This window comes from Malus sylvestris, chromosome 11 (genome assembly GCF_916048215.2).
Source record: "Malus sylvestris chromosome 11, drMalSylv7.2, whole genome shotgun sequence".
Taxonomy (NCBI): Eukaryota; Viridiplantae; Streptophyta; class Magnoliopsida; order Rosales; family Rosaceae; genus Malus; species Malus sylvestris.
This window is the reverse complement of record NC_062270.1, coordinates 38,025,886-38,147,781: the sequence shown is the minus strand read 5'-3', so window position 1 is coordinate 38,147,781 and position 121,896 is coordinate 38,025,886. Positions and strand designations below refer to the sequence as shown.

General features: G+C 37.9%; 9 protein-coding genes, 2 long non-coding RNA genes and 2 pseudogenes across 15 annotated transcripts; 8 read left to right on the top strand and 5 right to left on the bottom strand.

The window, feature by feature from the left end:
• Nucleotides 1-3,084: 3,084 nt before the first annotated feature.
• LOC126589556 (uncharacterized) lies at nucleotides 3,085-4,111 on the bottom strand. Its single transcript, XR_007611858.1, has 4 exons — nucleotides 4,027-4,111; nucleotides 3,846-3,943; nucleotides 3,665-3,762; nucleotides 3,085-3,489 (listed from the first exon to the last, which is right to left on the bottom strand). It is a non-coding gene; the product is annotated as an uncharacterized LOC126589556 (long non-coding RNA).
• A 17,514-nt stretch (nucleotides 4,112-21,625) lies between these two features.
• LOC126589553 (serine/threonine-protein kinase Nek2-like) lies at nucleotides 21,626-28,365 on the top strand. Of its 2 annotated transcripts, none has more exons than XM_050254879.1 (16): nucleotides 21,626-21,930; nucleotides 23,579-23,690; nucleotides 24,725-24,748; nucleotides 24,828-24,894; nucleotides 25,012-25,077; nucleotides 25,191-25,237; nucleotides 25,352-25,397; nucleotides 25,526-25,606; nucleotides 25,693-25,735; nucleotides 25,840-25,889; nucleotides 25,972-26,053; nucleotides 26,152-26,201; nucleotides 26,362-26,435; nucleotides 26,651-26,702; nucleotides 26,885-27,346; nucleotides 27,435-28,365. In XM_050254879.1, the coding sequence occupies exons 2-16, from the start codon at nucleotides 23,626-23,628 to the stop codon at nucleotides 28,068-28,070; spliced, it is 1,845 nt and encodes a 614-aa protein (XP_050110836.1). In that variant the 5' UTR covers nucleotides 21,626-21,930; nucleotides 23,579-23,625; the 3' UTR covers nucleotides 28,071-28,365. The 2 variants fall into 2 exon arrangements, with proteins under 2 accessions (XP_050110836.1, XP_050110835.1); XM_050254878.1 differs by lacking the exon at nucleotides 21,626-21,930 and adding an exon at nucleotides 22,914-23,234.
• Nucleotides 28,366-28,413: 48 nt separating this feature from the next.
• On the top strand, nucleotides 28,414-29,752 carry LOC126590479 (uncharacterized; annotated as a pseudogene).
• A 4,174-nt stretch (nucleotides 29,753-33,926) lies between these two features.
• On the top strand, nucleotides 33,927-38,888 carry LOC126589554 (VAN3-binding protein-like). The gene is made up of 7 exons (XM_050254880.1): nucleotides 33,927-34,430; nucleotides 34,733-34,858; nucleotides 36,580-37,012; nucleotides 37,602-37,850; nucleotides 37,938-37,987; nucleotides 38,276-38,333; nucleotides 38,418-38,888. Exons 1-7 carry the CDS (start codon nucleotides 34,041-34,043, stop codon nucleotides 38,624-38,626), a joined length of 1,515 nt encoding a protein of 504 aa, XP_050110837.1. The 5' UTR covers nucleotides 33,927-34,040; the 3' UTR covers nucleotides 38,627-38,888.
• Nucleotides 38,889-40,454: 1,566 nt separating this feature from the next.
• Nucleotides 40,455-43,063, bottom strand: LOC126589555 (protein LIFEGUARD 4). Of its 2 annotated transcripts, XM_050254883.1 has the most exons (5): nucleotides 42,678-43,063; nucleotides 42,466-42,579; nucleotides 41,820-41,977; nucleotides 41,492-41,712; nucleotides 40,455-41,349 (listed from the first exon to the last, which is right to left on the bottom strand). In XM_050254883.1, exons 1-4 carry the CDS (start codon nucleotides 42,925-42,927, stop codon nucleotides 41,509-41,511), a joined length of 726 nt encoding a protein of 241 aa, XP_050110840.1. In that variant the 5' UTR covers nucleotides 42,928-43,063; the 3' UTR covers nucleotides 40,455-41,349; nucleotides 41,492-41,508. The 2 variants fall into 2 exon arrangements, with proteins under 2 accessions (XP_050110840.1, XP_050110839.1); XM_050254882.1 differs by lacking the exon at nucleotides 40,455-41,349 and having other exon boundaries at nucleotides 41,368-41,712; nucleotides 42,678-43,060.
• A 53-nt stretch (nucleotides 43,064-43,116) lies between these two features.
• Nucleotides 43,117-43,587, top strand: LOC126589557 (uncharacterized). The gene is made up of 2 exons (XR_007611859.1): nucleotides 43,117-43,258; nucleotides 43,448-43,587. It is a non-coding gene; the product is annotated as an uncharacterized LOC126589557 (long non-coding RNA).
• A 2,205-nt stretch (nucleotides 43,588-45,792) lies between these two features.
• LOC126590050 (histone-lysine N-methyltransferase, H3 lysine-9 specific SUVH6-like) lies at nucleotides 45,793-49,808 on the top strand. 2 transcript variants are annotated; one of them, XM_050255523.1, is made up of 2 exons: nucleotides 45,793-45,993; nucleotides 46,227-49,808. In XM_050255523.1, exon 2 carries the CDS (start codon nucleotides 46,244-46,246, stop codon nucleotides 49,454-49,456), a length of 3,213 nt encoding a protein of 1,070 aa, XP_050111480.1. In that variant the 5' UTR covers nucleotides 45,793-45,993; nucleotides 46,227-46,243; the 3' UTR covers nucleotides 49,457-49,808. The 2 variants fall into 2 exon arrangements, with proteins under 2 accessions (XP_050111480.1, XP_050111479.1); XM_050255522.1 differs by having other exon boundaries at nucleotides 46,198-49,808.
• A 2,687-nt stretch (nucleotides 49,809-52,495) lies between these two features.
• LOC126588418 (protein PELPK1-like) lies at nucleotides 52,496-53,357 on the bottom strand. The gene has a single exon (XM_050253502.1). The coding sequence runs from the start codon at nucleotides 53,271-53,273 to the stop codon at nucleotides 52,701-52,703; it is 573 nt and encodes a 190-aa protein (XP_050109459.1). The 5' UTR covers nucleotides 53,274-53,357; the 3' UTR covers nucleotides 52,496-52,700.
• A 2,971-nt stretch (nucleotides 53,358-56,328) lies between these two features.
• LOC126588417 (protein PELPK1-like) lies at nucleotides 56,329-57,322 on the bottom strand. The gene has a single exon (XM_050253501.1). The coding sequence runs from the start codon at nucleotides 57,226-57,228 to the stop codon at nucleotides 56,545-56,547; it is 684 nt and encodes a 227-aa protein (XP_050109458.1). The 5' UTR covers nucleotides 57,229-57,322; the 3' UTR covers nucleotides 56,329-56,544.
• A 5,293-nt stretch (nucleotides 57,323-62,615) lies between these two features.
• On the top strand, nucleotides 62,616-65,844 carry LOC126590478 (chlorophyllase-1-like). Its single transcript, XM_050255927.1, has 4 exons — nucleotides 62,616-62,796; nucleotides 63,242-63,429; nucleotides 64,126-64,521; nucleotides 65,659-65,844. Exons 1-4 carry the CDS (start codon nucleotides 62,616-62,618, stop codon nucleotides 65,842-65,844), a joined length of 951 nt encoding a protein of 316 aa, XP_050111884.1.
• LOC126588673 (uncharacterized) lies at nucleotides 63,382-76,120 on the top strand. Of its 2 annotated transcripts, none has more exons than XM_050253781.1 (9): nucleotides 63,382-63,429; nucleotides 72,579-73,093; nucleotides 73,344-73,493; nucleotides 73,581-73,739; nucleotides 73,832-73,936; nucleotides 74,018-74,134; nucleotides 74,242-74,541; nucleotides 74,779-75,131; nucleotides 75,386-76,120. In XM_050253781.1, the coding sequence occupies exons 2-9, from the start codon at nucleotides 72,586-72,588 to the stop codon at nucleotides 76,001-76,003; spliced, it is 2,310 nt and encodes a 769-aa protein (XP_050109738.1). In that variant the 5' UTR covers nucleotides 63,382-63,429; nucleotides 72,579-72,585; the 3' UTR covers nucleotides 76,004-76,120. The 2 variants fall into 2 exon arrangements, with proteins under 2 accessions (XP_050109738.1, XP_050109739.1); XM_050253782.1 differs by having other exon boundaries at nucleotides 63,400-63,429; nucleotides 72,573-73,093.
• An 18,731-nt stretch (nucleotides 76,121-94,851) lies between these two features.
• Nucleotides 94,852-99,168, top strand: LOC126589706 (ETO1-like protein 1). The gene is made up of 5 exons (XM_050255084.1): nucleotides 94,852-95,810; nucleotides 95,925-97,640; nucleotides 97,951-98,242; nucleotides 98,361-98,670; nucleotides 98,771-99,168. The coding sequence occupies exons 1-5, from the start codon at nucleotides 95,671-95,673 to the stop codon at nucleotides 98,989-98,991; spliced, it is 2,679 nt and encodes an 892-aa protein (XP_050111041.1). The 5' UTR covers nucleotides 94,852-95,670; the 3' UTR covers nucleotides 98,992-99,168.
• A 2,965-nt stretch (nucleotides 99,169-102,133) lies between these two features.
• On the bottom strand, nucleotides 102,134-116,639 carry LOC126590586 (uncharacterized; annotated as a pseudogene).
• Nucleotides 116,640-121,896: the final 5,257 nt, after the last annotated feature.

The window sequence follows — 121,896 nt, the reverse complement described above, 5'->3', positions numbered from 1 at the left end:
AGCCCCTCTACTCTCCAAGCCCGAGGTAGGAGACATTCTCATTATCTACCTATCGGTATCAGCTTCAGCCGTAAGTTCCGTTCTCATTCGAAAGGATGGGAATATTGAGCGACCTGTCTACTACGCTAGCAAAGCCTTACAAGATGCGGAGACACGGTACTCTAACATTGAGAAATTGGCTCTGGCATTGGTCATGTCTGCTCGAAAACTCCGCCCTTACTTCCAAGCGCACTCCATCATCGTGCTTACCAATTATCCTCTTCGACAGATACTCCAAAGTCCTGACACTTCAGGGCGAATGATCAAATGGGCAATAGCGTTGGGTGAGTTTGACATCTCCTACCAACCAAAGCCAGCTGAGAAGGGCCAAGCAGTGGCAGACTTCATTGCCGACTTCACATATCCGGTTGACATTGCTTCTACACCTGAAGCAGTGGCTTCATTACCCCCGGAAGCTCAGAAGATAGAACCAACAACCCCAGCATGGAGTCTGTATGTTGATGGCTCATCCAACCAACAGGGCTGTGGAGCGGGACTAGTCTTGACTACACCCGACAAAGTAGCAATGGAGTATGCTCTTCGTTTCAAATTCAAGGCATCAAATAATGAGGCCGAGTATGAAGCCCTTCTAGCAGGATTACGTTTGGCCAAACACCTCGGGGTTAAACAAATTGATATTTTCAGTGACTCCCAATTGGTGGTCAACCAGGTTACCAACAACTTTGATGCTAAGGACAGCTCCATGGCAGCATATCTTGCGCAAACACAACTTTTGCTCAAGCACTTCCACTACCAGATCACCCAAGTTCCTCGAGCGGCAAACAGTCATGCAGACGCCCTGGCTCGCCTCGCCTCGGCTGTGGAAGACAAGATTGGAAGAAAAATTCATGTCGAACTGTTGGCAACACCAAGCACCATGGCCGCAGAAGTATGCAACTTACAACAGGGGGATAGTTGGATCACCCCGATCTATAATTTCCTTGCTCATGGCACCCTCCCAAATGATAAAGTCCAGGCTAAGCAAATTCGATACAAGTCTACCCGCTACCTGATCATCAATGATCAACTCTATAAGCGAGGTTTTAGCCTGCCATACTTAAGGTGTCTTACGCCTGCCGAGGCGGAAATCGTCCTTCGGGAAATACATGAGGGAGTCTGTGGAGATCATGCTGGATCTCGGTCCCTAGCACACAAGACTTTTCGCCAAGGATATTACTGGCCAACACTCCACCAGGATGCCATCAAAGTATCCCGCTCATGTGACAAATGTCAACGATATGCGGCTATTCCTCATTCCCCTCCAGAGCCTCTTACTCCTATGATCAGCCCTTGGCCCTTCGCCCAGTGGGGACTTGATTTGATCGGCCCAATGCCGGCAGGGAAGGGCAAAGTCTGTTACGCAGTCGTTGCAGTGGACTACTTCACAAAGTGGGCCGAAGTAGAACCCTTGGCAACCATTACTGAGGCAAAGATAGAAGACTTCGTGTGGAAGAACATCCTTTGTAGATTCGGCATTCCCAATGCGATAGTCACTGACAATGGGCGACAGTTCGACAACAAGAAGTTCAGGTTGTTCTGCTCTAAGTTCAACATCAACTTATGCTTTGCCTCTCCAGCTCATCCCCAGTCTAATGGACAAGTTGAGGCCATCAACAAAATAATCAAGCGCACTTTGAAAACCAGCTTGGACAAAGCTAAAGGCTGTTGGCCAGAATTTGTACCCCAAGTTCTTTGGTCATATCGCACTTCATATCGGACTTCAACAGGAGAAACTCCATTCTCACTTGCCTTTGGCACAGAGGCGGTTGTCCCTGTTGAGCTCGAGCAAGCAACATTCCGAGTCCAGAACTACATTCAAAGTGAAAATGACAAACAACTCACCCTCAACTTGGATTTAGTCGAGGAACACAGAAACCAAGCTCACTTGAGGAATGTCGCCTACAAGCAGCGCATCTCCAACTATTATGACTCTAGGGTCAAGCCTCGTTCTTTCAAAATAGGAGATTGGGTCTTAAAGAAAAGATTACTCTGCGACAGAGTCCCGAGTGAAGGCACACTTAGTCCAAACTGGGATGGACCGTATGAAGTCATTGGCATCAGTCGCCCTGGCTCTTACACACTTAGAAGCTCCGATGGCAAGACCCTTGGCCATCCATGGAACGCTGATCACTTGAAGTACTACTACAAATAGACTCACGATGTACAAGTGTTGAGCTATAGCCGTTTGGCATCCTATGTAATGAAGGCCATTTGGCAATGAATTCAATAAAGAGGTAATTTAGCCAACTCAGCCCTCACTCTTTTACATTCATAGCAAGCGATGCCGGAACCCTTCTCAATCAGAAAGCAATCCGTCTTCCACAGTCACTACAAAACAAGCAAATGAAGACCGTGTCAAGCGCCAAAAAAAAAAAAAAAAAAAAAAAAAAAACAGCTTCATCCAAAAAGCTTCACCCGAAAAGCTTCACCTCCAAAGCTTCACCTAAAAAGCTTCACCCGAAAAGCTTCACCTCCAAAGCTTCACCTAAAAAGCTTCACCCGAAAAGCTTCACCTCCAAAGCTTCACCTCCAAAGCTTCACCTAAAAAGCTTCACCCGAAAAGCTTCACCTCCAAAGCTTCACCATCAAAGCTTCACCTAAAAAGCTTCACCCAAAAAGCTTCACTTAAAAAGCTTCACCCAAAAAGCTTCACCATCAAAGCTTCACCTAAAAAGCTTCACCCAAAAAGCTTCACTTAAAAAGCTTCACCCAAAAAGCTTCACCATCAAAGCTTCACCTAAAAAGCTTCACCCAAAAAGCTTCACTCGAAAAGCTTCACCTAAAAAGCTTCACCCAAAAAGCTTCACCCGAAAAGCTTCACCTAAAAAGCTTCACCCACAAAGCTTCACCTAAAAAGCTTCACCCAACAAGCTTCACCCGAAAAGCTTCACCTCCAAAGCTTCACCCACAAAGCTTCAACACCAAAGCTTCAACACAAAACCTTGCTCCAAATAAACAAATTTTGTTCACAAAACCCAAGATGCCCTTGAACTTGTACAAAAACACTTGGGTAAACATAAACATTTTTTGTTTTACACCCACAAGGGCCCAAAATTTTCCTTCTTATTTATTCACTTATATATGTTCTCAAACATATTATAATAGATCCAACAACAAGCCAAAGTCCCAAATTTCATAATGGACAAAAGTACAAGCAATTCATCAATAATGAAGGTGCTACAAAAATTGGAATCTGCCCCAAAATAGAAATCCAACCCAGGAGACTTTTTCTCTCTCTCCCTCTTCCGCCTCCTTTCATCTATCAAATTTCTGCAACCTCTGCTCTTCTCCAATGGAGCTGAATTTTGGACACCCTATAGTTCTTGAGCATATGAACAACTTTCAAGAAGGAACCATTTCTGTTTGAGCGACGGAAATTAAAGTGTTGAAGCTCCAAACATGATAGTCGGCTTCTTGCAGATTTCGAAGCTGTTGTGATGTTTCGAAGATCTGGAAATATTTAACCGTTAGTTCATCCTGAATTGTTGATATGTTATGAAAGAGTCGATGAGGAACAACTTCAATGAAGAAAGCATACCGATCTGAACAAGAGAAAATGGAGTTTCGAAGCTCACAACAAATCTGACGGGTTGACAGACAAATAATAACCAGTCATTCATCATACCTGAATTTCTTGAGTTATACAGCTCCGAGGGATCTCAAATTTGGATATGTTGTAGTTCACAAGCTGAGGAACAACTTCAATGAAGAAAGCATACCGATCTGAACAAGAGAAAATGGAGTTTCGAAGCTCACAACAAATCTGACGGGTTGACAGAAAAATAATAACCAGTCATTCATCATACCTGAGTTTCTTGAGTTATACAGCTCCGAGGGATCTCAAATTTGGATATGTTGTAGTTCACAAGCTGAGGAACAACTTCAATGAAGAAAGCATACCGATCTGAACAAGAGAAAATGGAGTTTCGAAGCTCACAACAAATCTGACGGGTTGACAGAAAAATAATAACCAGTCATTCATCATACCTGAGTTTCTTGAGTTATACAGCTCCGAGGGATCTCAAATTTGGATATGTTGTAGTTCACAAGCTGAGGAACAACTTCAATGAAGAAAGCATGCTGATCTGAGCAAGAGAAAATAGAGTTTCAAAGCTCACAACAAATCTGACGGGTTGACAGACAAATGATAAACAGTCACTCATCATACCTGGATTTCTGGAGTTGTACTGCTCCGATGGCTCTCCAATTTGGATATGTTGTAGTTAAGGAATTAACGAACAACTTTCATGAAGACAACTTTGTGATTCGACCTACAGATGATGGTGTTATGTTGAAAAACAATTCCGGTTGTTAGGGGAAATGAAAAACAATTCCACCAAAGAAACATCATTATGATGTTTCATCATTATGGTGTTTTCATCATTATGATGCTTTCATCATTGTGATGCTTCCATCATTGTGATGCTTCCATTATGATGTTAATGCACCAACGGTTACACCTTCTGCAATTCCACTTATTCGGGCCTAGCAACCTTCATAAACAAAATCTATGAAGAAAAAGTCCGGGGCTACCACTTAGAAAACAAAAGAATGAAGTTTTGGTACTTACGACATGGACTATTAGCAAGACACCTCATTCGTCAACTCCCTCGACTAGAGACTTGGGGGACTCCCACCATATGCTACTACGCCTTGGTACTCAAAAGTTCGTGACTACTCAGTGACTTGGATTTTTCAAGTCTCCAACCGAGAAGTTTTCCTCACTCGGGAAATTAAGGGAACACTACCTCAAACTACATGCTTCACTCACAAAGCTTCAACAATACAGGTTTCAACAAAAGCAAAAATTCAAAGAACTTTATGAAGAAGGCTTTGGTGTATTTAACACAATATGTTGAAATGAAGCAAAGCTTATTTATTAATATTTTCGATAAGCCACAAATATGTACATATACATGAGTCAAAATAAACAAACAAAAGGGAGCCTTCACAAAGGTTGCTTAGGGGAAGTCTCAGCAGTCGGTAGAGCCCCAGAAAGAGAAAGCACCGGAGGGTGGTTATCCGGAGCCTCAGTACTTGACAAAACCCCAGAAGGAGGAGGCATTGGAGGTTCATCATTTGAAGCTTCATTACCAGGTACAGCCCCAGAGGACGAAGGCAATAAATGCCTTTGGAACAAACCCACAAACCGCTGATGATCAAGTAAAACCTTACCATCAGATTCCTTCATCTGGTCAAGCTTCCTCTTCATGTTTGTAGCATAGTCATGGGCGAGCCGGTGCAACTGCTTATTCTCATGCTTGAGCCCTCTAATCTCCTGTTTGAGACTCATCACTTCAGCAGCCAATGATTCAACTTGGCGGGTTCTAGCAAATAGGCGTTGGGCCATATTAGACACAGAACCTGCACACTGAACACTAAGAGCCAGAGAGTCCTTAACAGCCAACTCATCAGACCGTTTGGAAAGTAGTCTATTATCTTTGGGAGTGAGAAGGTTCCTGGCCACCACTGCAGCGGTCATATCATTCTTCATCACAGAATCCCCAACGGTAAGAGGACCAGTAGGGGATATGAAGGATGGGCGCCATATGTTGTCTGGAGAAGGCGTGGCTGTCTCTTCTCCAAGGTTCAAGTCAAAACGACGGTCGGAGGGTCCAGACATTTTCAAATGTGTTGAAGAAGGAAGAGGTCAGACAAATCAAGATCTTAGAAGTGCAAGAAATGAGCTTCTACTGGTAGAGATTCAAGTGTGCTGTGGAACTTAATGTCAGCCTCTATAAAAATCTGCACTCGACGGAGCTTCAGAAATCGAAGAGGCGTTTGCTTTCTCAAAAGCTGGGCTGCTCAGAGACCACGAGGGCCGATCTCAGAAATCGAAGAGGCGTTTGCTTTCTCAAAAGCTGGGCTGCTCAGAGACCACGAGGGCCGATCTCAGAAATCGAAGAGGCGTTTGCTTTCTCAAAAGCTGGGCTGCTCAGAGACCACGAGGGCCGATCTCAGAAATCGAAGAAGCACCTGCTTTTTCAGCCTCGTCAGCACCTGTCACATGCACACTCAGCTTTGCGGAAATTACGGGCAATCTGTCGAAGATTTCTGGTGAAGTAGAAAGCACGTGAATCTTACTGTTCAATCACCGCTCTCCATATGCACCATCAACTCCTCGGGTACCACATATAACTTTGTCAAAGATCTCTGACAAAGTTTAGGCACGAGAATTTCGAAGTTCCAGCTACCCTACTATTACCCATAAGGGTAAAGGAACAGCACCACTGCTTGACAACTGGAAAGTCCCTATGTGTGTCGACCTCCGGGTTTTGCGGCAAGACAGGTTGGCAAGAACGTCCAACCTTTACTCACATTCGAGAAAAGACTCCCAACATAATTACTTTCTAAAAAACCGGAGTAGCACCGCTTTCCGAATCTCGAGAGTCAGATCCTCGACGGGATTGCTTGTTCGAAAACCGAAGAGGCACAACTCTCAGAACTTCGAGAGCCAGATTTCCTTAGATAAAGCTTGTCTGTAATCTTCACACGTAACATCAGCTTTCCAGATACCACATACCACTTTTTCAAAGTGCTCTGACAAAATTAAAACACGTGAAGCTGGCAGCTCCCACTACATTGCTGTGACCAAGAAGGGTAAAGGAATAGCATTACTACTTGTTATTGGGAAATCCCTATATACATTGACCTCCCTCCTCAACGGACAGGCAAACCTGCAAAAATGCTCAACCCTTTCTCGCATTCGAAAAGGCACCCTCAACATAACCTCTCGAAATACTCAGCTTTATTTCCCCCCGATAATACCTCAGCAAATAAGCCACACCAAGAACAAGAGTATCTCATATCATCAGGGTCGAAAGCAAGAGTATCCCATATCATGCTTTCTCCCTATCTTTGTCTTTGTCCTTGTCCACACCTGCAGGACAAGGAGAAAGAGAGCAGTCAGTCGGAACCTGAAATCAAACCTCCAATTTGGAACTGACTGCCTGGAGCCTTTGCCTGGTTGCTTACTTAGCATTGCTCTCGAGTACTCATCCTCAACTGCTGTCAAGGTCACGAATTCCACCGGCAAATACCTCATGACAGTTGATCAGATATTGGCTCTTTACACTGAAGCTGCCAAGCGTGGATGAGTCACTATGAAGGAATGTTCTGAAGGACCATTTAAATGCAAAGGTTGCACACCACTTCTGCCATGCAAAAGATTGAAGCAGAAGGTTCAACGGTGAGCTGAAACAGATCACTACAGCACGACACCTTTCCATACCACATTCATTATTCCGTCAACAGCAAAAGTATCCCATATCATCAAGGTCGAACGTACTCTAGATTTGATGGACTTGTTTTGACCCTCAAATTTTTGAGTCGGCCTTATACTCTGAAGGGCACCAGAAAACCCTCCAGCACAGTTCAAGAATAAGCCTGTGGAAAGTTACTTCTTCAAAAGCAAAAGTATCTCATATCATCTCTTATCCATTTGCTTCTCCTTATCCTGGCAGTTGAATGAGAGACAAGGAGAATGAGAACAATCAACCGGAAGCCGAAGTCAAACCTCTGATCCTGGGTTGCTTACTTGGAAGTTTGACTGCTTACCTTGTCTGTCACCTCTTTCGGCAGATCTCCTAGCTCGGCGACTTGGGGGACTCCTACTATAGGGTTTGTATCACACTTGACTAAGCCCGAAACTACAACTAAGCTTCAAGTGAAATTGATACATTACCTTGTGCGTCAACATCAGCTAAATACACCATTCCCGGATGGAGGAAAAGTACTTCCAGAGAAGGGCATATGAAGATCAGACCACACTTCGGTACTTAGAAGTTTCGTGATTACTCAAGGGATTGGATCTTGCAAGTCCCCAACCGAGGAGTTTCCCTCACTCGGGAACTTAGGGGAGCACTGTTTGTACCATACTTGACCAATCCCGAAACTACCGAGCACCGGCCAACGCTATACTGTCAAGGACCCAGAAGAGTTCCCCTCCGACCAGGAGGCCAATCACTACTCGACACGTGTCAAGATTAGAAGCCAATCAGAGCGCAGCACGTGTCAACATCAAGAACCAATCATAACATGACACATGTCAATGTGACAAAGCTACAAGTTTTTCTATAAATAGGGGTCATTCCCCCACAATATGGCCTAATGCCATTTTGTGTTAAATCATTCACAAGAACTCACTAAATTGAGAGCTTGATCCTTTGTACTTGTGTAAGCCCTTCACTACTAATAAGAACTCCTCTACTCCGTGGACGTAGCCAATCTGGGTGAACCACGTACATCCTGTGTTTGCTTCTCTGTCTCTATTCATTTACGTACTTATCCTCACTAGTGACTGAAGCAACCAAGCAACCAAGCGAAGGTCACAAAACCTGACACTTTCTGTTGTACCAAAGTCTTCGCTGATTTTGTGCATCAACACTCTCTATACTATAAATGCTCTCATTATCACTTAAATTATCTAAACTGTATATTGACTGAATATCCTCATCTTCTTCTAACAACTCCATCAAATGTACTTTTTCTTTCGACTGTTTACCTAATTTTGGACATTTAGATCTAATATGTCCAACTTATCCACATGAATAACAATTAGAATTACTCTTATCTTTTGGTGCTTTATATTTTCTAATCCAAAGTCTGCCACTTCTTTTTCTAAATTGTTTTGGAATATATTTTCTTTTCCTATATGTTCTTGAATGTCCTATGCTGAAATTCTTATGTTGTTTGTAGGGTTTATACAACTTATATTTCCTTTTGTATATTTTCTTATGCTTTTTCTTATGGTAACCATATTGTTGTTGTAAATCTATATTTTTACAACACATGTAGAATTGTTTCCTAATTTGTCTCTTAGCTTTTATTTGACTAAACTCTTGTCTGAGTATATCATATACATGTTGAATTCTAGGTCCTATAGCAATATCATTTTTCTTCGGATGCTTTTGCCATTCATTCCAAATCTTTTCACCTATTGGTCCTTTTATTTTTGTCATATAAATATCTAATAAATTAATATTACTAATTCTACCTGTTCTTCCTAAATATTTAAAGAAATATGTGGTATACTCAGCTATATACTGTAAATCGCAAATTTGTAATTGTTCTAAATTTCTTATTGCTCTTATTTGTTCTTGTTCACTTCTGCCATCTAATCTATTATGATCTAAAAACTCTTGTTTAATCAAAGTAACAAAACCATCAATATTAAAATGTGTTTTAGCTGCTTGATGTTGTTCTGGATTTTGAACTTTCCATGACTGGAAATAATAAAAAACTAAATCATCCAAAGTATGCTCAAAGTAATCTAACATATTTTGTGAATTACTAAAATCTAACATTAATGCTGCATGTACGCAGCCTTTTCCCCATCTCTCAATCGTTCTTGCCCAATCTTGTGGATCTACATTATCTAAATTTAATATATTACCAGCTATATTAATTTGTTCTAACCCTCTCAAATATGGAATCCTGTTTTTTCTAGGTTTTATCATACTTTCTTCCATATAGTCTACTTTTGCTTTTTCATTATATTGATCATTTGTTGGTCTCAAAAATTGTTGATCAGTTCTGCTTGCGTGTCTTGGATTTTCTACTCCTGATGTACTACTTTCTTCTGCTGGATTACATTCTGCTTTCAATTTTAATAAATTATTATATTCTTTTGATCCTAAAATGTGTTATACTCCTATTTCTAAGATTAAAATTTTCATTTTTTCGTCTGAATTTTTATGTAATCCTAAATCATATGTCTTATATTTTTCCAAATATTGTTCTTCATCTAAATGATCAATATCTTCTATAAGTTTATCTACAATATGATCAAAATTTTGTTCAACTAAATTAATACCTAAATTATCAAAAGCCATATGTATACTCTCATTTTCAATTTCACTCTCATCCTTTTCTATTTTTTCTAGTTGCTTATAATTACTAAACCTAATTGTTGCTTGACCTGTACTAGTTTCATATATTTGTACTTTATCTGGTTGTCTATTTGGTGCTATTTGTAAATTAGGCAATGTCCACTGAGTTCCTTCTAAAAAACTATTATCTACGGGTTTTGCTTCTATCATATTTACATGTTTACTGCCAAATGTTTGAACTAAATTTTGAAACTCTAAATTAAACTTATGATTATATCTATCATACAATTTACCTATATATATTAAGTTAATACACAAATTTTTATACTCTCCTTTCATATTATAATTTTTTGTTCTTATGCTCACTTTAATATATTTACTAAATTCATTAATCGTCATAACATAATTTGGAATACAACCTATGACTGCTAAGTTTGAACTTAAGTCTACTTCAGTTGTTGCTATTTCTGCTTGTTGGTGATTATCCCATCTATCATCATATATGTATACTAAAACTTTTGTACCTACTTGTGCTCTGGTTAATCCTGCTATTCCAATTAATATTGTTCCTAAATGAATTTGACTAAAATGTGATTTTCTCAAATGAGTAACTGCTTCTTTACTAATTAGATTAAGTGTGACTTCATTATCAATACAGCTAACTTCATGTTGACTGATGCTGCTTACAATTCTACTTCTGTTTTCAAATAAAGCTAATTGATAAAAGTTATATTTATTTTTCTGTGTTCTCTCAAAACCTCTTTGAATAAATTCTTGTGCTTCTTCTTCATTTGGATAAATATCTTTCGCTCTAACTACTTCTTTTCCTTTTTTCCTAAAGAGTTCCATTTTCTATTATCAAAAGGATTTAGCTTAGGTCTTCTATTATTATTTGCACTCAAAGTTAAATTTTCTAATTTATCTAGCAAGGATGGTGGAAGTGATGAAGATACGTTATGTAAAACTTGGTTTATTTCTGCTAGTTGTTCTTCAACTTGATCTAATTTTTCAGCTAAACTTAAAACTAATTGGATAATCAAATTATTTTGCCTAATGAGAATATTACTACTGGATACTTGTGTTGAAAAATAAGTTAATCCTACTGGTTCTTTATCTAACTTACTAATTTCTTTCAAAGCTTGAATATATTTTCTGCTAGTTCTAGAATCTGTCATTAAACTAATAATTTATCTATTTTATTATGTAACTTATCTACTTGTTCACTTAACTCTTTTTGTACTAATTGAATTTTTTGAACTTCTAATTTTAGCTGTTCAATTATTTCTAATGATCTAAGTTCTACTTGTTTCGGCTTACTATCTATAAGATCAACAAGCTCTTTTATCTCTCTTTTGCTAGGAAACCTTTGAATATTTCTATTATTATCTTCTAACTGAGATGTAATATAGTCTAAATTTTGTCTAATTATTTTTATAGAATTTTTCTGAAAATGTTCTAACAACTGGTTTAATAAATGATTATGCTTATTATTTTCTAATTTTATATTTTCTGCTTGACTAATAATAAGATCTACAATAGTATTGGCTTGTGAATTTTCTTCACTGTGCAAAATATGATTATGCTTTCTTGATGGAAAATAACAAACTAAACTATTTTGATCTAAAGTTATTTTTCTTTTTTGAGGTTCACTAATTTCTAAATTAAGATAATCTATCATAAACTACAATCTACCTTTTTCTAGAGTTACGGCTAACTGGTTTCTTAAAAACCCTCTTTCTTCTCTCAAGGTCTATAAAACTTGATTTGTTGTTCTTTTTGCTTCTAAAACTTTATGCTGCACTTTTGTGTTATTATATTTACGAATAAATGAAGGATGTTCAAGATATCCAAGATAAAACTTTTGCTTCTTCAAAGTACTAATAATTCTTTTGGATATATATGTTAATCTTCTCTTTATGCTAGTTATAGTTGGATGTCTGAGACAATAAATACCTGGTAATTGTGGTTGACAGGGTCTACAGGGACAGTAATATCTGTTGTTCATATACAATAAACAAATATGATATCAGTTGTATCAAAGACTTATATCCTCAGGTACTTTACTATTATAATTATACTATTAAAATGTTAAACTTGGCTCTGATACCAAATTCGCAAAGCATGCTCGGTTAAATAATCGGATGACCATTATAACAACTAGACATAGAACCTTGCACATGGAACTCGACATGTTTCAGCATGACGGCCACTCACAGTACAAGTATAAGGCCTTAACGGCTGAACTCAGAGGTACGAAGAACTCAGAGGTACCCTGGTTAATGTCCAGTTATTTGTATGGCAAACATTCAACTATAACAGAGTGCTCGAACAAAGTATGATCGTCAGTTTAGCAGGTTAATAATATAACCGCAATAGTGTTTCCCTGTTTTGGACTAGAAGTCTAATTAAACAAACGCACTAAAGAATGAAAGGAAAACTTATTTAAGACTTGAAAATTGCTTAAATATGTACATTTGAACTTTTATTGATATATGGAATGTTTACAGAGATAGTTGTTTACAAGAAAGTGATTACAAAGAAGTGTTTACAAGGATGCTATGAAGGCTACGAATGCTTGAGTGTATGAAGTGAGTATGGTGTTTTTAGATGTTGAGAGAGGTGTGTGGTATTCAGGTGTGTTCTGTATGGGAGAAAATGCTCCCTTATATACAAAAGCTGATTCCTAAACAACAAAATAACTTTTCAATATTTACAACTTTTTGATGGTGACAACACATTGTTTCTGAAAGCTGTCAGCACTGTTTCTGAAAGCTGCTGAAGGCCACGTGAATCCATATTGTCTTGGTTGCTGCAATGTTTGCCACCTTATCTTTGGCATGCAAAATTTTTCTGAAAATGTCATCTTCATTGCTGAGCAATCTTGTATGGATGTGTGAAGGGCATGATTGGCATTTTTGCTAAGTTTTGTCCTGATGACTAAAGTGAAATTTTTGAGGGTGTTTTGGTTAGTTTTCTATAAAATTTAACATGCAAGATCCATTACACATAGAAGAATTATGTCAATAGAGTGATCCAGTGCATGGTGTTTCTCTCCTAGTATTTATTATATGGAGAAGAGAGTTATCAATAATCATGCATTATTAAATATGGAAGTCCGTACTAGTAATTATATGCATTAAATGATATGCTTATCAATTATTAATAGTATGAATCTTGTTTTTAATAAATTTATTACATGCTTTGTTTGTATCAATTGTATTAATAACACTATTTAATATTTAATACTTAATCTTTTTTTTTTCGGTAAGAAAAGATAATTTCATTAATCAAATATAAGGTTACATGCCAACACAAAGGAAGACAAAATAACTCAAATACATTGGGAGAAACAGATACATAAAAGCCCATCCCAATTAAATAAAACTAAAACGGAAACCCAAATCCCTAATTTTCGGTCGTAGAAAGCAGCGTTTGCTACCATCACCGCCACGAAAGTCTTACCAGCAACTACCGAAACAGCAACACTAAAGAAAACAACCGAGTGGTGAAAACGAACAAGACATCGCAACACAAAAGTGCCAAAACCGCAACAAGAAGCACACCACATCCATATTTCTTCACCAAAGACGTAGAACCAAAAGATAGTCACCAGATCCAAATCTCATTCACTAATCCCTGCAAATATATACAAACACAGTAACACATGGATAAAATGTGAGGCTAAGGGGGTATGTAAAATACTCTTACTTTGGCCAAAGCCGCAGTACACTTGGCCTTGAGGGAAATTTGACAAGTTTTTTTTTTTTTTTTTTTTTGGAAAGGGGACAGTGAGGGAGGGAAATAAATCTGGCAACCATATTCGGCCCGGAGTCTGGAGATCAGAGCAAATGATGGGGGTGGGGATGGTTTATGGGAAGGGTGGAAGAGGGGAAAAGTGAGGAGAGATGGAGTTTTGGCTTTGGAAAAGAACGGTTAGAGGAGAGGGAGGGGTGGAGAGAAGGGACATGAAGCCCAAAAATGAGATAAATTCACTGGAAAATTTGAGATAAAGCTCAAGGAAGCTGAGACAAATCTCAGGGGAAAATTGAAAAAGAGATAAGAGGATTAGGAGAAAGAGGGAAAGAGGAGAACAAGGAACTTGGACAAGGATAACCACCGGCACCCCAGTCAAAGGCTGGGGTTGGCGACAAAGGAGATTGCATGATGGGAAACCAGAGAGAAATTCTCACGCGTTTTCTCCTGTTTTGATTAAACTTTATCTTATTTAATATATGCATTATAGGCATTGTAACAGTAGTCTATTTAAATTTACTATTTAATTAATAATATATAAATATATAAATATTATGATGGGGAAAACCGTTGTCAGATAAAAAATCCGTTACCTGACGGATTCGGTTATGGAGAAAACCCGTTCAGGGATTCTATGGTTTCGGGTTCAAAGAAAATAAACAGGTTCGCATATGGCACATCCAAACCCGATCTACCCCGTTGACATCCGTAGTTGTATATAACTAAAAGGAGAACTGTAGTATAATTAATCATCGATGATAATACAAAGCGCTTTCACGTTTCTCTCTTTAATTCTTCATCTCTCTCAATCCTTCATTATTCCTTGAATTCATTCAGCCGTCTTAGCAACATCGAAGTTCATGCAAATTTTCTCCAATTCAACAAGCAACAAATTTTGTCTGTCAAGTTTCAGAAGCTCCCTAGGGCTTGCCTCACCTCCTTATTGTCATTGAGCAATATCACGTTTCGTTCCTATTTTGTTTTTCAATTAATTCGGTATTTATTTTTTGGAATGGGTTTCTTTATTTTATTTTAGTTCAAATAACCACCAATAAATAGAAGGCTCAACCCAAATTAGTTATTTTTTTTTTTAGTACAATGATATATTTTACACTAAAGAGAGGGAAAGTTCGGCTAAACCGCACAATGAACAACCGAATTTGGTATTGAATTCGTCATTCACAAGATTTGAACCTAAGATCTCTCACTCACAAGTGAAGAGGAATACCACCAGACCGTAGTACTGAGTGGCCAAACCAGTTAATTAAATATTAAATAAAACATTTAATATAAACAGGTTATATTACATTTAGTCTTCACCAATTTTATCTTTCGATAACATTTTATTGCGTGTGACCTTATAGGTTCCAACTAAAGCTAGCAGTGGATAATTTGATTAATTTAACCTTATAGGAATATCCACATAATAACATTTAGTAATGAATTTTGACTACCTAGATTAGTCAAATTATGTTGAATTCACACAACAATATTTTGAATCTTAGTTATGTGTTTTTTAACTGTGGTGAGAAATACAGGACAAACGAGATATACTTGTGATTGCATGCTAGAATTAGATTCATATCTATTACAAAAAAAAAGTACAAAATAGTATTACATTGGGATCAACTATGTGATAGTACATAGTTGAACTATATTTACCAATTGATATGACATGGTAATTACGTTTCAAGTACAATGACAAGAGTATGACTTCTATTTTATCAACATCCATCCTTATTTGATTGATGAATGCAAGACTTACTTTGACTAATTTTATCTTGGAAAACTATTATTAACACTCTAAAAATCTCATTCTACATATCTTTATAAATATATATTTTTAAATTATAAAAAATTTGAAATGTCAAATGAGATTTTTGAAATGCTAATAACAATTGTCTTGTCTTAACCTGCTTTATTAGTTGAATTGATATCAAATCTGCATTATTGGTTGACTTCATATCAAATCTGCATTATTGGTTGACTTCATATCAAACTTCCGGCATTTTTTTAGGACACCATGAATGAGTTTCCAATAATAGTAAAAGCAAGCATGATTATGTCTTCAAGGGGAGCGCAGAATTGGTGGCTACAGATGATCTACTACATCGGACCCAGTAGCATGCATGCTTAGAAACTCACTAGCGATAGGCGCCTGTTGAAGGCTTTTTCGTCAAAAACCTGTTGGTGAACAGTGATTCTCAACTTGGTTTTAGTATATAGATAATATGGCCTAAATATTTCTACCCGAATTATGGTACAATTCCTGCTCCAGTCCGCAAACCATTATGCTGCTGTATAATTGAGTAACAGGACATGTGAAACATGCCCCCCCCCCCCCCCCCCAAAAAAAAAAATCAAATGTGGGAACACTGTTCTTTGCATCACAAATGTTATAATTCACAATTTTTTTAGGGAATTGTTATTATCACTCCAAAAATCTCATTCTACACTCCAAACTTTTTATATTAGGAAAGAAAAATACACTTATGAGGAGTATGGAATGAGATTTTTGGAGTGTCAATAATACTTCATTTTTTTATTGCGTTTAAAGATTTCATGCAATGTGGTTGTTGCGATCATTGCTACTTCATGTTGTGAAAGCAATGTATCTGTGCCTTACATTGAACCTTTGTTTTGCTTTTCACCAGGTATATCTGTACAGTAAAGGAAGATAGGCCCTCCGCAAACAGAATATATGACCACTGCAATGAAACCCGAAAGCAATATATACTTGAACACGACAGGAATAGGCAGTTGGTGGCGTGACCCCATTTAGGGTCTGGGGTGGAAGAATTGTGGTCTCAAAATGCTGCCGTTAATATTTCCTTCAACTTTCAGAAACAAAGAGCAAAGAGGTTGAGAAGGAATGTATGGTGCCAATGCTGTTCTTAATTTCTTCAAGGTTCATGGAAGTTATTGATCGAAGAATATGTGGCTCACTGAATGCTGCCGTTAATATTTCCTTCAACTTTCAGAAACAAAGAGCAAAGAGGTTGAGAAGGAATGTATGGTGCCAATGCTGGTCTTAATTTCTTCAAGGTTCATGGAAGTTATTGATCAAAGAATACGTGGCTCACTGAAAAATATCAAACATCATTGTTCTGAAAATTTCCGTCTATGCACTAGTTAAGGGGCTGGCTAACTCCCCGATTAATTCCTAAGCATTTGAAAATTAAGAAATGATGCCTAAACTTGCCTAGACACCCCACCTGCTTACGCACTCACTTAGACTTGCCTAGCCACGAGGCTTAGGTTGCGACTCTCACTATATGCTTGTTCTAATACTTTATTATATTTGCAATTTATGTATCTCAGTACAATTATGTATTTTTTTAAGTATAAGTAGACATTTATTTATGGGTAATGCTAGGGAGACAAAATGTCTAAACCAAATTTTGTGAACCAAATGATGTGGATGTTGATGATTGAATTATTATTTAATTATTGATTAACGTGTTTATTTCCTATTGGTGAGTCATGACACTTCATTTGATTTGCAAATTTAGTTTAAAAATTGGGTAATGCTAAGAAGACTAAATTTGTAGACTAAAAGACATGGAAGTTGATGATTGGTTTACTACTTACGCGTTGATAAACGTGATCATTCCTATTGGTGACACATCATTTAGTTTACAAATTTTGTCTCCAAATTTAGTGACCTGGCAATTTCTTACACGACACGTAAATGACATGAAAATAACGGGTATCGGGTCAACACAATAACTAATCGGGTCATTATCGGGTCACACGATAATAACCCGTTAATAACAGGTCCTTAATAGGTTTACACGAGAGTGACACGGGGGTAACCTGTTTCGACACGATAAAAAAAAAAAAGTTATTTTGATGATTTTAATTTTTTAAACTACTAAAAAAACGTACTATAAAATACAATAGATATAATGAATATGTATATATTGTTTATTAATTATTATTCTATGTAAATTTGAAAATTTAAGCTTTATTTATTTATTTTTATAGTATATTATAGGCAAAGATTGAGATTAAAAATCATAAAACACATTAAAAAAATATCAAGTAATTTAAAAATACCAAACACATTAAAAAATTATAATAATTAATTTACTTGTGCGAAAAATATGAAAAAAATATGCAAACGCTCGTAGTCGCATCCTCTACACTATGATGATGGGTATATGATCGTTTGAATTTTTAAAACCATACAAACTCTGATGAATAGTATTTTTAAGAGAGTTCAAAATAAAAAAAAATTCATAATCATTAATGTATAAGTATGAAAGATGTGAAAGCATAATAAACGTTCATAATTGCATCCTCAACGCTTAGACGATGGTTATATGATCATTTAGATTTTTAAAACCCTCCAAATCTCATGAACAATATTTTTTTATTTGAGTGCAAAATTAATAAAATTAATAATAATTATTGTAGAAGTGTGAAAAATGTAATCACTTGTAATGAAAAACTTTACAACTTTCATGAAGGGGTCAACTCCAAAATTTAGTATGTATATACTAACTTAGTATTATGTTTTACATTTTTTGGGGTCAAATTATGTTTTTCATTTTCATTTTTATTGATCTAAAATATTTTTTTCTTAATGGGTAACGGGTCGGGTCATATTACCTAATAATATTAACGGGTTGATTTCGGATCGGGTCATATTACCCATTTACTTTAACGGGTATTACACAACATGACCTGTTAAGCTATCGGGTATGACACGAACACGAGAAACACGACACGAATTCTAGGTCATTACCCTTAAAAAATTGGTCTTCCTAGTATTATCTTTTATTTATATGTTATATGATAAATTTAAATAAAATAAAATAAAAAACAGCCTAGGTTCCCACCTGGGGCCCGTCTAGCCCCGCCTAGTGCCTACCGCATTTTAGAACCTCGTCAAATATATATTTAGGGAGACTTTGGATGCAGTCCTTAGTTATGAATATTCTTTGATTTGAACCTTGTTGGTTTTTAATTTTTGATCTAGGTCCCTGAAATTAATGTGATAATTTATTTCTATGTACGTTACTATATTTTTTAATTTTTTGGTCCTTAGTTATGTATGTTACTATATTTTTTAAATTAAAAATTAGAAATTTTAGTTGTTTATATAAATGAGATTTTAAATAAAAAAACCATAATTTATGGGATTAAAAATATTAAAAAATAAATATACTATTGTGTGTATGTGTATATATAAACATGGGTACATTCATCACAATTAACCAAAAAATTTATTGTATCAAAACATGGGTACATTCTTCAAAATCACAACAAAAAAAAAGATATTAGGCTTAATAACATTAGTAAATTTCTTCGATTAAACTTGACATTGATACATTTTAAAATCAAAGAAAAAAGAATGTACCCATATAATTTTAAAAATGGATTAGAAAAAAATTGAATAGATTATATATATATATATATATAAAGGTACATTTTACATATAACAAATTGGTATATTTAAGAATGAGTACATTTTAAGATTAAAAAGTTTTACATGAATGGGTACATATAATTAGCATGGGTACATTTAGCAAAATAAAAAGTACAAATACAAAAAAATATATGGGTACAAATACAAATAAACTTTAAAAAAATATGAGCACAAAAATAAATTAATATATGAGTACAAATTAAAACTGAAAAGAAAATTGGTACAAGTTAAAAAAGAATTACAAATTAAAAATGGGTACAAACTAAAACTAAAAATATATGATAAAAAATTTAGTCATAAATATAAATATACTAATTGTAACATTTTTAACATTAAATTAATATATTTAGAAATAAAAAATATTTTATTATTGAAATAATTAATGATGTTATTAATACCCAAAAACCTTAACAAAAAATTAAAAAAAAAAAAGATTTTAATTAATAGAGTAACAAAAAAAGAAATGAGAACCTAATTTCTCCTTTGCTTTATGATATATTATTGTTCACATACTCCACCATGTCATTTTCCTTGGAAAACTCCAGGGTCTTATCAGAGATTCTCTTTTCAGCAATATTAGGCCCATCAATCCATCGCCATATCTACTGCTGCTTTCTAAAAAAGTTTGCTTGAAATTCCCCGCAAATATGTGCCCATATTGCCACATCCTACCTATTTTTGTGTATAAAAAAACAAATTGGATGATAAAACGATAGATAGCTGCTTGACACTTTGTATGGATTGATCGATTATGTCTGACATATATATTTAAAAACAACTCGTTAAAATCACGTACAAAATATTTATATGTCTAACTGTGATGTTTGGTTTTTTTACAAAGAGAAATAACTCATTTAATTACAAGCCATATATTTTTATATGGAGATATACTCGTTGCAATATTGAATTGCGTTATAAGTATAAACCCTAAATATGAATAAATCCATTGACCAAAAAATAAATAAATAAATAAATCCAGAATATCTCATAAAATATGAATAAGTAAGAACATCAGCTTAATGTCACAATATTAAAATCCCCTTGATGTATCACGTAGGCAGACAAAAGATAATGTGTAAAGATTGGATCCATAAGAATCATACAGAATAAAGTGAAAGAAACTACCACTCTTCTGCTTTTCTACTACTTTGATATAGAAGCAGTGCTTATCTCTTTGTACTTCTCCAAAACCCTCTTTCCATGCTTTTGAAAACTGATTTTTTCTTGAGCTGTGACCATAAGAGCATTCTAAGCGACATATAGTGTGCACAAAAACGATATATGCAGATGAATGTGGTCCAAGATGCGGAGATATGCTAATGGATCTCGTGAGGAGGATCTCATTCCAGTTCCATTAGCACTCCCTTAACCTCTACTTTAGATCATTTCATATCTTGAAACGTTTCAAGATTGACCCTACCTTAAAACTTATTAGCATGGATTAGACAGAGATGGCTCTCCAAAATCAAATGCGTCTCCGTCCCATGTTCGATAGTGGTCTATGTTGCAACTTGCAACTTGCAAGTTGGCCTGGTAAAGTGGAGAAGGACTCATACAAATACAATGACAGAGAAAAAAGGGCGGATGTATAGAACCTTTCAATGAGATAGTGCTTTTTCACATGACTTTATTCTATTGGTACGAGACAAAACATGACGGTGTATGTAAATTATTTTCTATAAAGTGAGCTTGGAACATGGAGGACTCTCCATCTGGTCTAAACAACAACAAAACAAATTACACTGGACATAAGAAGGTTAGTTTCTTATAATTTTACTAAAATACTTGTTCGTAAGAATTAAAAAGTTACAGTTTGTCATGTATGCATTAAGTTTTTACTATATGCGACTGGAAGTGATTTGCAGAAAATCAAGCTCGTGTTCTAATTTTCTCAATAATAATTAAAGTTAAACCCCGTCCACCATCTTGTAATTCCAGGCTTATTTAGCCCATTTTATTCATGTGTTGTGCTTGTGTTTAGGTATGTGGCCTAATATTCATGTGGAAGTAGTTGGAATATTTAATTGGGCTACTACATAAGTACGCATCACCCTAAATTGCAGCAACGGGGTCCCTGACCGAACTCTTTAAGAATTTTATGAGGAAACAGAACATGCATGTTGTTTGTGTTGCTTTGTTGAACACTGATCCCTGAAACCTACCACCTGCCTGTATTTAGGGCAGAATTTCCTTTGTTTGCGTACATAACTACATATTGAAGCGGGCCAAATCTTCTTTACGTTTGGACAAAAAATAAAATAAAATCTTCTTACATACACGAGTAGCCAACCATAATAATTAGTATGGAACTTGTTATTCACGAAAGTGACTATATTTACACTAAGCAATTATATTATTAGAAAATCCGAAATATAAGATGCGACAAGAAGTTATTGACTTAGAACAAATGACACGACCCTTCAGGCCAATACAAACCGTGCACAACATCGGCCACAGATAATTAGAGAGGTCAAGTGTTGAGAGAAACTAGAACCTACTGCCTCCAATCAAACTTCATGTCGTCTCTATAAACTTTTCCATATATATATTATCTACCAAATAGCCTCCAATTCATCCTGTCGAGCATCATATTTAAAATTCCCTAAAAAAATGGGCCTCGTTACCAATCTTAAGGTCATGACATACTCTTTGAGGACTTACAGAGGGGGTCTTAGTTTTTTTTTAGTTTTCACAGATCGACCATAAAAAAGGATTGCAGGCAGCAGGAGTCGAACCTAGGCCTTGGTCTGGTGAAGAGAACGATCTTACCAACTCAACCAACCCTCATTGGCGCCTCATTACCTTCTTTTACAGTTACAAACGACGAATTGAAAGCAATGAAGCCTTGAAACCCTAGCTATGTGAAAGAATCAGGTGATATTTCTTCGATATAGTCGAATTATTCTGTAAGTTTCGGTTTGTAAGTTCTATTTAGTAGTTTCAGCCATTTGAAGTCCACCCATTGATGCACCCAAGTGGCTAGCATCCATGCAAGATGTTGATAATCCTCTATATTTGTTGTTTCATTTGTTGGATGCACATTAATAGTAATTCGTAACAAAAGTTAAAGATAAATTTTCTTCGTTTGTGTGCCTTTTGCTAGTTTATACAGATCAAATCAAACTTAGATGCAAATGTCTCAAGTTTTAATTCTTTGCCCCTCCTCCTCATATGGCTCGTATTAAAAATTAAAGGGCTATTTGATAACCATTTCGTTTTTAGCTTTTAGTTTTTTTTTTTCAAATCTGAAAACTGAAATCTTATTCGGTAACTAAAAACTACGTTCTTGATTTTTCAGAATTTGGCCTTGAATTTTCACTTTTTGATGAAAACAGAAAATAATTACCAAACAAAATTTCAATTTTAAATTTAACACCCAAACTCGCAAAGTCCCAATTAAAAAAAAAAAAGCCCACCAAACCATTAACTCTGGGCCTCAGCCCACCAACTGGACTCGTAACCAATGGCAGGCCTCCGACTTCCGACAAATTTGAAAATCCCGCAAAATCCGCCAAGAAAAACTCCGTTCGAACGGCGTGTACGTGGGGGCCTCCTTTGGCACCTTCCCAATTCCTTCTCCAACCACCCGTGCAGTGGGCCCCACCCCAATCCCCCGGTCCTTTTTCAGGAAGGGATCATCTCTAGATCCCTTCCTCCTAATCCATCAAGTCCGGAGATCCGAACCATTGAAATTTAATCTAACGGTCATAAACAGGGGCTCATTTAAAAAATTATAATAAATTTAACCGTTTGATCAAATTTCAATGATCCAGATTCTCGAATTTAGTGGATTAGGAGAAAGGGATAGGAGAGGATCCTTACCCTTTTCAAGAATCTTTTCGTACCCAAGCCAAAACCCCTCTCTCTCACTCTGCAAATTTTGAACTTGAATTCTTCTTTCTTCGGTTTTGCTTTCGTTTTACTTCTTTTGGCGCCCACCTTGTCATTCGCATTATCTGATGGAGAAAAATTAGGAAATTAAATAATTAGGAGGGAAGTAGGTGGAGGGCTTTAATCTGAATTTCCTAAATTTTTTCCCCATTTAATTAAACTACGTACTCCAACTCCTTGTTTTTAAAAAAAAAAAAATTTAAAGTTTAAGTTTTTAAGGAAGAAGAAGCTGCAGATTCACTTGTTCTTCCAGTTTCTTGGTGATTTCTGCTGTTCTGGATTCTTGGGTACTTTTCTTTGTACTTGCTGTTACTGTTGCTCTTACTTTTTCCTGCTGTTTTCATAGTTTGTTTTCTGATGAATTGACGCACGTGTTCGTATTGGGTATTGATTAAATTGCTAATTAAGCTTGATTAGGGATTGAATATTGCTTAATGGGTTGATGGTTTGTGTTTGTCATAGTACGATTCATATTTTACTTCCTTGTTTAAGCTGATAAACTAGTGTATGGGGTTAAATTGTGCTTCATGATTTTACTATTTACTGATTTTTTGCTTCATGATTAGTGATTACATTGTTGAAAGTTCACTAATTTCTTCATGTGTGGTTTGTGTTTGGGCATTGTTTTCAGGTGTAGATGTATTTTATAGACACTGAAGAGTGAGAGTGGTAGAACATATGATGGAGCAGTATGAAGTTCTGGAGCAGATTGGGAAGGGTTCTTTTGGTTCTGCTCTTCTCGTCTACGATGCATGGACACGGGGAAAACTCAACGTATCCCGTATCTGACACGCAGGGATACGGATACGTACAGAATACGTACGGATACGCTCCCGATACGTATCAGAATGAAGGGATACGTTCTTTATTGATGAGATACGCGTATCATACTGTCGAGATACGCGTATCATAATTTTCGGATACGTTTCAAACAAAATCTGAGGATAATCAGGAAAAAAAATCCAAATCAGAGGATACGGATTCCGCACAGAATCGTGATTGATTCGAATTAGATAACTGAAACGATTGTTTAACTAAAAACCAAAACGATTTCGAACCTCAGAAATCAGACTTGTTGTCTGCAATTGCTCCGTCCGTCTGTCGTCTCTATCGTTTCCGTCCTTCGACTTCGTTTTCACTTTGTTAATTTTGAAACTCAATCTGTACAGAACCCTTTTCTGTTTTTTTTCGAACCTAAAAGCCCCAACCTCTGTTTCTGTTTTTATTCGAAGCTAAAAGAAAGCCTCTGTTCAATCTGATTGATTTGAAAACCTGTTCAATCTGATTGCTTTTTGTATATAATATTATTTTGTATTTTGTGTATTATAAATAATATAATATTGTACTTTCATGATATTTAGATTATAATATTTATGGATATGCTTTCATGAATGTGGAGACTACTTTAGTTACTGGATGAACCGTCATTGGATACTACTTTAGTTACTAGAGGAGACATCATGAACGTGGAAGTTGAATGAGACTTTGTTTTTTTAATTTTAGTTTGGATGTTCATTTTAATTTTTCAAGTTTGAAGACTAATTGCTTGTTGGATGGACTATCTTTCTAACTATTTGGAGTTTATTGAAATAAATTTAAATTTGAGTAATAAATTTGAATGCTTATTTTAAAGTATTTTAGATATATTTATATATATTTTTAATTGCCGTATCCCAAACGTATCGTGTCTTCGTTTTTAGAAATTTGACGTGTCCCCGTGTCGTATCGTGTCGTATCCTCGTATCCGTGTCCGTATCCATGCATCGTAGCTTCTCGTGAGGCATAAGCACGAAAACAAGAAGTGAGTCTCCTTGCAACTTACGTCTAGTATTTACTTTGAGATAGGATTACTAAATTTTGATACATACTTACATGCATAGGTACGTCCTTAAGAAGATCCGTCTTGCTCGTCAAACTGATAGAAGCCGGAGATCGGCTCACCAGGAGGTCGGAGTTCTTTATTTTTGTTTAAAACTAAATCCATATGCTAGACTTGAGTAGTACTGGAATGGTGGTTGTAAGAATCTGGAATTTAAATGGTTATCTTGGTTTGTTGTAATGCAGATGGAGCTTATTTCCACGGTACAGAATCCGTTCATCGTGGAGTACAAAGATTCCTGGGTTGAAAGGGTCAGTATCTCATAAGAACGTTTGTTTTTTATTCCCCCATGAGTTGCTTGTTATTCACTTTCCACATAATTCTCTAGTTCTGCAATTAAAGCTTCGATGCCTTTCACTTTCAGGGTTGCTTTGTGTGCATTGTTATAGGGTATTGTGAAGGAGGAGACATGTAAGTTTTGCTTCTTCGTTAAAACGGTTCATTTACTACTTTAGGAATTATTTGATTTGGCCTTGTTCCCACCGCTTTTCTGACCTTTTCATGTTAATGCCTCTTGCTGAACAGGATGGAAGCCATAAAAAGGGCCCGTGGTGTTAATTTCTCAGAAGAGGTTGTTATTCTTCCAGCGAACTTTCCACTAGGTTTTATAAGTTTCCAAATTGTATCCTAGGCGTTTGATCAAAGTGTGTGATACTCCCAATAATTTATGTTTCTTACTTGCAATTTGGAAATGAACAGAAACTCTGCCAATGGCTAGTTCAACTGTTGATGGCACTTGATTACTTGCATGCAAACCATATTCTTCACCGTGATGTCAAGGTCAGTGGCAAGTTAAAGGAGCGATTTGTTTAGTGTTGCACGTTTGAAATTCCGGAGTTTTCTCTGACTGTGTTCTTCTACTTCAGTGTTCAAATATATTTTTGACAAAAGATCAAGACATCCGTCTGGGTAAGCTATAGTTCCTTCATTGCTGATTCACTCAAGTTCGGTTTCACATTTTTGAGTTCGCCCTTGATAATTGTATCCTGAATTTACAATAATAATGTATCTAGGTGACTTTGGTCTCGCGAAAATGTTAACTTCGGACGATCTAGCTTCCTCTGTAAGTACTTCAGCCGACGCATATAGTTTGAAGTTTTACACCCTGGCCTATGTGTGATCTGGTATGTCTGCTCAATGTTCAGGTAGTCGGAACTCCCAGTTATATGTGCCCTGAGCTTCTTGCTGACATACCTTATGGTTCTAAGTCAGATATATGGTCTTTAGGTAAGTTTTCCCTCCTCTTAACCTCCACCCAAACCCATTAATTTTTTCGTCCTCGATTTTTTAGCCACACACACATATAAATAGAATGTGTCTTGCAGGATGCTGTATATATGAAATGGCTGCGTTCAGGCCTGCATTCAAAGCCTTTGTAAGTTTGCTAATTTTCGGTTAGGAATTTTTTGAACTTTGTATTACCTGTTTGCGGTATGTTGGCACTAAACAAGAATTATCTAAGGCTTGAGGAGTTGAATGGAACTACAAGCTTTACCTTTTTCCTTGATAACTTATGAATTTCGTTCTGAGTACAGGATATACAATCTCTGATTAACAAAATAAACAAGTCAATAGTGGCTCCACTTCCAACGTTGTACTCTGGTGCATTGTGAGTCTATTTCCTCTTCTGTTGCCTCCGGGTTTTAAGTTCTTTTAATGGTTGCAATTTCATTTGTATATATTATTGTGAGTTGAGCTTAGACGTTGTCGGTGGAAAATTTGATGTTTGTTCAATGAATATTTGTTTGCATATGGTTTTCAATGAATCAAATGTGTTGATTGACAGTATGGTTTCCCTATTCTCTGTTTTCTTCTCTTTTGCAGTCGAGGTCTTGTTAAAAGCATGCTGCGGAAGAACCCAGAACTTAGGCCAAGTGTAAGTTTATTTATTTGTGTTTCTTTGCCGAATACATTTTTGTTTGTTTGATTCTTACATGTACTAGTAGATCATGTATGATGTACATTGCATGAATGTTTGTTGAGTTACACAGACTTATTTATAGAAATGAATCATCCATTTACGTGGATTTATTTACGACGTTATCCATGGTTTATCAGGCTGCAGAGGTGCTTGCTCATCCCCATCTTCAGCCTTATGTGCTTAAGATTCATCTAAAAGTGAATATCCCTCGGCGGAATACTTTCCCAGTTGACTGGTCTCGGTCCAGTTATGTGAGGAAAACACGATTCATGGAGCCAGAAACTAGTCCTGTTCGTACCAGCAGAGAGAAAAGACGATCATTCAGCAATGATAGGACCTTAAATCCTAGTATCTCTGGAACTGAACAGGGCTCTCCAAGTTCTAGCGTGCGGACACTGGACTTTCCAGGGTGTTTAAGTCGTAAGTTCACCGAGGTATCTATGGGAAGTACCAAGGAAGATTATGGTAACAGAAAGTTGGTGTCCACAAAGTACAATGTTGTTAATAGTCCACGAGCAGCACCAGCAAAAGTTTCTGCTACTCCCACGAAACACATTACAGAGTCAAGAATTTCTCACGTCAACTCAAAACGTGATTCGGTAAGTCATACTACTAAATTAGTGAATTGGATAAACTCGGTGTGTTTATTTATTGATTTTGACTACTTTGTTACTCGCATGATTGCAGCTTCCGGTGTCACATTCTCCAGCCAGAAAATCTTCCCAGTCAACTCGAAGAGCTTCTCTTCCGTTCTTGACAAGTACTGCAGCTGCACAAACCCCATATAGAGCCAATGTTGGTCCCCTTGGGATTATGGAGTCTCCAGACGTTTCTGTCAATGCCCCGCGAATTGACAAGATGGCTGAATTCCCCTTAGCCTCTTCTGAAGAGCCACTCGTTCCTACCCGTGGAATTTCATCAACATCTGCACGATGCCCTTCAACCAAGCTGAATAGCATCAACCATTCTATCACAAAGGACAAGTGCATGATCCAGGTTATAGACAAAACCATTTCCAAGTCCAGTACAATTGATGGCAGCCATGGACCTGCTCGAAATGGCAGTGAATCTCCTGAGCAGAAAACTACCGCTGGTGTTTCGAGCCATTCATCTTCGGAGTCACGACAGCAGCGATTCGACACCTCATCATTCCAGCAACGTGCAGAGGCTTTGGAAGGGTTGCTTGAGTTCAGCGCGCGTCTTCTACAACAAGAAAGGTTCGAAGAGCTTGGAGTGCTCTTGAAGCCATTCGGACCCGAGAAGGTTTCTCCGAGGGAAACAGCCATTTGGTTGACCAAGAGCTTCAAAGAAACCACGGCTTAGTTCGCATTCTCGCATTGCGATTGCTTTATCTTGTAAATTCCGTACGTCTTGAATTTCTGGAATTTGAAAAGAGTAGCTGTGTAATATCTTCGTGCTGAAGGTTGCCATAGGAAGATATCAACGTGAGTGGAAACTGTAATTTTGAATGGTTTTTAATTTTAGTTTGTGTTGGTTTTTTTTCTTCTTTTCGTATTTTTGCAAGTTTTATCTATATGAGCGAGTTTTGGAGAATCACTTTTAACTGCTTTTCAAGAAGCACTTGGATTTTAATAAAATTTTCAAAGTCTTGTTATAATGTTTAAGTCTCTCCAATCTCCATATAATACTATTAGTACGAAACGTCATGATGTTTGTCACATAAAAATTGCTCTTACATATAGAGAATAACTTACATGACACGGATACACTATTATGTAGTTTTACATGCCAATAAAACAAAAATATTTGAACAAAAACTTATAAATATCTTTATTTCATTGGCATGCAACTTTACCGTGGCAATACACCGTGTCATATAAACCCTCTCCTTGTTTTAAGTGTTTGTTTAGGATCACGACTTGGGGGAGTGATGTGTCTCAAGTTTGAAGAACCCTGAGAGAAATGTGCCGTCTTTCACAACGCAAATCAAACATTCAAATGATTTTGATGAACCCCAATTGAATTCAGAACACGGATCGACGAATGAGTGTGAGAATCTCGGAGATGGGTTTAGAGAGTTAAGGGTTTTCATGATGGAGCTAGGCCTCAAACTTGCTCGAGTATGCGAAATCTAGTCTCATTCATTATCATTCACCGTTTAATGGTTCCATTCTTGTTGAAGAAGCAATGAGCACAAAAAGAACATCGAAGAGACCCTTCGACTCTAGCAGGAACTGGATTGGTGACAAACGCAAACAACTTTCGGGGATTTGTTCTGAGAATCCGTGGCAGCAATGGCATTATGATAATGGGATTTTCACCGTCTTGACAGCTCCAATTTTTCGCTTGTCGAATGATCGACAAGCGAAAGGAGAAAGGGATCTAGATTGTCCTTATCCTAATGGAATACTTATTTGCAAATATTTGATCCCAGAAAGGATAATGCATTCATGGTGAAGGCCTCTCCTGAGAGCTTTATAATTCAGGTGGGGGAGTCGGCTGATATCATATCAAGAGGAAAGCTCCGCGCCACCCTTCGGTCTGTTTGCAGGCCTTCCAAGTTCGATAATTTGAGCAGAGAGACTTTTGTTGTGTTCTTGCAGCCGGCGTGGAACAAAACTTTCTCGGTAACAGACTACCCCATGAACATGGGGACATCATCAGAGATCAAACAGGTTGATGATCCGGATCAAAATAAATTGACCGAAGAAATACAGAAAATTGTACCACCTCTTGCATTGCGGTTGAAAGATGGGATGATATTTGCAGACTTCTCACGGGAAACCACTAAGCAATACTATGGTGGATCTGGTTTGCAGTCTAATATTGATTGCTTTGTCTATCTCCTTCCATAGTTTTCTAGAAGGGAGTTGATTATGAATATTTATACATTGTTAGCCTGTAGCTCTTCTACAGAGGGTTAGTAACAGAAAAATAGCGAGTTCATCCAAGAGTTTGTGAGTGCTCTTGATTCAGTCAGCCTCTAAAGTTCAGAGAGATTGGTGCTTGTAATCCCATTTCAATAGTGGAAGTATTTTGGATTTTGTCCTGTGGTTTTTCTCTTCACATCCGAGGGTTTTTTTTCCACAAAATTCCGGTGTCCTTTTGTTCACTTTTAATTTATGTTTACTTGTGTTTTATTTCCTGTGATTTAGACTAGCAGCAAGCTGCTGTTTTCGCTGCAGCAAACTCAACAAGTTCAGGATTTTCATGCAATACCGGTGAATTATGAAGCTGTAAGACTGCACCAAGCAAATTGCATAACAAGAATGCGATTTTTCAACGCTGTTTGCATCGTTGAATATGCAAAGATGCGATGCTTGCAACCTATTTGTTTGGGTTAATATTTGAACGTTGAGTTTAAGTAAAGGAAAGCCCAAAGATGCCCAACTAAAAGGAGATTTGCCCGAAGCCTAGCATCGAGACCATAAGCAAGTTAACACCTTTTCAGCCAAGGGACACAAGCCACGTGTCTATAAGCGAAGTGACAAGTGATGGAGATTAACCTACCATCAGCCAAAGAACACTTTTCAGTGATATTACGAGTAAGAAAGCTGATGACTTACTACCCTCCAAATGCTTTCAGGCAAGAGCAAAAGTTACAGCAGTTGGGCTACATTGCCTATAAAAGAAAGAAGAGACAATGAGGACAAAGACACTCAACCAATCAAACAAACAAACATACAAACTTAGCTCTCAAGCCAGATTTGCATCTTAAAGTTGAACTTAGCCCAGATTCAGTCCTTTTAAGGATAGTTCCCTACAAAAGACATCTTTTGTCTAGTTTAAAAGCTCTGCTACATCCCTTAGTGGCCTAGTATCGATTCCCTTGTGTAAGTTTGTTTATCATCCATCCCTTTTTAGCATACAACCTTTGTAAATTCAAAGAGAAGTGACTGCAAGAAGTTCAACCTTGCCAGACAAGGTGAAATCTTGCCCAAAGCTCTTTGTTTGTTTTCTAAATCCGTAGATCTATTACTTAATGCATTCTCCAGTATGTATTCAATTTATTTCCATCTGTTTTTCTATTTTAAGAAGTTCATTTGCATCTGGATCTGGTTAACTTGATCGATATGTTTTCATTAAATGTGATTTGGAATAAAACAAATGACTTAAGGGGCTCTGGACTCCCTCTATTCGAACATACAAGACTATGAACTAAAAGTCCTTGTTTAAAAGGTAAGAAAAAGAACTTAATGTAAACTTAACTCATCCACAACAATCCTTTGATAACAAGAAGTTTAAGTAACTTGGGGCGCAAGTAATCGACTTAAAACATACTTATTCTACATCTGCTATACTGAGATAGCAGTGGCACGCCTTGCACTTAGTTTTGATTGTGAGCCTTAAAGCCTACACCTAAGGCTCCACAAAGGCACATTCCAGAACTAACTTTGTTCTTTTCTTGTAGCACATCAACAAATAAGAGCCCGACTACATATCCAAAGTGCCAATCCCTTGAGGAGCTATGCTGAGGTCTGAGAATCCTCCTCCAGAGAAATCTTTGCCCGAACACTATTAAACTCATGAGAATTTGTTACAAGTGAAAGAGAGCGATTGATTGCCTCTTTCTCTTTAGCTACTTTAAGCCGGCTACTCGAGGTTAACTGAAGTTATAACATGTTTAGCTTCGTGTAATAAGTTTGGGGTTGTTCTAGTTTTGCCTTAATCAACTTGTGTTTACTTATTCTACAGACTCTGGCTACAGAAACAACTTGATGGAATAGTTGCAACTTTCAACTAGGCAAAGGTGGTACTGTGGTCCGTTCTCCCTGTGTTTGTTCAAAAGCTATAGAGAAACACACATCTAAATTGAGTTTGTTTTTTTCCTTTTACCAATGTGACATAGTAAACTACTCTATTTTACGTGCAGACGCATTTGAACTCAGAAGCAAGTGAGCAGATACATTGCTCTGATCAAGTAACCTAACTTTGAAGAAGAGATTCAAACTTGAGCGTAAGAGAATAGACACATTATCTCAACTAACTGATCTAACTTGCGTTTTCACGTGCTATTATTAGTTATTTGAATTCATGAAATTACGTGGGAAAATGAGGCAAAAGGAATAAAAGGTGTCCCCTCCAGTCAACAGTCATGAGCTAAGAAACAAAGAAAAGCCTTACAGTTTGAACAAAAAGGCTGCTTCTCTTCTTCCTTTCGATCCTTTTTTTTTTGTCAGATTTTTTTATTTATGAAAAGGGTGTATTTATTCATGTACAAAAGCCAAAGTTATAGATGATGACGTGTGCAGGCACGCGCATTTTAGCATAGGTCCCTCTCCAGTGAACAGCTTTGTGTCTCGGAACAGTATAGAGAAAAAAAAAATGGTTCCATTGAGAATTTGTCTTGACCCCCAAACATGTCGGCCTCGGACATTGCCAAGACGTTTGGCTTAAGGAACACAATCACTTAGGTCACCACCAGTCAAGTATTCTAGCCAATTCTGACATCTTACTGATTCTTATTATGTGACTATGTAGTGGCGAATTTAATATTTAAAATTTGGAAGATTTCAGTGTTAAAAGTTCAAGTTTTTAGATAGAAATATATAACAAAGTACGCAAAAAAAAAAAAAAAAAAAAATCAGTTTATGGCTTGTTGTTGTTAGCTGAACCAAGCTGCGCACATATCAATATATATTGACATATGCCAAACCAATATGATAAGTGCTGCTAACAGAATTTGTCAAGTGTTGTCGACACAACCGACAAGAGGCTTTTTGTCACACACTTTGGTGGCCACATAGAAGAGAACGGTGATCCCCATATGTCTAATTCTTGGACTCCAAATGGTCCTAGGACTATCTTCGTCTCAATATACATCAACAACTGTGCCTATATCACCACATAAAGCTTGCAAATTCCTCCTAAACATTATAAATAAGTGGAGTGGTATGCTTAGTCCTGACGCGCATGAGCTAATCTGGCCGTTTTTGTTTTGTGGGTTTCACAAAGATGAACAATCATGATTCACACACAAGCACATGTAAGTATTGTTAGATGAGAGTGATTTGGTTAGTTTGCACGCAAGCGAACATGTATCGTGTTTTATAAGTCTCACAAGTATAAATAGTCAAGATTAGCCTGCACATGCTTGCACAACTAATCCTAACACGCAGTTTATTTTGAATTATATAGTTGATCAATGTTCAATAAACTTGGCTAAAAAATCTAAAGGGGAAGAAAAACAAAGAGATTAGTATGAAAAATGGTGTTGATCACTTTTGTTTTGGTGTTGTTGGGGGTGTGTGTGAAGACTCAAGAGTGAAGTGGTCGAGTAACTTTCCTATCATTTTGTTCCTTTATCAAAAGCTCCTTTGAAGAAAGATGATTAGTCACATGATCAAAGTAGGACCACACTAGAGGGGGGGCTAAAAGCATCCCTAAAACCTCTTTTTGTACAAATCTATTGCTTACAAAATTGCTATTTATTCCACTAATCTTTCACACCATCATAAGCTACAAATAAAGCTAGACTTAAATATTCATCTTTCCATGTGGCACCTCAAAAGTACTTCTACCGCATCCAATTTGACCAAAGACCATATCCAATAAATTATCTCTTTTCTAAGATGTTTTAGTGTATACTATTTGGATGCGTGGTATAATTAATTTATTTGTGCTATAAAATGAATAAGAATTCTTGAACTAGAACATATTGTTTTTGTTAATTGTTTTGAGCGGGTATTAGCTTAGATTCGCCGCTTGTTTTATTTTTATTTTTTCTTTATATTGTTAATAAAATCCAATATAGGAGGGACATGTGGGGGTTTTTGCGTGCAACAGTCCTTTTTTCATCGATGGACGGTTGATGTCTAGCACATTGACAAATAATTAATCTTGCCTAATCCTTTACAAAATTTACTAAAAAAGTATGAATTTGTTCGCTGTTATTATTATATTTTATAAGATAAATTGTTGTCTATTCATATTATAACAAGAGTTACTATGTTCACTGATTTGTCATATTTTTCACTTATTTTACATGAATAATTCATCTATACTTTTGTTATAAGATGTATCAAAAAATCCAACAAATAGATAAACATAACAACATTATAACATGTGAATCGATTATACCAAATGACTGTATTTATATTGTGTCCACATCTTGATCCCAAAACCCAAAAATCCACAAACCCCTTTACTTAGCACATCGATATAATGATCATTAATGAATGACCAAATAGACATAAAAGTGTGTGTATATATATGTGTCCATATCTTGATCCCAAAACCCACAAACCCCTTTAACAAATTCAAACCCACCTCTCTCTCTCACTCTCACTCTCACTCTCTCTCTCTCTCTCCCTCCACAACATTTCCACTTCCATGGAAGAAACACTACCAATGTTAACCACTCGCCGGACTGACCAAAGCCCCGTCAACCACCGAGACCACCTCCCCAAAAGCCCAAGAGTTCCAATGGAGTTTCTCTCAAGGTCATGGAGTGCCTCCGCTCTTGAAGTCTCCAAAGCTCTGTCTCAGTCTCACCCTCCTCCGCTGCCTCCTCCTCCTCCTTCATGCATGGCTAATTCCAAGTCCTCAAACAGCTCTTCCTCTTGCACCACCACCGCAACCACCACCACTCCTTCCATTCCTGAAGACATCGCAGGAGAAGCAGAGGAGCTGCCGTCCCTCCCCGGAAACCAATTTTACTTTGCTTCCTCTGTCACCTCCCAGCTCGTCCTTGATCGCATTATGTCACAGTCCATGAGAGAGGTGCGTGTTTCATTCACTCGAAAGAAACCTAACTACAACGGGGATGCAGTTGTGATGGTATTCCAAGCCAGACACATAACATTGCGTTGTTGGCTTGAAACATTGTCACGGTAGCTTCTCGAACCTACAACAGGAATGTAATTTTGGCGATATTTCAAGCTGGACACTTGATATTACGTTATTAACTAATTTGGAATATCGTCACAATGAAATTTCGAGAAGTTTTTCTCTGTTCACAATCTTCAATTTTCTTGTTTTCAAATTACTCTTTTGGTCTTAAATTTTTTTTGGGGGTTTTACAGGAAGTGTCTCCATTGACATCAGGGAGGCTCTCACACAGCAGTGGACCTCTGAACAATGGTGGTTCTCTAACAGAGATGGATAGCCCTCCAGTCTCACCCTCTGATGAGTTCGACGACGTCGTTAAGGTCATTCTTTCTCCCTCATCTGTTTGTTTAGACTCTTATTTTATTTAAACAAAATTCCAGAATTCTTGTCCAAGAAGGCAAACCAGGAGACAAAATGTGACAATGTCACTCAGCTTTCTCTGTTTTCCTGTCACACACACACCATCTGATGATATCTTTGTCCTTTCCACTCAGTAATTGATTAATCATTTGTTTTTATATTTATTTTATTTTATTAAAAATATATTGATTAGTGCAGAAAACTACAGTAGATGCTTTTTCTCCTTTTCTTCTTTCTCCCCTTTCAAGACAAGAAACCTTTTTTATTTCCTTAAAAATCTGGCCATGGAGTCTTATCAACCAGGCCTTATTTTCTTCGGACAAGGATTGTCTACCCTTCTTGTTCGCGTGCCCTTTTATGCTTTTCTGTTTGTGTGGTCACGATTAAATCACGTTAATATTTTATATTATTATTTATTTTTATCTTATTCTCTATAAAAAATAATATAAAATGTTAACATGGCTTAACCGTGACCACACAAAACAGGAAAGTACGGGAACAAGGAGGGCAGACAATCCTTGTTCATTTTCTTCAAGTCAAAACAAAAAATCACACATCAGTTTTTACTTCTCCCACATTTTTTTAATTTTTGACTGTCGGATTGATGAATTGAAGAAGATCAACGAACATAAATTAACAAGGATGTGTGAGAAGTAAAAAGAAGTGTTTGGATAATACACTCCAACAAAAAATAACAGAGAGTATAGTAGCATTAGGGTTCTTTACTATTCTTCTCTACCGGCAAGGGCAACGTTTTAAATTCGACTCGAGTTCACGAGTTGAATAGTCGAATATGATCGTTAGTAAGTGTACGGTTTTAAATTACGATTCAAATTAACAAGATCGATAGCTATGTAACTGAATTATTGTGTGATTTAATCTAAATTTGCTGCTGTAATATATGGATTCTATACACACAATAAAAATTTATTTTATCAAAACAAAAAAGATTGTGCTGTCTACACACTCGTTTTATACCTCCAATACACTTTGTTAATTTTTATTCTTTAATCTTTTTTAACTTATTCGATCTGACGATCGAAAATAAGAAATAGTGTGTACATAATACCGCCCAAAATGGGAATAAACAAAATTGGGCACTAGGCCAGGCTGTTCCTTGGGCACAAGGATTAAGAGAGTAGATGGGTGGAGTGTAAAATTGAGCAAGTCAGATGCTTAAAATGGTAACCACAGCCCCGTGCCTTGTCATGCTTCCCTACAACTTTGCTTATTTTGGTTTCTCACCTCTTTGTAAGCAAACCTAGCACCCTTCACCAAAATAAATTAAATAATTGTCCCAAAAAATTGTTTTAGAGTTTCTCCGACAGTCTTTATAAATGTGATATTTCAAATGTAAGTTTTCTAATTTACGTCGCAATTTGAAGAGTGAAATATCTTATTTCACAATTTTTTTTTTGCACGAAAAAGAAATAATAGTGGAGAATGCACTATAAATTTTGATATTATATACTATTTAATATAAAAACAAATTGGTCCCAATTTTTTTTGTTGTTTTTAAATTAATTAATGGAGATGGTGAGAAGAGACACAAATTTTATGAAATTGAAAATACAAAAAAGGTGAATAAAACTCGTGTTTTGGTCGAAAAATTAGACTTTCTGTCTTTGTGGTGACTTTTTTGTTGTTCTTTCTTTTGATGGACTTGTATTGTGGCACGCAGTATTTTCGAACCCACAACAGCATACAAAACCTATTCAACGGCAGCCGGAGCAGCGCTGGAAATGGCAACACTGCCCCCAGCGGCGGAGCCAAGACGGTGGGGAGGTGGTTGAAAGAGAGAAAAGAGAAGAAAAAGGAAGAGACGAGAGTGCACAACGCGCAGGTCCATGCGGCGGTTTCAGTTGCTGCGGTGGCTGCTGCAGTGGCCGCCATTGCTGCAGCCACAGCGGCTTCTTCGGGGTCGAGAAAGAACGATCAAGCAGGGAAGACTGACATGGCAGTGGCGTCTGCCGCCACGTTGGTAGCTGCTCAATGTGCTGAGGCTGCGGAAGCTATGGGAGCTGAACATGACCATCTTACTTCAGTAGTCAGCTCCGCCGTTAATGTTCATTCACATGATGATATTACCACCCTCACTGCAGCTGCTGCGACAGGTACCGATGCTTCTTAGCTCATAAATTACTCCACAAAATAATCTTGTCAAATTTTGCTAAAGATGTTCCATTTATTTTATCACATTGGTCAACCAACTGATGCGTTCATTAGTAAGTGGCACATAAATAATTGATGTAACGTTCATATGGGATGGCCTTAAAAATATCGTCTTTTCTAGAGTGTTGTTATTTGTTTCATAGTTACTGACTATATTGTTGGAGAGAATCAATCTTATGATCAGAAATAAATCCCTTAAAGTTTACATGACTAATCATGTGATCTAGTCACGTTTATTAAGTAGACACAATATCACTGTGACATAACATATTTTCTCACATTGAAAATCCCACGCAATTAAACTTTTTGGACATATAAACTTGATCACATTACTGATGCATTCTTTAATAGAACAACGCGGTCAGTTTTGTGTTTCTAAGTAGCAATCTCTAATTGAGTTGCTTACCTTGCTAGGCAGTAAATGTCGTACAAACATCTTTTTTAAGATTTAAAACAATCTCTAAATAACAAATTAGAGTATAATAATGTTTTAACTTTAAAAAAATCTGTGTCTATGTTGTGATATGGCAGCTTTACGAGGGGCAGCGACCCTAAAGGCAAGGGCAATGAAGGAGGTGTGGAACATATCAGCAGTGATTCCAGTGGAAAAGGGAATGGGAATGGGAGTCTGCGGTGGTAAAACCAACAGCAACGGTGGTGATCGCAGCAGCAGCAGCAGCTTTAGTGACGATCATGTTCCTGTTGACCCTACTTTTCTTGGGGTCTCGAACCAAGACCTCCTTGCTAGGGGCAGTGAACTCCTCAAACGCACACGAAAAGGTATTTTCAATTAAAACAAAATAAAAAAACAAAGAGTATAGTACCTAAACTTGATCTAATTTGAACTATATGGTTTGCATTTTGCAGGCGATCTCCACTGGAAACTAGTGTCTGTTTACATTCACCGAACCGGGCAGGTGAGTCTCCGCGGTTAACTGCATTTTTTTAAAACGCAGATACGTCGTCCATCATATTTGATATTGAGATGAACCGTACTAACAGTCGTTACCTAGATTTTCACTTTCATCGTTGTAGTTTCATCATGTTATCAAAGTCAATCCAATCGGTCAAATGATATAAAACGTCCTTAATGTTGTCAAATGGTTGTCAATATGTCGTCTATAAACTTGACCGTAATTAACCTAATCAAAATCTGTCCTATAGACGTCACTTCTTATCATTAATCGTACTGTGAAATTTTATAGGTGATGCTGAAAATGAAAAGCAAACACGTCGCAGGAACTTTCACCAAGAAGAAAAAGAGTAAACCCTGTTCTCTTCTGTACTTGTATTCAATGTGAAACAATGTACAAGGATTTTAACTTAACGTTGGTTTTGGGTGAGCAGATGTTGTGTTGGACGTGTGCAAGAACATGCCGGCATGGCCCGGGAGACACTTGTTCGACGACGGAGAGCAGCGTCGTTACTTTGGGCTGAAGACGGAAGCACGAGGCATCGTTGAGTTCGAGTGCAAGAACCAGAGAGAACATGACGTCTGGACTCACGGCGTTTCAAGGCTGCTTTCCGTTGTCGCTGAGAGAAAGAACAGGCACTGATTAGGTCTCTGCATTATGTCTAACGAATCGCATGACATAGATGCTGTTGTTTTTGGATTTTGGCAGACTGTTGGTATTAAAAAAGGAGGTGTTAGGCACATGTAGTGTAGAGGGGAGGTCCTGAACAAAAGCACTTCACTTTTGAATTCGGAAATTTCAAAGGACATGACCTGCTTTAGGAATAATATATATATAGTAGTTAGTTTTAGTATGTACTGTCACAATGGAATTTTCAATGGTATTTTGTAGCATTTGATTCTTAGGGTTTTTGAATTGTTAAATCTTTAGTAAAAATCACAAAAACCAAAATTTAACAGTTGAAAAACTCTTAACATAGGATACTTCAGAGTATCGTAGAATTTTGTGATAAAATTTACCAAGCTTGCCCCAGAAAGCAAAAATTGAAAACGGTGGTAGGTTTTAAAGGGCAAATGTCTAAAACAACTGGCATTAACGAGTCATACTATTTTGGTCCGAGCTCGTCACGCTCAATGGTCTCACTTTGGGCATGTGAAAAATTAAGACCCAAATACCTTTGAGTCGAGTTAAGTGTGGAACATGTATAAGATGGTACACGCCACCTGTTGTGGAGTCAGGATTTTTAAATAATAGGGTCATAATATCAACAAAAAAAGTTTGATTGGGTCAGTTAGTTGAGTAGTATGCACCTGCCAATTCCTGTCAACATATATTGAAAACTTATGCCAACATATATCAAATATTATTATTTGTAGAGGCTTGTCGATAGTGAATTCATGATACTGTGGAGTAATATTGAAGAATATCAAGACTTGTCAAGCGTATTTTATCGAGCACATGATGCTCACAATAGAGTCGCACAGAAAAAGAGAGAAAAGTAAGACAAATGTGATAGCTAAAATAGAAGAAGTAGGAGAAGGATGTCGTAATCTAATTTGGCTTAGTTGTTTACAAGGATCAAACACAATATACAAACAAATATACATGAATTTTTGAAGTTGTTGAGGTTAAGGCAACTCCCATGCTGGCTTTGCCACTGTAAGTTACACTAATTTGTAGCGTTGATAATGCATGTCGTCACTTTAATTTTAAATCTTTCTTATTTCTTTTCTCTTAAAATTGTAGTTGTTACACTAATTTGTAGCGTTGATAATGCATGTCGTCACTTTAATTTTAAATCTTTCTTATTTCTTTTCTCTTAAAATTGTAGTTGTAGGATCGAATGAAAGATCAAACATAAAATCGGACATACATATCCTATTGGATCGAGTAAAGGGTTGATCTAAGGCCATTTGACCCGAAAAACTGTAAAACGGTTGGAGTACTTAAGGGTTATTAAGTTCATATAATTATTCAATTTTTAGAGGTAATTATAAACTTGTCTCAATCTTTTAAAATATTTCAAGGGGTGTACTATCCACACACCTCTTTTTACTTCTCACACATCTCTTGTTAATTTATGTCTGTTGATATTCTTCATTTCATCCTATCAGACGGACGAAAACTAAAAAGGTATGAAAGAAGTAAAAATGGATGTGTGGATATCACATCCCTATTTCAATTACCTAACATTTTAAAAAATATTCGTTAAATCACCAGTGTTAAATGGAACCCTAGACCGGGCTAGTTTAACTGGACAAAGTTAACGTTTAACTTGGTTAAAAGACATCAATGAATTCAAAACTCCGAAATGATGTTTTAATAAAAGTTAGCTTTTAATTTTGTCTATACCAATCACTTAACATTGAAAATATCATCAACTAACGATAGCGACGGCATCACTTAACACCTGTGACATAATAAATATATATTTTTCATACCTATTTGAAATATTTTAAGAAATTGGACAAATTTAAAATCACCTCTGATGATTAAATAGTTATTCATACTAAACATTAAACCCGAGGGTCAAAAATTAACCCATCAGTAAACCACGTCATTCAATGCAAGTGCAATTCTCTAATTTTCAAACAAAATCAGGCGCATTATCTGGTCAAATACACCTACACAAGTGTTCCTGGACCAAAGTAGGGACTCCGGATGATGACGGAAAGGGATCCGTTCCGGATCTTTTTCTCCTAATCCACCAAGTCTGGAGATCCGGACCATTTAAACTTGATCAAACGGCTACAAACAAAAATCTACTTTAAAAGTTATAATAACTTTAACCATTATATTAAATTTCAATGGCCTGGATCCCCAAACTTGATGAATTAAGAGAAAAAGATCCGAAGAGAACGCTTTTCGACGATGACGTGATCACACACAGTTGCACTAAGTTTCAGATTTAGGCGCCCCAAACTAGTGCGCCTCCTGGTCATTCTACACTTTTGACTTCATTACACTTAGAGGACTTTCAGAAGTAGCACTGTCTTGTGATCCCCAAAATAGGAGATGATGGAAAAGAAAGGCAGAAAAGGAGCAAAGTGAGGCCCCTTCGGGCTCCACTAACCAGGTCCAATGGGACTTTGGAATCAAGATAGTCTTCAGATCACGAGTCCGAAAAATGGACAGAATAATCCAAACCACTCATTTCAAATCTTACAAGCCTCATTTGTCCACCCTGCTAAACCACCTCACAAAAACCAAAGGTCCTCATGTCTCTCCCCCTCTCTTGAATAGTTCGAATTACGGGATCCGTCAGCTCCCGATTGCGAGATCTGGAGAGTTGAAACCCCAAGCAACTATTGACAAACAGAAATCTCCTACCATGGGATAATGAACCAACGAAACACATTTACATGCTACAATACACAAAAATCTTCCATGAGCATCAACTATTAATCAGTGTATTATAAGAGAGTTTAGTTGTTTATGACATTCACAATTAATCCTAAACCATAACGACAATATGTAATTGCATTTGGGGGAACAAAAGAGACGAACCAATCAAGAATATCTTCTCAGTCGGACGCCCTAAAAACGGTGAGAAGAGCTAGGAAGAGGTTGATGATATCCAAATACAAGGAAACTGCAGCCCAAATGTACTCGTCGTAAGAGTATCGCTTGATCAAGTTGTCCGTGTCATACACAATGTACCCACAAAATATAATCGACGCCAAGCAACCATATATCATCACCGAGATCTTACCAAGCGGGAAGAAAACCTGCAATCAAAAGAATAAACGAACAAACCCAAAGCTTAAAAACGCAAAAACAACAACACAGACACAACAGGGAGTTTGTTCGTTCAATCAAATAACGCAACACATACCTGAATCAGAGCAAATACGATCAGAACCAGTAGAGCTCCGGACAAGAAAGGACCAAGAAAGTGGAAATCTTGGCCTCTCCTTGCAGCCCAAAATGTGTACAAGGTCAAACCAATTACGACCACTGCCGTCAGAATAACCGACTCCAAAATCACCTTCCCTGTTTTCAGTTCAACAAGTTACATGATTTCACAATGTCATCCAATTGGTTATCAAAGGAGACAACAAAAAGGGCTAGAGACCACTCAGATAACTTACAAACCTAAAAAGTGACTAATAACATGATTAATTTGATGATTTTACGGATATAATTTGAGAAAATATTGTGGCCTACCGCCCTAAGTGACGGTGATGCTCACTGCCCATTGATTACCGTCTGATTTTCTATCAACTCTACGGACTTCGAAAATTAAACTTATCTAACGGTAATTAATAAGGTGATGAGCGTTGCCATCAATTTAAGATGGTGAGCAAAAATGCAGTCTAACTCCATCAAGCATTTTCCCTTTTTAGATTTAAAAAACTCCATAAATCACAAGAACAAGAGGGTTAAGACTCCCTAATTAAATCAAATTATCAAAATTAATTATTTACATCACAAAAATACCCAAAAAAAAAATAATAGAGGAAAGTTCATGGAGCACTCACCGCTAGTAAATGCACAGGTCAAACCAACGACAAATGCCAGTGAGATGGTAAAAATTCCCAGTAAAAGATAATTAACCGGATGCTTCTGGTGGTAATAGTACAGCGGGCACAGCACTGCAAACCAAAAAACAAATAAAAAAACCCTAAATTTCACAACAAACTCACAGAAATCCCCCAAAAAAATCAAAATTTCACAGAAATTTGAAGCGTACCGATGAAAGGCGTGATGATGAGAACGATGTAGAGCGCCAGGCCGGCGCCGGTGCTGACAAAGAAGTTAGCCACCGGCCGGACCGAAACGACGACGGCGCCTACAGCGATGGTGGCGAGTAATTGGATGGCAACGATCGCGTAGATTTTGCGGATGAAGGACCACCGGAGCTCGGGGCTCTCGAGCATCACAGGGTAGAGCAGCCTCGCTCCGGCCTCCGGATCACTCTTCCGAAACGCCTGATTCCACATCTTCGTCTTCTCCGATTTGCTCAGATTAAGATCGTTATCGAGTGTTTGGCTGCCGGGATTCTTTGCGGGAACGTGAAGGAAAGTTCGGGGCGTGGAGGTTTAATAAGGAACACAACCCGCACCGTGCAGTTAATAGAGACTTTCGCGACGGGTGGCGCGTACACGTGTGAGGGATTGGCTGTTGGGTTTGGAAGTGACACGTGGCGATTTGTAGGTTCTGGATGTGTCTCGGGTGTGCCTTTGTGGCGAAGGAAAGTTGCTGTTTGGTGACGGGCGCTGTGGAGGTTACCGTTTTGGGAATGAATTGGAGAGTATATGCGGATAAATCTAGGTCAGCATATTCTTTGGCAATTCCCAAATTGTTTACTTTTCTATTAATTAGGTTGCTTTCCAGCTTAAATTCTTTTTAAAACTGTTTTTTCTTTCTTTCTTTTTTTTTTTCTAGTAATTTTATGCTATAAAAATGTTTGTTTTACCTTGTGAAAGTGTGTTCCCCCAACTTTTTTCACTCCATAAACAGGAGCATGCAGAAGAGAAAAAGAGCGAAAAATGTTCGTTTTATCTTGAGAAGTATTTTTCTGCTACTTTTTGCACTTGATAAACACAAGGTTGTAGAAATAAAATGAGTACATAAATTATTTTACATAATTTTTTGTCTAATGTGTGTTGTTGATGCACAAAATCAGCGAAGACTTTGGTACAACAGAAAGTGTCAGGTTTTGTGACATTCGCTTGGTTGCTTCGGTCACTAGTGGGGATAAGTACGTAAATGAATAGAGACAGAGAAGCAAACACAGGATGTACGTGGTTCACCCAGATTGGCTACGTCCACGGAGTAGAGGAGTTCTTATTAGTAGTGAAGGGCTTATACAAGTACAAAGGATCAATCTCTCAATTTAGTGAGTTCTTATGAATGATTTAACACAAATGGCATTAGGCAATATTGTGGGGGAATGACCCCTATTTATAGAAAAACTTGTAGCTTTGTCACATTGACATGTGTCATGTTATGATTGGTTCTTGATGTCGACACGTGCTGCGCTCTGATTGGCTTCTAATCTTGACACGTGTCGAGTAGTGATTGGTCTCCTGGTCGGAGGGGAACTCTTCTGGGTCCTTGACAGTATAGCGTTGGCCGGTGCTCGGTAGTTTCGGGATTGGTCAAGTATGGTACAAACATGTGTAGTTCACAATACTTAAAACGGAAGGTAGTAGATGAAATTGTACTTCATTAAGTTCTTCTCTGAACATGACATCCATTTTTTGTTAGAATTTTTTTTTGTTAAATTCCCTAATTCGACGTCGTATAGATAATCATAAATGATAAATCTATCGACCTGTTAGTGATACACTATCAATATTAAATAATACAAACAAGCGCTGTGCATAGAGAATTTCTAAAGGAAAGTAATTTTCATGCTCCCCTTTAGTTTATTACACACCCGCTTTATTTCAGCCAATCTAATCAAAACCAATGACAAAATTAAACAGGATTGTGTAGAGAAGAAAAAATGATTGCGTTTATCATTTTTTAATCAATAATTAGGATAGTAATAATTTTCACGATCAGTACAAAGCTTTTCTGCAAAATCAAATGATAACAATGGACAAAATTAAACAGGAATGTGTAAGAAAAGAAAAAAGGTTTGTGTTTCTCATTTTTAATCAATAATTAGTATAGTAATAATTTTCAACATCAATTGAAAGATTTTCAATGGCTCAATACATGCATAGTAAAACGGTTCGTCTTTTCCCTCACTGCACATGAGATGAGAAGACATGCATTATGTCAAATACATGAGTTCTTATAGAAATTTGACGAACCAATTTAGCATAGCCAAACTTGTGGTTAGGGGAAGGCTAAAATGTCTTTATGAGTTTTTCCGGCCTTCGAAAATAGTGGATAATCATAACTTGTCACCAGTTATCCTCTTTTATAAAAAAATAAAAATTTGGCATGTTCAAAATTTAACCGGAAAGAAGAAAGGAATAAGAACTGGTCAAATGGAAGGGACAGCAGTTCATGTTATTTGCATCCTGTCAATTAGCTTCTTGCTTACTTGCATTGCTGCAGGGAAGCCGAATGGCCTGAGCGTCGAACTCATACACATTTACTCACCAGCGTCGCCACTCTACCCTGGAAATATTTCTTTTGAAGAAGAAATTCACAGACTAATACACCAATCTATGGTAAATGCCTCAAATACATCCAATGAGTAACTAATAATCCTGTTATGCAGAAAAAGTAGCTATCATCCCATTTTCTGACGAATCATCGCGGTTAATACTAAGAGTCCTACTAGAGTGCCTGACTTTGATCTATGCTACGAATGGAAACTGCCTCTAGGTTTCAAAATGCTCACCTTGGTGTAATACCTGCAGATGAAACTTAACCCTTAAGAAAAGAATTTATCGTCTGAATACAATTGAGATTTAGTCGTATTCTTAAACTGCCTCCAAATCAAGCTTAAATTTTAAATGGAATCAACGTAATCTTTTAGTGGATTCTCTTCTTGATTCTCAAGTTACACCTATAATTAATGCTCACAACTTCTCCAAAGATCCCAATGCAAGCACTATATAAACCCCTAAGTCATTTTTAGAGTTCTACATCCCTTTCATATGTTCATTCATTACTCATCAAGGCTTATTTCACAAGGTATTAAACATTTATGAAATTTTATGAATGCGTTATATAACGTTACGTGATGATGTGCCAGTAACACTCTATTGTTGTTCTAGTGTGTCAAGTACTAATAAAGTACATAGTGCTCTCACGCCATTGAATGAACGCCATGTCACTTGTTGAGAGACGAACCGTCCCCTAAAACACCTTTGAGCCAAAACGCCGCGTTCCGCGAAAGGAAAATAAATCGTTGGGGTCGTTCTTCCTTGCGCACATCGCGTCATTTCGCGAGATCGCCGCTGACGCGCGCGCTAAGCTTGCAGCGTGTGCCAAACACTCCCCAAATCACTTCCCCGAAACCCTAATTCTCTTCTCAAATCTCTCAAAATCGCACTTGTCCTGCAATCGTCCGACTGCTAAGCCGGATTATCCGTTGACTAGTAAGTTTTTCTTCGTTCATTTTCTCTGTTTCTACTTTAAATCGTTGTTTGTTTAGACTTTGAGATTAATTAGTATATAATTAATCGCTGTTATTCTTAATTACTGTGGATTTTGAGATCTGTAGCTGTTCCTAAATTGGTTTTATTGTTAGATTCGACCGTTGCGAATAATTGTGGTTGTAATGAATTTACTATGAATTTTAGGTTTTTGAGCAATTATTGATACATTTTAGTTTGATTTGGAATTGGAATGGGGGTCGTTGAAGCGATGCAACATTCGGAATCTTCGAGGCGAATTGCTTCACTTAATGGTAGTCATTCTGAGGGGAGATTGGGACGATCCATGGAAAATGGAGAGTGCTCTTTCCGTGCTCCTAACTTAAAGAGGCGTACAGTCTCTGCGGTCCGTGATTTTCCCCTGGGGTGCGGACGGTTTGGTCAGTTAAGGGAAAATTTGAGACGACATGAAGGGGCTGCTTCTGGGGGAAATTTTGACAGTGTACCAACAGAAAATTTGGTTAGTAGGGGTGAAAATGGCGATGTACGTGGGGTTGACAAGCTCGGGCGCTCAAATGTTCATGTGGATGAGACTGACTTGATGAATGGTAAGGATGTGGGTACTGTGGAGAGAATTGAATCAGTGGCAACCTTAGAGCATGAAATTTCTGATTTGCCAAATGACCAACATGGGTTAAACAATTGGAGACCGGTTGAAGAGGCAGCTTCTGTTGTTGCTGCTGAGGCTTTGATTAGCGGGGGTAACGACGATGATGAACAAGGGATTGAAGTGCGAATGGTACCTGCTGGTTCGATCAATGAGACTGCATTGACTAATGGTAAGGCTTTTGGTACTGTGGAGACAGTGGATTTAAATGCATTGCTGAATGAAATATCTGATTCGTTGAAGGACCCACTTCAGCTTGGTGTGGCTACACCAAATGAAGATATGTCTTCTGTTATGCCTGATTCACCACCCAATGGATCCATCTCCATTTCTAGTGGAAATGGTCTGGAGAAGACTGCAGTTAAAAAATATCCTCCTCGAAGAGTAGTATCAGCCATTCGGGACTTCCCTCCTCTTTGTGGAAGAAATCCTGCCCTGGAGGCGAGGAATTTTGGTCAAGAGAGGTCCGCTATGGATGGCGAACCATCATCATTGAACACAGCGAAGACTACTGTGAGACAAACAGGTGAGGATGTTCAAGATAGAGAGTTTCACAAGAGTGAAAATGGAGGGGATATTTCTCTACTAATTGGGGACAAGGTTCAACCAAAAAGCAAGGGACATGCTGTACAAGAATTGGAAAGGCACCATGATGTAAATTATGAGATGAACGTGGTTTCAGAAGATGCTAAAAAAATTTACCATGAACTTTCTCAAGGACGCTATATATTCCAAGGCACGGGGAGTGTTGAACATTCAGAGGAGAAAGTGGGGATGGAGATGGTGGTATACCATGGAAAGGAAAGTCCAAGCGAGACAGACTTAGGTAAACCTTATTATCATAATCAATTGCACGAAGAAGATTTTGTAAGATCGGAAATTACGTCGGAAAAAGCGGTTGTAATGGGTTTGATGACTGCGTCAAACTGTCCATGGAGGATGGGAAAAGTGGTTGACCTACATAAACTAGAAGGTGGAAGTAGCGAAAGAAAACGAAAGAAGCTTGATGTGAAATGTCAGATAGAAAGGTCTAAGGCTATTTCCAGGAAAAAAGATGACTCGGACATTGGAGGAAAGTCTCCAAAGAATATTCTTCCTATATCACAAATGAGTGCTTATGAAGGTACACGTCAGCTTGTTGTCTGGGACAAGAAGGAGTATTCTCTTGAGCTTGACCAGAAAGAAGACTTTTATGTGAGTCCAAGATCAGGTTGTTCTGATGTATGTCCTCCTCCTTTTGGTACTAGTAGTTCAACTAGCAAAGTTCGTGATAATACCCGAAACACGGTGAGGGAGACATTGCGTCTGTTCCAAGCTCTCTGTAGGAAGCTCTTGCGGGAGGAAGAGGGTAAGTCAAAGGAAGGAGGAGTTCCTCGCAAAAGGGTTGATTATTCAGCTGCAAAGATCCTCAAGGATAAAGGAAAATATGTAAATACGGGCAAACAAATCTTGGGAACTGTGCCGGGAGTTGAAGTTGGCGATGAGTTTCATTACAGAGTGGAACTTACTATTGTTGGCCTTCATCGCCAGATTCAGGGTGGTATAGATTATGTAAAGCATGGTGGGAAGATCCTTGCAACCAGTATCGTTGCATCTGGTGGCTATGCAGATGATTTGGATAATTCAAGTTCCTTGATTTATACAGGCCAAGGAGGAAATGTGATGAATACTGATAAGGAACCTGAAGATCAGAAGCTTGAACGGGGAAACCTTGCTTTAAAGAATAGTCTGGATGAAAAAAATCCTGTTAGAGTGATCCGTGGCTCTGAAGATGGAAGAAGTAAGACATATGTTTATGATGGACTATATTTGGTAGAGAAATGTTGGCAGGATATGGGGTCTCATGGTAAGCTTGTTTTCAAGTTTCAACTTGACAGAGTCCGAGATCAACCAGAGCTTGCTTGGAAAGAAGTGAAGAAGTCCAAAAAATATAAAGTACGGGAAGGTCTATGCATTGATGATATTTCAGGAGGGAAAGAGTCCATTACTGTCTGTGCTGTGAATACCATAGATGATGAGAAACCTCCAACATTTGTATACATAACTAGCATGATATATCCAGATTGGTGCCGCCCAGTTCCTCCCAAGGGTTGTACCTGTATTGTTGAATGCTCAGATTCTGAGAAATGTTCTTGTGCAGTTGAGAACGGAGGTGAGATCCCATATAACTTCAATGGTGCTATTGTTGAAGCAAAGTCCCTTGTGTATGAGTGTGGTCCTTCTTGTAAGTGTCCTCCTTCTTGTTACAATAGAGTTAGTCAGCGTGGTATCAAATTTCAGCTTGAAATCTTCAAAACTGAATCGAGGGGTTGGGGAGTGAGATCCCTAAATTCCATTCCTTCGGGAAGTTTTATATGTGAGTATATAGGAGAGCTCCTGGAAGAGAAGGAAGCTGAAGAAAGAACTGGGAATGATGAGTATCTGTTTGATATTGGGAATAACTACAGCGACAATTCTCTTTGGGATGGACTTTCAATCCTCATGCCCGATGCACAATCAAGTTCTCATGGAGTTGTGGGGGAAGGTGGATTCACCATTGATGCAGTAGAGTACGGCAATGTGGGAAGATTTATCAACCATAGTTGTTCTCCTAATCTTTATGCCCAAAATGTCCTCTATGATCATGATGACACTAGAATTCCTCACATCATGTTCTTTGCTGCTGAGAACATTCCTCCTTTGCAAGAGTTGACCTATCATTACAATTATATGATAGACCAGGTTCGTGATTCTAATGGCAAGATAAAGAAGAAGAGTTGCTATTGTGGTTCTCCAGAGTGCACTGGCAGACTTTATTGAGGCAGACATCAGAGGAGAATTCTGGGCTACTCGAAAGAGGTGATTTCTAATTACTGGAGGTATCGTACTTGCATATTACGTAATAACATTCAGTCTTTGTACTCTAATGAATTTGCGTTTCAAAGAAAGTAAATACTGTTTTTCTACCCCTTGGTGTTGGCTCTACGGTGTCAAATGGTTTTGCTTTGTTATATAGGCACAGTAGGCATTAATCTTTAGGCTAGTAGTATTACATTTTATTAATGTACAGGGTTGTTAATCATCTGTCTTCATCTATTTTCTTTTACTTGTTCTCTTGAGGAAGATTGTAAATTTTGGTAAGAAATGGTTATCCAGTAATTTTCGTAAGAAATTATGATGAAGAGGGGGGCTCATTGATACGAGGGGGGCTCATTGATACAAGGTATTAGTTTTTCAACAAGTGCTAATGTATTCCAAGTTCTATTGACATCTGCGGTTGCTTAATGTTGATACATTACATCCTTTACGTTTTTGTTTCAAATATATCTCTTGTTCTTACTTATGTGGTTCTGGGCAAATGGTACTTAGACCGACTTGTGTGCATAATGTTCTGGAGTGTGCTTTCTGTCATGTTCATATCGATTCATTATAACCCTCCTCATCATTTTCCTTTTTGGATTTTTGGACTGGATAATTGGTTGGATTTATCTCTTGAAAATAACACAAGTGGTTGCGTGTCCACATTTACGTCAACGAAAAACTTGGGTTGTGGATTGGGCGAATGACTCATTTTCCATATGAAGCAGGGCAATGCAGTTAAATAAGTATGAGCTGCTTGTGATAACTGTCGTATCTCTTTCTTGACAAGACACTACGCGTATGTGTGTACATATATGTCGATGCTTACTGTAAGCTTAAGCCTTTTAACTTAAATTTTTGTAGTTCCACAGATATATTATATTTTCGCGAATAAATGAATTCCTGCATAGTGTATCGTTAATGTAAAAGCTTTAGATGAAGTTTGAAATGATGACCATTTTTCTTTGGTAGTTGAGCGACGCTCGACTGTTTGGTTTCGGATGCTTGGTTGTGAAGAGGACGGCAAAAAATACTAATTTGCTTGTGTTTGTTGCCACAAGGCATATTGGCTATAGATCTACTGTTATACGAAGACAAAGGATCATTGTTCGTAGGGAGCAATATTTTTGCTTTTTTGTGTATTACACATTGTTTTTCCTTTTTAGGTATGTTTGTGTTTTCAAATTTCAACTATTACATGTGTTTTCATATATGACCAAATAACTAGGGGACCTTCTACGCCCAACTTTTATCTCTAGACACTCAATAATGAAATTTTTATTTCTTATTGTGCTCTCGTTCATTCCACATGATAGTCACTGTTGGATGTGAGATCCGCACACAACTCTCCCCTGCGTGAGTGATGAACTCTTGTCGATTTGAAGGTGCCCTAGCAAAGCCTTGAGTAGGCTCCTAGACTCTCTTACAAAATTAGTTGTTTTCAGGTGTGCCACTGCTGGCTAAGACCAACAGATTGTTTAATTTTAGATGTCTTATATGTCGTTTGCTTGTGACACAAGTAAACTAGCCTTCTTATCAAAGGATTTTCTTATGGAGGGGTTAAGTCCATATTTAAGTTCTTTTATATGCTTTGAAGACAAGGACTTTATATTTCTCTTGTATTGAATGCCAAAACAATGAACACAAACTGATCGTTGATGATTCAAATCAATTTGCAATCCTTGTAAGAAAAGTAAAGACAGAAAGCAAAGCAAAGTAAAATAAAGTGAGAACTGCAAGAAAAATGTTTGCAAATACTTATGGTGGAATGTTAGTTAAAAGGATAGTAAATAACATGAAAGGACCATAACTCGAAAGTAAATAATAAATACAAGCAATCAGGCAAAGTTTAAATATATTCGGGCAAGTTGAAATGCCTTCTAGGCAAGTTTTTACAATTACTGGCAATGTTCTGAGAAAGGACTCTAATATAGGAAACCAGTACTACAAGGGAAAGTAGCAGAGTTATAATTATAAAGGAATGTTTGAACTGCAAAGAGAAAATTAGCAACGAGGTTGTAGAGCTCTTAGAAGTCTTTTTGTATGTTGAGTTGAGCGACATTTTCTTCAATGCGTCTCCTGCCTTTTATAGAAACTGTTCATTTCTTCCAAAGTAAGTTCTCAGTTCAGGTCTAAGTGGTTGGTGTGACTTTGGCAAAGGACATAAGTTTCCCACTTGGATACTTGAGTTTCAATCCTCTTGTATCTATGACTTTGCCATTGAAAATCTTTTCTATAAAAATCGACTGCAAAATCCGTCCTTCAATGTGAACGTCGGTGATAATCTCATTTTTCAATTATTCAACCATTTCATTTTACCAAGTTCAATGTTAGTTAGAATAGTGAACATTTATATGTTTCGATGCAACAACAAAATGTTATTTGTAACAAGTAGTTTTGTTGGTTGATTAATTGGGAAAGGGATCCTCTCCGGATCCCTTCCTGTTAATCCTAGGGATTCATCAATCCGGGCTCTTAAAATTTAATCAAACGGCTACAAACAAGAGCCAACTTTAAAAGTTATAATAACTTTGGCATTTGAATCAAATTTCAATAGTCCGGATTTGTAGATTCCTAGGACTAGGAGAGGATCCCTTTCCGATTAATTGGTCACATTTCCACCCAAATATGCCACGTCAAAAGTCATTAAATACCCAGTAAGCAACCTAAGAGTATTTCAAAGAATTGGATCCTGACTAGGCCCGATGCTCATTTTCAGTCCAAACAGTCACGACTCACTCGTTCCCTCCAAGCCTTCAAAAAATCCAGCTCAATCGTCCTCCCGTTTATTGACGAATTGATACAAATTTGCATTGATACATTTTTGTTTTAGGAATGAACGACCAAAACGTCGTTTGGAGAAATCCCGAAAGGTATGCTACAATCTTTTTTACAAGTTTTACATGTCTTTTTGCTCTCTTAAAAATTTTTGGGTTCGAGTACTGTTCGGCACACAAGCACCAAACGCATGCAGGAGATCACAGAAGAACAAGAAGCTCATATAAGAATAACATTAACATACATATACTCTTCAAATAATATCAGTAGTCACGTACATTATCAGAAAGAAACTCAAGATACCATATATAAAGATTAGAAAGATACACAAGTATAATCCATCTGTACGGATGGACGTAATATATAACCAGCTGAGATATAGATAAATAAATTACGAGACAAGTCAATTAACCTCCCAATGTAAGATTCAGGGAAGGGTGGATTTGTGTTCAGGTGGGGCGAGTGAAGGGATGGGTGTGCCCTTGGGGAGGGTTGGGATGGAAGGCAGTGTAGGCATTGGTAGCTCAGCTGGAAGATGGGGGAGAGTTGGCAATTCAGGCTTAGGCAATGGTGGCAGCTCAGGCTTCGGAAAAGTCGGGAAATTGGGAAGTGGTGACAATTCAGGCTTTGGAAGCTGAGGCACCTCGGGCAAGGTTGGAACATGGGGTACTTCAGCCAACTTGGAGCCTTCAGACTTTGGGGCATTTTCGGCTTTAGGTAGCGGAGGCAGCTCAGGCTTTGGAAGCTCATGTGGCAGCTCAGCCTTTGGAAACTTTGGCAATTCGGGTTTAGGCAATGGCGGCAGCTCAGGCTTTGGCAGCGACGGGAAATTGGGAAGTGGTGGCAGCTCAGGCTTCGGAAGCTCCGGCACTTGAGGCAAGGAAGTCTCCAGAAGAAAGCGAGCCCCCACAACCATTTTTTCGGAGCTCATAAGTGAGAAAGTAAAGAGCAGAAGCAGTGGTAAGACGGAAGCCAGGCGGAGGCCATGATCGACCACCATATTTGAAACTAGCTAAATTAAAAAGGAACGAGTTATATAGGAGAATTGCAGTTTGCAGTTGTTGCATGCAATTGCAAAGGTACAAGTTGTGTTTTAGCATGAAAATCTAAGCCAGTATTTATAGAGATGTATAAAGAGTTGGGTAGCCTTGAAAAACATGGAGCTCTCAAAGGTTAGGTCAATGGGCGTTGGTGTTGTTAGTTCAACTTCTGAACTGCATAACTATGCTTCATTTCTTTGCTTTCCACAAGTATGTTGACAACTGTATAAGATTGTTTCCCATACAAGCATTTTATATGTATAAAATATTGAGTGCAAATCTATTAATCTTGCGAAGAGGACATACGTTTTCTATTCCGGCTCTTTTGTGTTAGTTAATCTACTGGTTGCACTCAAGACTTGTTTACCAATAAAAAGAAGAAGAAAGTTAAAAGACTTCAAAACTTCCGTACGGGAACAATATAGCACATTCACTATTTTAGATTTAACAAGTATTCAAGACTTGTTAACGAGAAAATGTTGATGGTTGGAATGTTTGGGTAACGTAATAAAAAGGGTAAGTTTTCATAAAATTAATAAAAAATTAATGATGGTAACAATATGCAATTGAATTTAGGCCTAGTTTGGTATTACCTTTTTTTTTTTTCACCAAAAACTGCTTTATTTAAAGTTAAGCAGTAAAAAAGTGTTTGGTAAAAATAAAATATACTGTTTATTTTAAAAGCAATGACCTCCAGACAGCAACTTTTAAAAGCAGCATGTCGGTTATTTTTTAAAACTGTTTTAATAAAAAGCAAAGTTGAACCTTTAGAATATTTTTAATTCCTGTAGTAAGTTCATTAATTTTAAACAATGACATTATTTATTTTTTTAGACACTACTTTTCATACTCACAACACTTTAAAAAATAGTATCAAACACTCAACTACTTTATTTTGCAGCTGATTATTCTTAAAGTATAGCATAAGCAACTTATTAAAAAAACACAGCAATCCCAAACTTATAAATAGGTTAATGAGACTTTGAGGTACATTGTAACATTTCGAGCTCCTTTCATGGTGTCTTTTAAACCCCATCGATGCTCAAGTTCAACTTCTGCACCCTAACCTCGACAAAGCTTTCTTCTAGAAAGTTTCCGACAGTTGATGTGCGACCACTCCTTCTCGAACCCTGTCACCACCATCAGCGTCACGATCTCGTGGAGGTCGTTGATGGCTCTAGAAGGAATAGTGTTAATCATGATGTCATAGTCATTGAGATATGGTGCTCCTCACCGTCACCAATGACATCTTGTTCTTGATTGACCTATGCAAAATTATTATAGAGACGAATTTTGAGTTTCAGGAAGTAAGGTGGCGATTTTTTATTTACAAAGAGCAAAGTGAGATTAGAATCGAATTCCAAGGGGCATAGCTAAAAGTAAGCCTACTATAATCATGTAATTCTTTGTTATTATCTTGAACGTTATCATATTTATGTAATTGACCTTAGAGTGTAATTTTGAACCATCATGATATATCTTAAATGACATTGAGACCTTAATTTTGATACGGTACGATAGATACTCCCTTTATATATATATATATTGAGTTTTCGCAAGTTGCAATATTTATTTTGTAGGTTGCAACACCCTTCTGCTAAATGTTTTACATGATCCTTGAAAAAAAAGTTTTACATGAACATGGTGTAGGACCAAATAGCGGTCTATTAAATTGGCTAAAGTTAGCGAAAAGAGATCAGTGGAAAAGTTTTGGGTAATTTTATCTTTACTTGTCCCACATGAATTACGTTTCCTTTTCTCTAGTTAATTACAATTTTCTTTTATGTTTCCTTTATTCATTAGATTTCCATGAACTACTAGAATTAGGGTTTGATGTCTATATAAAGACTTGTCTTGAAGTTGTAATTCAAATTACTCACGTTATTATCAATTCAACTTTAGAGATTTTTTTTTATTTTTTGGTGAACTCTGGAACATTGATGAACTTCAGTTTATGTAATTGGATTTGACGCTTGTCAATCCTTCTATTGTCTTTTTTCTGCTGCGTCAGAACATTAAGAAGTTTACCATGTTTTGAAAAGGACACAAAAATAGGTCTATGATGATCTTTTGTAGAAATTCGCAACACTAATTGTGCTGGCTCACATTTTTTTTTTCCGAATAAAGTGGTTTAAATTCGTCTTAGGCGAGAATCGAACTTAAGATCTCTCACTTACAAGTAAAGAGGAATACTACTGAACAGTAGTACTAAATGTTAGCTCACATTTTCAGTGTTGGGTTTTTCGCAAAAAATTGTGAGCATTAAGGAAAATGTTATAATTAATAAATTAGAAGTGGCTTTACTATTTATTTAGTCACTTACGTACCTTTATGGCATATAGAAGCTGAAAATAGAAAAACTAATAGAAGTAGCGTGGCTTATCACCAATTGTTCCTATTTTTTGAAAGATTAAAAAAGTTTCATTCAAGTCTTACGTACACTTGAAGAAGCATATAATGCAACAAAAATTACAAAAAAAAAAAGTTTTATGATGGCTAAAAAGTAAATAAAAACCGTGAGCATTAGCTAACATTTTTTTTTTGAAAAATGTGACCGTTGAATTTTCACGGAATCTTTTCCATGGTCTTTTAGAAAATTGCTATGAGTAATTTGAAGTGGTCTTACCGCTTATTGAGTCACATAAGTATTTTATTTATGTATTTATTATTTACGAGTCTTACCGTTCCCTAGCTTGCATTTTCCATTACAGAAAACCTATATGAAAGGGGATGAATAGTTTTATAGCGCTCGCTGAAATAGTGTGTTCTATGAGGATGTCATGTTCGTCACCATTATGAAAGGTTGAATCTTGGATTCATTTCGTTTTACTTGTAAAAAATAAAAACAAAAAGGCCAGGCCCCTTTCAAAATAGTGAGTTCGTTTTGTACTGCTTCTGTTTTGTGATGCTTTGGTGAATATATATGTACCAATTAAGTTGTAATTAACAACAAGATTTTTGTTTTGAAATAAATATAAGGCTAAGTTTTCTGCATCTAGATTTTACCAGATGATATTGAAGAATAACAAACTCAAATAAGAATAACAATAAAATAATACTCATAAAATGATATGAGTAAGTACATGATCAGAAAGAAACTCAAGAGAACTTAATGATTACAAAGATACATAAGTAGTATAATCCATCTGTAAGGATGGATGTCATAAAACCAGCTGAGATATATAGATGAGTAGTGAGGAAAATAAATTAATCAACCCCCATATATATGATTCAGGGAAGGGTTGTTTTGTGAGGTGGGGTGAGTGAAGGGATGGAGGGAAATGTGGGCTTTGGTAGCTCAGTTGGAAGATGGGGAAGAGTTGGTATTGCAGGCAACTTTGGCAATTCAGGCTTAGGCAATGGTGGCAGCTCAGGCTTTGGAAACGTTGGGAACTCGGGAAGTGGTGGCAATTCAGGCTTGGGAAGTTGAGGCACCGCAGGCAAGGTTGGAACATGGGGCACTTCAGCCAATTTCAGGCCTTCAAGCTTTGGTACATTTTCGGCTTTAGAGAGTGGTGGCAACTCGGGCTTCGGAAACTTTGGCAATTCGGATTTAGGCAATGGCGGCAACTCAGGCTTTGGAAGCTCATGCGGCAGCTCAGGCTTTGAAAACTTTGGCAATTCAGGTTTCGGCAACTGTGGCAGCTCAGGCTTTGGAAGCTCATGTGGCAACTCAGGATTTGGAAACTTTGGCAATTCGGGTTTAGGAAACGGCGGCAGCTCAGGCTTTGGCAACGTTGGGAAATTGGGAAGTGGTGGCAGCTCAGGCTTCGGAAGCTCGGGCACATGAGGCAAGGAAGTCTCCAGAAGGCAGCGAGCCCCCGCAATCATTGTTTTGGAGCTCATAGGTGAGAAGGTAAAGACCAGAACTAGTGGTAATACGAAGGCCGGGCGGAAGCCATGATCGACCACCATATTTGGAGCTAGCTAAATTAATGGTAACGAATGTATAGGAGGAATGAAGTCTGCAGTTGTTGCATGCAAAGGTAAAAGTTGTGTTTTTTCATGAAAATTTAAACCATTATTTATAGAGAAATATGAAGGTTAGGTCAAACGGTATTGGTGTTGTTAGTTCAACTTCTGAACAGCGTATCTATACTTCATTTCATTGCTTTCCACAGGTTTGTTGACAACCTTACACGATTGTTTCCCGTATGAGCTTTATATAGATGCAAAATACAGAGTTTAAATCTATAATTCTTGCCAAGATGAGCTACCAGATGGACGATTAATAATAATAGTTCCCTGTTTTACAAGGAACTGTTGGCTTTTGTAAAAGAACCAAAAACAGTATTCATGGTTTCCCATAACTCATTCATTGGGAAAGTTAGCTTGAACAGTACAACAAAATCTTGACTCCAGATTTAAATTTGAGAAATACGGACAAATAAAACGGTGACTTAATTACATATGTATACGACTCATTGTTTGTTCATTAAATTAACATGCACAATCTTCATTGATCAATTTTTTCCGCCAATATCTTCGATGATCTCCTACATCTGTAAACTGTCATACTTCTCACCTTTCCTCTCTCTAAGTAGAAATATATTGTATAAAAAGATAAAAAGATATCTTTATTTATGCTCAATCAACATAGCTACTTTTTGGTTTAACCCAACAATTATGTTGTTTCGATTTTAACCATAATTTTGCATTTATTTCTGATTTATATGACTATTTTGCCGTTGATTGTAAACATAGAATTATGGGTGATAGTTGAACTATCACCTTAGTAAAAATTAGGTCTCTGAATTATTTTATTTTGGTAAAATAAGTTCCTAAATTCATCAAAACTTGCTAATTTCACCCCTACTAATATATTCTAAGCTATTTAATTTATCCAATTTTTCGTCAACTTGAGTCACTTGATACACTTTAGAGTGTAATATCGTCATTTTCTCGCCTCTAAGCCCTTACTATTTCATATAGGTTGTGAATCAAATGTCTAATTTACCCTCCAAAGTTAACTCCATACACTATTTATTTATGAAAAATTACCAAGTTGCCCTCCAATGTGTATCATATGCAAGTAATGTGACTTAAATTGACGGAAAATTGAATATAGTAGCTTCAAATCTAATATTAGGGATGTAATTGGTAATTTTTTTTAATTCAATGATTGCTTTTTTTGAAAAAATATATAGTGTAGGGACCTAATTTTCACTCAGGTGATAATTTAGGAACTAAATTGGCAGTTCATCATAGAATTATTATTATGTTTTTGACAAAACCCTCCTACGGTACCTATACATTTGGTATCAAAATTCCACAAACAGTACCTATACATTCGATATCAAAACCCACAATACCTATAAAATGGGTATCAGACCTAGTACCCATAAAATGGGCATCAAACTCGCTACGGACTTTCTTGCACAAAGATACACTACATTGAATAATCAACATGTACATAGGGATCTCGTAATCTCAACCGTTCATTGTATATCATGCGATCAATTTTTGTTATGTACTTTTCATATTTAATTTTAAATTTTAAAATGATTTATGACCGCACGATATACGATGAACGGATGAGATCACAGGATTCCTAGGATCCTTAGGAAAATGATCCAGCGAGGATCCTTTTCCCTACCTCAAGGATAGGATTAGGTTCGATTGTGATAATTCACCTTTCATACAAATATAAAAAAGATGTATTGTATATGCAGTTGGACTTTTGCTTGACTCTCAAATTCAGGTGGAGTCAATAAAAGTCAGCCTATATTGAATAAAGACTTTTTTTGAGTTCTAAAAGGTCTAAAAATCTCATGGCATTCAATTATGACTTTTTATGACTCTACAGATTAAAATTTAGATGTATTCAAAAGTTCATTGATTTTAAAGGGTTTTAAAAAAAAGTCATGTACCTTCATAGACTTTGAGGCTTTTTATGGTATGTTTATTGTCAATTTGTCATAGCAAATCCAACCTCTTGTCCAAGGATTTTGATGGATTTCTTGATATACTTCCCCACCCACATAATGCAAGGATGATCACTGTTTCTACTTTCACCATACCATGTGGTAACCACCATTTAACCATGACCATCTCCGCTACCCTATTGCTGACATTGCCAATATCGTTGTCTCCGTCATCACCACTAATGCCACCATCGCAACCATTATATCATTGTTGTGCCTTGGCCCGTTCGTTAGTGCGGAAACGAGATTCTGATTATAACCTCACCAAATCACACTCAGTTGAACAGAATAAAATACAAGAAATAAAGATACTGAGAAATTTACGAGGTTCTGCAAAAACATGCCTACGTCCCTGAAGAGATATTGCTCTTCAATATGAGAATAACAGTACAAGTACACATGAGTTAAATCAACATAACCCAATCCCTAATCTCTTGCACACCCACTCATAGAATTTTCCCAAGAGCCTCACTCTACCCCAAAAGTTCTTTCTACCCCAAGAGTTCTTTCACTAGAATACTTTTCACTCTAGCTCTCTTGATTTTCTCTCAACCCATATTCAACCTTTCCCATGGGAGAGCCGGATGCTCCCCCCTTGGATGCTTCTATGATGCTTACCTTCCCACTTTCTAAGCATTACTAAATGCACAAATATTGCATCTAGTTATAGGCATACACTAGCAACTATGCCAACAACCAAGACCAAAAAGTCTTAAGTTCACATGATATAATTATTACCTAGCCTACCTAGCATGCACCAAAGTCTATACCTAGTCTATAAAGTATAACTTTGCTTGTGGTAGTCATCATGTCTTCAATTGTTGTCAACACATGACTCATAATTACTCACAAATATATGAGCCAAACACAACAATCTCCACCTTGGCGAATACACCATGCAAAAATCCTTGCACCCATCACCAAAGCTCATTGGCCTTACGTACCAGCATACACATCCTGAATCTACCTCGTTGGTCCTGTTCTGATTCAGTCATTTCCAGTGCATATGTAGTTGCTGCAAGTTAAAATTCACCATTTAGCTTTAGACAGGATCTTGACACACCCTCGTCTCCTCCAACAGGTTTTCCTCATCTTCATTGTCTGTAACCTGGAAACTCGTCAGCGCGCCCGTTTCCAGCAACAACCCATCGAGCCAGACAAAATTTCCACACTTCCTCCTACCTCAGGACCATCTCATCACCTGTGAATCCCATAGCTCCATCTGTTGCAAAACCCCTGCAACACTTGAGATTAAACATCACCAGGAAAAATGTTGCTTCGAGTACCTAGAGGGCATACTTGAAGCCTTATGCCACAAACTTGCTACCACCCGGCCTTGCACCGTAGCACTGTGGACCCTTGCCTCCGGAACCGGATCTGAACCTGGTGTCTCTCTCAAATCCTCTTTCCAATTTTCTTCCACGATTCCAACCTTGAATAGCTTAAGCAGTCTTGTGCCCACCATCATCCATGGTCTTCTTTGTGTATCATTCCACACCAAAGAAGCTTGCACCTGCTCCAAACTTACTGTATCTTTCCATGCAGTAAAGTTTCACAAGGTTCTCGTACGAATCTGAAAGTGAGGTAAGAAGAAAGAGGCCTTTTTCTTCTTCCTCAACATCAACTTTCGCAGTTGATCCAAGCATCCCTGAACACGGCTTCCATTTCTTCAGGCTTCCATTACTCTCCTTTACCAAGAGTAAAACCGCCTCTCCCATTAAACTGCTCAACTGAAAATTCCATGGTAAACAACAAATCTGGACCTCCAACGAACCAAGCCTCCAACGATGCTCTGATACCAATTGTTGTGCCTTGGCCCGTTCGTTAGTGTGGAAACGAGATTCAGATTACAACCTCACCAAATCACACTCAGTTGAACAGAATAAAATACAAGAAATAAAGACACTGAGAAATTTACAAGGTTCGGCAAAAACATGCCTACGTCCCCGGAGAGATATTGCTCTTCACTATGAGAATAACAGTACAAGTACACATGAGTTAAATCAACATAACCCAATCCCGAATCCCTTGCACACCCACTCATAGAATTTTCTCAAGAGCCTCACTCTACCCCAAAAGTTCTTTCTACCCCAAGAGTTCTTTCACTTGAATACTTTTCACTCTAGCTCTCTTGATTTTCTCTCAACCCATGTTCAACCTTTCCCATGGGAGAGCCGGATGCTCCCCCCTTGGATGCTTCTATGATGCTTACCTTCCCACTTTCTAAGCATTACTAAATGCACAAATATTGCATCTAGTTATAGGCATACACTAGCAACTATGCCAACAACCAAGACCAAAAAGTCTTAAGTTCACATGACATAATTATTACCTAGCCAACCTAGCATGCACCAAAGTCTATACCTAGTCTATAAAGTATACCTTTGCTTGTGGTAGTCATCATGTCTTCAATTGTTGTCAACACATGACTCATAATTACTCACAAATATATGAGCCAAACACAACAATCATTTCTTCTACCGTCACCTTGTCATACTCATCACCAATTCATTTTCACCACCACCAATTCATATCTTCCACCAAAAATACAAGGAGCCGAGTTGTAGTTTCAAGAATTCTTCCATGCCATCAAATTCAACCATGTATAATGATCGATCATGAACATTTTTTTTTGGGGGCTAAGATGTAGCCTAGTTGTTATGACCGACCAAGGATAGACATGGTTGAATAATGGCATAGAAGAATTATTGAAACTCCAACTCGGCTCCAAAGCAATGCAACGTCGACTCCTTGTTGTATTTTTGGTGGAAAATATGAATTGGTGGTGGTGAGAAAGAATTCCCACACCCTCTCTCTATATATGTCACAAACCTTTAGAATTAGGGTAATAACTAGCTAATCCAATTTGGATTTGGATTCAAGTCTTCGTTCGCAAACAAAATCAAAGCTTTTTTCCCTTTCCTCTTTGAACACGGCACCACTCCTAATCCTCTTTGGATTTTGTTCCTTGATCAGCCAAATTTACTTGCATAGGTCCAAACGGCACATAATAGCAACCAAACTCGTAATTCTTCAGGTATTCTCGTATTTTTACTTAAATCTACATTTTGTTCTCAATCCATATTTTCTATAAAATTCTCACAAAACACATTACATCCAACAATCTAGCACAAAACATGACTAAATAATAGGTGAATGAGGTACAAGTATGCATATAATATAGGAGGTGGATTGTCTGTCCTCCCATTTTCATACTCTTCCCATCTCCTTCTGTTTTGTGTGGTCACGGTTAAGTCACGTTAACATTTTATATTCTTATTACTTTTTGTTTTATTATTTTTATAAAAAATTAATATAAAATATTGACGTGACTTAATCGTTACCACATAAACAGGAAAAGATGAAAAAAGTATGGAAATGGGAAGGAGACAATCCACCTCCTATAATATCAACCTAATAGCAATTGCATCCTTTGTACAATTTAAAAGTAGAAAGGAAAATGAAAAAGAAAATATCAGCACCGGCCGGGTACATGGCATAGGGGACAAAAATTCTGAAATTGGCCCTCAGCCTCTCACACAAGGTGACAGGTATACTGGTAGTGTACTTTCAGGGTTAGCCCCACTTGATTTGGACCTCACAAATTATTACTACGATACAAAAGCCTAGTAGTCCCCATTCTTGTTTATTACGACCTCTCCGAGTAGACCTACGACTTAACAACAGCTTTGCATTTTCCATGTGTTACTCAAGGGCAAGGCCTTTCCCTTTCAATTGCCTTGTTCTTATTAGGCAAGGTGTGACAAAATCGCTTCCCTCTTTATTTCATCACATGCAATTTGTTTCTCAAGTTTTTCAGCCAAGTTCAAACTGATCTTCCCATATTTGCTGCCCAACCATTGGTTCACTATAAGAAAGAACTAGTAGGCTCACATTACGTAGTACTCACATACAATGAGCCCCATGGCACTTGTGGAAAAATTTAAGTCAGCTGCTACATCTGTTTTTTTATCAAGGAAATTGCACCTTCAAATGCATCACAGAGGAGACGCCACTGTCTTCCTGCTTTGATTCTTCAGCACCTCCAAAGCCCTTGTTCATCGTTACACCGACAGTTGCCGGCACCTACCCTGTAATCTTGCTTCATCACGGCTTCTACCTCAGCAACTATTTCTATAAAGAGTTACTCCAGCACATAGCTTCTCATGGATTCGTAGCTGTAGCACCTCAGGTACTATTGTCTTACAATATTCTATATTAAGGCCATATAGTGTAATTTTTTTTCCTACTTCAACAATTATCGTCCTTAATATTTGAGCTCTAATCTACTACAACAAAAGGGTCATGAGTGTTTGAAAATGCTTTTATGCCTATAAGAACTTTTGTTTAGTGTGCTTTAATTACCTATACCCTAAACCTTAAACCCTAAACCCTAAAAGGATAATATGCGAGGGAGACTAAATTTGTTGACCAAATTTTGTAACCTAAATAACATGAAAGTTGATGATTCGATATTACTTAAGTGTTAATTAACATGTTTATTTCGTATTGGTGACAAATTACTTAATTTGCAAATTTAGTCTACAAATTAAGTTTCCCTAATATTACCCTATCTAAAAATATTTTTCACCATTTTAAATGAACTTCCAAACAAACTTTTAGTTTTAAGGAAAATTTATTAAATGATCAGAAATTAAATCCAAATTGCTAAACAGATAAAAAAAAATAAATCAAATAATAGTGATGCAATACTGACTACATAGCAATCATGTATTAAACACCTATCCATCAAATATCGACCATATTTAAAAAAAAATGATCATTTCATGATTTGAAAAAATAAATTAGGATTATTTTGGCCAATTTTCGTAGTTTTAATACATCGTCTGACAACAAAATTAATTTGTGAGCTTGTCATTTTGATTAGTTATGTGGGTATGTACCTCCAAGTGGACCTGAGGAAATCGAATTAGGGGCAAAAGTCATAAACTGGTTACCAAAAGGCCTCCAATCCCTGCTGCCAGAAAATGTTGTAGCAGACTTCACCAAATTTGCTCTATCAGGCCGCAGCAAAGGTGGGAAAACAGCATTTGCAACAGCACTTGGGCATGCCAAATCTTCACTCTCCCTCAAAATATCAGTCCTCATAGGCATTGACCCTGTGGCGGGTGCTGACCAACACTGCAGAACATATTCCCATATTCTCACCTATTCCCCTCAATCGTTCAACCTCTCGATTCCGGTCGTAGTGATCGGGACTGGACTGAGACCGGAACCAAAATGCTTGCATGGCACAACCATGTGCCCCAGATGGCGTGAACCTGTTGACCCTAAAAACTACCAAGCCTACATGGCGTGTAGGCCGAGTAATCTATAAGCTAACTACGTCATTTGGTGAATGCGGGGCGTGCCAACTCGTCGACCGAGCTCAGCCGAGGAGTAAATTTATTGATGTTGCGTTGGGTGCGCGGCTGACTTCTGTGTCTTGCGATTGCGACCGAGGAAGGAACACGTCTCGGCCTCTTAGGTTCTCGAACCTGAAGACAAGGCTACTATTCTTACGAAGTTCACGAATCGCTGTCGTCGGATTCGGTCACAGTGATGTTATTCGTCAGAGTAAACTCACGCCGAATCGACACCAAAGTGTAAGGGCACAAATACTCAAAGCGAATATAAGTCTTAATAGTGAACGTGGTTCGGCCGTCTGAATGCCGAACTCTAAATCCCACTTGAGAGTATCCAATCATAAAATAACTCGACGTGCAATGCGCCGAGCTCAGTAAACTGTAACACCTTACTTCGCCGAGAAGGCTAATGAGATGACCTCAATCAATAAAGATTTAGAAATCCTTCTCGACTGAGACTTGGATAAGTAACCAACCGTCTTCGTTGCAGTGTTGTTGATGCCAACGAAAGATACTGCGAGATCGGCTGATTCTACGACGACAGAGCTATCTATGACGACTTAAGATATCACCGGTTGCTTTCACAGTGCTATTTATGCCAACGGAAGATGTGTCAGCGAAAAGAGAAAATAAAAATCTCAAAGTTGTTGAGAGAGTTTGCGCAGGGCAGTTGTGTGTTGAATTGGAAGGGCTTTCAATGATGCACAACCCCCTCTATTTATAGCACTGGATACCTTTAAGGTCGAGTTAAAACCCTACTCGGAGTAGGTCTTCTTCTCCTGATCAAACACCAACTCGACCAGTCATATTTTCACTATAATTGTGAACCTAGTCCTTTATTGAGCCGGATTCACTTCCGGGTTATTAATCTTGCCGAGACTCCTCATTGCACCAGGATTCGACTCGTCTTGCAGCATGACTTGACCGACCCAGGTTTGGAAGCCCACGACCTAACCGATCCAGAACTAAACGATCCCTGATAACCCTGTCGTAAGGCCTTCTGGGCCGAGAATAATTCTATACTCGGCCCAAACTGATATTTTGGGCCCAAACAGAACCACAAGGAGTTCTTCTATGAATGCAAACCCCCATGTGCACATTTTGTTGTCAAGGACTATGGGCACATGGACATGTTGGACGACAATCCACGGGGCATGGTTGGGGCATGGTTGGTTGCCATTGTTGGTGATCCTGATATTTCTCCAGCAAAGCTTGATCCTGTGGAGTTCATTAGGGCATAAACTCACGCTCAAGCTCAACGTCTTAGCAGTATGATTATGGTTTCCAGAGTTTTATCAAATTGGTGTGCTCATGCTTACGAAGCTCTTTTATTTATTTTTTGTTTCGAGCTAATAATGTATTAGTATTTTGGAGGGATCTTTATACTAATAATGTTTTTGGATTATCTGTGATGTGTGTGGAGTGGAATAAGTTCTTACAATTTGACAGAAATTCAGATAAGTTGATAAGCTGCCAAAGGCTTAAAAAATTCCAATAAAAAACTGGTCCTAAATGCAGTAATTAATTAGAAAAGCCAAAAGATCTAGCTAGCGACTTGGAGCTTCGGAAAAAAAAAAACAATGTCCCAAGACTCGAGAGATTTTTCAGTGTGACCGTCACATCATGTGTCCCTATATAAATGGTGGGTTATGTGTGTTAAAAGATTTATAACTTAAAAATCAAAATTTTCCACCACTTACATAAAAACACGTGGTGTACCATCCATCTTCTCGTCACAACTAAAAATGATGCCCAAGACTCACTGTTTGTTTTGAGAAAATTTTCATTATGATGGGAACATGGATGGTACACCACGTGTTTTTATGTAACTAGTGGAAAAATTTATTTTTAAGTTATTAACTTTTTAACACATATATCCAGATAGAATTCTAGGTTTTGGTAAAATATTGTTCTGATATTATTCTTCTCTCATAGAGGAATATATAAACTTATACAATCTCCTACAAACTAGGAAACAAGTATCCCAAATATACAAGGATACCAATTACATAATTATATACCCAAAATATCTCTACATTCCTTATTCCCCAAGGTTGACTCATGCAACACTCTCCCTCAAGTTGGTGCATAGATATCTCCTAGACCCAACTTGTCCAGTGAGTCTTGAAACACTTTTGCTGACACTGCATGAGTTAACACGTCGGCCAACTAGTCCTCAGATCTTACGTATGGAATTTCAACTAAGTTGACATCCAACTTTTCTTTGATAAAATGTCTATCCACCCCAACATGTTTTGTACAATCATGCTGAACCGGATCATTAGCTATTTCTCGCGTATCCTGATTATCACAATACAATAGCATAGCTCCACGTGGCTTGAACCTAATCTCTGTAAGAAGAATCATCAACCATAATAACTCACAAATCCCATGTGCCATACCACGATATTCGGCCTCTACTGTTGACCTAGCAACCACATTTTGTTTCTTGCTCCTCCAAGTCACAAGATTTCCTACAACAAATGTAAAGTACCCTGATGTAGAGCGTCTATCAGTAATATTCCCAGCCCAATCAGCATCAGTGTACCCTTTGACCTCCAAATGCCCATATTTTATGAAAATCAATCCTTTTCCAAGTGCTCCTTTCAAATAACTCAATATTCGCATTACTGCAGCCATGTGGTCCTTACTAGGAGAGTGCATAAATTGACTTACTACACTAACATCATATGCAATATATGGTTTCGTGAGAGACAAGTAAATCAACCTTCCTACTAACTTCTGGTATCTTTCCCTGTTTGCTGGGACTTGGTCCGGGTATATCGCCAAATGATGATTTTGAACTATAGGTGTTTCTGCCGGTTTACATGCCAACATCTCTGTCTCAGACAAAAGATCCAGAACATACTTTCGTTGAGATAGATAAATACTATCACGGGAACGAGCAACTTCAATTCCTAAGAAGTATTTCAAACCTCATAAATCTTTCATCTCAAACTCCGTAGAGAGATACACATGTAGTCTCTCCATCTCTTCTGTATCATTACCTGTGACTACCATATCATCCACATATATTATCAATAAGGTAACCTTTTCTCCCATGCGTTTGATAAACAAAGTTTGATCTGCATTTCATTGCATCAGTGAATCTTCCAAACCAGGCTCTCGGCGATTGTTTGAGTCTATAAAGAGCCTTTCACAGTCTACACACCTTACTTATTCTATTATGCACTTCATACCCAGGTGGAAGCTCCATGTATACTTTTTCTTCCAGATCTCTGTGAAGAAAAGCATTTTTTACATCAAATTGTTTCAACGGCCAATCAAAATTAGCAGCTAAAGACAAAAGAACCCGTATAATGTTCATCTTTGCTACTGGAGCAAATGTTTCCTAATAATCTACTCCAAAAGTCTATGTGTATCCCTTAGCAACCAACCTTGCCTTGTATATGTCAATGGTTCCATCTGCTTTGTGTTTGATGGTGAACACCCATTTGCATCCCACTGATCTTTTTCCTTGGGGTAGTGGCTCCACGCTCTAAGTTCCATTTTTTTTTTGTAAAGCCTTCATTTCGACCTCCATTGATTCTGTCCATCAAGGATCACGCAAAGCTTCTTCCACTTTCGTTGGAATTTTAATTCCATCCATTGTATTCACCAATGCTTGATACTTGGAAGATAGTCGATGCGTAGAAACATACTTTGCAATTGCATATCTCACTTTTCCATCTGGAAAGTACCTGTCAGGAGGTTTCCCACGATTTTATCTAGGAGGCAATACATAAGTACTCTCAATGTTCGTCAAATTATAAGCTACATCAGATTGGGACAAACTTACCTCAAGGATATCCTCGGGCATATGGACGGGTATAACTAGAGAAGGGTTATTTCTTGAAGTGCTTGGGCTGTCCAAATTGTGAGTCAAAGGGCGCAGTATCCCAGATTGGGCTCACGTATGCTATTGGGCACACGGTAGTCACTCAAACCCACTGTTGGGTCACGACAGTCACTCAAACCCACTGTTGGGTCACGGTAGATTCCATTACCGCAGATGTCACGCTCTCGCTGCTATTGAGTTGGAAGATCAATCCAACTATAATCTTATGTGCTCATCTCCCCCTAAAGATTATAGTAGGTGTGGTCAGTAAGAAAAAACATCTTATGCTCGGAAAATGTAACATCTATAGTGACATACATATGCTTGGTAGGAGGGTGATAGCACCAACACCCCTTTTGCTGACCATTAAATCCTAGAAAAATACATCGAACTGCACATGGATCCAATTTACTACGTTGATTGTTATGGAGGTGCACATAGGCCACACAATCAAAGATACGTGGTGATAAATGAAGGGAAAATGGTAACGTCACATGATCAGCAAAAACTTTCATAGGAGTGAGAAAATTATGCACTCGAGAGGGCATTCAGTTCATTAGATAAACGGAGTATTTGACGGCATCCACCTAATAAGAGTGAGGAGTGAAGAGCGTGAGCACCAATAAGGAGTGCTTAAGTGGTTTCCAAAATGTGTCTATTTTTGCGTTCAGCAACACCATTTTGTTGTGGGGTTTATGGGCAGGTAGTCTCATGAAGAATGCCGTGCTCCTAAAAATATTGAGAAACTTTGCTATTGAGATATTCTCCGCCATTATCGGACCTGAGAACCTTAAAGGGAAGAGAGTATTGATTTTTAACCATGCAGTCAAACTGGTGAAAATTTTGTCCAACATCACTTTCATGTTTCATAATATAAAGCCATTATATTCTGGTGCAGTCATCCACAAAAATAACAAACCAACGAATCCCATGATTAGTAGCTACTGGAGAACGCCCCCACACATCAGAATGCACTAACTCAAAAGGAACTATTCTTTTATTGAAACTCAAAAGATAAGAAATACGATGAATTTTTGCAAGAATGCAATCATTACACTGGAAATCAGAGTTTGAAACGCCATGAAATAAAGATGGAAGCAATTTTTTTAAATAACCAAAAGATGCATGCCCTAATCGACGATGCCATAACCAGACTATCTTATTCTTGTTTGAATGACTGCTGCGTACTTGATTTACTCGACTTGCCGATACATCAACAACATAATATAACCCTATCCTCTTAGTACCACGCCCAATTATCGCCTGAGTCTGGATATCCTGAAGTAGGCAAAAAGTGGGAAACATTAGCACATCACAATCTAATTGCTCAGTAACTTGACCAATAGAAAGTAGATGATTGGATAATGACGGAACAAGTAGTTCGTTATGAATAAACAAAGATAGAGTAAGGGAAATAGAACTCGCTTCTGTTACAGGAGCAACATCATCGTTGGCAGTAATGACCTATTCTTTAGATGGTGAAGTCATATGATAGAATAATGATGATCCAACCAGTATCTCTTTTGGTGGATGTTATTAAAACCTTACCGATTTTACCTGAATCTTTCGAGTTATCACCCATGGAGATTTGATTGATTAAGGATAGAAGTAGACCGGTTTCACCTTCTTTGGACGCTGAGCAGGCCTTGCAGCTTGGGCTGCTGTGATTGGGTTAAATGAAGTGGGCCATGGCTGACTTACTGCAACAGCAGCAATCCCTCGGGCCCTATCAAGTTTGGTCCCCTAGTTCATTGCACGCTGCTCCAGGTCTAATAGCTACCACTCGAGCTTGTCTCGTCCTCTTATTCCCCGTGCCTTTAATTCCTTCTTCTTTTCCTAGTACCAATCTGGGTAGCCATGAATTTCAAAACAGGTTTCCTCAGTATGTCTTGTTCCATTACAGTGATTGCAATAGAGTTTGTTTTTATCTATATCCTCCTGGGTACGGGATGGTTGAGCACTTCCATTAAACTGTGGATGAGAACTGGATGCCTTGGTTACCATAGCCATAGGGGGTACTGCCATTGTAGTTTTTGTTCCCGTCATAGTGGCCTCTCTTTGGGATTCTTGTCGTACCAAACTAAAGCATTCTTCGATTTCGGGGATATGTTTCATCCTTAGAATCTCACTCCAAACTTGGTCAAAACCACTATCTAATCTGGCGAAAAAGTTGTACACCCTATCTTTTTCAACTTCTGCTTTTCGAGTTTTCAGGCCCACTCCACACACCATGCGGAAAGGACATCTCTTGTCTAGATCCTACCAAACACCCTTTAGTTCGGTGAAATATAGATTGATTGGACGACGGTCTTGTCTCATCCGTGTAGCCTTGCACCAGAATTCATAATATTGTGACTTATCGGAACCATTGTAGAACATCTGAGTAACACTCTCCCATATATCTTTGGCCGTAGGCAAGTCTATAAAGAGGCCAAGTAGGTGTGGTTCCATGGTTTTGAGCAACCACACCCCGCACTATGGCATCTTCAGTTGACCACTTTACAAACCCTGGATCATCTTTATCAACAACCGAGATTTTACCCGTTAAGTAGCCCTGCTTCCCAAGACCTGCAGCGTGGACCTCCATCATCTTGGACCAAACCTTGAAGTTCAAGTCACTCAACCGAAACCCAAATGGAATGGCATTGATATTGGTAGACTCACCCCTGAACATGCACGGGTTGCAAGGGGATTATGGCGCCAACTTTTTCCTCTGCCATTGCACTAATAGGTTTACCAAATTGTAGCTTTGTTGATTCCAAAGGCTACGGGATATGATTTATAGGTTCAATATTTGATGAACCAGAGTTTCGACAGCTAGGGTATGTATGGTGTTTAGGGTTTGTTGAGAAGAGTCAGGTCGAAACCTGTTCTGATACCAAGATAGAATTCTAGGTTTTGGTAAACTATTGTTCTAATATTATTCTTCTCTCATAGAGGAATATATAAACTTATACAATTTCCTACAAACTAGGAAGCAAGTATCCCAAATATACAAGGACACCAATTACATAATTATATACCCAAAATATCTCTACATTCTTTATTCCCCAAGGTTGACTCACACCACATATCCCACCATTTGTATAGTAACACGTGGTGTACCACTTCATGTGCCGGTCACACTGAAAAATCCCTCGTTTGTTTTAGAACAAACAAAATAGGAAAACCCATTTGGCAAGTCACCGTAAAAACTAAATTACCAGCCAAGTATTTTCCGGGTTTGTCTATGACAAGGTCAATTGAGTATATGCACTTTGCTAACTACACATAAAGCCCGGGAAGGGGTAAACTAAACTACTTACCAAAGCTACCTAGAACCTTTTACTTGAAAGTAAATCTGTGGCAGCATCAAATACTTGTAGTGCAAGAAAAGTCATTCCAAATCAAGCTTCGTGGGTGATATCTTGCGTGTCCATTTGAAATGATCATTAGTGGACTCTAAATCCCCTAAATGAGAAGGGTAGAGAATACAGAACATGCATGAAAGTCGTCAAAGCAAAGTGTAAACAAGTGTAAAGAGTACGTAATAGAGAGAACGACAAAAAGAAAAAGGATTATAAAGATAGAACTTTTTATTTTTTTAAAGTTTTACTATTATAACGGGTAGGGAGGAGGGTTAAAAACTGTTGTATAATAATTTAGGGGAGAGGGGGAGTTTTGAACTCGGGATGCATGGTAGAAACCCAACACCCTATCCACTAAGATATTGACCACATGCAATTATAGAGATGTTTGCGTATGCATGTCAAATTAATTAAGTGTAAATGATAGTTGACATGGGTGTAGCAACATTATTTAGGACCAATGTACTCACTTTATGCATCTGAGTTCGAATTCTCATCTATGTAATTATGATTAAATTAAAGTAGAATATCATCATTTTAAAAATAAAAAACAGTGTAAAGGGTGGAGATACTATTGGTCAATAATATCGTCCTTTCATAAAAACAAGTGTAAAGAACAAGTGTAAAGGGAAGAGATAATTAATACTGGTCAAAATAAAAAGGATACAGGAAAAAGAAAATGCCATATATATCCTCTACTTCTCGCCCTCATGGAATCTTATATATGAAAAGAACTAGTAAATGGAAAGAAGCCATTTCTCATTTTCTTTTCTGTTTAATTAAGTGGCAGTTCTACCATGACGATCATGAATATGGACATGGAGGTCATGCAGACATATTTGTTCAAAATCACCCTAACAAGCCAATGGAAAGAAGTTGTTAGAACCTATAGGCTTGACCCTCGAGCACACATGGCGAAGATCACGGAGTCAGGTGACACAGCATTACACGTAGCAGTGTCCGATGGCCAAGAAGAGCACATTGAAGAGCTAGTAAAACTGGTTTCCACAAACGAGCTGCTTCAAGTTCCAAATGAGCGAGGGAATACCCCTCTCCACATTGCAGCATCGATGGGGAATGTGAGAATGTCTGAGTGCATTGCCAGACACCATCCCATGTTGGTTGGTGCTCTTAACAAAGAAAATGAGACCCCTCTCTTCTCGGCTGCTCTCTATGGTAAAAAATCTGCCTTCTTATGTCTACACTACATCTGCAGCCTTCATGATAATCAGCAACGCTACAAGTACTGCAGGAGGAAGGATGGTAATACTATCTTGCATTGTGCAATTGCTAGGGACTACTTTGGTAATTAACCTCATCACTTAATTAATTTGATTAATTTATTGCATACTTCCATGTATCAACTAACTAATATTTGTTTATCCTAAATGTATTTTGAAATCGACAAATTGTGAATCTGAATCTCCTATCCAATAAATACACAATATTTACAAGCTTACAACATATCTTATGTTGACAGACGGTTTGGAAAGAGAACGTTTCTCTATATTAAGAATACAACTGACAATACCAACTTTGTTGTTGTGATTGACAGATTTGGCCTTTCAGATAATCGATCTGTATGAAGAACTAGTTTTTTACGTCAATGAAGAAGGACACTCCCCTCTTCATCTTCTTTCCAGTAAGTCTTATGCATTTGCAAGTGGTAGTCGGCTTGGACCATGGGACAAAATCATTTACAATTGTAAGTGTTATATACCAAGACGAAAAGCTAGAATCACATAAGTTTTGTGTTAAAGTACTCATTCTTCTCAATTTATCTGTATGGCAGATGTATATGTTGGTAAGCTCAAAAGGGAGGAACGACCGGATCATTTTAACGATGAGCTAACGAAGACATTGAAAGATGGAAGCAATCCCAAATATCCAGAAAACTATCAAACATGCATCACCTTCTTTCGGTTGGTGTGGACTATGGTTCAAGTACTTGGTGTGTGAATTTATATTAGATAAACTAATTTTAATGTCAAACTTTCAATCTATAGAGTTTACTATAAGCATAATTGTATATTCTGCATGCAGTTACCAATAGGAAAGACGATGATCAGGGAGAAAGCCGAAAAAATTCAGCAGATACAGAGAACCCAGTAGTTCGACCTACGGTTGCTCTGAACAGAAGAAATCCAGGTATAAGCTCTGAGTTGTACTATACATATTACGTTCACTGATAAAAAGAAAATAATTATTCTGGTTCAAAATAATAAATAGGATCCCAATCAAATATTGGAGCACAGCAACATCAATCAATTCCGAGGCATCACAGAACCTGCTTTGAGTTCGTAAAACTTTTCTCAAAGGCGACATTGCTGATTGCTTTTGGATGGGGTATGGACCTGTTCATGTATTGAAAAAAAAATCCTAATCTCTTGGTACTTTAATCTCATGCATACATCCATAAACATATACAAGAAACTTTTCCCTTTTTATTGCAGGGTCTAAGTATATAAAGAGGATAAGGGAAAAGAAACAAAAGCACAAATGGTCAGTTCAAATCATGAACGAGCTACTCAAACGTGCTTCCTTGTATGCGTATGAAGACAACGGTATGAATCCACAGACTGCAGCACCATCCCACAAAAACAAAAAATATGATGAAACAAGGCCTTATGAAGTTGATCATGGCGATGAAGTTGTCACCTTCGGAGTCGGAAGCAATACTAAACAGCCTGTTGTGAATCCTCCGCGACAAGATGAAAGTAAGGCAAAGAATGATAAAAAGAAAATTGCCGAAGGTAACCGCTTTGGTGCTCTAGCTTCTATGCATGAATTATATATATATATATATATATATATATATATATATATCAAAGGAAGAAAAAAACCAGGGTTTCAATTATGAAGACATAGTTTTGTTTTAGCTAGCGAAGATATATAATTTAAGTAGATTCAATACGACACTAGCTAGCTTAATTTAGCTAGCCAATCTCTACAGTGTATGATAAAATGTACCTTGGGATAATTATTGGCAGAAATGAGAGAGAAGATAACCCTTCATATGGGAAAGAGGGAAACACCCTTCTTGATTGCTGCAAGAAATGGTGTGACTGAAATGGTGGAGAAGATACTTGAACTTTTTCCGGTGGCCATCCGTGACATTAACTCAGAGAGAAAGAATGTAGTGCAGGTGGCTGTGGAGAGCAGGCAACTCCATGTGTACCGGCTCTTGCTAAGGAAAAATATCTCGATGAGAGATAACGTTTTCAGCAAAGTGGATGATAAAGGGAATAGTGTGTTACATCTCGCAGCAATGTTGGGAGACCATCAGCCTTGGCTAAATCATGGGCCTGCGTTCCAAATGCAATGGGAAATCAAATGGTATCAGGTGAGGACTTTAAACTTATGCAACAACAAGAAAAAGGGGAAATCAAATATAGGCATAAGGGATACACACACACACACACACACACACACACTTTATATATACTTTAGTTGAATGTTGGAATCACTCCCTGTAAATGGAAACTATTGAACATATATAATATGTTGGACAATTGTCCAATTTTAAAACTCAACCTCGTTATTGTTAAGTTTACCAAATTTTAAAACTAATCACTATGTCCATTCTCATATGTGCAGATCGTAAAGACCTCCATGCCACCACACTTCTTTGTTCGCTTCAATAACGACAACAAGACTCCGAAGGACATCTTCAAAGAAACCCACAAAGGGCTCGTGAAAGACGGAAGGGAATGGCTCACCAAGGCCTCTGAGTCCTGCTCCGTAATGGGGGCCCTCATCGCCACTGTCGCCTTTGCAACTGCAACAACTGTTCCTGGTGGCATCAAGGAGGTTACAGGAAGACCAACCCTCGAAAACTTACCTGTTTTCGACATTTTCGCCATCTCATCGCTCTTTGCCCTATGCTCCTCGGTTACGTCCATGGTCATATTCCTGTCCATCCTCATGTCCCGGTACCAAGACAAGGACTTCAGGAAAGAGCTGCCGAGTAAGCTTTTGCTTGGATTGACATTGCTCTTCGTGTCAATGGTTTCCATGTTGATTTCATTTTGTGCAGGGCATTTCTTTATGCTTAAAGATAAGCTCAAACACGCTGCATTTCCGGTTTATGCAATAACGTGCATGCCTTTAGCAATTTTTGCTGTAGGCCACTTCCCACTGTATTTTAACATGATATTGGCAAACTTTAAAAAGGTTCCATTCGACAGCGGAGTCACAAGGGTAGCTCCTCTTTGAGTTGAGGCTTCATTTACAGAGTTGTTCCTAAATAGTAAATTTGTCTCGAGTGACATTTCTAGTTGTTGACATGTATCCTACTTTGACTTAATACAAACTTCAATGAGTAAATTGTAACAAAGCACTCTTATGTTGTTTATTTTTGCTTCTGAACTTCTAGGCTGCTCTCCAGACCACGCTAAAAGATGCCTTCTTATGCGTACACTATATCCTGGTGATCATCAGCCACACTACTTTTCATACACATATGCATATATATATGACAAAAGAGAACAAGAAATATAATAAAAAAGCAGGATAAATTCTTTTCATCTTTGAAGTCTGTAAATCAAGTAATTCTCTGGCATGATCATCTTAAACCGGCGATCTTACCCACTTGAAATGATCATCGTAAAGGCCCTGCCGAGAAAGCTTTCGGCAGGGCTGACTGTTAGAATCTGTAAAAGTTTAGTAGTATATTTGCAGCAATTCGAATATCATGACCGTTATGAGCTCATCCAATCGAACTACATGATCGTTAGAGAGGGAGAGAATCTAGGAGAGCCTATGAGCTCATCCAACCCTTCATTACAAGAACCTATGAGATCTTGCCATTTGCTCACATCTGAGCCTAATACATTTTGATCTAATCTCAGCCCTTGATTTCTAACAGCTCATTATACAAAATCTAACAGCTTGATAAAATAAATGAAATGACAGTTTAGACCTTAATCAACCAACACTGACGTCACTATTCGTGTCTATAGCTTCCATGTTGATTTGTTTTTGTGCGGGACATCTTTTCGTGCTTAAAGATAAGCTCAACTATGCTGCGTTTCCCGTTTACGCAATTACTTGATTGCCGGTAACATTATTTGCCATGGCGCAGTTTCCACTCTACGTTGATCTAATGTGGGCTACTTTTTAAAAAGTACCACAGCGGAGTTACAAGATAGTTCCTCTTTAATTTGAAGTTTAAGAGCCCCAATTTACATGGAAAGGTAAACTTGAGTTACAAGATACCTTGATCACGTCTTTTGTAAAAACATGTATTTTTTTAGGAAAAATTAGTTTCCACGTCCTTAGTTTCTAATATTCATTGACTTAGACCTTATCAGTTTTTAGATTTTGGTCAAAGTTCCTAGTATTAATATATTAATGAATTACATGTAAGTTACATAATTTTTATTAAAAAAAAATAGCAATTGATTTAGAGGTTTAATACTCACACCCTTATTAAACTCCTAATTAATTTTCAATTCAAGCATTTCCCAAATATAAAAATAAAATTAGAATAAGTTTGTAACCATTAAATTTTTATAAAAAAAATTCAATTTTTTAATCTTATATGTATCCATTCTTAAATATTCCAATTTGTTAAAAATGTACCCTTTTTTAATTTAAAATGTACCCATTTTTTATATTAAATTTCATTCAATCTTTTCTCTAATCCATTTTTTAAACTTATATGGGTACATTCTATTTTATTGATTTGAGAATGTATCCATGTCAAGTTTAATACAAAAAAAATTTTAATAATGTTATTAATCCTAATATCTTTTTTTTTGTGCTTTTGAAAAATGAACCCATGCTTTGGTACAATAATTTTTTGGTTAGTTTTGATGAACGTACCCATATATATATATATACACACACACACACACAATATATTGGAGAGTATAATTCATCTTTAATATTTTTAATCCCATAAGTTATGAGTTTTATTTAAATTCTCATTAATATAAATAACTACAAATTCCATTTTTAATTTAAAAATATAATAACCTACATAGAAATACACTATTACATTAATGTCAGGGACTTCGATAAAAAACTAAAAACCACCAAGATTTCCATCAAAGAACATTAGTAATTAGGGATCGCATCCAATGTGTCCCATTTTTTAATTTCAATTTGCATGTTTTGCTTTAGTTAGTTGGGATTTAGTCTTCAAATCCTTGTTTTACATTCATCATTTATCATGAATGTATTATTGAATTTACATGTCAATTACATAATTTAAAAAATAAAAATAAAAATTAGTAATTGATTTAGAATTTTAATACTCACATCCTTATTAAACTCCTAATTAATTTTAAATGTAAAACATTTCCAAAATAAAAAATAATAAAATTAGAATACGTTGTACCCATTAATGTGACAACCCGTCCCTAATTCTACGATTTTATCAATTTTAAAAGAGTGAATTGACAAAAATGCCCTTATAGGCGAGGTTGTTGACTTTCGTTGACCAGCGTATTGTGAGACGTATGAAACATTCTTTTAGCATATCATCGTAATACTCATCACTATGAACGCATGGGCATAAGCGGAATCGAATTTGGAGTTACGATGAAGATTTTACGGATTTACAAACTTGAAGAGCGATTTGGTAATTTCATGTTTAGAGATATTTTGTGGCTTGTTTTGTGAGCCACGTGGGGCCCACACCCCACTCCTGCCCTGTCCCATGTCCTCTCCCTCCAGCAATCTTGGTTCCTTTCTTTTCAAACTCTCTCAGTTTTATTAACTCTTGGACCATACTCTTGTTGACACCTCACTCCCTCTTACTAAGTTTATTATTTTAAAACTCTCTCTCTCCGTCATTATCATTTTCTTCTCTGAAAATAGAGAGGCCAATAAGGCCATGAATGAACCACGCCATTCCTCCCCTCACTCCCGGGTATTTTCTTTGATATATACATATATTTGTTTAGTTTCCATATATAATTCTAACAATAAATTTTCTATATAACTGTCATAATTAAATTAACATTTATACAAAATAACATAACGATGAGAATTAGGAAATCATTATAAATCTTACGAGATGCCTTAGCTAAATTTACGGCTATGAATAATGTTATGTTGACTAGAGTCATCGAATCATTGTGGCATGACTATATATATTTATGTTATCTGCTCATCGTTTGCTGCACCGGTGTTAGTATTTGCCCAAACTAGGGTCAGGCTTTCACGTGTATGTGCACATCACACCGTACCCTCACTTTGGATCCATTGTAGGTGCCAGTCATGTCCTAAATTACTATAGGCAATTAGGACTCATATGTGATGTGCATAGCGCCAGTCTTCATGTGATTGTAGTACTAGAGCGTATATTATTGTTACACCCAGTCATGTTCATGTCAGAATATCTCTGCATGAACTCGTGTGTCAGCATGTGTCGATGAGCATTCGATATGCTATGTTTGCTTATGCAAGTTTATGTGATTACGGACGTAATATGCTTACTTACGAAATATTGTGCCGTATTGAATCCTTGAGATTCTGCAGGCTACGGTAAGTATTTTCTTACTATAAGTAGTATGTATATTTTGAAAACTATACTTGTTTTACAGTGAAGGGTTATTATGTTTGTGAAAAGGTTTTTACAAAGCTTTGTTTTTAGACCCACTCACCCTTGTTTTTCGCCCTTCCAGGTTTTAGTGTTGAACTTTCGTGTTGGTGAGGATTCTTGGCAAATCTTGGTATAGGTGGTTACCTTCGATGGTATAATTCTCATCCTACTTTACTGTAATGTACTTATGCTCTGATATCAGGTGTGAAATGGGTTCATTCCCGCTCATAAACGCTTTTTAGGTTTAAATTTATTCATATTTTCCACATCACTACACTTTATGGCTTCGTCACCCTTTTAGTGTTGGCCAACACAGCTCGATTCGAAGTCCAGGTGGACATTCTAGGTCGGGATGTGTCAATTTGGTATCAGAGCATAAGTTTGGGCAGTATTGCATTCATCACACGCGTGATGTAAGCATTCTTGGTTCTTAAGCCTAATTTTTTAATCTTGCCACCTTGTTGAGCACGAAAAATGTGTTAACTTTTTCTAAGTTTTGAGTGACTTAGTCGACTTATCGACATTCTAGAAGAATATTTTGGCAACTGCCTTTAGATTTAAAACAAAGAACCTCACTGCCAAGAAAATCCCGATTTGGTATGAGTTAAAGGCCTCAAAGCAGGTTAATTTATCGACAGTTGTGCACCACCGGAGAATTTCCCATCAATTCCACTACTATTATCTTGTCATCTTTACCCACCATTTTGAGATAGGAAACCAAGAATAGTTTTAGTTCATTGGCAATACCCGTTAGTATACCACATATCAAAATTCCTACGAAGTTTTAGTTTTTGTCAAAATTTCTAGAAATGTTACGAATGATAATGTGGTGCTAAATGGATAGCACTAGACGGAATAACATCTAGGGGCAATCACTTTTGGTCCCCGATAGCACTAATCTTTTCAAATGCACTAGTGATCATTCTGGATCTTGAGGAGGAAGATCGACTTTCGTTTAAGTACGTTCTAAAGTAGATTATTAGCGAATTCCTTTTTCCGACCTTAGGACTTTCCAACCAATACTAGTTTTCAGAATTTCCTTTGGTGTTGTACTCGTCATTTCGATGAGCATAGGCACAAGTGTACGAGTTTTTTATACATACGGTTAATAGAAATCCCTGAAGTAGTAAGTATTTTCCCTAGAATTAATGAAACCACCTAACAGACTAGGTCCTTACCAATCGTGTGAAACCATCCACCCGAGTAGGCTCTAATGTGTAATCAGCCTACGGTGGCGCTAATAACTGACGATATTGTCCTATATCCGGAAGCTATCAACTAGTATTTAGGCAGTATGATTTCTGATACCGGACATCTGCTAATATCTGGGAGTGATAACTTTGTGCCAGAACGTCGGTTCACATTTTCAGGGTAATGAGCAATATCCAAAAATATCAAAAGTATCATAAATGCGTTAATTAGCAACGCGACTGATAGATTGATTAACAGTGACTACTTGAGCCGAAGAAACTAAATCATGGAAACTTAGGAGCAAGTCTTGTTGGAGAATAGTAAACTTGTAGTTGTTTTAACCATATTTTCCACTTAGGTAACCAAAACCTTTTCGACCAGTCACTTTCCCGATCACTTCCACAAATAAATATTGGAATGGAGACACGAGTTATTTTCCTGTTGTAAGAGTGAAATGAGTATCAAGAAAGTTGTGAAGACCTATTAGCGCGTGGCGTAGTGAAATAAAGTAGTATGGTACGTTCCGATGACGTATACTTTTGGCGTCATTTCTTAAAATTTTACCTGGGATATCACCAAATGGTGAAGTGAAGTACACCATCGATCCATTTTTCGTACTATACCAGTTTTCCTTGCGTCTTTTCAAACAAGTCCTATATCATCGAGAGAACTTAGTTACTAAAGCTTACCGATTAGGAATTTATCCAACCAAACACTTTATCTAGGGAACCTCAAACCCATCATTGTAGGCAAAAAACTGAACTTTAGGATCGTACCTAGATTTTAGCAACTAAGTCGGGTGACAATTAAAAACCGTTGATCCCTAACACCAACAATCAACTTTATACCAAATTCCTTAATTGTTAACTTTAATTAGATTGGTACTTTTCTTGGGAGACGTGATCTCAGCAGACAACATTCTTGTCAATTTCCAAAACGGTTGCAAATTTAGAAAAATTCGTATTCCACAAATTGTTGTGAATTATGTAATATCATTGGCCTTGTTGATTTTATCGGCAGTTTGTTAGCGACTTTTCAGCGGTGTCTTTCCTTTCATGTTGGTTGAGGAAAGTCAATTTAGCTGAGACGTGAAATATGATTTAAGTTATGACAACTGAGGTGTTGTCTATTTCCTACCCTTCTTTGCACACCTTTCGATAACATTGAGAATTTCAGAAATCCACGATGGTGTTTTCTCTTAATGTTTTGGCTGTGTAGATGTAGCATGATGGAGTATCGCTTTTGTTCCACAACATTTGGAATCGTTCGAAATGAACTATCTTATTCATAACCTAGAGTCAACAATTATCATCTTCATTTGAAAACCGAATGACACTTCTCTGTGGTGAAACGTGTCTAAAACCTTCACCAACCTCACAAACTTCTCAAATACACCTTATCTTGAAAAGAGCTAAATTTCTGACAGTGATGATGGAGATACCAAATCAACGTCTACGATTGCACTATCGTGTATTACCCCGGTTGTGCATACGTAATTACTGTTCATCGTAGTAAAAGATGTATCTACCCTTGAACACTTTCAGCCTGTCCTATCCCAATTCAGTTAGAGTTTACGAGTATTGATATGACATTATTTGCAAATCATCAAGAAATCGTTCGAGTGATTATAATCACTTCTTGTATCCAAATGTAAATGGGGAATATCACCATAAACTCTCGGTATGAGATATCTTATACGTGTGGAGAGTATGATGATGTTTCAATGATTATTGATTATAGATCGACTCGACAAATCAACCCGCTTTCCTTTGGTCCAGAGGGACTACATTTTTGACCACTTGGTAAAATTACTCATTCTTGAATTTATCGGATATTCTGACGTTTCAATCAGTATTTACTGTGACTATGATTCCATATTCACCCCTCTATGCCGGAAGGCATTCCAGTCAACCTTGAGTACATGTCTACCCTATTGGACTTTGATTTTTCTTCTGAAGCAGACAAATCGTTTAGGAAAATTGCTCGGACATCTAATTTTTAGTTGTGACCATTAATTCTTCAATCACTTAACAAATACTCCGCTGAATGAATCTTTACCGTTGGTGACTGAATATTCTAGAAGTTATCGTTATAACAAGATTTCATGCATTAATTCCAGTTACCTTGTATTCTATAATTGATAGACTTGTTTTGACCCTCAAATTCTTGATGTTCTTTTTCCCAACATAGTTTTTTTGCTAAATTCGAGAGAAATTCACTGTAAATCTACTCGCTAAGGTGTTGTGAATTACACTGTTCAGGTGCATAGTGTGCGTGACACTACTGTATCTCACTGTGATGAGCATTTCGCTTCCAAGTTTTAGGAAGCCTTCTTGAAGGCCATGTGTATTAAGTTTTGTCACATACCACATTTCACCCGCAAACTAACGGCCAATCTTTAGATGAACTATCCAGACCTTAGAGAACATATTGATTTTGTATATTTTACAGTTTTAGCTGGTTATGTTAGACACTTATCTCTGCTTTTGTTGCGTATGTCGATAATTATTATTCTGGTTTGACTATGATACTATTGAGCCATGGTATATAGATTTTAAGCACGGAACATGTTTGACAGATGAGTATTGCGAATAGGTATTTGAATGATTGAGATTACAATCTAGGAAATTATGTGCTATTTGCGTTGTCACCTGAGAGAGTAATACGTGAGGGTGGTTGAGGTGCTAATCAGATGATTTATATGTATTTCCCAATGAAGGGCAAGATGATAATATTGCACCCTCGGGAATTTTTTGTTTGTTTATCGAGACAACGCTGAATTGTCGATATTGCAGGCTGCTGACCGTAATATCAATAACTTATTCGTTGGCTTTGTTAAGCAAGTGGACAAGTAGGTCCTTTTATGTTATCTCATTTATTTATTGTTTGGGCTTGACCCATAGATACTACACTTATTCTCGGAGTACATGACGCTACAAGTACGAAGGTGAAAAATATCCTATATTTAGTTTTAATTTCAGTACAATTATTTTAACGAGATGTTATTATACATATATAAATACTTTCGACTTTATGTTTTTATAAAAAGTATTATATTATAGTATTGTACTAAAGGAGAAGGAAAGTATGAGTTCGGGGGCATGAAAGAGGAATCATTGCACTCCTATCGTGACGGAATGACATTTTCTTTTATGCAACCGCTCTAACTTGATATCTTCTTTACATATTTATTTTTCTGCTGTCTTTTTACTATTTTATGTATAGTAACTTATTTCAAATTTTGGGGACGAAATTTTTTTTAAGGTGGGTAGATTGTGACAACCCGTCTCTAATTCTACGATTTTATAAAATTTAAAAGAGCAAATTGACGAAAATGCCCTTAGAGGCGAGGTTGTTGACTTTTGTGACCAGCATATTGTGAGATGTATGAAACATTATTTTAGCGTATCCTATATTACTCGTCACTATGAACGCGTGGGCATAAGCGGAATCAGATTTGGAGTTACGATGAAGATTTTACGGATTTACGAACGTGAATGGTGATTTGGTAATTTCATGTTTAGAGATATTTTGTGGCTTGTTTTGTGAGCCATGTGGGGCCCACACCCCATTCCTACCATGTCTCGTGTCCTCTCCCTTCAACAATCTCTTTTCCTTTCTCTTTCAAACTCTCTCATTTTTATTAACTCTTGGACCATACTCTTGTTGACACCTTACTCCCTCTTAGTAAGTTTATTATTTTAAAACTCTCTCTCTCCCTCATTATCATTTTCTTCTCTGAAAACAAAGAGGACAAGAAGGCCATGAATGAACCACACCATTCATCCCTTCACTCCCGCGTCTCCTCTCACTGTCTCAGCCTTCCACTTTTTCTCCAACTCTCTCGAACCTTTATCTCTCTAAAACTCTCTCATCTCAAACTTTCTCTGCACTCCCTGTGCACAGTAACACTGAACCACCACCACACTACTAATCTGACGAGTTAAACCATCGGACCACCATCGCACCTTGTCTTTCCCTATCTTTGTTAAGTTTAGATTGTGAACATCAAACCTAAACATGGAGCTTGCATTACACAGTGGCCATTACCACTATTGATCATCTTCTTCGACGAGTGCTTGTCAATTCCAACCAAGGTAGGCCTCGGAAACACTCTATTTCCCTTCCTTTTTGATGTTTGTGGAAGATGTTAGGGTTTTGCACTTGTTTTGGTAGGATTTGGAGACTGTAGGGATGAAAATGAGACTTCTGGAAAAAAAATAGAATTGTGACCATTTGGCCACTTTCAGGCTACTTTTCCGGCCCACATAGACCACGACTTGGCCTAATCTTGGTATGGATTTGTTCCTCTCGTGCTCAGCTTCATTTCCATATAAATTATGTTATTTTCGGTGGAGAATCGAGCTTGAAATGAGCTTCTAAAGTGGGAGGAAAAACAAGGAAAAATTCTGGAAAACTCATGATGAAGGCGCGTAAAGCCTGCGTAGGTTGCCAATTTCTCCGACGCATGCAGAATGTGGCTACCAGTGCAGCCACTTGTGGCAGAGCGTGCAGCTGCGCGTGGAGGAACCCGAGGTCCCTCCTTAGGTTTCTCGACGTGCCGAATCAGAATCCACCGTCCGTTTTCTGAAATTTGATCATTTAAAATAGTTCTTTTATTAGCCATACAAGGATCTGCGAGGGTTCGACCCGATGACATTATTTGTGAGTGGGTCTTTTCGCTAACTTGAGACCAAGAAAGCCACTTTCGAGCCATTTTTCGGCCAAACTACAGTGAGTTAGCCATTGAGAAAGGTACCATTCTCTTTGTATCGTCGAGAAGTATGATTTTCGTTTTTGAATCACTCGATTTCGTTGAGTATTGAAGAAGTTACGAACGTTTAAAGTTTACCCAATTTCCGGAGAGTTTTCCAGTTTTCCCCGGACCAGTCACCTTTCAAGCAATTTTTCGACCATATTCGGCAACCATTGGGCTTCCAAATAGGTATAATCTTTTTCTACACTTTCCTATCTTCATTTTGATATAGGGGTGTGCTATCCACACACCTCATTTTACTTCTCACACACTCCTTGATAATTTATGTCCGTTGATCTTCTTCAATTCATCTGATCTGACGGCCGAAAATTAAAAAGGTGTGTGAGAAGTAAAATGGGGTGTGTGGATATCACACCCCTTGATATGTTATGGGTCGAATTTGGTTAAGAAACGATTAAGTTACGAAGCTTTAAAAATTGCCCAAATTTCCGGCCAAGAGCTCCAGGACACTTAACGGAGTTTTTAACAGAATGACCAAAATAATGGATGGTGGACAATCTCAGGGACCATTTCTATTGATTTTCAATCTCATGGAGCAAAGTGATGTGTTATGCAAATCTCAGGGACCATTTTGGCTATAAGTTTCATTCTAACAATTCGGTTGACTACCCACTTAGTATTATGGTCTAGTGATATTCCTCTTCACTTGTAAGTGAGAGGTCTTAGATTTCATTCTCGCCAAAGGAGAATTTGAACCATATTGCTAGCCTAATGTGAGGCTTACCCACTCCCCTACTCCTTTAGTGTAGATAATATCGTTTACTCAAAAAAATAAAATAAAATTAAGTTGACTAGGGACCAAGGTTTTAAATATCGATAATATCGACGATATTTCGCCGATATTATCGATTTTTTGCTTTACTGATATTTTAATAGGTATCCAAGAAGTTTTCGTCAAAATATCGCGATATTATCGATAATATCGATAATATCGCGATATTACCGATAATATCACGAAATACTTAAAAAATACTTAAAATACTGAAAATATTAAACTAACAATAACAGATACCACATCAGATCTTAGCCAAAAGACCGAGAAAAGAATGCCTTCGTCAGCTTTGGAATGTGGCTTTTATAGACCTGTTTGCTTGCTCACTTCCATTGCACAACCGATGTGGGATGCAAACTAGCTTTTATAGGCTTGTTTGCTTGCTCAGTTCTATTGCACAGCCGATGTGGGATAACTTATCAGTCAGTCAAAAGGGTTTTGATTTGTTGCGGTGTGGGGGGAGATAAAAAGTTCTCATCTTTCCGTCATATAACTTCTGCATCACCTTTTTTTTTTTTAAATAATATTATTTATATTATAAAGATAGAAAATAAGCTAAACGGTAACTACTAGAAGCAAAGTTCTTTTTTCCTCATCTTACTGCATGGATGTAACAAAAGTTCTAAATCAGAGAGTTAATTAAGAAATTCCTCACAAAGTTTATTAGGAGTTGTGTCATAACTCTTATTGCCAATTAATTTTGGGGTTGAAACCTTAGTTTTCTTCATGGATCTGGAGCATATATGCTTGCATATTAAAGGAAGTTGAGTTTCCACTATAAAAAGTTATTACAAATAGTTACCACACCCAATACTACATGTATGTTTGGGTGAGAGACTCCCAAACTACAAGGCATGCATTTTAGGCAAATGAAGAAGAAATCTGTCGCACAAAGTTAAATAGGAGGAATTAGAAATGTATCACATGAACATTACAAAGATATGTAAAAGAAATTTGTTAATGACTCATTTTAAGCAGTCATTTGCAAATCCCTCACGTGTTGCATTTCTAATCTCGCATATCTATCTTTTTGTGATTCATTTCTTCATGACTATGTCTAAATTCTCCTAAAATGCATAGTCATTTCTTCATGACTATATCTAAATCATGCTCTCCAATATGATTAAAATGAGGGGGGTAACCATGTCTAAATTGAACACATTGAACGGGGGGTAACAATTTCTAAATTAATAAAGAAATGAATCACATTGAGGGGAATTTTACATTGAGACGTGGTTACATCCCTCACTCATGTCTAAATTAATAAAGAAATGAATCACATTGAACAAAATGAGGGGGGTAACCATGCTCTCCAATAATTCGCATATCTATCTTTTTGTTTTAGAGCATTCAATGTGATTCATTTTTTTTGTTTCTCACTCACTCATGTCTAAATCTTGTCGAGTTGCATATATTTAGTTGTACAAATGAGCATTAAATTGTTAATATCATGCAATGTATAAAGTGTAAAATATTGTACTAATTCATTATATATAAATGATTATGGTGTGTTTAAACTTCTTTCATTAATTACTACATATTTTCTACATCACAATGTTTGTCAGCTCGCTATATAATCAACTTGATAATGTTAAATCCATCATGCAATGCATTTCCTTCCAATTTTTTTTTATAAACTAATAGATAATTGACTAAATAAACATCCTGCAAAGTTTCAATAAAAATTTCCAAGTTTTTCTTACAATTTCCGTGGTTTCCATGTAATTTTTATCGATATCAATATTATCCCGATATTTCCATCGATATTTCCGTGTTTTCGGACTACCGATATTTCCGATATTACCGATATTTAATACCTTGCTAGGGACCAAAATTAAAATGACCCATATAATTTTATAGTTCTTAATTTAGTCACGTGTTGCATTTTAATTATTTTGTCAAATTTTTAGTTTGTTTCTGCAAGTGGAACTATAGTTTCTTTTTCATTGTCATGTAATCTTTCTTTTCCTGGCCATATGATCTTTGTATGCTAGAGGTTGAACAAATTGAGATTTATAAGTGAAATACAATGATGATAATTCGTAAAGTATGATATATGTGTGTGTGTGTGTGTAATAAAAGAAATAATTCGTAGCTATTAATTGATATATATATATATATATATATATATTGTGGGAGGATAAAATCCGGTTTCGACTCATGGGCCCATACCGATCGTCCAAAGTGTTGTGCAAGACAAAAAGCCCACAAGGAATATACATTAGGGAACATGCCTAAATAACTACCCCACTACGGAGGAGAAGTGGGAGAGGAAGGCGGGTCGTGTTGTTTGTTCCCAAAACATGCAGTTATAGGACGAATGACCACCAAGGAAATGGGAAGGAGGACTGATCGTGGCACTTGATCCTCAAGTATGCAATCCTATAAATAGGGACAGGAGCCAAAGAACCAGGTACGCAAAAGAACCCGAGAGAATCCAGAGAATAGAAAACCAATTAACTGACTTGAGCGTCGGAGTATCTTTTGCAGGTACTCCGCCTGGGCAAGCTACGGAGGAAGATTATTTTGGGACACCTCAAGGAAGGATTCGGCGAACGTAAGAATTGCGGTCAACAAATATGTGGAGGTATTTCTTCTCGTAGGAAATCTCGTTCCAACATATATATATATATATATATATATATATATAATTTTTAATCAGTGTGACACCTAAAACACATCACCCAACCAGTCTAATCGTTATATACACACAGAGATATATTCTTTTTACAGTAAAAATAGTAGTTAGTAGAAATTTTTTTATTGTAGACAACTTGTTCAAAGCAGCTATCGATTATGTGAATTCGTGATGGCCTCAAAGTCTAAACGACTTCAAAGTCTAAACGCACCACAAATAAAAGACTCATTCTCATTATCTTTGTTGGGACAAAATTTACCCTTAAAAGAAACCTATTTTCTAATATCATATTTTATTTCCAGAGTCGTCATGATGCAAGTTCAGGAAAACTCCCTTAAGTGGAATTGAAGGCTCCACAATCGATTTTAAAAAAAAAAGTATATTAACGTATTATGTATGAACTGCACACAACTCATCATGTGGTGTGTATTTAAGCCAATCAAATAGTATAGTAAATCTTTAAATTGGTGTATTAGTTGATGAAAATGAGTCATGGCATATTAAGTGGTTTTTTCTACAGTATATTAGCATATTAAGTATGAACTAAAAACGATTCATCATGTGATGTGTATCAAAACCAATCAAATGGTATAGTAAATCTTTAATTCAATATATCACACGATGAAAATGAATCCATGTGTCATTAAATTAATCATGATTACGGTATCTCCAAGTCATTGGTAACTATACATTAATTTACCATGCGAAATCCCCACATCAACGTCAATAACATTTTTGAAACTTGAATTTGGAGCTTTGCTTCTAAATTCAAACTACGATGAATCATATGTATCGTGGAAAGTAGAGTGAAGGTTAAAGCTTTTTTTAAGTCAAGGTTCCCCTACTTCCAATCTTACTCCGATTTTTGTGTCCCACCCACAACGCCACAACTAAGGATGACAGGAGCGAATGTTCCCTGGGTTATACGGGTCATTTTGGAGTAATTTTTTTATTTTTGTTTTAGCAAAAGTTTATTTATAACATTATAAGATAGCACAAAATTAAAACGTGAATTTCAGAATTCAAGATGTATTTATAAAAGATTGTTTCTAGGAAAGTGGTATCACAAGGCATAAAGAAACAAAATATACATTAACAACTTCGGCTCTAGAACTATAAACACAAAGCCCGCCAACATATCGATACTTCAGCTGTAGCATTACAAATTTTTATATGGGTCTAGATAAAATAATCTTTCTGCAGAAAATCACATGAACAAATTTTGAGATAGAGAAAAAAAGAGCGCCGCATATGCAATAGCTTGTGACAAAGAGATTAGTACACTTGAATCAACAACTATCCCAATCTAAAATTACAATCTTTAAGAGATTAGGCAATAGATCAGGGAGTTTTCGGTGGACCATTTTGTCATCCAAAATTGCTTTTCAGAGAAATCATGGTTGAGAAGTATCAAGAAGAAATAATTTCCAAAAGCATAATTAGGCTGGTGTTTGTAAAAGCCAATTGATCACTTGATTATTGTTAAAGTTGTTAGGGTTTTCTAGTGGTTAGGGTAACGTCCTAGTTCTTAGTGTTTGTTGTAAGAATGGATAATAATCCCTATTCTTGAGGGACACCTTTGTTGCATTTTCTGTTTTAGACTTGGTCAAATACCACGATCCCAGGGTTCCTAATCATGGGTTGTTATTTCCTTTTCAGTTTCATTGTAAAGCTATTTAATAGCTACTGCTACGTTTGAATTCAATTAGAAAGTTCTCCTAGCAATTAAGTGTAATATCAAGCTTTCGTTTTGCAAAGTTCTTTGTTGTTCTTTCTGGTTCTGATATCTAGTATCAGAGCCCCATCTCGGGGCATGATCAAAAAGTCTGAAACACAGTCACTAGTTCAGCGTGAAGGAGTAACGACTTGGCAACTGAGAGCAGTTTCGTGCAGCCTGCTATTCGAAAGTTTGATGGGCACTATGATCACTGGAGCATGCTTATGGAGAATTTCTTACGGTCCAAGGAATATTGGAGTTTGGTTGAAACTGGGATCCCTGCAGCCCTAGTAGCAGAAATGATGGATCTCACTGAGGTACTTAAGAAAACAATTGACAATCAAAAGCTGAAAGACCTGAAGGCTAATAACTACTTGTTCCAAGCTATTGATCGATCCATTTTGGAGACAATCTTGAAGAAGGACACTGCAAAGGATATTTGGGACTCTTTGAAGCAGACAAGGTACAACACGAGTCAAGCGTACCCAGTTGCAAGCTCTTCGCAAAGAGTTTGAAGTGCTTCACATGAAGGTTGGAGAATCGGTGAACAATTACTTTGCAAGAACTCTCATCACAACCAATAAGATGTGAATTCATGGAGAAAACATGGATGATGTGGTGATCATTGAGAAGATTTTGAGATCCATGACTCTAAAGTATAATTATGTTGTCTGCTCTATTGAGGAGATCAAGACGACAGAATGAGCACTTCGGGTTACATGTTCATGATGGGCTCAGGAGCAGTGTTTCGGTCAGCGGAGAAACAACATATGGTTACTCTATCTAGCACAGAAGCAGAGTTTATTTCTGCTGCGTTAAGTGCTTATCAAGCAATATGGTTGAGAAGAATTTTACAGCAAATAAACATGATCTATGCAAGGCTACAGTGGTGTATTGCAACAATATTTTAGCAATTAAACTTTCCAAGAATCCAGTGATGCATGGTTATAGCAAACATACAGATGTTTGTTTTCATTTCCTCCTTGGTGAGACCATACATCACTAGATTCTTGGAAAGTTTATTGCTAAAACATGTCGCAATACACCATTGTAGCCTTGCATTGATCATGTTTAAGTTGTTGTAAATTTCTCCTCAACCACACTGCTTCACAAGTACTTAACGTGGCAGAAATAAACTCTGTTTTTGTGGTAGATAGAGTAACCACATGTTGCTTCTTCGATGACCAAGACACTGCTCCTGAGCCCATCATGAACACATAACCCGAAGTGCACATTCTGTCGTCTTGATCTCCTCAATAAATCACACAACATAATCATACTTTTAAGGCATGGGTCCCAAAATCTGCTTAATGATCACCACGTCATCCATATTTTCTCCATGAATACTCATCTTATTGGCTGTGATGAGAGTTCTTCCAAAGTTTTCGTTCACCGATTCTCTAACCTTCATGTGAAGCATTTCAAACTCGTTGTGAAGAGTTTGCAACTGGGCACGCTTGACTCGTGATGTGCCTTGATACTTATGCTTCAAAGAGTCCTAAATATCCTTTCCAGTGTCTTTCTTCAAGATTGTCTCCAAAATTGATCGATCAATAGCCTGGAACATGTAGTTCTTCACCTTCAGGTCTTTCAGCTTTTGATCATCAATTGTTTTCTTCCGTACCTCAGTGAGATCCATCCATTTTGCCGTTTCAGCTGCAAGGATCCCAGTTTCCACCAAGCTCCAATATTCCTTCGATCGTAGGAAATTCTCCATAAGCATGCTCCAGTGATCATAGTGTCCACCAAATTTTCGGATAGCCGGCTGCATGAAACTGCTCTCAGTTGCCATGTCGTTACTCCTACACGCTGAACTAGTGACCATGTTTCAGACTTTTTGATCAGGCCCCGTGATGGGGCTCTAATACCAGATATTAGAACTAGAAAGAACGACAAAGAACTTTGCAAAATGAAAGCTTGATATTGCACTTAATTGCTAGGCGAACTTTCTAATTGAATTCAAACGTAGCAATAACTATTAAATAGCTTTACAATGAAAATATAACAACCCCACGATTAACAACCCTAGGATCGTGGTATTTGACTAAGTTTAAAACAGAAAATGCAACAAACTTGTTCCTCAAGAATAGGGATTATTAACCATTCTTAAAATAAACCCTAAAAACTAAGAGACCTTACCCTAACAACTAGGAAATCGTAACAACTTTTAACAATTATTTCAAGAAATTATAGTGTGATACTAGAATAACTTATCCCATATCATTAAGTGGACAATGAGTTACACTTACACTTAAAGTCATGTTAAATTATAGATAAAGATTATTTCACGGTATTTTAGTACTACACAATAATTTTTTAATTATTTCACTTCAAAACAAAACATTCGAGTTTACCAATTGAATTTGATAATCACAATCAACACTTTAAGTAGCAAAGTTGTCATTAATACTCTAGAAATATCGTCAACAATTTTATACATATAAAAAAGATGAAAGAGAAATAAGTGTCCGAGATTGTAGAATAAAGTTTTTGGAGTTCTAATATCAATTCCATAAAATAATTATTAACTACATTACTCAATTCTAACCCAACCTTCATAATTCAGGTTTAAGTTAGTTTTGGGTTCATGCGGGTTTAGTTAGGTTCATGTTTAATTTGGGTTCAGGCTTATTCGGGTTGGGGTTCAACTCAAGTTTAATCAACATTATCAAGTGCAATCTTATAGCACCTTCTTTTGCATGATTTTTCAAATTATGAACCAAACAACATCAATACTAGTTAAAATTCTATTTACACATCAACATACACACAAAAGTTAAAGCAAATAACTTGGAGACTATTTCTAATGTTTCAACCATGCAAAATTGAAATTAAATTACGAGAGGTATACCAAAGCTTCAAGCAAAAGAAATGTAAAAGTAACACTATCATTCATTATCTATATGAAAAACAACAAAACTTCAAGTATAATCATTCCAAAACTTATACATAACTATATAATATGAAGTGATATGGGTAATATGCGTGCATGAGCGAATTCAGGCTCAAAATCGAGTTAGGTTTGAGTTGACGTGGGGGGACAAATCATCAATCCAACCCAATAAATGTTTGGTTTGAGGTTGGGTTGGATTTTGACGGGTTTTTTATTCATTCCAACATGCCCAATTGAGTTTGAATTCGGATTGAGCATGAACGGAATTGGGTTGACTCAACCCAACCCAAATTGGACCCCTAATTATTGATGTGACATAAACCAAACAAATCTGCCAAAATGATAGGGTTAGGCTTCTCCACACGCCAAAACGACGTGGTATTTGCCTGCATATAGTCCAACTTGGCCATATCTTCCCTCTAAATGGTGTGTAATTATAAACATTCTTTTGTTTATTGGGTTCCCATTAGTGTTTGCAGCCCCAACAAACAATCTGTATAATTAGCACGCCAAATCATGACCTTACTCGTAATTTTAGTGAATTTTGCTCGCAGTAGTTTTATGGTTGCGATTTAACTTGCATAATTTAATAATTGTTGGTTTTCAGAAGAATAGTCTAGTTGCCCGTGATTAGCTCTCGAGAGTGACATGAGTATTGCTATCCACTCGTATATTTTTTCATCTTACATTTTTTCATCTTACATTTTTTGGGCATGAGTATTATTATCCACACGTATGTTTTTACGTCTTTCACTATTTGTTAATTTTTGTCAATTTAACTTGTTTAATTTCATTCAATTTTTTTTATTAATTTATTCGATTTGACATTCAAAAATTAAACTAAGTGTGTTAAAAGTAAAAAAAAAAAATTGAGAAGATAGCACCACCATTTAAAGATTGGTGAAAAATAGGACACACGTTACCCCTCTCCTGCTAATTTCACTAAAATAATACTGTGATTGAGTTATAAAATTTACAAAATTGAAATCTATCCTAGAGAAGAGCCCCCTTGCCAATTTTTTTCCTCACTTTTTCTAATTTTGCCTTCATTTTTGAATACACAATACTAACATGAGGATGGCAAAATAATAATTTTGTACATTTTGCCAAAATGACAATCATATCCTTATTTTTCTTATTTTACCCTCACTTTTGATATACAATATTTACATAAAAAGGATAAAAAACAGCAATTATGTAATATTAAGATAAAATATGTACTATATTTTAAAAACTAGTCATATTTCTTAATAATAAAAAAACAAAAAATAAAATGAAACTTCGCAGAGACCAAAATCCAACTTTGGTCTTAATATTATTTTGGGATGTGCACACACCTCTTTTTACTTCTCACACATCCTTTTAAGTTTCGGTTATTGAATTGGGTGAATTGAAGAACATCAAATGGTAGAAATTAATAAGGGCGGTGTGAGAATTAAAAAGGGATGTGTGGATAGCATACCCTTATTATTTCCGGTCTTCAAGGAGGAAGAGAGGTGAGAGAAGAAAGAAAGAAAGAAAAATAAAAGAAAAAGACTTTCTCTTTTAACAAGCAAAAAAGAAGGCAAAAAAGTGAAAGTGGCCATTTTTTTCCATTTGGATTCCTTTCTCCTGGTAACTGGTCGGTCCCATGCCTCTCTGAAGCTCCTCTCTCAGCTCGTTGTAATCTGTGACAAACTTCTCTGCAAGAATTCAAGCCAGAAGTGAAGTGGGTCTCTTTCTCCTTCCTCTTTCACTTGGTTGCTTATGGTGTTTTTTGGCATTTTTTATGAAGGGGATTGGGTGGGGGCTAATGTGATTTGGCCACGTTTGGTAGAGATCTTGTTTAACTTTTTGGATGGGTGCTTGTTCTTTTCTGGGTTTTTCTTTTATCTGGTTCCGTACATTGAGAGGAGAGGAAAGTACTAATTTTTGTTGTAAACTGAAAAAAAGAAGAAGAGAAATTTGATTTTTATTTTTTATTTTTTTGTGAATTAAAGAAACCCAGAATTTGTGTTTGTTTTTTGTGAATTGGGTTTGTTTTAATTTGTTGAAATTGTTGAAATAGGTCCAAACCAGACATTATTACTGTTTGTCTGTTTGTAATTTTTGAATTTTTTGTGATTTAGAATTTAGGTTCTTGGTGGGAAATCCGTCAGCCAAGTGATTTGGGATCACTTGGAAGCTTTCTGGGTTTTTGCTCTCTTTTCCGCAATCTCCGCTGTGCTTGAACTTTGAATTTTTAGAGAGAGAAACTTGAACTTTGAGTTTTTAGAGAGAGAAACTTGAACATTGAGTTTTGAGAGAGAGAAACCCATCTGGGTAATTTGGAGATCTGGGATTTGCTTAGAGTCTTATGCCCCATGAGGACTTTCTTTCCCTCTGAGTCTGGTAAAGATTCTGGTAAAGAATCACAGCTCAGTGCCCACAATCCACAGTCATGGCTCCAGGTGGAAAGAGGGAAGCTTTCCAAGCTGCCATCAAACTCCTCCTCTTCTTCTCTGTAAGTCATTCTTCCTTTATGCTTTGGATTCAATAATTGTGGATGGTACTTACTTCCCAATTCACAGTTTGGATTTTGATCTTATAATTTGGTGTGGATGTGAAAATTCTGTAGAGAATCTCTTATCAAAGTCCCCGAGCCGCCAATACTCCCGTTCTATAAACCAGTTGATTACGTCGAAGTTTTAGCTCAAATTCATGAAGAACTTGAGTTATGTCCTCCGCAGGGACAGTCGAATCTTTACTTGTTACAATTTCAGGTCTTTAGGGGCCTCGGAGAAGTCAAGCTGATGCGAAGAAGCCTTCGTGCAGCTTGGCAGAAAGCTAGCTCCATTCATGAGAAGCTCATATTTGGAGCATGGTTGAAGTATGAGAAGCAAGGGGAAGAGCATATTTCTGACTTACTTGCTAGTTGTGATAAATGTGCGCAAGAATTTGGTCCGGTGGATATTTTGACTCAGCTTCCTACTGATGCAACTGTGAGTAGTACCCTTGAGAATGTTTCGATGAATGGGAACGGAATATCAAGAAATGTCAGTTTTAGAATTCAAGATGAGAGGGTAGATTGTGATAGGCAGAAAATATCAAGCCTTTCTGCTCCATTTCATGCCATGCTCAATGGGTGTTTCTCGGAATCATTTCGGGAGGACATAGATTTGTCGGAAAACAATATCAGTGCATCAGGTATGAGGACAATCAATGAGTTCAGTATAACTGGCAGTTTGAATGAAGTCCCTACTCATCTTTTGTTGGAAATATTAGCTTTTGCAAATAAATTTTGTTGCGAAAAGCTTAAAGATGCTTGTGACCGGAAACTTGCATCCCTGGTGTCTACTAGAGAAGATGCGGTAGAACTCATGGAGTATGCTCTTGAAGAGAACTGTCCTGTTCTTGCTGCGTCATGCTTACAAGTTTTCTTAAATAATCTTCCTGATTGTTTGAATGACGACCGAGTGGTGGATATATTCAGGCATGCTGATAGACAACAGAGATCAATCATGGTTGGGCAAGCCTCGTTTTCGCTATATTGTTTATTAAGTGAAGTTTGTATGAACCTTGATCCACAGTCAGATAAAACAGCTTGTTTCCTGGAACGGTTGGTAGAGTTTTCTGAAAATGATAGACAAAGAATGCTGGCATTCCATCAGTTGGGATGTCTGAGGCTCTTGAGAAAAGAGTATGACGAAGCTAAGAGCCTTTTTGAAGAAGCTCTAAATGCAGGCCATATATATTCAGTTGCAGGATTAGCTAGACTGAGTTACATTAAGGGCCATAAACTTTGGTCATATGAAAAGCTGAGCTCTGTAATCTGCGCTGTTACGCCACTTGGATGGATGTATCAGGAGAGGTCCTTGTACTGTGAAGGTGATAAGAGATGGGAAGACCTTGAGAAAGCATCTGAGCTGGATCCAACTCTTACTTACCCTTACATGTATCGTGCGGCTACATTAATGAGAAAACAGAATGTTCAAGCTGCGCTTGCAGAAATTAATCGTGTTCTGGGGTTTAAACTTGCGTTAGAATGCTTGGAACTCCGGTTCTGTTTCTATCTTGCTCTTGAGGACTATAAATCAGCCATTTGTGATGTTCAAGCAATTCTTACTCTCTCCCCGAATTATAGGATGTTTGAGGGACGGGTGGCAGCATCCCAACTTCGGACACTTGTGCGTGAGCATGTAGAAAATTGGACAACGGCAGATTGTTGGCTGCAGTTGTACGATCGTTGGTCTTCAGTCGATGATATTGGGTCTCTCTCGGTTATTTACCAGATGCTTGAATCTGATGCAGCAAAAGGTGTTCTGTATTTCAGACAGTCATTGCTTCTTCTCAGGTATGTTTTTGATACCGAACTTTTTGGGGATGATGTTATGGTTCCTTTTATTTCAAGAGGTCCAAAATATTTGTCAGTTAGTGTGTAGCGGATTTATTCATGTTTAACGGAAAAATTATTTGAGTATGTATAATGTGCCGATGCCAAATTCGATGAATCACAATGTAAAGATCTGATTTTTCCTTTGAAAAGTTTTAAGGTTCTGAAAACCTGCCTTTGGTCCCATGCACTTTTCCCTATGATTCTTTTGGTGGCACTATTTTCTGCTGTTGAAAATGTCAGTAGAAATCTCATGTCTCCACGTGATCAGGTTGAACTGTCCCGAGGCAGCAATGCGAAGTTTACAGTTAGCTCGTCAGCATGCATCCAGCGATCATGAAAAGTTGGTTTATGAGGGGTGGATCTTATACGATACAGGACATTGTGAGGAAGGGCTCCAGAAAGCAGAGGAATCCATCAAAATTAAACGATCCTTTGAGGCCTTCTTTTTGAAAGCCTATGCACTGGCAGACTCTAGCCAAGATCAATCCTCTTCATCAACTGTTGTATCTCTCCTCGAAGATGCCTTGAAGTGCCCATCAGACAGGCTGCGTAAAGGTCAAGTATGTATTTTTTAACCAAATCATGGAAATCTTCGTAACCTGAATTCCTGCGGGGATGGACTGCTAGTTTCAGCATGTTCTAACCTTTCTGTGGATCCTTCAATTTTTCATTTACCAGGCGCTCAACAACCTTGGAAGTGTTTATGTTGACTGCGGGAAGTTAGACTTGGCAGCTGATTGCTACATAAGTGCTCTTAAGATCAGGCATACGCGAGCGCACCAGGGCCTTGCTCGGGTTCATTTTCTCAGAAATGACAAGCCAGCTGCGTATGAGGAAATGACCAAACTGATTGAGAAGGCCCGGAACAATGCATCTGCCTATGAGAAGAGGTCCGAATATTGTGATCGCGAACTCACAAAGACTGATCTGGAGATGGTGACCCACTTAGATCCGCTTCGGGTGTACCCTTACAGATATAGAGCTGCAGGTTTGATTTTTCATTTGTTCTTCAACACTCATACATTATTATCATCAAGGTTTCATTTCAAATTGTATGAAGCGGAATTTTGTTTTCTGGATGGGAACAGTGTTAATGGATAGCCACAAAGAAGCAGAGGCCATTGCAGAACTATCAAGGGCAATTGCATTCAAAGCCGACCTCCACCTTCTGCACTTACGGGCGGCATTCCATGAGCACGTTGGAGATGTCATGGGTGCTTTGCGAGACTGTCGAGCGGCTCTCTCCGTCGACCCGAACCATCAAGAGATGCTGGAGCTTCATAGCCGTGTAAACAGCCATGAACCATGAACATAGAAATTGAAACTTGGAAGATGAAACTTTCAAGTTGTATCAACCAGCACCTTGTTGTGTACACTAGCAAAGTATACGTGTTTTTCATCCCATGTCATATCACTTGTATTTTTTAAAGGTCAAATTTTGTAATTTATGCGTTTGGCAATATATAATCCATTAATTGCATTGTTACCCATGTTTTTTCTTTTTCTTTGCCTACTGCCATCACCAACTTCTCCAGTGTTCACCAGTTGTGCGATAACACTGAAGACGCAGAAGTGACGATGTCTTAACCAACGATATAGCATAATGGAGATAGAATCCCACTGAAGATGCAAAGGTGACAATGTCTTAGCCAACGATGTTCCATATGAGAAGTTAACTCGTGGCTACTCCTAAAAGTTAATTTGTTTGCTAAACTTGTAACCAAACCATCTCAAAATATATATCAACTGCTCCTTCATTTCTCGCTTTAATCATGATAGCTATTCTTACAAATCTGATCAAACTAAATTATATTTGCCTATACATCTAAAAATCATCTTAACATCAAATGCTCATTCTTTTACGGTCTTCATAACAAATTTCACCGGCGAGGCACAGATTCCCTTCAATGATATGCTACGCCGGTACAATCTTTCAAATTTCTCATGTTCATTCTGCAGGCGTTTTGTCAAACTTATGTACACTTTGGAACAAGAGACTAGCATTGACGAAGAAAGAGTAGAAAATTTGAAAGCATGTGCAGATTCTGCGTCTGTCAAAATGGTGTTATCAATCTCAGTTGACCAGACAATTTGACCAGTATATACAATAGAGGAAAACATATACGTCACGGTCATAGGACACTACACGAAGTTGTTGAGGATGCTCGACGAAATAGAGTTTTTGGTAAAACTTCGCTTCTGTTGGATATTAATTTATGTTTGTATTTTTTTTAGTTTGTTGACCTTTTTTTTTATAAAAGTTGTTCCTAGGTTACGCATTGGGATGCAGAAGGCCGCACAGTGGAGCAAGTGGCTTTTGTGGCTTTTGAAGCTTATGGTCTTGTTCATTCGACAGGCTGTGTGGTCGAGTTTATGGTGATGGGGTGGGACTATACCAGTCCCCACTCCAAGTATACATTGCGGTTTCATCGGAATTGCTCATTAGGATTGACGTTGCGGCAACTATGGGCTCTAGATTAAGTATTAAATTATTATGTTCAAAGGTTAAGTTTTTTTTTTGGTGTACTATGTAAGTAATTTTCGAGTTCCATGGCATGCACCATTGCCATTGATGTTAGCCGGATCGATAATATCGACGGTAGCTATCCTCAACGTTTATATCAGGCATTCACTATTGTGCATGATTTACAACATCGGGTAGCGTTCTATGATCACGCCACTGGAGGGGACTTATGGGTAAAATTACAAGAGTTTTAACGAAAAACCCACGGTAGAAAATTTGAAAGCATGTGCAGATTCTGAGTCTGTCAAAATGGTGTTATCAATCTCAGTTGACCAGACAATTTGACCGGTATATCAGATCTGCCGTCTGTCAAAAGTTCCATACAATAGAGGAAAACATATACGTTACGGTCATAGGACACTACACGAAGTTGTTGAGGATGCTCGACGAAATAGAGTTTTTGGTAAAACTTCGCTTCAATTGGATTTTAATTTATGTTTGTATTTTTTTTAGTTTGTTGACCTTTTTTTTTATAAAATTTGTTCCTAGGTTACGGATTGGGATGCAGAAGGCCGCACAGTGGCTTTTGAAGTTTATGGTCTTGTTCATTCTACAGGCTGTGAGGTCAGAGTTTATGGTGATGGGGTGGGACTATACCAGTCCCCACCCCAAGTAAACATTGTGGTTTCATCAAAATTGCTCATTAGGATTGACGTTGCGGCAACTGGATTAAGTATTAAATTATTATGTTCAAAGGTTAAGGTTTTTTTTTTGGTGTACTATGTAAGTAATTTTCGAGTTCCATGGCATGCACCATTGCCATTGATGTTAACCGGATCGATAATATCGACGGTAGCTATCCTCAACGTTTATATCAGGCATTCACTATTGTGCATGATTTACAACATCGGGTAGCGTTCTATGATCACGCCACTGGAGGGGACTTATGGGTAAAATTACAAGAGTTTTAACGAAAAACCCACGGTATTTTTCACTTTAACGAAAAATTACATTTTTACACTAAAAAATCAAACCTAATACTATTCATTTTACCCTTTATTTTGTCTTTATCATTAAAACTCAAAGTTTTCAAACCTTTTTCATTAGTTTTGCTTAAAATTATGTGTGTATATATATAGCAATGAAATGTAATTTTAGTTACTGGAATTGATTTAAATGTTTGTCATCAATTGCAGGGATTCTGTTGAGGATGAATCAAGTACCACACTTTGTATACTGGGGCAGCAAGGACGAACTAAAACACTATGAGTAACTAAAATGGGTACGGAGTCATTCGTCCTTGCTGCCCCAATATACAAATGCGGTACTTGATTCATCCTCAACGGAATCCTTGGAATTAATGACAAACATTTAAATCAATTCCAATAACTAAAATTACATTTTATTAATATATATATATATATATATATATATATATATATATATATATATATATATATATATATATATATACACAAATAATTTTACCCCTCCAGTGGAGTGATCATAGAACGCTGCCCGATGTAGTAAATTATGCACAATAGTAAATGCATGATATAAACACTTGAGATAGCCGCCGTCGATATTATCGATCCTGTTGACATCAATGGCAATGCTGCATGCCATGGAACTCGAAAATTACTTGCACACTATCCAAAAAAACCTTAACCCTTAAACATAATAATTTAGTACTTACTACTCAGATCCAGAGCCTGTAGCTGCCACAACGTCAATCCAAGTGAGCAACTCCGATGGAACCATGGTGTATATTTGGGGTGGGGACTGATATAGTCTCAACCCACCACCATAAACTCGACCTCAACCTATAGAAGGAACAAGGCCATAAACTTCAAAAGCCACTTGCTCCACTGTGCAATCTTCTGCGTCCCAATGCTTAACCTAGAAACAAATTTTATAATTACAAAAAGGCCAACAAACTAAAAAAATATATATATAAACATAAATTAATATCCAATGAAAGCAAAGTTTTACCAAAAAATCTATTTCGTCAAGCATCCTCAACCACTCCATGTAGTGTCGTATGACCATGACGTATATGTTTTCCACTACAGCATGAAACTTCTGGCAGACGGCTGATCTGATAATCCGGTCAAATTGCCTGATCAACCGAGAATCAATCCCGACCAAGATCATATTCTCCCAACTGTAGACGATACTCGTGCTGCCATGGTATTCACATAAAAGTTTGACTTGCTATCAAAACAATATAGCAGGCGAGCATCAATTTTAACTCTAAACTAATAGTAATTAAAAAACAAAAAAAAAAAACCGCAAAAGAACCCAACCGTATTCATGAGTCATACCTTTCTCAGTGCTTCCAAGATAATTTTGGCAACATCATCATCTTTCTTCTTTAGACAAGTAGTGAGATTCTTAATAAGCTTGGTACGGTTGCTCCATGCATAAAAAATTGAGAGATAATCACCGGACCAAGACATTCCTGTATTAACAATCAATTATAAAAAAAACCTGCAAAAACTATAATATAACTCAAGCAGGCATAAATACAATTAGGACTTCTACTTGCTTAATCGCGAGCAACTAAACCGAAATGCTAGGATAGCAAAAGCACAAACCAACCTAAATTATATAGCTAGTATGAATTCACTCAGAAACGAAAAAATTGAGGTAAAAATGCTTACCCTACAAGCCAGCTGCTTAGCACGGTTACCCTCCAATTCAGGAGGGCTGTTAAAAAAGTACTCTAATAGAGAAGACAGAGATGCTTCAGAGACAGTCTCAGTAGTGATGATCGACTGCACTCCAAACAAAAAGGAAAAAGGAATTTAGAATCAAGTCCTCTTTTTGTATATTTCAGTCAAACCAACATAAATCAGCATGAAGTCATACGGCAGGAAAAGACACAAAACAGAAGACATGCTTGAGTAACATGGCCATATACCAATAAAGATGAAGAAAACACAACATTCTGCACTGATTTACAAAGGCAGCAGAGACAGTTGACGTATAATCAAATCAGGCAACAGTAACTAGAAAAACTATCCAACAACCAAATTTAAAAACACCAAAATACATGAGGCTTGTCTAATCAAGTGAAAAATACCAGATGAGCTGACAAAAAACATCAATTACTAGCCTGAAATACTAACCATCGGCCTAAGAAGCGATACAATTCTAGTATAAGTTGACAATTTGACACTAACACTTCCATTTTGTGTAATCGTACAATTGATTGATTGACATGTAAATAATATTTGGCAAGCAAGAGCCTTCCAATTCAACTAGGAGAACATCCTTTTCCCAAGCGTACATATTGGGCAACTGGAGTGTATTGATTTTGCTTGAAGGTCAATCCACCTAGACTACCTCCTGTTTTTGTTCACATTCGACGTATACTGTAAACATTTCATGACCATGACCATTCATACAGATACATATGAAGGCGACTGAGTGACTGCCGGCTAGTGCACATGTATTCCTTGCATGTACTTTCATTACAATTAGACAAAGACGGCGGCTAGTTAGTAGCTAAAATGGGGAGTTAAATAAGTTGATTGTCTTCTACCACTGTATCTCTTTCTGGGACCAAGATTAATGAGTGTTCTAATCATTACTGTGACAGCATTTTAATATTGGATCTTATAGTACAGGGTTAGCTATATACTAAAGACATACACGCACACACCCCCACCCACCCACCCTTTGATATAGGAGAAGCTTTTCGGTTTCAATCAAATTGGCAAATTAAAACATGATATCGAACATAAAAAATTTGCATAGAAAAAGAGGGCTGGAGAACTTAAAGCCATAAAGCGAAAAGGCAGATTTACTAACCAGTTATTTACCACGTCCTTGCCTATCAAAAGCAGTATAGATAACATGTCTTGCAGCTGGTGGATAACTTGACAATAGAAACTGTGCTCCTTGAATTGCTAAGATCATCCCAAAAAACCAGGTAGAAATATAAACTTCTTGATGATGATGATGATGATAGGTAGATATTTTCATGTTATAAAAACCATTTGCCAAGCCTAGAGAAGGTACAGGCGTACTTACATGACTGTATTTGACCCAGTGCTTCAAGAGCAGGTTCACATTCGTCTATTTCTTGAGTTCCGGTTGAACTAAGTATCCTGTCTATGGCTGATAATACAGTTTTTACACCTGCAAAATCAAAATTATTATCAAAAGCAATTTGTGACCACTTTATGATCTTTGGTATAGCAATAATATATTTTTTTGAAGTAACAAATCTCAAAGTCTACCCCTTGAAATCATTTAAGATGTCCCCATTTTCAAAAGAGAATAAATAGCATGCGACAGAAGAAATAAATAACATATATATATATATATAGCAATTTCACCTAATGTCATATACGCTGGATAAATAAATGATTTGAGTGGCATATCATGGTCCAAGATATTATGTTAGTGCTCTCTTTCAAACCTAATAGGGAAAATGGGGGCCAATTGCAACTGGAGGTTTGGAGGTGGCTTTGATTCCTTTGGATAAATGCAAGCAAGCAACCAAGCTAGCCAAAAACTGAAACAAAATATAAGGGTGTCCACTAAAGAAGACTCTCTTCTTCTTTTTCTCTGGGTCAGAAAATGGTATGACAAGTGCCTTAACAGCAGTGCAGCACTAAAATTAAGCATGATATCTGTCCTTGAAATACAGGTAAAAAAGCTACCAAATGAGCCAGAAATAATGCAGGCACCAGACTACAGGGCATCTTATATGCAGGGTGAAAGGAAAAAACAATGGTGTTATGATAATCTGGAATGATGCAAGTAGATATTATTCATCATATTACAAATTTCCAAGTCTGTTAAGACTTACTTAATTCATCAGCTAGTATGTAATTCTCCTTGGACAGAAGTCTTCCACTAACCGCCTTTGCCCCTGTTCTTAAAATCGACTCCATTGATTTGTTGCTAGAAAAGTTATACAACGATATCATGCTGCGTCACTTCTGTCTATAAGACTTTAGGCGATACAGAGTATTCAAAATGAAACAGATAGCAGAAAATGTTGTTTAAGCACCTGATTACAGAGCTTAGCAGTTGCAGAAGGGTCGAAAACTCTCTACCATGCTCGATCTCTGACAACTTTATCATTTGAGCACATACAACAAGAACATCTCAATATAAGGTTTTAAGCAAGGAAACGAGACTATCAAAAGAAAACAATACCAGAAATTTTGAATTTTGAATTGATTGGATTGTAAACAAAAAAATGAGTGAACTTAAGAAGATAGATGCCATTCACTTGGAGATAATACATACAAATTAAAGGCCACATTTCTCTTAAGCATTGTACTAAACATTGGCCCTAGAACAAAGTAGTTGACCTGATTTTTTCATCTTCATAAAATTTATGTATGCTTAGTTATTCTGCATATCTGATCTGAATTTTAATACAGAACTTCTAGAAAATTATGATCAGTATATGGCACGAAATGGAGCACCAAAGGAGCTAATATGGGAGGTGGAGCTTCCAAAATAGATAGTTTAACGGGTTGTGCGTGAGGAGAGAGGGAAAGGTGTGTAGATGATCAACGGCCAACCTCATACAAAGCCTCCAAAATGCTCAATGTTGAAAGGGTATCATTGTTCTTGATTTTTGCCTCAAAAAGTCCAAGTAGATTTGACTTCTGGACTACTAATGCCACGTTGGCGCGTGGGGAGATAGAAAATAGCCTCACTATCAAAGCCAGAACCCGGACCCATCCCTGCAAAACATTCATATGATTTTTCTTTAAAAAACATAAGCAGAGAAAATCAGCAAATAATCTAAAATCATCTAAAATCAGAAACACCACAGTAGCATACATGACTAATATCAATGTACATGGAAGTCCTTACGGAGATTGTAAATGCATAGAAAAACTTTTCATCTGACCGTCTAAAATTGGACATCTATATAAATGGATAAAACTATCCCCAACTTCTTACAACCACTTTAATGAGATGCCTCTGATGCAATGTTGTGTAACAGAAAAATACGAAGGACCAGCATAGCTGATAATTGGCTTTCTTTTACAGTTCGTTCATTCCCTAAAATAACTGCCAAATTTCAGGAAAGTTTTAACTATACATCTATAAATCACAAAAGTAACAATCACCCTACCAGTGAAGAGAACTGGGCTGCTAAGGCTCCAAGATGTGTAACTTCTTTAGTATTAGCTGACAAAACGATATCCTACATATTGACAGCAAGGGTTTTCTCGAGTTATCACAGTGCGGGTATTCATTAAAACAACATTTAAGGAGATCAAAAGTTAAATAAAGAGTAAAACAGTAAATGTGATGTCCATACTATGCCTGCGGGAGAACCAGCTATATTCTCTATTGCATCCATTGCTAGAGTTGCAACTTTTTCATAACTAAACACCAGAAGAAACACATTATCGTGGACTTCAAAGATAAAGGCAAATAATGAAAACTAGAAATAGTTTTCCCAAAAAGAAAAGAAAGATAATTAAAAGATAATAAAAAATCCAAGTATCGATCTTCAACTTATAATTTGAACCTTACCCATGAATGAGGCAATCAAGCAAGAGAGGATATATATTGTGGTCAACTGTAAAGCGTGTTGCAGAAACAGAACCTTCATTCGAATTCTCCAGAAGGCAAGAAACCTGAAGGTTGTTGTCATAACACCAGGTTAAACTAGCCAATAAATTTGTCCGTTACTTACGTAAGTTTCAACTCCCCCGAAACAAATATTGAAAGAAAATATGCAAATCCAAAACAAACAGATACATTCTCTAATTATGAACAATACGACTCGAGAATCTCAACATAAAGCAAAAGATGCACAAGAAATTTTCATACATATACCGTTTTACAAGCTAAAGAATTGACTTCCTGAGACTCTGCCATCAGACTAGCTTGTACAAATGACTGAAGAAAAGCAAAGAGAAATGTTTAAGAATCAAGAGACGCACACAATAAGTACAAAAATCGGCTTTGTTTATGAGGACTAATTGGGTTTGTACTATGGTTAATGTCCATTATTTGATTGACCCAGAGCAACATGTTCTCGGAGCAACGCATTGGCATTCGGATACATCATAATAAGAAGACTTTAAAGGTGCAACAACAACAACAAAGCATTTTCCCACTAAGTGGGGTCGGCTATATGAATCCTAGAACGTCATTGCGCTCGGTTCTGTGTCATGTCCTCCGTTAGATCCAAGTACTCTAAGTCTTTTCTTAGAGTTTTTTCCAAAGTCTCCCTCTACCCCTTCGGCCCTAGACCTCTGTCCCGTAGTCGCATCTTCTAACTAGAGCGTCAGTAGGCTTTTGTTGCCCATGTCCAAACCACCGTAACCGATTTTCTCTCATCTTTCCTTCAATTTCGGCTAACTCCGCCGTGTAAGTTTATCTTACATTGCCGGTCCCAAGCCCGGATAAAGGAGGAGGGGGAGGGCGTCAGGTAGTCGACAGCCGGCACTCCATGATCACATCGAATCCTTATGAAAATGAATCCAGAACGAAATCGCGCTAAAGCTAGGGCGTCACCCGTAAGTGGCGCGCTGTGTGGCCCGAGCACAGTGATAAGTGAGCAAGGGTCGCTGTATCTCCATCGGCACCCGGATGCAGTGTTAAATGAGCAAGGGGGCTATAGAAACTTCTTTTCGAACGACTCCACTCAAAGTTGTTTGGGAGCATATGCTCCTATCAACTTTACACGGGACACACAAAAGAAGTACTTTGATCCTATTAGACGGGGAAGGGTGAAGAAGCTAGGACAGAAGGGTAGAGTTCAAGAGAGCAAAATGCGTTTAGGAACGTGGAATATAGGAACCTTGACGGGAAAATCTATGGAAGTAGTAGAAGTTATGGTGAGGAGAAGGATAAATATTATGTGCCTACAAGAAACTAAGTGGGTTGGGCGTAAGGCAAAGGATCTAGAAAACTCAGGGTTTAAACTATGGTATTCGGGCACAAATAGAACGAGAAACGGTGTTGGCATCATTGTGGACAAGACCTTGACACAAGATGTTGTAGATGTCAAGAGGGTAGGAGATAGAATCATGGCAATCAAGATTGTAATAGGACAAGAACTTATCAATGTGATTAGTGCGTACGCACCTCAAGTAGGGTTGGATACGAGTTCGAAGGAGAAATTTTGGGAAGACCTTGGAGACTTGGTGCAAGGAATTGCTCAGACGGAGAAGTTATTTATAGGAGTAGATTTAAATGGACACGTGGGCAGGGAGACAGGCAACTATGGAGGTTTTCATGGTGGCCATGGTTTTGGGGAGAGAAACGAGGATAGGGAAGCTATCTTGGATTTTGCAATGGCATATGATCTCTTCTTAGCCAACACCTTCTTTAAGAAGCGGGAAGAACATGTGATCACCTACAAGAGTGGGTCGTCAAAAACACAAATAGATTTTCTTCTAATGAGGAAAAGGGATCGTATAACTTGTAAGGATTGCAAAGTTATACCAGGAGAGAGCGTGGCTAATCAACATCGCTTGTTGGTGATGGATGTACATATCAAAAGAGTGAGAAAAAAGAACAAGACTTGGAAGTGCCCAAGGACTAGATGGTGGAATCTAAAAGAAGAAAAACAAGCCATTTTCAAAGAGAAAATAATCACCCAGTGTGTGTGGGATAGAGAGGGGGAAGCTAACCAAATGTGGGATTCCATGGCTAGTTGTATCCGAAAAGTAGCAAAAGAGGTATTAGGAGAGTCCAAGGGCTTTGCCCCACACCAAAAGGAATCTTGGTGGTGGAATGAGGAGGTGCAAACAAAGGTGAAGGCTAAGAAGGAATGTTGTAAAGCCTTATACAAGGATAGGACCGATGAAAATGGTGAAAGGTATAGAAAAGCGAAGCAAGAGGCGAAGAAAGCTGTGAGAGAAGCTAAGTTAGCGGCTTATGACGATATGTATAAACGACTAGATACCAAAGAAGGAGAGTTGGATATCTATAAACTAGCTAGAGCAAGGGAAAAGAAGACAAGAGACCTAAACCAAGTGAGGTGCATCAAGGATGAGGATGGAAAGGTTCTTGCTACAGAGAACGCGGTTAAAGACAGATGGAAAGGTTATTTTCATAATCTTTTCAATGAAGGACATGAAAGGAGTGCTTCTTTAGGGGAGTTGAGTAACTCAGAAGAGTGTAGAAACTACTCTTTTTATCGTAGAATCCGGAAGGAAGAAGTGGTTGTAGCTTTGAAGAAGATGAAGCATAGAAAAGCAGTAGGCCCAGACGATATACCAATCGAAGTGTGGAAAGTTTTGGGAGAGACAGGTATAACATGGCTCACTGACCTTTTCAATAGGATTTTGAAAACGAAGAAGATGCCAAATGAGTGGCGAACGAGCACTTTGGTGCCTATCTACAAGAATAAGGGCGATGTACAAAATTGCATGAACTATAGGGGTATTAAGCTAATGAGTCATACAATGAAGCTCTGGGAGAGAGTCATTGAGCATAGATTGAGGCAAGAGACACAGGTTTCGGACAACCAATTCGGGTTCATGCCAGGGCGCTCAACCATGGAGGCAATCTATCTCTTACGAAGATTGATGGAAAGATATAGAGATGGGAAAAAGGATTTACACATGGTCTTTATAGATTTGAAAAAAGCGTATGATAGGGTCCCAAGAGACATTCTTTGGAGGATTTTAGAGAAGAAAGGAGTACGAGTAGCATATATCCAAGCTATACAAGATATGTATGAAGGAGCAAAGACTGCCGTAAGAACTCATGAAGGACAAACCGAAAACTTTCCCATAACTGTAGGATTACATCAAGGCTCATCCTTAAGTCCTTACCTTTTTGCGTTGGTAATGGATGAGTTAACAGGACATATTCAAGATGATATTCCTTGGTGTATGCTTTTCGCAGACGATATAGTGTTGATAGATGAAACTCAAGAAGGGGTAAATGCAAAGCTTAACCTTTGGAGAGAAGTGTTGGAATCTAAAGGTCTTCGCCTAAGCCGATCAAAGACAGAATATATGGAGTGCAAGTTTAGTGCAAATGGAGGCCAAAACGAGTTAGGGGTGAGGATCGGAGATCAAGAAATACCAAAGAGCGACCGTTTTCGTTACCTAGGATCTATCTTGCAAAAGAACGGAGAATTAGATGGAGATCTCAACCATAGAATACAAGCTGGATGGATGAAGTGGAAGAGTGCATCCGGCGTGTTGTGTGACCGCCGTATGCCACTGAAGCTCAAGGGAAAATTTTATAGGACGGCAATAAGGCCGGCGATGCTGTATGGCACAGAATGTTGGGCGGTGAAGCATCAACACGTACACAAAATGGGTGTAGCGGAGATGAGGATGCTTCGTTGGATGTGTGGGCACACGAGAAAGGATAAGATTAGGAATGAGGATATTCAGGGTAAAGTAGGAGTAGCCGAAATTGAAGGAAAGATGAGAGAAAATCGGTTACGGTGGTTTGGACATGTGCAAAGAAGACCTACTGACGCTCCGATTAGAAGATGCGACTATGGGACAGAGGTTCAGGGCCGAAGGGGTAGAGGAAGACCCAGGAAAACTTTGAGAGAGATCCTAAGAAAAGACTTAGAGTACTTGGATCTAACGGAGGACATGACACAGGACAGAACACAATGGCGTTCTAAGATTCATATAGCCGATCCCACTCAGTGACTTGGATTTTCCAAGTCTCCAACCGAGAAGTTGTCCTCGCTCGGGAAATTAAGGGAACACTACCTCAACCTACATGCTCCACTCACAAAGCTCCAACATACAAGCTTCAACAAAAGAAAATTCAAAGAACTTAGCGAAGAAGACTTTGGTGATTTAACACAATACGTTGAAATGAAGGAAAGCTTATTTATTGATATCCCCGATAAATTACAAATATGTACATATACTTAAGTCAAAATAAACAAACAAGAGGGAGCCTTCACAAAGGTTGCTTAGGAGAAGTCTCGGCAGTCGGTAGAGCCCCAGAAAGAGAAGGCACCGGAGGGGGATCATTCGGAGCCTCAGTACTGGACAGAACCCTAGAAGGAGGAGGCATCAGAGGTTGATCATTTGGAGCTTCATTACGCGGCACAGCCCCAGAAGACGAAGGCAATAAATGCCTTTGGAACAAACCCACAAATCTTTGATGATCAAGTAAAACCTGACCATCAGATTCCTTCATCTGGTCAAGCTTCCTCTTCATGTTTGTAGCATAGTCATGTGCGAGCCGGTGCAACTGTTTATTCTCATGCTTGAGCCCTCTAATCTCCTGTTTGAGACTCATCACTTCAGCCGCCAATGATTCAACTTGGCGGGTTCGAGCAAATAGGCGTTGGGCCATATTAGACACAGAACCTGCACACTGAACACTAAGAGCCAGAGAATCCTTAACAACCAACTCATCAGACCGTTTGGAAAGTAGTCTGTTATCTTTGGGAGTGAGAAGGTTCCTGGCCACTACCGCAGCGGTCATATCATTCTTCATCACGGAATCCCCAACGGTAAGAGGACCAGTAGGGGAGACGAAGGATGGGCGCCATATGTTGTCTGGAGAAGGCGGGGCTGCCTCTTCAACAAGGTTCAAGTCAAAACGACGGTCGGAGGGGCCAGACATTTTCAAAGGTGTAGAAGAGAGAAGAGGTCGGACAAATCAAGATCTTAGAAGTGCAAGAATGGAGCTTCTACTGGTGGATATTCAAGTGTGCTTTGGAACTTAATGTCAGCCTCTATAAAAATCTGCACTCGACGAAGCTTCAGAAATCGAAGAGGCGTTTGCTTTCTCAAAAGCTGGGCTGCTCAGAGACCACGAGGGTCGATCTCAGAAATCGAAGAGGCGTTTGCTTTCTCAAAAGCTGGGCTGCTCAAAGACCACGAAGGTCGATCTCAGAAATCGAAGAGGTTTGCTTTCTCAAAAGCTGGGCTGCCCAGAGACCACGAGGGCCGATCTCAGAAATCGAAAAGGTTTGCTTTCTCAAAAGCTGGGCTGCTCAGAGACCACGAGGGCCGATCTCAGAAATCGAAGAGGCACCAACTTTTCCAGCCTTGTCAGCACCTGTCACACGCACATTCAGCTTTGCGGAAATTATGGGCATTCTGTCAAAGATTTCTGGCGAAGTAGAAAGCACATGAATCGTACTGTTCAATCACCCACTTCCCACACGCAACAGTAGCTCATGGGTACCACATATAACTTTGCCAAAGTTCTCTGACAAAGTCGAGACACGTGAAGCTTGCAACTCTCACTACATCGCTCTGACCAAGAAGGGTAAAAGAATAGCAAAGAAACAACACTAACAAAGTTTAGACACATAAATTTTGAAGGCCTAGCTACCATATTATTACCCAAAAGGGTAAAGGAACAGTACCACTGCTGGATAATTGGAAAGTCTCGGTGTGTCAACCTCTGTGGTTCATGGCAAGGTAGACTAGCAAACATGCCCAACCTTTACTCACATTCGAGAAAACACTCCCAACAAGATTGCTTGCCCCAAAATCGAAGAGGCATCGCCCTCCGAATCTCGAGAGCCAGACTCCCAACATGATTACTTTCTCAAAAATCGAAGAGAGGGTAAAGGAACAGTACCACTGCTGGATAATTTGAAAGTCCCTGTGTGTCAACCTCTGTGCTTCGTGGCAAGGTAGACTAGCAAACATGCCCAACCTTTACTCACATTCGAGAAAACACCCCCAACAAGATTGCTTGCTCCAAAATCGAAGAGGCACCGCCCTCCGAATCTCGAGAGCCAGACTCCTAACATGATTACTTTCTCAAAAATCGAAGAGAGGGTAAAGGAACAGTACCACTGCTGGATAATTGGAAAGTCCCTGTGTGTCAACCTCTGTGCTTCGTGGCAAGGTAGACTAGCAAACATGCCCAACCTTTACTCATATTCGAGAAAACACTCCCAACAAGATTGCTTGCTCCAAAATCGAAGAGGCACCGCCCTCCGAATCTCGAGAGCCAGACTCCCAACATGATTACTTTCTCAAAAATCGAAGACACCGCTCTCCGAATCTCGAGAGCCACACCCCCAGCATGATTGCTTTCTCAAAAATCGAAGAGGCATCGTTCTCCGAATCTCGAGAGCCAGATCCCCGACATGATTGCTTGTTCGAAAACCGAAGAGGCACCACTTTCCCAACTTCAAGAGCCGGATCTCCTTGGATAAAGCTTGTCTGTAATCTTCACACGCAACATCAGCTTTCCAGATACCACAGACCACTTTTTCAAAGTGCTCTGACATAGTTAAAACTTGTGAAGCTGGCAGCTCCCACTACCGTGCTATGACCAAGCAGGGTAAAGGAATAGCATTATTACTTGATGTTAGGGAGACTCTTATATATGTCGACCTCCATCCCGAACGGACAGGCAGACCTGCAAAAATGCTCAACCCTTCCTCTTATCTGAGAGGGCACTCCCAACGAAGCCTTTCGAAATATTCAGCTTTCTTTCCCCCCGATAATACCTCTGTAAACAAGCTATACTAGAGCAAGAATATCTCATATCATCAGGGTTAAAAGCAAGAGTATCCCATATCATGCTTTTTCCCTGTCTTTTCCTTTGGCCTTGTTCTTACCTGCAAGACAAGGAGAAAGAGAGCAATCAGTCAGCACTTGGAATCAAGCTTCCAGCCAGGAACTGACTGCCTGGAACCCCCTACCCTGGCATTGCTCTCGAGTACTCATCTTCAACATCTTATGCTTCCAGGGAAGATACCGCATCTGCCTGAGGAACAGATAGGGCAAGTGAGAAGGATACAAGGAAGCATGTGGAGACAAGCGTAACAGCACACGTGCCGATACATCCACTACTCTGTCAAAAGCAAAAGTATCCCATATCAGCAGGGTCGAACGTACTCTAGATTTGATGGACTTGTTTTGACCCTCAAATTCTTCAGTCGGCCTTATACTTTGGAGGAAACCAGAAAACCCTCCAGCCCAGTTCAAGAATAAGCCTGTGGAAAGTTACTTCTTCAAAAGCAAAAGTATCCCATATCATCTCTTCTCATTTTTCTTCTCTTTATCCTTCATGCTGCCTGCAAGATAGGGAGAATGTGAACAATCAGCCGGAGCTCTGATTGCTTACCTTGTCTGTTACCTCTTTCAGCAGATCCCCTAGCTCGGCGACTTGGGGGACTCCTACTACATGGTTTGTATCGCGCTTGACCAAGCCTGAAACTACAAGTAAGCTTCAAGTGACATTGATACATTACCTTGTGCATCTCCACCAGTTACAGATACCACCCCTGGATGGAGGAAGAGTACTTCCAGAGAAGATTCCACATCTACCTATGAGACAGATAAGGAAAGTCAAGACGATACCACACTCCGGTACTTAGAAGTTTCGTGGTTACGAGATCATTCTCCCACAATATTTCCTAATGTCATTTGTACTAAATCATTCACTTGTACTCCCTAAAGGAGAGCTTGAACCTATGTACTTGTGTAAACCTTTCACAATTAATGAGAACTCCTCTATTCCGTGGACGTAGCCAATCTGGGTGAACCACGTACATCTTGTGTTTGCTTTCCTATCTCTATCCATTTATATACTTATCCACACTAATGACCGGAGCAATATGGCGAAGATCACAAAAAGTGACCGTTTTCGCTACCTAGGATCTATCTTGCAAGAGAACGGAGAATTAGATGGAGATCTCAACCATAGAATACAAGCTGGATGGATGAAGTGTAAGAGTGTATCCGGCGTGTTGTGTGATCGTCGTAGGCCACTGAAGCTCAAGGGAAAATTTTATAGGACGACAATAAGGCCAACGATGTTGTATGACACAGAATGTTGGGCGGTGAAGCATCAACACGTACACAAAATGGGTGTAGCGGAGATGAGGATGCTTCGTGGGATGTATGGGCACACGAGAAAGGATAAGATTGGGAATGAGGATATCCAAGGTAAAGTAGGAGTAGCCAAAATTGAAGGAAATATGAGAGAAAATCGGTTCCGGTGGTTTGGACATGTGCAAAGAAGGCCTACTGACGCTCCGGTTCGAAAATGCGACTATGGGACAGAAGTTCAGGGCCGAAGGGGTAGAGGAAGACCTAGGAAAACTTTGGAAGAGACCCTAAGAAAAGACTTGATTACTTGGATCTAACGGAGGACATGACACAAAACCGAGCGCAATGGCGTTCTAGGATTCATATAGCCGACCCCACTTAGTGGAAAAAGGCTTTGTTGTTGTTGTTGTTGTTGTTGTTTCCTTCAATTTCGGCTACTCCTACTTTATCTTGGATATCCTCATTCCAAATCTTATCCTTTCTAGTGTACCCACACATCCAACGAAGCATCCTCATCTCTGCTACACCAATTTTATGTACGTGTTGATACTTCACTACCCAACATTCTGCACCATACAGCATCGCTGGCCTTATTGGCATCCTATAAAATTTTCCCTTGAGCTTCAGTGGCATACGACGGTCACACAACACGCTGGATGCACTCTTCCACTTCATCCATCCAGCTTATATTCTAAGAAAAACTAATGAAAATGACTTGAAAACTTTGAGTTTTAATGATAAAGACAAAATAAAGAGTAAAGTGAATAGTACCAGGATTGACTTTTTAGTGTAAAAATGTGATTTTTCGTTAAAGTGAACAGTACCGGATGCTTTTCGTTAAATTTCCCTATATTCTATGGTTGAGGTGTCCATCAAATTCTCCGTCCTTTTGCAAGATAGACCCTAGGTAGCGAAAGCAATCGCTCTTTGGTACTTTCTGATCTCCGATCCTCACCCCTAAATTAGCTGTATCCTATTCAAATTCAAGACAACCCCTCTTTCATTTTTCACAAGAACACGAATAAATCCATCAGCGACATGCAATCAGTTAGCACAGAAAATGAGGGCATACCGTATACTGGGGGATGAGAGAAGCCCCATCTCCCATATTTCGTCATGAAAACCCTTTCCAAAACAACAACCAATGTGCTTTCCAGACCGCGCACATCAGCTTTGGTTTGCAAAGCACCGCAAGCGGGAAACAAAACAAAATTATTCAGACGAAGTTCAAGTTCAGGTTTTAGGGTAAGTGAGGACTTTTTGCCAAAATTCGAAACGAAAACGAAAGAAAATTGAAGAAAAATGACGAAAATTGAAGAGCAGCACAAAAACTTGGAAAACAAGCTATGGGTAGAAGCGACAAGGGTTACTTGAGAAGGACGGGAAGAGGGAAGAATCGAGAAATTCTTTAGCTGAATCGTCGTTTTGAAGACCTGCGAAAAAACAGTGATATCTGTTCAAAAAATGTGTTGAGAAAAACTGGAACGAAAGCGAGTGGAGGTGGTTAGTGCTCACCGGGGTAATTTTCGAAATGGGAAGCGGCTTGGAGCAGCTGAGTTGGGTCGTCCACCGAGTACTCCTCCATAGCTTACAGCACAAGCAGCCGCAGTGAAACGCTGTGTGCGTGTCTGAGACTGCGGAGAGAGAGACAACGTGAAGGTCATGAAATCAGGGTGGGGTGTGTGTTTTAAATCGATTTCCGAGGGAGTGAAATGGATTGTACGGACGATACTCGCTGAAGAGTAGGACTTGAGTGTCTACTCGCTATGGTTGGGCAGGAATTTGGGGAGTCCGCGGTCCGGATCCTTTTTGTAGGGGATTTTGTGATCGTGACCGTTTATCGTACATAGTGCAATTAGTTTTCGTTAGGTACTATTTATATTTAATTTTTAATTTTAATTTTGAAATGATTTCTAACCACACAATATACGATAAACCGTCACAAGGATCCCCAGAAAAATGATCCGGCAATGATCATTTTTCGTGCACGGGACATTGCTGCTATACAAGATGCGATACAATTGCAACCTAATCCAATCATCTGGACAGTTGATATTGTCTTTAGGGTTTCGAACTAATATCATCAACTGATCTTTCTTAGGTGAGTGTGATGTGTACAAATAAGAAGAGTGGTGTTTAATTCACCCACCTACAAACAATGTCCTTTCACTTGCCTTATTAAGTCATGGATAATACTAGTGACTATCCAATATGATGACTTGCTTATGTGGTCAGCTTAAGTTTTAAACACCTAGTATTTTAAAATTTACTTGGTTGCCTGTAGGGGTGGGTTCGGTTTAAATCGGTTCGGTTTTTTGCCAAAACCAAAACCAAACCGAAATTTTGGTTCGGTTCGGTTCATTTTTTTTTCGGTTTTTTTCGGTTCGGTTTTTTCCTGTTCGGTTTCGGTTTTTTGTTTTTTATTTTTTCAAAAAATGAAAAACATTTAAATTTTAAATTTGAACATATCCAACACAATCATAACATAAGCATTCTAACTAGAATCAAAGACAATGAAAATAAACATTTAAAGTTGAACTAAAATCATCAACCAAGTCTTCCAAAGTCTAAACTAACAACCTCACAACACAAAAATTGTACAAATGACTTAGAAAAGTTTAATTGTATGATGTTGTTCAAAGATCAGGGTTGTCTGCTTGTAACTGCATGTTGACAACTTGATTAGTAAAAGTAATGCGTGAGTGGATTTATTTAGTGTGTGTTGGATTCTTTTCTATCACAAATTACCCAAGTAATCTACCGGAAATAAATGTTTATGAATTCTGTTACATGTTATATGAGAGTAGATCTGGAAAAGAAAGCTGGGGCAGAAGTAGACAGTGCTATGGAGATGGATGTAGGTACTTCAGGAGGAGGTTTGGTTCCGGAACCTTATATGGGGGAGAAATAATAGGTTAGGGTTTAGAGTTTTTATAGGCCTTTTTTTAATATTTTGAGCTTAAAGTTTAGCAACACATTGGGTTTAGCACATTTTAACTTACAAATTGGGTTTAGAAAATAATACCCAAAACAAATAATTAAATAAAAAAATTAATTTAATTAATTCGGTTCGGTTCGGTTTGGTTCGGTTTCTAGATCACTAAAATCGAACCGAACCAAAAGAATTCGGTTCGGTTCGGTTTTTTCAATTCGGTTCGATTTTTTCGTTCGGTTCGGTTTTTTCGGTTTTAGTTCGGTTTGGTTTTCGGTTTTTTGAACCCACCCCTAGTTGCCTGGGTTTGTAAAATAATTTATTCTCTCCATTAAATTTAAGAGGTCTTTAATTTTTGTTAAGATTACTCTAAAAGCCCCATCTTTTCCTTGTAACGTTGACTCCGTTATTGTGTATTACACTATTGCTACAGTGGTACTGTACTCAATTTTCTCACCCACTATCGAAGGCCTAACGAAATTCATTAGCATCATTTAAGCATGTAAGAAAATAACTCTAACCATTGAGTTGCAGCATTAAAAATATACTGATGACGTGAATAGTGATGTAGGATGTAATAACCCGTCCCTAATTTGACACAATTCCTAATTTGACCACCGTATAATCGGCCGTATGACCCATTCTTTTAGCGTATATATGTAGTACTCCACACTGATAGAATACTGTAATGGTACAAGAAAATGTGTGATATGGTGATCTTGTCTATTGCCAAGTGTCTTGTAGTCATTGGGTTAATGTTTGTTTGGTAAAGATAATGTTTGTTAGGAAACGATAATGATTGCTAGATAAGGATTAGATATTGGAAATATCATGTGTTGGCCTTAGCTTATGAGTATGGTAGTAATACTAGTCACTTGTGCAATGCTAGGGCATGATTTGTAATAGCAATTGTTGAAGTAATATTGTAGTTCAGAGAGGAATATTAGCATACAAGTGCAAGGTTATAACAAGGGTTCTATTAGTCGCTACAAACACGTAGGCGCAAGCAAAATCAAATTTGAAACTACAATGGAGATTTTACGAAACTACGAACGTGATGGTACTTTAGTAATTTTGCATTTTAGAGTTTTGATCCTTGATTATTTTAATAACTCCTGGTTGGATATTGCCCACACCTCACCAAAGCTTTCTTCTCCATCTCAACCATGTGTCACTTTTTCCCCAAACTCTCGGGACTCTCTCAAACTCTCTCTTCCTTCAACATCCTCGTCTCTCTCTTATCTCTCATTCTTCTCCATCTGTGAAACCCAGCGAACACCAAGAACCACCACAATATCGCCACTCCGACGAGCACCACTACAACACCACCTAACCATCTGCTTCACAAACCCCGAGCCATAGACTGGTCACTTCTCTCTCTCATCTCTGCACGGTGGCACCACCACTATTCAACATTTTCTCTGGCAAATTATCGTCATTCCTGACGAAGGTAAGCTTCGAAAACCCTCAAGAACTTCTTAGATCTTGTCTTGAAGTACGATTGAGGAAATTTTTAGGATTTTTAGTGATGTTTGAACGCAGAACCAACTCGGGGAAACTATTTCCCAGATTCTGGCGAAGTCCGTGAGTTTTGCAAGCCATTTCCCGGCTATTTTCGGCCACTACTCGTCCCCATATTGGTATATTCCTAATTTACTCTTCCGTAGCTTAAAATCCATATATAATATATAGTATGTTGATAATGATTAAGATTTGGACCCATAACGGTGTTCGGGAAGTTTTTTCGGCCAAATCCCTTCGAAATATGGCTTTCTCCTTCGTTGGGTCCAGCTGGTGCAACCCATGAGCCCAAACAGGTTGACTCAACCCGATAGCCTAAAACCCAGATCCCAACCTGGATTTGAATCAACCCACGAGCCTAAATAGGTTAACTCGACCCGATAGCCCAAAACCGGATCCCAGCCAGGATCCGAACCGTATCTAAAACCAGATCGGCGAATTCAACCTAGACCTATTTTTGAATCCGGCGGGAATATTTCTTTGGAATATTTTGTTAAAATTAACTGTTGACAGTTGACTTTTGTTGGTTTTTCAAAATTTTCTCGAAAACCTTCCCAAGTTAATGTCGATGCCTCACGTCCGATTTTGGCATCCATTTAGTGAAAATTCAAAGTTTTAACGTAGTTGACTGCCTTGACAGCTTGGTTGAGTTTTGGTTGACCGTTGACTTGTCGTTGACTTTTTACGGAAATTGTTCGGAACCCTTCTTAGGATATTTCGACAAGCTGATTGTGAATCCACCGTTATAATGTATAGAGAATTACACTTTTGAGAGAATCCTCTTAGCATTTCTCCTAAAAATATTTAAGTTTAGACCCAAACTAAAAACACCACACGCATGCATAGGAAGAAAAATGAGAGAGGGGCAAAATGGCCAATTCACCATACAACCCCCTAAAACTGAAAAACCATGAAAAGAATGAGGGACAAAACCGGATGGGCACTATTAATGAACAGTGCCCATCTACCAACTTTTAGAAGAGTATAATTTGTGTTCATATTTGGATCACACAAATTTTGAGTGGGCCCCACCTTTTCAAGTTGGTTAATAATATAAAAACTAAATGGTTGACAGTTGGGCCCCACATAGCAGGGACCCCAATTAGTCAGCGATAACCTTGGGTAAATTTGGGCCTTTCGATTTCTGGACCAGTGGTTATCAACATTTCAAATCAAACTCATTTTTTTACAATCTTTTGAAATTGATCTAACGGTCCATATTTTTTCGTTATATCCTGTTTGTACCATACTTGACCAATCCCGAAACTACTAAGCACCGGTCAACGTTATACCGTCAAGGACCCAGAAAAGTTTCCCTCCAACCAGGAGGCCAATCACAGCGCGACACATGTCGACATCAGAAGCCAATCATAGCACGACATGTGTCAACATCAAAAGCCAATCACAACACGACACGTGTCAATGTCAGAATGAAACTAGAACCAACCCAGGCCTGGCCCTCTCACAAAGAGGATCCTTGACACCCCTCTTCAAGCGAAGACAAAACAAAAGCTTGGTTTACAACTCTATACTGGAATGGAGGACCCAATTGAACACCTTAACCTCTTTGAGTCCACCATGGCATATCAGATGTACACCGACGAAGAGCGATGTCTTATCTTCCCCTTCACCCTCTCTGGCGGAGCTCTAAACTAGTATTGCCATCTTCCATCTAAGACAGTAGACTTATTTGACGAACTGAGAAAACTTTTTGTCTCTCAATACATCTTCCAAACCGATCACTTACATTCTACAGATGACTTGTACACTATTCACCAGAAGCCGGACGAGTCACTACGAAAGTGTGCTGGTCGTTTCAGCCATGAGTATTCTCGCTGTGCTGAGGCAGATGACAAGACCACCCTCAAAGTCTTCACGACAGGCCTACGTGATTGTTTCTTCAAATACATGATCAATGCCAACACTTGGAAGACTTACTCTGAGGTGGTGGCACAGGCTTACAACCATGCCTCTGCCGAGGCAAGGACATATCAAAGGAAACCCCCCACAACCACCCTTTATCAGCAAGTAAGGAGTGGAAGCCAGATCCAACCAAATGAGAAGACCTCGACCTTCCAAACGGCAGCGGTGCCTCCCCCTGCCTTACTTAATACTTTGCCAAGTCAACAAACATATCAATCTTAGGGCAAAAGGAAAGATTTCCATCCTCACCAGTCTCATTTTAGTAAAAGGAGTAAGGGACACTACCGCGATAACCAAGGGTATCGCCATGATAATCCCCGACCCCAAGCAGTCAACACAGTGGGTCAAGCACGTGTTAGGACAACCCCTACCCCGAGGTATGAGGCATACACACCTTTGAAAGCTACATGCGTAGCCATTAACCCCAGCATAGCACACTTGATACCGAAGCCAAAGCCAAGGCACCCAGATTACAAGCCCACAAAGAACACGGGCACGTTTTGCTGCTACCACGAGCATAACGGCCATGACGGCGAGAAATGTATCACCCTTCGTGATCATATTGAAGCTTTGGCACGTGAAGGAAAATTGATCAATCCCTATTTCACCCTCCAAGGGGTAATCGTAACCAACGCCAAG

What these genes read in the sequence shown, in the direction of transcription:
- LOC126589553 (XM_050254879.1), top strand. Translation starts at nt 23,626, where the DNA reads ATGATGGAGCAGTATGAAGTTCTGGAGCAGATTGGGAAGGGTTCTTTT. An exon ending in GTGTTAATTTCTCAGAAGAG is followed by an intron (nt 25,398 to 25,525) that starts GTTGTTATTCTT and finishes GGAAATGAACAG; the next exon opens with AAACTCTGCCAATGGCTAGT. An exon ending in CGGACGATCTAGCTTCCTCT is followed by an intron (nt 25,890 to 25,971) that starts GTAAGTACTTCA and finishes CTCAATGTTCAG; the next exon opens with GTAGTCGGAACTCCCAGTTA.
- LOC126589554 (XM_050254880.1), top strand. Translation starts at nt 34,041, where the DNA reads ATGGAAGAAACACTACCAATGTTAACCACTCGCCGGACTGACCAAAGC. An exon ending in TGTCACAGTCCATGAGAGAG is followed by an intron (nt 34,431 to 34,732) that starts GTGCGTGTTTCA and finishes GGGGTTTTACAG; the next exon opens with GAAGTGTCTCCATTGACATC. An exon ending in CCTCAAACGCACACGAAAAG is followed by an intron (nt 37,851 to 37,937) that starts GTATTTTCAATT and finishes TGCATTTTGCAG; the next exon opens with GCGATCTCCACTGGAAACTA.
- LOC126589555 (XM_050254883.1), bottom strand. Translation starts at nt 42,927, where the DNA reads ATGTGGAATCAGGCGTTTCGGAAGAGTGATCCGGAGGCCGGAGCGAGG. An exon ending in CATCATCACGCCTTTCATCG is followed by an intron (nt 42,580 to 42,677) that starts GTACGCTTCAAA and finishes TTTGGTTTGCAG; the next exon opens with TGCTGTGCCCGCTGTACTAT. An exon ending in GACCTGTGCATTTACTAGCG is followed by an intron (nt 41,978 to 42,465) that starts GTGAGTGCTCCA and finishes AACTGAAAACAG; the next exon opens with GGAAGGTGATTTTGGAGTCG.
- LOC126590050 (XM_050255523.1), top strand. Translation starts at nt 46,244, where the DNA reads ATGGGGGTCGTTGAAGCGATGCAACATTCGGAATCTTCGAGGCGAATT.
- LOC126588418 (XM_050253502.1), bottom strand. Translation starts at nt 53,273, where the DNA reads ATGGTGGTCGATCATGGCCTCCGCCTGGCTTCCGTCTTACCACTGCTT.
- LOC126588417 (XM_050253501.1), bottom strand. Translation starts at nt 57,228, where the DNA reads ATGGTGGTCGATCATGGCTTCCGCCCGGCCTTCGTATTACCACTAGTT.
- LOC126590478 (XM_050255927.1), top strand. Translation starts at nt 62,616, where the DNA reads ATGGGAAGGAGACAATCCACCTCCTATAATATCAACCTAATAGCAATT. An exon ending in TCGTAGCTGTAGCACCTCAG is followed by an intron (nt 63,430 to 64,125) that starts GTACTATTGTCT and finishes CATTTTGATTAG; the next exon opens with TTATGTGGGTATGTACCTCC. An exon ending in GCCCCAGATGGCGTGAACCT is followed by an intron (nt 64,522 to 65,658) that starts GTTGACCCTAAA and finishes GGGCCCAAACAG; the next exon opens with AACCACAAGGAGTTCTTCTA.
- LOC126588673 (XM_050253781.1), top strand. Translation starts at nt 72,586, where the DNA reads ATGACGATCATGAATATGGACATGGAGGTCATGCAGACATATTTGTTC. An exon ending in AATTGCTAGGGACTACTTTG is followed by an intron (nt 73,094 to 73,343) that starts GTAATTAACCTC and finishes TGTGATTGACAG; the next exon opens with ATTTGGCCTTTCAGATAATC. An exon ending in GGACAAAATCATTTACAATT is followed by an intron (nt 73,494 to 73,580) that starts GTAAGTGTTATA and finishes TCTGTATGGCAG; the next exon opens with ATGTATATGTTGGTAAGCTC.
- LOC126589706 (XM_050255084.1), top strand. Translation starts at nt 95,671, where the DNA reads ATGAGGACTTTCTTTCCCTCTGAGTCTGGTAAAGATTCTGGTAAAGAA. An exon ending in CAGTCATTGCTTCTTCTCAG is followed by an intron (nt 97,641 to 97,950) that starts GTATGTTTTTGA and finishes CCACGTGATCAG; the next exon opens with GTTGAACTGTCCCGAGGCAG. An exon ending in TTACAGATATAGAGCTGCAG is followed by an intron (nt 98,671 to 98,770) that starts GTTTGATTTTTC and finishes GGATGGGAACAG; the next exon opens with TGTTAATGGATAGCCACAAA.